We start from the raw sequence: 114851 nt of genomic DNA on the forward strand, positions 1-114851 counted from the left end.
CTCTCAAAGGCCCCACCTTTCAAATACCATAGTCTGATTTCTGACCCTCTTAACACTGTTACAATGAGAATGAAGCTTCATTGAGTTTGGGGGGAGACAGTCAAACCATAGCATTGTGGATCCTTTTTATATCCTCATGTCCCTACTTCACTTTTTGATCATGTGGACTACAGTTATAGTAACTTTAAATTTCTTTGTCTTTTAATTCTAACATCTGTGCCGATTCTTGATCTGTTTAGATTGATTGATTTTTCTTCTCCTTATGAGTCCTATTTTCCCATTTCTTTGATTAGATGCTAGGCACTGTGAATTTGATGTTTTTGAGTACTGGATGTTTCTGTGTTTTTTAATAATTATTCTTGATCTTTGTTCTGGAATGCAGTCAACTTCCTTGGAAACACTTGAATTCTTTAAGCTCTTACTTTCTAAGATTTGTTAGGCAAGACCCAAAAAGGGTTCAGCCTAAGGCCAATTATTCTCCACTACTGAGGCAAGGACCTTCTCAGTATTCTACCCAATGTCCCATGCATTACGAAGATTTCCATTCTGGCTGGTGAAGAAAACACTGTTCCTGGCCATGTGTGAGTGCCGCGTACTGTTCCCTTCCTTTCAGGTGCTTCTTTCCCTGGCCCCATGGAGTCTCCTCACACACATAGTGATCAGTGCTATGCCTAATACCCGCGGGGACCCTCTGCAGAGACTCCCCGTTCCCTCTCTGTGCAGCTCTACTCTCTCCAGTGCTTTGTGCTGTGAGCTCTTGTCGCCCTGGACTTTCAGCTCTGTCTCCTCAACTAAGGGAGACCACTGGGGTCCTCTGTGTTCTCTCTCCATGCACCACAGCCTGGGACAATCACAGGGCTAACTTGTTTATTTCCTCTCTTGGGTGTCACTGTCCTTCCTTGTCTGGTTTCTCCAAAACCGTCGTTCATATATGCCATCCTTTTTTTTGTTTTTTTTCCCCACTTATTTCAAGTAGGAAGGTAAATCTATTCCCTGTCATTCCATCTTGGGTAGGAGCAAAAGTCTCCTGTTTACTCTTTCAATTCAATTTTATCATTTTCTTCACATAGCTCCCGTGCTTTCTCATTAAATTGTGCCTAAGTATCTTATAATCTTTGTTACATTGCAACTGGACTATTTTTTCCCAGTCCATTCCTAGGCACTTATTCCTAGAGTGGAGAAAAACCATTGATAATTTGCACATTTAACACTGAATTTACTGACACTTGTCCAAGAATTGAACCATGCATCCATCATAAATTTATTCAACAGAAAATAACAGGGTAACAGGAGGACGAGAGGTAGGCATGTAGGGCTGGCGCAGATGCTCAGCAATGCCAACAGAGACCCAAGCTCTGCTCCACCCTCCTCAGTCCACTGACTTTTGTCCTGATGCTTGTTACTTCTGGCACAAAATGTTGGCTAAAGCTCCAGGCCTCATGCTTGTGATCCAAGCAGGAAGAAGGAAGGGGGAAGCAGAGAGCAGTGACACCCATAACAAGAAAGCAAAAGATTTCTCAAAATAATAGTAGCTGTGTCTTATTGGCCAGAATTATATTTGACCCCTTGAAACAGCAAGTCAGTCTGGGAAATAAAGTGTTTAGCTAGAAATATTACCACATATTAATAAAAAAACCAGGGTTCTGGCTGGTAATGAAAAAAGGAGAATGAATATCAAGCAGGCAACTAACACGGCCTACAACAAGCTACTTTTGCATTCTAAGAATGAACCCTGCTGAGTTATAGTGAACTGTTCTTTTCTTTTAAATACATTGCCAGATTCTATTTGACAATATTTTGAAGTTTTTGAAATTCTATTTTATTGTATTGCAACATTCAGGATCAAAGAACTTGAACTAAGGTAGTGGAAATGGGAATAGAAAGATTGAAACATTCAGTATAGCTTTGGAGGCATCAAGGCCTTGTAACAGACATGTGATTTAATCACACAAAGAAGCTCTAAGAGAAGGCTGGCCAGTTAGTTCAACTGGTTAGAGCACAGCCTTGTAACACCAAGGTTAAGGGTTCAGTTCCCTGTACCAACCAGCCACCAGGAGGAAAAAAAATAAAGTGCTAGGAGAGGAAATAAAAAGGCGCTGCATTAATTTAAAAAGAGGATAATTAATGACCAGTGGTGTTGTCTTTAGACACCAAAGTATTCATGAAGTTTTCTGAATTTCAGATTTCCCTTAATTTGGAATGTCCTAATTAGGTGTTTAGCATTTTAATCAACATTTAGAAACAATTATAATAATCTCTCTGGACTTTTATGAAAATAAAACTATTGTTGTGATAATAGTATTGTGGGGCTGGCTGGTGAGCTCACTTGGTTAGACCATGGTGCTAATAACACCAAGGTCAAGGGATTGGATCCCCATATAGTACTGGCCAGACACCACAAAAAATAAAAGGGTCCAGCTGGTTAGCTCAGTTGATTAAAGTGCAGCATTATAACACCAAGGTCAAGGGTTCAGATCTCAATTCCAGCCAGACGCCCACAAAAAAAGAAAAAAAAAAGTACTGTGGCTATTTTTTAAGTATTTATCCTTCAAAGATATACACTGAAATATTTATAAATGAAATTATACACCAGGTATTTGCTTCAAAATAACATAGGAGTCATGGAGGACAAAGTGGATAGAAACAAAGATGAAAAAAGATTAGCTATGAGTTAATGATTGTTGAAAATGGGTTTTGAGCATATGGGATTCATCGAATTTTGGGAGGGCGGGGCAGCCAGCCGGTATGGGGATCTGAACCCTTGACCTTGGGTGTTACAAGGCTGCACTCTATCACTGTATTATTCTGTCTTCTTTTGAATGTTTGAAATGTCCCATAAACTTTTTTTTTAATTTGAAGAATGGCAGCATGCACGTTCGCATTTGTATATACAAATGTATACAATCAAATATTTCTTTTAAATGACAAAGTGTTAGCAAATTCTATTCCAAAGCATTTTATTGTTTTTCGGAAAAAAAGAACTGTACATGCAATAGCCATGGCAGGATAGTTCTGCTACTCCCTGAACTTGATCATATGCAGCTCTGGGGAGAGACTGTACCATCCCTCTAGTAGCCACTGCCATCTTCACTGTCCACAGCTTCAGTTCCCAAGTCCAGCTCTAGATTTTGCCAAATTCATAACAATATTCAAAGCAATAGTGACTGCATTTATGCACGCTGCCAGCAATCTTAAGCCCAAAATGCTTCAAAGATTAAACAGTCATACACATTCAAAATACATAGAAAAATAATATAATTAGAATTTATACAAAGTAGATTTTTACAAAACAACTTCACTACAAGAAATACTTCTTATATCCAAGCGCAAAAAATGTGGAAATATACATGGAAGTATATGTTTAAGAAAAAACATTTTTATTTCTAAATGCTGAGTGGGAAGGTATAGACTAAGTTCTGGTTAACTAATAAAATTTAAGAGAACTTCAATTTGCTAGCAGAAATTTTCACTCCATTCTCAAACTTCTAAAAACAGTTCCTGATGGAATTAAACAGCTGTTCCTCTTTCCAAATTCTGTTTAATTTCAGCTGTATATTTCCCATAGAATCTTTCTGCTTTCTTGTTGAATTTGGCATTCCTTTCATTAATGTAGTCAATATCCGCATCATCATTATAAGGACGTCTCCGGCTATATTTGTCTCGTTTTTCAATTCTGAGGGAAGAAGAAAATAATTTACAAAATTCAAAATTGCCTTCTTTTTTCATCTTAATAGAACATGGCCAAATAGTTAAGAATATAATCAGTACATTTAGAATTGCACACTTTGGGGTGGGGGGGAGGGAACCCAGTTTTCATCAAGTTCAAGTTGAAACTGCTAATTAACAGTAAAACCCCAGGTATAAACCATGAAATTCAGTACATACTAAATCAGCATGCTTCTAAAAGAGCAACAATGCATCATTAGGAACTGGACACATGAAGTATTACTTAAAATAATTACTACAATAATAATTATATTAATAATAGCCACAGCTAATACTGAGTGCACAGACACTATTCTTAACACATGAATTAACTAGTAAAACATAAATTCGGGCTGTCCGATTAGCTCAGTTAATTAGAGCATGGTACTGATAACACCAAGGTCAAGGTTTCAGAACCCTGTACCAGCCAGCCACAAAAAAAATTGTGTGTGTGGAGGGCTGGCCCGTGGCTCACTTGGGAGATTGCAGTGCTGATAACACCAAGGCCATGGGTTCAGATCCCTATATAGGGATGGCTGGTTGGCTCACTTGGGAGAGCAGGGGGCTGACAACACCCAAGTCAAGGGGTGGGATCCCCTTACCAGCCATCTTTAAAAAAAAAAAAAGTGTGTGTATGTATGTGTGTGTGTATGTATGTGTGTATGTGTGTGTGTGTGTGTGTGTGTGTGTGTGTGTGTATACACATAGATATAAATTAATACTGCTCTACCTAATATTTATCTCTATTAGTGTTAAGAAACACAAATATAACTGAAGTATACTGTACATTTATTAGAACATCTTGCTTCTTCAGATCAGAGAATGGAATGACTATTAAAGTAAAAGCCTTAAAGGAAGAATAATTTTCTTTAGACCTTTCCTCTTCAATTATAACAACTCAATTTCACCAATATTTTGCATCACAATTCCAAATCATATGGACTCAACCCATACTTGCTGTCTATCCCCAAAACTACCATAGATATTAGGCCAGAAATGAGCAATTACCAGTATAATTTTTGTCTATTCAATTGATTCAAAGCACATTAGACTTAGATGCACATTCTAAGTCTATTTTGTCATTAACAGTTTAAAATTTCAGGCTGCTCTATTGAGTACTTACTGTTTTTCCAGATCTATGACCATCCTATCAATTTCCTCTGTGGAAGGCACATGTGTTCCATGAAGAAGACTGTTGGATGTTGGGAAAAACTCTTCTCCACTGAAAAGACAGAAAATGGACTTACAGTAACACTATAAGTGCTCCATTTTCAAATGTCAAACTAAACTTCCACTCATGATGAAAGATAAAATATATACATGTATTTACTGTGGGATCCTACCTTAAATTTAAAAAAAAAAAGAAAAGAAAGAAAATACAGAAGTAGAAAGGACCTAGGAAATCACCAACTCCAACACCTTCATTCTGTAGATGAAAGCGCCAATGGTCAGAGGTTAAAGGACTTATCAAGGGTCACAAAGTGTTACAAACACAGTTGGGATTAGAACTTCCAAGCTTAGGTTATTTCTCTTTCCATTAAAACAGAGGTCTGCAAACTACAGTCCACCAAGTTTTTGAAAATAGTTTTATTGGGACACAGACATAACCGTTTATGTATTCTCTACAGCTGCTTTCACACTGTAGTGGCATAGTTGAGTAGTTGTGACAGAGACCACATGCCCACACAGCCCAAGATATTTACTATTTTGTCCTTTACAGAGAAAGTTCACCAGCCCAAGGACTAAAGCATTCTGCCTCCTAAAATAATATCTAAGTAACTATGATAACCTGGGTGTTAACCAGCCAACACTCAGTCTTAGAATACCCAGCTAGAGAGAAAACCAAGTGGTTAGCTTACTGCTGAGAAGTGAACAATAGTGTTGTCAAAGCAGAGACCATTCTTACACAGCTGTTGATAACCTACACCCCTTAGCATTTAAGTGTGTTTGTATTTACGTATGGTATGTGTATGTGTATTCACACACACAAATATGTCCATATTGCTTCAGGATGAAAAAAAGACTTGCATTAAACCTGTCAACTTACTGTTTTTCTCTCAGCCTCTCATACGCTTCCATGTTAGGTTTGATCTGCTTAGTCAACCGATGATATTGGCGTAACTGGGCAGCAGCATAATCTAAAAATAAAGTGGGAATCAGAGATGATGTATTACCTTGTTTGGGCATTGCTATTCAAAGAAAAATCAAAATTATTATTAAGTAATATAAGCACAAGACACTAATCTAAGCATAGCTTCTACCCTGAAGATGCTGACAAGCAGACTTTGATTAATTTTACCACAAAGAATAAAAGAATCCAGCTGACTGAAGTGCAGCCTTTTTGACTTCTGCCCTATGAGATATTTTGTATTTTTCTTGGGTTTAGGCCTCTCGGAGAATACTCCATGAAGGAAGCATGAGGAGCACATCCTTTCTAAAATCCAAAAACAGTGAAGGCAATGTTTATCTAACAGGCTTGTTCAATAAAGGTCAATTTTACCAGAAAATCCCAGATCAGGGTTTTTCCTCTTCTTTTTCCTCTCCCATCTTTCTGCATCTTCTGCACTGATCTCTAGCAACTTCATTTTCTCATAGTCTTCCCCTCTTGCTGCACATTCCTTAAAAAAAAAGAAAAAAGCTGGTACCTACAATTATGATACAAGCAATGATTTGATCTATTTTAAATCAAGAAAGATCCAATACAGATATGAAGCACTACTTTAAAAATAATGATTAATATTTCAAGAAAATTTGGAAATCTGCTATGGTATATAAGAAGAAAGCATATGACACATATTGGGTGTTTATCAGGTGTCAGGTCCTGTTCTAAATGTTTTACATGCATAACTTGTTTAACTCATAATTAACTCAAATTATTATTAAAGTCCTCATCATATAGATGAGAAAACACAGGTAGAGAGATTTAACACAGGTTAAATAATTCTCTCAAAGTTTTGCAGCACTAGTAAAAAGCAGAGCCAAGATGTGAACTCTGGCAGTTTGGCTCCAAAGCCAGAGAACTCAACCATCATGTTCTACTGTCTCAATGCAAGAGAATGACTGAATAAATCACTTATGAAGAGAACAGAGTAGTTCCCCACCTTTTTCTTTTGTTCTTCCTGTAGTTCCCATTCCAAACGAGCTTTTTTGGCTTCCCAGTTTGCAGGTAACTTAAGTCTTTTATCTTCTTCCACAACTTCCTGGTGATTCAATTTACGAGCTTCATTCTAAAACCATAACCCAAAAAGTTAGTCAGCTGAAACATGAAAATAAATCCAAATGATCTTGCCTCCTTTGAGGAGCATCGGGTAGGACACATAAACAAGGTAACCTCATTTTATCCTAACAGCAGTAGAGAACCATCAAAGGATGTTATTAAGAAAGGGAACAGCCTAATAAAGTCTCTATTTGCATACATTGAGAAAAAAATGTGTTGGGCTGCACTGTTTTGCCCTCCGGGTTAATATCAGCTTTGCTTCTATTTAGCTCTTTGGGTTGGATAGGAACAAGGTTTTACAAAGTGGGGGAGCCATACTACAGTGGCATTTAGGTCTCCCGAATCTAGCCCACATAAATCAGGTGTGGGTAAGAGAGGGGCTGGAGCGAGAAGATATGTTTTTTTAAGTTCTCAAAGTGATTCCAGTGCGCTGCCAGCGTCGAGAACCACCGGGATAGAACTTTCATCTCGGGGGACGATCCAGCTCGGAGGGTCTGTCAAGCGCATTGGTGCGTCTTCCTAGTCCCTCTACAAACGCGCACGGACCTGGCCAGGTGACAGGTCTGAGCTGGCCTCGCGGATTACTCACCCGCTTCAGATGCAGCTCCCGAAATTTGCGCAGTCTCTGTTCGCGCTTCTGGGCGGCCAGTTCCTCCGCCAGCCGGTCAGACCCCTCCTCCACGCTACCAACTGGCACCTGTAGCGAAGAGGACCGGCTTGAGGTGGGGCCGGCTCGGCTTCTCCCTGGAAGGCTCAAGCCGAGTCCCCGCCCGTCAGAAGGCCTCCACTGCCGCCCCAACCCCACAATGTCTGGACCTCCCTGGCCCAGAACCCAGGCTTCGCCTCCACCTCTCGCCCCTGCCTCCCCTCGGAACACTCACCCACAAAACTCTCTGGGAAGTGGCCGTGGCACTCACCTCCTCGGCTTCAGTCGCAGCCGCCATCACAACTTTTCTTTTCCCACTTCCGGCAACAACACAGAGCACTTCCGTCGGCCTTGGGACCGCCCCGTCGATACGTACCGATAAGCTACTGTAAGCCCCGCCCCTCCCCGGAGGCCTCAGGAAGATACGACCAATCCCTGCCCCTCTCAGCGGTGAGGCGTTTCGATTGGGCAGGGTCTTGCGCAGCCGCAGAAGGCCGCAGAAGCGATGGCAGGAAGGGGTGAGGCAGGGAGGAAGGAATCGGGAAGCGCTTAGAACAGGACGTCTAGGAAGGAATGGCCAAAGGAGCCTGGCAGCACGTTGTTCATATACGAGGAAAGTGCTTTCCGTCCAGCACTTAGCCTCAGTGTCACCTCCTCCGAGAGGCCGGGCTGCCCTGACTACCTTGTCTTACGTAGGCAGTTAGTACTGTCATTGGAAGCCATTGTAATTCTGTTCAGTAGTCTGTTTCTCTTGTCTCTTGTTCATTTTCCATTTCGCCTATCAGCGTTATCAGCTGGAGAAAAGTAGAGCCCGTCTCATCTTGTTCATTCTTACGTGCCTAGCGGGGAAACAATGCCAAAATTAATAACTGAGACAATTAAGGTGCTGGATAGAAGAGGAATACATGAAATTTAAAAATTTTTTTTAAATTTATTATGAACATATTCGGTCTTACAAATCTTGATATTTCTTTATGCCCTTTACCAGACCTATCACTTCCCAAACCCCCTCCCTCCCTATCCCCTCATCTCTATTATCCTTAGGTTTTGAAAATTACCTTTTTCTGCACTAACAACTTCTGATTAGATGTAGAAACAAAAAAGTAATCCCGAAATGAATCGATATCTAGGTAAAAAATTTAAATGGTAACACTAGAAATAAAAAATAAAATACACAAAAATTAAATGAAGGCTTACCTATTTTCTGGTTGGAAGACAATATAAAAACATAATATCACAAAAGAGTATCTCTAATGAATTTATAAATTTCATGCTATTCCCATCAGAATCTCGAGTGGGTTATAGTTTTTGTTTTTTGGAACTGTTAAATAATGGAGCAAATATCTAAAAGTTCAACAACCCAGTGTGTTGGTAAGTCTATGAAGAAACATTAATTTTACATGTATGACTGGTAGGACTGAAAACAAGTCCAACCCTAAGGAGGGAAATTTGGCAATATCTATAAAAGTTACAAAGGCATTTACTTTTACCCAGCTCTCACACTTCTGGGAATTTATCAACAGATACAATTGCACAGGTGTAAAATGACTTATGTAAGAGGTTGGTCATTTCAGCTTTTTTTTTTTCTTTTTTTTTTTTTTTTGTAATAAAAGATTGGAAACAACTCAAATGTCTGTCAATAGAAGGTCGGTTAAATAAATTATGGTACGTGCAGTGGAACACTGTGAAGCTGTAAAAAGGAATGGGTTAGCTGTCTGTACACTGATTTGGAAAGATCTCCACAATATACTAAGTGAAAAATGCAAGGTGCAGAACTGTGTATATAGTGTGCTGTATTTTGAGGAATGGTAGGTAGGATTAGGGTTACAAAGAATGTATTTTTGTTTTGCATAAAGAATTTAGGAGGGGGCCGACCCCGTGGCTCACTCGGTAGAGTGCGGCGCTGGGAGCACAGCGGCGCTCCCGCCGCGGGTTCAGATCCTATATAGTGATGGCGGGTGCGCTCACTGGCTGAGCGGGGTGTGGCCGACACCAAGGCAAGGGTTGCGATCCCCTTACCGGTCACAAAAAAAAAAAAAATTTAAAAAAAAGAATTTAGGAGGGATAGACAAGAAGCTAACAGAAGTTACAATCCATTTGGGGGGGTGTTTACTCTGTGTGTATATATATGGGCTCATATATATTATTTTGAACTATATAAATACATTTCTAATTCTAAAATTAAAGTTTGAATAGAAGAATTGAGAATAGCTAAGAGTATTTTTGAATAAAAATAGTGAGGAGGGACTTGTCTTACAAAGAATTAAAACTTAATAGAAGGCTTCAGTAATGAATACAATATTGTACGTGCACAGGAAATGACACATAAATCAACAGAATGGAAAATTCACAACTAGATTCAATGGGGAAATGGTGCTGTATAGAATAGAATAAGTTAGTGCTTGCATAGTTGGCTAAAAGCTGGACAAAAATTAAATTTGTATCTCAGAATATGGAAAAATAACATCATCAACATCAGGAAATGAAAATGAAAACAGTTACATGTGGTTTTATGCCTCTCAGATTGGTAAAAAATAAATCAGTAAAATCAAATAATGGAGAAGATTCCAGAAATATGTACTTCCAAGCAACACTTAAGAACGGTAATTGCTGCAACCTTTAAGAAAAGTTAATCAGCAATATCTATTAAAATTAAAATTATATCAACCCTTTAACTCAGCAGACCCACTTTTGAGAAATTATCCCACAGAAATTAAAGTACCAATACTTATGCATTTGTGTACAAGGATGTTTACTGTGGCAAAAAAAAAAAAAAAAATCTATCACAAAGATTTCAGAAACCATTAAATTCCCCTATGCTAAGGTAGATTTTGAAATATGTCCTGGGAAAGTGACTTCCTATCTTTAGTATAGTTGACAGTACCCATGGCAAAGAAGTAAGAGGAGAAATAAAGGGAAAAGGAGCATTAAATAGGTTCTAGGGGCTCTGTTTGCTGAGCTCAGAGATATTCGGAGGTAGCACTGACAAAATGTTTTTCCCATTCAGTTTTTTAACATTTATTGAACAGCTACTAAGTGCCAGACCCTTTGAGGGGGCCAGATGGCATAGAAAAGTCATCAGGGGAGGCTTGTTTTATAGAGCTTTGATTTTTCTAGGAAGGCGTATAGTCATTGGGAAGAGTGGCGCTTGTATGCTTCTTATTTTACTATTAAGAATCCTATCCCCTTACCGGCCAGCTGCCAAAATAATAATAATAATAACAATAACAATAATAATAATAATAATAATCCTATTTCATTCTTTTCTCCATTCCTGCCAGTAAAATTGAGCTCCATATTGCCAGTTTGTTTACAATATAAAGTCATAGAATTCCTAAGCTTGACTTTAAAAAATGCAAATCTTCATAATTAACTAAAGGAGTCTCTGGAAGAGATAAAAAAGAAGCAGCATAGAGAAGGGAAGTAACCCTGTACTGGCCAACCATCAAAAAAAGAGAGAGAAAGATACTATTCGATGTGGTAAAAATTGCTCAACAACTCTGATTTCATACAATAATGTATTAAGAACATTCACAGGAATGTCAGTCTTGTTTTCCAGTGCAATATGAAGGTTTGTGTGATTCTTCAAAACTGTTTTAAACTGTATAATTTGCCTTTTGCAGCATAACACATCACCCCAAAACCTGGTACCTTAACACAACTTTTTGTTGTTGTTGTTGTTAGCAGCTGGCTGGTATGGGGATCCAAACCATTGACCGTGGGGTTGTCAGCACCACGCTCTAACCGAGTGAGCTAACCAGCCAGCCCTATTTTATTACAGTTCTGGAAATTAACTGGATTCAGCTAAGTGGTTCTTGCATGGGGTTTCTCATGCAGCCTCAGTCAGATCAGGGGCTGGGGCTGGAATCATTGTGAAGTCTCCCTCACTCGAATTACTGCTGGGTTAAGAAAATTTTCATTTAAATTAAATACACTAAATAAGTAATTACACACTTATTTTTTTTATTTTATTTACACACTTATTTAATTACGTTTATATAAGTACTGCAAAGAAGAAAGAGAAGTATGAAGAGCTATAACAGGAAACTGATTTTGTAAAGTGGTGACGGTTAGGGCATCCCTGAAGAAAGACATTTAAGGAGATCTGAGGCAGGAAGGGGATGCATCTGCCTCCAACTGATAAAAGTCAGCAATTACTCAGCATTTGCTATGGGCCAGGAACTAGTCACAAACACTTCGCATGTATTAACTAACTTATCCTCAAACTACCCTATGGCATGGGTATCGCTTTATTTATTATTTCTTTTTCATGCTTGATAAACCAAAGAACAGATGAGTTAAATGACCTGAGAACAGTTATACAGTTCGTTATTGAATTAACGGATGGATAAAAGAATATTGGTATTATGCATCATTTTGAGGAGAAAATCAAAGCCTCAGGTGAATGCAAGATATCTTTCTGCATCATGGAGATGCTTGAGGGAGAGATTTCAAATGCCCCAAGTCAGTATGTTCGTTTATTCATTCATTCAACTTTATTAATTCATACACTGTACTGGAACAATTCGAATCGCAGGGAATCAGTTGTGAACAAGACAGAAATAGACCCTGTTCTCATGAAGCTTCCGTTGTACTAAGGAAGGGAGATAATAAACTGTTACGCACAGAATTAAAATAGGACGATGTGATGGAGACTGTGGGCCTACTTTGGATTGAGTAATCAAAGATCTAAACTACAAGGTTAGTTACTTGGTGGGCGCAATATGTGCTTTGGGTTGCTTTCCCACGAGTTTGGTGCTTTCGACCCTTCGTCTCTAGTCTCCTCACTTCCCCCGGAACATCCCGACACCGCCCTCACACACGTGCGACGCCCAGCCTCCCTCGCGGTTTTTCCGCTCCTTCCCAGGTTGCTCCACTCAATGCGCCTGCGCACGAGCCTGGCCCAATCGGACACGGCCCAGGGCTGCAGGGGCGGGGATTGGTTCCTACGCTCTTGGGGGCGCAGAAAGGGCGGGGTTTTTAGAAATCTGGGGCTGTGCGGCCACCGGAAGTGAGCTCCGAGTGGGAATAGTTATTTGTTGTTGCCGGAAGTCTGGGGGGAAAGCACTGCCCTGGGATAACGGAGACTAGGGCTGAAAAGGCGGATAGTAGGCCCTCCCCAGCGGTGGAGGGCTTTGGCGGCTGCAGATTTGGCGTAGACCGGAGGCGATGCCGGGAGGAGGGAGCCGCAGACACAGTGGGGTAGAGGCGGTAGAGAAGGATACCGACCCGGCCTTCGGGACCGGCGGGGACTCGGCCTGGGCCGCAGTCCTCACTGCAGGAGTCCGTGGACAGCGCGGAGGAGGGGCCCGTAAGGGCGGCGGCGGAGCTGACTGCCCGCGAGCAGACTATGCACATTCCGGGAGCTGCACCTGAAGTGGGTGAGTATTCCCTGAGGCCAACTCAGACCTGTCACCTGGCCAGGCCCCTGCGCGTTTGTAGAGGGACGAGGAAGTCCCATCACCGCGCATGACAGACCCGCAGAGCTGGATCGTCTCCCAAGATGAAAGATCTATCCCGGTGGTTCTCAACCCTGGCAGCGCACTGGAGTCACTTTGAGAACTTTTGAAAAATACACATACTCAGGCCCCACTTCAGTTTGGAGACCAGATATTGGTATTTTTAGGGCCGAGCCCGTGGCGCACTTGGGTGAGTGCGGCGCTGAGAGCGCGCGACGCTCCCGCCGCGGGTTCGGATCCTATATAGGAATGGCCGGTGCACTCACTGGCTGAGTGCCGGTCACGAAAAAGACAAAAAAAAAAAAAAAAAAAAAAAAAAACTTTCTTTATAAGGATGTGATACTGGGACCAGAGATGGGAAGGAATTTGTGTATTGTCACACAGCGAGTTTGTCACTCACTCATTCATCCAAAAACCGCCCCCATAGTCTCTAGTGTGTGATAGCCAATTAGATAATGTGGATACAGTGGTAAATACGGTAGCTTCTGCCTGGAATAAACAGAAGGCAAGTTCACAACCAATAATTACTCAAAGACTAGGTAAATGCCATGTTACAGGGAGAAACAAAAGACTTTAGAAGTGCAGAGAAGAAACAGATTGACAACTAAAGTGGTAACTAATCTTGAAAGATGAGTAGACATTACCACACAAATAAGGTTGGGGAAGAGGTATCCAAGTGGTGGAAACAAGCACAAAAGAGTCCACATTAGGGTAAGAGGCCAGCAAGCATCTGGGTGCAACTGGAGACAAGGTATGTGTGGGGAGGGTAATTATATTTGCCCAGAAAAACCCTAAAAAATAATCAAACTCATACTTAATGCACCTGAAACAAAGAATATACATTGGTCCCCATAATGGCCAGCCACCAAAAAAAAATGTAGACTATGTAATACTCTTACAGAGAACATACAGTATACAGAGGCCAGATGATACATGAAGAAGCAGTGATGTAATTAGAGCATCACCCTTTTGCAGTCTTTAATAAGTTACTGGATCTAGGTAGTAATCATCAATGACTGCTAACATCACAAAAATAGAGAAAATCAGAGATTATGTCCCTTGATAGTACACAGCACCAGCTTCATGTGAAGTAGTCTTGCTAAAAATAAATTTAACCTTAATTGGATAAAGCCAATAGATCTAATTACCAATTTACAGGAAATACAGGAGTCAAAGGAATATGTTAAAGGACATCATAAGGAGGCAACTAGCAAAATCCATTTTGGGAAACTATAGGTCAACCCGGTTTTTTTTTTTTCACACCCCCCAAAAAAGCAAGGGTTAAAAAAGATGGAGAGAGAACCTATAGATTAAAGAAGACTTAAGAGATATATTGACTTATTGCAATGTATGGAACATGTTTAAATCTGGGTTTGAACAAACTATAAAAATAATAGACATGGGACCTCAGGAAGATACAAACACTGGTAGGATATTTGATATTAAAGAATTATTTTGGAGGCCGGCCCGTGGCTCACTCGGTAGAGTGCGGTGCTGATAACACCAAGGCCACAGGTTCGGATCCTATATAGGGATGGCCGGTTTGCTCACTGGCTGAGCGTGGTGCTGACAACACCAAGCTAAGGGTTGAGATCCCCTTACCGGTCATCTTTAAAAAAAAAAAAAAAAAATTATTTTGGGAGTGTGATGATGTTTTGTTGTTTATGTTTAAAGAGATTAAAATATGTACAGGTAAAAAAACTATGGCTGGGAATCAAGAGAAAAGAAAAAAGTACAATTTTGCTATCCTTATAAACTCTGGATTCAAATATATTGTTTCATTGAGGCAGTATATATAGCATGGTAGTTAAGCAGTCTGGATCTGGTTTCCTCATCTGTACCTTACATATTTGTGAGAATAAAATATGTAAAACATTTAGAACAGTGCCTGGAACACACTATATAAGCAATGAATATTAGGGTGAAAGGCTAACAAAAGCTCCAGCAATAAAAAACAATAGGGAACACCTATGGAATAAAGTGTTGCCCGATTCTAGAATCGGAATAAAGCTAATTGTGATCTTCAAAAAAAGAACAATACAGCTCATTAGTCTTTCATGTATCACTTCTCAGATGAGCAGCCCAAGTTAGAAGGGCAGCTCAGTTTCACATAAGTATTCATTTCATTATTACTCTGCCATTCTCTAGCACATTATTGGTGTGGGTATGGGCTAAGCTAGGTGGTTGCAAGTTCCGGCCAGCAGGAGGGAAATGGGTATAGAGGAGACACAGCCACTGTCTTAAGGCATGGGAGCAGCCCTCAGTACTTCTATTTTGTTGAGAACTTGTCATGTGGTCTGACTCAGCTGCAAGGGAAGCTGGGAGGTGGGCAGTCATGAACCCAGAAAGGGGGGAAGTGTTTTTGATGGACACATAATATATCCACCATAGCTATTTTTAGCATCAAAGTTATAGATGCATCACTTACAGACCATAGCAAATTCCACAGTTTTCTTTGAAAGTGATCAAGTTACAGTCTTGATAAGTTTTCAGGTCTTTCTTGATTTAAAAGGAATCAAGGAATTTTATGAGGTAACAGAGCTAATGTTTTTTCCCTCTTTTCACGAATGTGCAGGAAAAGGGGAAGATTATGAGGATGAAGTCACTAGAGATCAGTGCAGAAGATGCAGAGAGCTGGGAAAGGAAAAAGAAAAAGAAACCCAATCTGGGATTTTCAGGTAAAATTGGCTTTTACTTTATTGAATGAGCCTGTTAATTACCCATTTAATAACAAGATTAAAGGGCCGGCCCGTGGCTCACTTGGGAGAGCGTGGTGCTGACAAGACCAAGTCAAGGGTTAAGATCCCCTTACCAGTCATCTTTTAAAACATAAAAAAAAAAAAAAAAAAAAAAAAGTTTAATAGTGTCCCAACATCTATGATTCTTGTTTTATTTTTAGTTATGCTGCTGCCCAGTTACACCAGTATCATCAGTTGACCAAGCAGATCAAACCTGACATAGAAAAGTAAGCCGATGTGACTTAATAGTATATTCTTTGTATGTTACCAGGACTTGAATTTAAGCTTTGCTTCCTGGCCTTGAAGCCTGGCTCTGCCACTTATAAACTATTTTTCTGCCTCATTTTTTTCACCTGTATAAAGGGAATAATAGTGCTTACCTCATAGTGTTATTGTAAGTATTAAATTAATCCAGACAATTCAATTAAACAGTGCCTGGCACATATAAAAGCACTATATATGGGTTAGCTACTATTAACATTATTATTATGTTGCTGTTACTATGTCCCTTTCCTGTGGAGGATATTGAATTTCATCATGTGCAATAAGTAATGCTAAACAGTACTCTTTCTCTAATTATGTAAGACAGGTAGTGTGCTCAAGTCTGAATTCAGTTTCTTTGAAATGAAAGTATGTGATCCCAAGTGTTTCCATTTTTGACCACTAAACATTGTCCAGTTCTGAAGGTATAGGACCTTTATAGTGTTACTCACCACCTTGCTCTTTCTCAGTGGAGAGGTCTACTCAGCATCCATGGAACACATGTGCCTTCCACAGAAGAAACTGATAGAATGGTTATAGACTTGGAAAAGTAGTAAGTACTACAAATGCAGCATAAAGTTTTAGTACTGATTTCGTGCCTAATAACAAAATTAACATTATGGTCTTGAAGTGTAGCATCTGGACAGTAATTAAAGGACACATGATTATTAGTTTGAAAAATGTTCCCATTCATCATCACTTTTATATTTGTGTTTTGGGTGGGGTAATTATTAGGCAGAGTAAATAGAGTATATTTAAAAATTCTATGTCAAAGTAGTATTATGTATCACTGCCCTCATATTTCAACATGGATCTGGGTTATTTCTCAAACTTCAGATTATCTGACCGCGCTGTAAACTTATAAATTAAAATTAAATTCAAGAAAGTTCATTGAACATACAAGGGGTCTTCAAAAAGTTCATGGAGATTCGTGTTATCTTTTGTTTTTTTTGTTTTTTTTGTTTTTTTTTTTGGCGGCTGGCCAGCACAGGGATCCGAACCCTCGACCTTGGTGTTATCGGCACTATGCTCTAATAAATTGAGCTAACCGGCCAGTCCTGTATTATCTTTTAATTCTCTTTTTCCACAAACTTTTTGTAGTATCCTATTTCTTTGTAGAATGCTTTTCTAAATACTGCTTTCAGTCTTAACTATTAAGACCCAAAAAGAAAGCAACTTTGTACTGTGTATTTGTGACCATTACAGAATTGAAAAATGAGAAAAATATAGCCAGAGACATCTTTGTAATGATGATGCAGATATCGACTATATTAATGAAAGGAATGCTAAATTCAATAAAAAGGAAGGAAGATTCTATGGGAAACATACAGCTGAAATTAAACAAAACTTGGAAAGAGGAACAGCTGTCTAATCTCCCTCAGGAACTGTTTTCACTGCTGAATTGTACCAGTAAACCAGGACTCTGTCTATACCTTCCCTTTAATAATTTGGAAAGAAGTGTCATATAAATGTCTATATATTTTCATGCTTATAAATTTCTTACTATTCACTTGTTTTAGAAAAGTCTGTCTTCTATTTCTGTGTTTAAAGTGTGTTCAATGTGTGAAGCCTGCTGGGCTTAAAATTCCTAGCTACAACCATGTGAGTCATTGTCATCCATAAATCTGTCATACATCTGACTTGACCTAAAGTTGAACTTGGGAGCTTCAGAGGTGGGAAGCTATGCTAATACCAATTTTTCTTGCAAGCTGTGAAAGGAAGGTGACAAAGGCTACTAAAAATTCTCCATAGCTCCGACACTTCTCCTCCCCAGAATCAGTCACAATTACAGGTGCTTGCCTGTCCCATGTTCAATCCCACAGCCCAGGTGCATTTATGGGGGCACACATAGGAGACAGGAGACTGATCCTCTAATGGCATTTTGTAAAATGCCATCTTTCTAAAAGCAAATATCCTGGGAGGCCTCGTTGTGCAATGGTAGTACATCTGACTCCAAAAAGCAAATATCCTTAGAAAAAAGTAAAACATTTGGTTGAAGTACAAAGGTATGTTCAACATACTGTAATAGAAAAATTGTAACATGGTACATTCATACAATTATAGAATGAGGCAGATCTATACTAACATACAAAGATGCTCACAGTGTATCTCTATATAGAGGTTTTTATTGGTATAGAAAAAAGTCCAGGATGTACATACTACTATTTACAATAATCACCTCTGGGAAATGGAAATAGAGGGAGTAATTTTACTTTATTTTTTGAAACAATTTGAGACAAGTACACATCCGTGCTGGCTATTCTTTTCAGAAAAGTGATTATTTGTCATTATTTTTCATTTTTTCTCCAGTACTTTCAAGAAAGCATTTGATACCTTCATAAGGGGAAAGGAAGGAGGAGAGGTAAAGATAAAAGTAAGCTTCAGAGGTCATATTCACATAGGTTTGAAGAATAAATAGGATTTCCCCAGAGGGAAAGGCACTCCCTACAGTCACTGCAGCTTCGACCAGAAAAAGTAATCAGTATGATTTGAGAACTACACTGAAGGTGACTGGGTAGTTGGTAAAGCCACTAACTCAAATAAGCAGAGCTGTAACAAACTCAGTATACAACAGGTTCATTTTGGAGAGCTGGGGGTAGCTGACCCATTAGCTCAGTGGTTAGAGCACAGCCTTGTAATAGCAAGGTCAAGGGTTCAGATGCCCATGTTGGCCAGCCACCAAAAAAAAAAAAAAAGTTATACATATGGAGATCTAGGAGCAGGGCACTGGAAATGAGCTCAGAAAATTTATGAGAATCTTGTTATTAGATTAAATGCTCAGAATGGAGAAAACTGACAAGAGAGCTTGGAGAGTAAGAAATAGGCTAAGGATAGAATCCTAATGGTGAGCAAAGGACCAAGAGCCAGTGTAAAAAATGGAAGTGCTCAAAGAAAAAAAGAAAAGTACATATAAATCCCTGAATGAAAGAAAATTTCAAGGACGGACCCCATAGAGAAACAGTTCAGCCTTTGCAAAAGTGAGCACTCTTAAAAACAACTTTTACTCAAGCTTTATTTTTCTAGAGAAGTAATAGGTTTTCACAAAGAAGACCAGAAGACATCAGCTGTGGTGAATTCAGTGGGTGTGGCTTCTCTAGTCACTTTCCACCTTAGGAAAAAGAGCAAAACAAGTCACCTGAACCCAGTATTTAGGGCTGTACTTTCCAAAATGGTAACCACCCTGAAATGTATCTACTGCAAACTGAGGTATGCTTTATGTGTAAAACACTGGATTGCAAACAGTACAAAAAGAGAATGTGAAAATTACAGTACTTACTATATTAAGCACTGAAATTATACTTTAGATATTCAGGGTTAAATAATTAAAATTAACTTACCTCCTTTTACTCTTGGATTTCTATTGCACAGCATTGAATGTAGTCTCTTGGTATAATTTGTCAGCACCATCCTGTTAACATTTTCCACTGGTTATAGAGTAACAACAGCAAATCACACCTGGCCAACTGCATTCCAGTTATGTAATGATGGCCAGTCTGGGTGTATGTACACACAATTAACTAATTACAAAGCCTAAGAGACTGAACACGGTAGTCCTGGTCAGGGCCAACCAACAAAGTAAACTCAGAAAAGGACTAATAGACTGATAAGGTGATTATGAGAAAAATGGAGAAAGAATATAAACAATACAATATTCTTCAGGATAGTGGTTAGTAAAGAGAAAACAAGGTGAATGAAAGAGCTGAATGAATGCAGTCTCAAGTATGTTAGTAGGCTGACAGTAAAAGCTAATGGTGAAGTCTTTAAAGATCATTGTAGAAGTCAATCTCAGAAGTGGCATTGACTTCTGAGCAACTAACCTCCCTTGTACAAGAAAGGAGTTTGGTTCAAGAAGTTACATGACTTGCCAATTCACTTAGGTATTAAGGGCTAGTATTTTAACATGGGTCGGAATCAGACCAGGTGCTCTTTCCATTATCAGTAAGGCAAGGTAAAAAGGATTCTAGTATCAGCTCATCATCACTTCCAAGAGTTTTCCTTAAAAGGAAATCCTTGAGTTCTGAAACTCTGCTAGCAGAGTAGAATACTAACTAATGATATAATGGAGTGACCAGGTTAGCCCCATTTTCAGTTATAAGTCTTAAAACCAATCCTGGTTTTCTTAGATTTTGCTGTAACCAGGTTGGTCTACCAATATTCTCAGGTCTCCTTAGAATAAAAACGAACCTACCACACAAGCTTTCTTACTCTTTTAGAAGCACACATTACCTTCCCAATAATTCATTCTTAATCTAGATATGAAAAAGACATGTTTATCCAGACCAGCAATTTTTTCCTCCAGGAAATTCCCATTGTTTAAACCATGTGCCCACTAGCTTGAGGGGAGAGAATGTGACCAAAGACTATTCTAATGATAGTTAACAGGAATTGTGTATCCAGGGATGTGCCATCCCCAAGTCATTGTACATATAAGTTTTACATAGGATCAAATTTCCTTTTAGAGCTGCTCTGTCCAATAGAAAGTTCTATGATGAAAATATTATCTGCATTTTCCAGTAAGATAGCCACTAAACACATGACAATTGAACTCTCGAGACTTTGACTAGTATGACCAATGCACTAAATTTCTAAATAACCATATGCTAGTGGCTGTTATTGGAAAAGTGCAAAAAATAGAATACTGGACAGCACAGCTTTAGTTAATAGCAATTCATTAAGTCCCACTTGAGAACTGTAATATTGTGATGTTTATTTGGTCTTCATCCCGTTTCTAGCATAAAACTTCTAAAACTTTTCCTAAGTGTTAAGGGCAAAGAATGTACATTTTGTTATTCACAATAAGCCCCTTCAAACCTGGAGTTTACGCTAGTGAGTTTAGAGGATGGGGACTGGGTGCCTAGAAAACCAAGTGATTGGAACTTTCAGCCCAACCACCCCACCTCCAAGGAAGGGAGAGCTGAGGATTGAGTCAATCACCAATGGCCAGTGATTTAATCGGTCATGCCTATGTAACTAGCATAAAACCCCCCAAAAATCACAGGGTTCACAGATCCCGAGTTGGGGTTGGTGAAGGCATCCCTATGTCAGGAGGATTGTACACCTCAAACTCCTCAAAAACAGCAGCTCACTTGTGGACTTCACCCCATGTAACTCTTTATCTGGCTGTTCATTTGTATCCATTACATATATATACACCTCAACAGTGAAGCACTTCCCCCAGTTACATGAACCTTTACAAACTATTGAGAACCTGAAGGGGGTAGTCATGGGAACCCCCAATTCAGTCACATTGGACTTAAGTATGGGTAATGTGGGGACCCGTATTTGATTGACATCTGAAAGGGGAGAGGAGGAAGTCTTGTGAGACTGAATCCTTAACCTATAAGGACCCCGCTAACTTCAGTTTCATAAGTGAATTAGTAGGACACTCAGTTGTCATTGCTTGGTGGGGAAAACCCACACACTGGTGTCAGAAGTGTACATAGTTTTCCTTCAAGACCTTCACCAATTATCTTTTTAAAGCAGAAAGTCAACCTCTACTTAAGAATTTAGGACTTCTTTTGTGCACAGCCTGCTCAACTATTCATTATAATCTCTGGGTATTTGTTCTTTCCTCAGTGATTTGTTTTCCCTGCCCATCATATTTTCTAGATTATCCCTGCCTACTGGAAGTCTAGTCCATTATGTTCTAAATTTAAGAAGCTGTTCAAGATGGTGGCAAAAAAAGGAAAAAAAAAAAAAAAACCCATACTTTAAAAAAAAACCTTAATAGATACTGCAGTAAATGAATGGGCACATGTAAAAAAGAAATCAAAAAATAAAACCTCATCCATGTTTTTAATAGCTTCTGAGCCTTTTGACTAAGATCAATTGTAATATCCATGTTTTTAATTTTTTGCCTTAGTAAAACATGCTTTGTTGCTAAGGGCTAGCACTCAAGCACAATAAATTCATTAAATGTATCAGTCTAAAGCTCAATTCAAACATGTGATGTGTCAAGTCATTTAACACTTGTAGAGATAATCTAAAAATGGTATTTTTAGGGTTTAGGTGTCCAATAATATTTATCATTGGACAAAAACTACTGCAAGAGTCTGTAAGTCTATTTAGACTAGCTATCTAGATCTTCCAGTTCATACTGAAATATAATACTCATTTTTAAAATTTCATGTACATAGTTAAGGTCCTTCCCAGCTATAGTAGCATAAGAACCTTCAAAGAAAGAGCGTAAGGGGCCGGCCCGTGGCTCACTCGGGAGAGTGTGGTGCTGAGAACACCAAGGCCCCGGGTTCGGATCCCATATACGGATGGCCGGTTCGCTCACTGGCTGAGCGTGGTGCTCACAACACCAAGTCAGGGGTTAAGATCCCCTTACCGGTCATCTTTAAAAAAAAAAAAAAAAAAAAAAAAAGAAAGAGCGTAATATTTAGAGTACTTTTTAAAAAGTATAATGAAGAAATACAATTATACCTTTTACAGCTTAATGAGGCACTTCATTTTACCTTTTTGTTTTAGTTTCCTGTCCTGAAGCTCTCTTCCAGGATAACACTATGCCAGTATCCCATATATTTCAGGCCTTCTCATATTTTGGTGAGTGTCCAAATCAATTAGGAATACTGTTAAATTCAGTTTTTAATTCAGAAGGTCCACGGTGGGCACCTCAGATTTACCATTTCTCAAACTCTCAGGTAAAGGCAGTGAACCCTATAGTCAGTACATGGACTTGGGTTTGGGGTCAAAACAAGAGATCCCTCCATCATACTTTTCCATTATATAAAGGCCCTTAGGTAATATATACATAACAAGGACAAAAGAATAAAAGCAAGAAATTTATTAACAAATATACAAAACTCAAACAGTTCATTTACTGAGTTTGTCTTACAAATTTCAACTGATGCTATACAATATTTACAAATATACAAGACTCCCACCTGTACGTAACCTTTGGTCCATTTGTGCTATCTCATTATCTGCAAGAGAAACCTAAATGTTAATATTTGAATTCACTTTGTGTTGGTTTTTAACTGAAACAGTTACCACTAAATGACTAAAAAGAATGGGAATAATGCTACAAAAACAAACTTGCAATAAAGTGCAGTTTCAGACAAACTTAGCTATGAGTTTTCTTCTTTTAGACAGGTATCCACAGTCCATATGGACTTTTTTTCTGATCTATTTTAGGTGAACCTGAAGATAGTTCTTCTCCAACAGCTTTAGCTGATTTCTGTATTGGCTTTGCTACAGAATTCTGTAAAAGAACAAATTAAGTCAGCTTCCCAAATACACATTTTTACATACTTATATTTGCTTTCCAGAAAATACATTAAACAATTCCATTTAAGAGACTTAAGAGACATTTTGAACCAAATGCAAAGTGCAGACCTCATTTGTAACTTGATTCTATCAAACCATAAAGTCAAGACACTACAAGGGAAAATTGGACAGTTTGAGGTTTTGTTTTTTAAGCACTTATTTTAAAACTTAAGAGTTAATCTGAGAGTCCATTTTAAAATATTATAATAAAAAAAGGAAAAATACTTTTAAAAAATGGCAAAATATTAAAACTATGTGAATGTTAGATATGGTAAGGGACCATTATTAATGGTCATTTGTAAAGTGTCAAAAATACAAGATATTAGTCCTATTTACAAAGAGGCTTAATAGGCTCCAAATTATCACAAAGTTAAAACAAAAATAAAAGCATGCATAATGCAAATACATTCGAAATCCAATTTTTAGTGGTCAATATTTGGATATACTTACATTAGAGCTAAAAGCTATGCTTCTTTGCTGGGAAGATTTCTCATTAGGAGTTTTAATTCCATCTTCTGTTAGCTTTTCTGACAGCTAGACAGGTAAGAGAAAATGTATTCTTAAAAAAACATATCACTGGTTTACAAGTACTGAATAAAATAGCAGCCCAACTATATATAAATTTAGTTGTAGACACAGCATAAATGTAGAACTGAGTTTTCCCCCTTAACAAAACCAACTTAATCACAGATCTAAGACACTCTTCCCCAATATTTCATTCCGCTACTGCAAATTCAAGTTAACTTTTGAAAGTCATACCACAATATACCTAGTTTCAAGAAACTAAGGCATTTGCCAGTTGGGCACCAAATCATCTGAAAAAGCAAATATACTAAGACCTTATGCTTTCTAATACTTAGCAAACCCATGTCCAGGGCCCAGGGCCCAATGATAGGTTCATTTAGACAGGGTATCTACTGTGTTAAATTTTATCAATTTCTAACTACTTTAAGTCTACAGTTATAAATTTTAAGCTTTAGCTTTCACATAATTAACTTAAAAGTACAGTGCAATTTGCCAATGCACATCCTGCATATTCTGGAGAATTATAATAAACTTATCTGCAAGTGAAGCAGGCCTCCTCTTCTTTAATCTCTCAAAACATCTGGAATATATTGCATATATTATGAAAGGGACATCTGTATCACAGATGCCCCACCATTACAAAGTGTACCTTTGCTTAGTTTAAAATTTTTCTTTAGTACTCTAGGCAAACAGTACCTGTCCCAAATTCTAGCATGCACATGGATCTACTGACAAAAAACTAAGCTTTCGGTGTGTGAACATAAACTTAGTTAAAACCTCTGATGCTTTAGCCCAATTATCAATTACCAACAGATTTTCTTCATCAATGTCTGGAGACCACATTCATGATTTCTATAAGACAGAAATAAAGCAGATAAACTATACTGTATGTTGAGTACAGAATTTGCGGGAACATAATGCTGCAAATGAAAGCTACCAATGAACACTCTATGAAGACTAAAATAACACTAGAGTTAGATAATACATTTTTTGATGGGTGGGAGCTGGCCAGTAGAGCGATTGAATTCTGGACCTTGGTGTTATCAGCACCATGCTCTAACCAAATGAACTAACCAGCCAGCCAAATATTTGATAGAGATCACCAAAGTACCAGCTACAATACATTAATGGTGTTATAAAATAGTGCTGTGCCGACTGAAAATAAAGTTCATTAATCTCCCATATTCACGGGTGTGTGACAATATCTAGTATTGTCAGATCTGCTATTTGGATTTCAGCAAATCATGCATAGCTAATGTTCCCAAGTACTATAGTCTAAGATAAAGTACGGCTAATCATAATCAGATCTTCCTCGCAGTAGCTTTCTGGAGATTCTGTTCAGATAAACCTAAAATACTTACCTTGACCTTTGCACCATTACTTGGTACAGCTGTTCCACGGCTTGTCTGTTTATCTACAGGAACATTCCTAAGACTAGCTGGCAAGTCAAGGTTGGTTGTTCCCAAAGCTTTTGCTGCATTGGCTTTTGCTATTTCTAACAGCTCCATTCGATCTAACACAGAAAAAAGACATTTATTAATCCTGTAGTATTTTCCCCAAGAGGACTCAATCACAAAATAAGCATGTATAATGCTATTTTAAGTAAAACAAAGATGTATAAGTCATTCGTTTTATTTTCAAAAGTATAACCTTATTCACAGAAAATTCTCTACCTCATCTTTTGCTAACAAAAATATCCATTGCTAAATTACTTTCAGTTCTCCTGACCAAAGACCTTAACTTCATATCACTTTGCTTTCTCTTCAAACATATTTCTGAACATCAGTGTTTTGCAGTACTTTTTATATGGTACAATTGTCACAAATACTGAACCAATATTGACACATTACAAACTCAAATCCATATTCAAACAAGTTTTTTTTAACCCAACATCCTCTTTTCTATTCCATGGATACAAGTACTTTGTTTGGTTTCGTTCTCTTGTGGCTGGCTGGTAGGGGGATCCCAACCGTGACCTTGTTATAAGCCTGCGCTCCAACCGAGCTAACCAGCCAGCCTGTAATTTGTTTTAAGATACTAGACAATTTTGTTCCTTAATACAGCTGACTTAAAAAGGGAGGTGGGTAGGGCCGGCCCGTGGCTCACTTGGGAGAGCATGGTGCTGAAAACACCAATTCAAGGGTTAAGATCCCTTTACCGTTCATCTTTTTTTTTTTTAAAAAGGGAGGTGGGGGAGGAGTGTTTTGATACTGTACATCCCATTCAACAGTTAATTTAGCAGAAGCTTAAACAACTAAGTCACTAACATTTAAAAGGCACTAACAACAGTCAGCCACTAGGAAAAAGTTTCCTCCACCCTGAGCCATTTAACACCTGTAGTTGATCTTTAATCCTTAGGGAAAAGAATGTCTATATTCAAATACAATCAGCAGGCCAACGCCCCCCCCCCCCCCCCCCAAAAGTAGGCACTCCATATCCGCGGGTTCTGCGTTCATGGATTCAACCAAGGAACAGATCGAAAATACTAGGAGAGGGCCAGCTCATGGCTCACTTAGTAGAGTGTGGTGCTGATAACACCAAGACCACGGGTTCGGATCCCTATAAAGGGACGGCCAATTAGTTCACTTGGGAAAGCATGGTGCTGACAACACCAAGTCAAGGGTTAAGATCCCCTTACCGGTCATCTTTTAAGAAAAAAAAAAATATTGGGAGGAGAGAATTCCATCTGTACTCAACATGTACAGACATTTCTTTCTTACTATTCTCCACATGGTACAGTATAACAAACACAATACAGTGTAACTAGAAATGACTTACAGGATGTGTGTAAGTTATATGAAAATACTGCGCCATTTTATATGAGGGACTCAAGCGTCCACAGACTGGTATCCGCAAGGGGTCATGGAACAATCTTCCGCCGAGGGACGACTGTACTAGATCCCAATTACAGTGTAATTTTAAGTATTCATCAGCTAATGTACTCCTTCATTCCCTCGAACAAAAAAAACTATTAAGATTTCGTGCACCATAATATTGAAACTACACAGCAACTTTGGTTCCCTAGCCTACTCACAAACACCCTCGCTATACATTTAAAAGGTGAAAAAAAAAAAGTTAACTGGGCGTCTCTTAACAACTGACCCACCTTTTTCACTTAAGCGAAGGGGGGTTCTGCTCCGAGACCTGGTTCTGGATCTCTCCCTCCACCTGCTGTGTTCCTCCGGGTACACCGTGCGACCAAAGCCGTAAAAGCGTCGCCCCCGCGTGATCGCATAGGCCCTCCTGTAATACGACATTCCTCGAGAGCGCGACCTGCTACGGGATCGGTACGGCGAAGGAGACCGGTAATACCGCCTGGATGGCCTATAACGCCTCTCTCGGTACCGGCGGCTGCGAGATGGCGACCGGCTCCGAGAGTAAGACCGCGAGTAGCGCCTGTACTTCCGCTGGTGGCGCCTTCTGGAACGAGACCTTGACCTGCTCCTCCTTCGGGGCCGGCTCCGACTCTTGGACGATGACCGACTCGAGACGCGAGAATCGGACGGCGAGCTTCTAGAAGAGGAGCGGCTCGTGGACCGCGAAGACTGCCCGCTGGACTGGCCCGACCGAGACGTCGAGGGACAGTCCTCCTGCGGCGAGCCGGGCCACATGTCGTTCACGTAACTGGACATCTTTGCCTGCGACCTTCACCTTCCTTTAGAAAGAATTCTTTGCCGAAAACTCGAGACTACAGAAAAACAAGGAGAGAAGTCAAGCCCAGGAAGTGGGAGCCCGCGCAGCGCCGACCGGAAGCCAACGGCCGGGCGCCCTCGGGAGGCGGAGCCCTGGCGCGGGCGGCGCCCGCCGAGAAAGAACCGAGCCGAAACCACTCAGCGCCGTGAGGCCGCGGCCCAGACGCGGAACGCGGCCTTCCCACCCCGCTTTCTGTGCCAGGCGGGACCTAGCATTATTCTTGCCGCCCACAACTGAGAGAACGACTGGAGCAACCCATCAGCAAAAACTTACCACAGGCCACCAAGCCTCCCTGTGGACGGAGAGAAAGGGCCAACGGCAAGAGTTCCTTGCAGAGCTTAGAACGAAAACGGGCTTTTCGAACCTACTTTCTCTCAAACGAGGAGCGCTGAACGTACACCTCCGCTGTCCCGACGCGAACTGAGCGGCACATCTCCTGAAGCGTCGAAAGTACCAGAAGCTGGCGGCCGGAGCATGCGCAGAAACGTTGGCGCGATGGGCGTGGCTGCCCTCTCGCCCAATCACCGGCTTGACTCAGCCCTCCCTGCGCCCCGCCCTTAGCCTTGTGCGATCGCCTCCCGAATGCGCATCGCCACCGGGCCTCAAGGGTGGTTCTTCTACATCTGGACGTCCTGCGGCCTTGGGCTGTTTTGTTTTCTGGTCTAACAGAACTGCGGGACCGAACCTGTCACCAGAAAATTTGGAAGTGAGGCGGCCCGCCGCGGCGCCACGCCAGGCTTAGCCACACCAGGCTGCACAGGAGAGCGTGGTGGGAGGGGAGGGATGGCCGCAGGCTGCATAGGCCTCGGACCTGGTACTCTCCGACGAGGTGATGCCGACAGGATCTTTGCCTACCCCCTCCGGAAAGCTGCAAACTCGGGCTGTGCCTCTGGACCCTTCCTGGCCACATCCTCCTGTCCTGTGTCTGGCGGCGACGGCGTCCAGACCCCTCCAGTCTGTGGGACAAGTGAGAAGATGGAGGTGTCATGATTGAAGTGGTTCTTAAGTGAAGAAATGTTTCTGTCACAGGACACACTCAGCTCCTGGCTGAGGCTCCCTAAAATTGATACCGAACTCGTAGGTCCAGCTGCCCCCAGAGAAAAAACAAACAACCCAAAAGCCAAATGTTGGTGAAAATGTAAGTCAGATTTTATTCAGAAATACCAGTGACCTGAGGAGAGATGTTAGGCTCACTTACCAGAGTAAACGTGATGGAGAATGGCCAGCCTAAAGCCATCTCCAAGACTCAGGCTTAATAAGGTTTTTTAAAGAGGGGGCTTAGGGAACGGAACATAGGAAAATGAAAAGCGGGAGGGAGGAGCATGTGAGCAGTGAGGGCTTCATTCAAGGTCTCAGGTGCAGAGTCTTGCCAGGACTCCACCTGGTTTCTGCTCCCATCTTGGCTGTTATCTCAGGGTCTGAGCAGTACGTGTGAGTCTGCAGCTTCAGGCTGGTAGGAAAAAAACTTTTTTACATTCATGTAAATAATGTCATCTTGCCCCATAACCAAGGTTCAAAATATCAAATAACCATGGGGAAAAAGGGGAACTCAGAGAAATGCATGCCAAGAAAAAAAACTGTCTTTTTTGGTACATCTACACAATGGAATACTACTCAGCTATAAAAACGAATGAAATACTTCCATTTGCAACAACATGGATGGACCTTGAGAGAATTATATTAAGTGAAACAAGTCAGGCACAGAAAGAGAAATACCACATGTTCTCACTTATTGGTGGGAGCTAAAAATTAATATATAAATTCACACACACACACACACACACACACAAAAACCGGGGGGGGGGGGGGGAAGAAGATATAACAACCACAATTATTTGAAGTTGATACGACAAGCAAACAGAAAGGACATTGTTGGGGGGGGGAGGGAGAAGGGAGGGAGGTTTTGGTGATGGGAAGCAATAATCAGCTACAATGTATATCGACAAAATAAAATTTAAAAAAAATAAAAATTAAAAAAAAAAAAAAACTGTCTTTTTAAATTTTTTCTATACCCTATGCGGTTTTAGGTCCCAGCATGTCTTCAGTCTTACTCACTCCAACATTTCTTTTGTAAATGCTATCTTGAGTAAGCTAAGATTCAGTGCCCATCCACCAGGAACTTTTGCTGAAAATGCTCATGAAGCTGTGTGAGTGGACAGAAAAACGAATCTCACATTTGACAACTGCAAAAATGATGTGTTAGGGTAAATGAAGTGAAACTGTTTATAATGCAGTCTTCAGCTCTTAGTTATAAATAAGGAAATGGTGATAGGAGTTTCTGTAGACAGTTCACAGTATCAGTTAAATGTGTGCCTATAAAATGGTGACCAGAAAAATCCTGTATGTTAGCAGAATATTGGAAACAGTACTTTGCCCTTATGCAGAATGCTAGTGTATTTGTCTCTAGAATATATGCAGTCTACGTGAGTTAAATTCTGTAAGGAATGTTGCATTCCTTTATTTCTATAAACAGTGTAGTCTCTGAGCATCTATACAATCGTCTGATGGAAAAATCCAACTTTAGTTATCATTAGCGCATCTAACACTGAATATGTAGGCTTATTAGGCAGAAATGACACATTTACAATAATGAATCTTCCCATCTAAGAATGTGACACTTGGTCATTTAAGTCTTTGGTTTTTTTGTCCTTCATTGTGGTAGGCAGACTAATGTCCCCCACAAAGATGTCCACACCCTAATTCCCTGGAACTTGTGAATGTTACCTTAACAAGGCAAGAGGAATTTGGCAGATGTAATTAAGGTTAAGGGCCTGGAGATGAGATTATCCTTAAGTATAAGAGTAGGCCCAATCTGATCAGAGGAGAGATTCAAATCATGAGAAAAATTCTATGCTCTGTTACTGCTTCTACAAAATAGATGTAAGGACCAGAGAGAGAACTAGCAGCTAATGGTGGCTCCACTGACAGCAAGGAAGCAGAGACCTCAGTCCTACAACCTCATAGAACTGAATTCCACCAACACCTGCATGAGCAAATGTTGGGGGTTCTCCCCTAAAACCTCCAAAAAAAGAATGCAGCTCTGCTGACACTCTGAAAAGTCAGAGAGACTTCTCACCTACATAACTGTGAGATTAAGAAAAAAAAAAAAACATGTAGTTATTAGGGCTGGCTGGTTAGCTCAGACAGTTACAGCATGGTGCTGATAATGGCAAGGTCCAGGGTTTGATCCCTGTACTGGCCAGTCCCCAAAAAACAGGGGCTGGATGGTTAGCTCAGTTGTTAAGAGTGTGGTATAGGGCCGGCCCGTGGCTCACTAGGGAGAGTGTGGTGCTGATAACACCAAGGCCACGGGTTCTGATCCTATATAGCGATGGCTGGTTCGCTCACTGGCTGAGCATGGTGCTGACAACACCAAGTCAAGGGTTAAGATCCCCTTACCAGTCATCTTAAGAAAAAAAAAAAAAAAGAGTGTGGTGTTATAATGTAAAGGGTTCAGATCCCTGTACCCACCAGCTGCCAAAAATAAAAAATCCAAGATCTTTCAAATATACAAGCATATAGAATTTTTGATGAATATGGGCTCATTCTAAAAAAATTGATTTGAATCTTTTATAATCAACATCCTTTAGGATAAATCATATATATCTAATGTATTTCTGTTTATCGCTTGTATAATATTCCATAGTCTAGAAGGACCAAAAATTAGTCTTTTATCCCTTAATTTTAACTCATGAACATGCATAGGGTTTCCAGTTTTTTCACTAAAAACTATGCCTCAGAACCATGCAAAGATGTGGGAGAGGTGGGAGAGGGGGATGGGGAGAGATTGGGTAAAGGGTATAAAGAATAATTACAATTTGTAATAATAAATATGCTAGCCTGCAATTGATGAGCCTCTGTATAACTCAGCTGTTATTCCTACTCCTCCTCTTGGTGACAGTTTCTCAGGTTGCTAGCTATGACAGGCTTACAACACTATATAGGAGTCACCCCTCAATATATCAAGTTTAACACATCTGTTCCCTGCCATGAAGACTTAGTAGGTGAAAATGCTATCTGTAATATCACCAGGGAAACTTATGACTCTGTTCCATTGCTGCCACCATAGACAGGTGTTATGAATACTCCTGTACCATGTCATTTGGCTTTTGGGTGTTTACTCAAGCCAGGGAAAGCAAACGAACAACACACAAATCTACATGTGTACCTGCCAATATCACTCCCAATAAATCATGCAGGTGCAATTACTGGTGATGTTACTACAATGCAAGGACCAATCAGTGCCTCTGCTTAACTGAGAATAAGACAGTTGTGTCCATGCCTAATGGCCACCTATACTGCTTATTTGAGGATTGCTCAACTCTGCAGAGCAATCTAACTCTTCAACACACACCTTTGCTCATAGAGTGCTACTACTCAATCAGATGAGCTGTCTCAACCATACCCACCTTAACATCAGAGATACCATTATTGACCATACATGGATTATGTTACACAACCTTCACAAGGAATTTTTGTTTGTTTTGGTTTTGGTTTTGCAGCTGACTGGTATGGGAATTTACAAGGAATTTATCTCAGTAATGTCACAGCAATGGACAAAGGAATAATACTTTCGATATTTGGAATACTTGGAATACCTTTTCCAATAATATTTCTCTGAACTTCCTGCAGCCTTTAGGACATCCTTCTCTTATGTAGTGGTACACTGACTCCTGGTGTCAGTCCAATGCGATGACATCAATCTGAATATCCCTTCAACAAAAATGTTTGAGCATGGAATACTTAAGATTTTGCTTACTAGCAACAGCAGGTTTTTATACTTATGGATTTCATTTCCAACTCTCCAAAATATCCATGCATTTTTTACCTACAGGTTTGTTTCGGTAGCTACCTGTTTGTCAATCAGGTCCTCTGCATCTATAAATTCATCATAGAGGCTATCCATGTCTAAAATGTCCATCATTTTTAAACTTTCTGAAACACATTGGATGTCACTGTAAGTTAAACTTCTCTTTCTCAGGGAAAATGGTTTTAAAGCACAGAGGTAATTTGAACTTCTAAAATTGAAACTGGATTCCAGAAAAGTTATAGTTCTAGTAAAGAAATTGAGAAAGTTCTGTTTAACTTGGTTGCCCTTTTCTGGTGACATTTTTTTGAGTTCTAAAGCAGTCTTTTTTTTAAAAATATGAGTCATTTTTTTGCTGTATGGGTTTTTGTCACAACTTACACATACATCAAATAACTCAGGTCCCATCAGTTTTTCCTTTTCTAGGCTCCTTCTGGTTCCTTCAAAGATCGTCAAGCAGTTCTGGACAAAAAGCATGTAAATTTCTGTTGTACTGTAATCCTTTTCTTCACTCTCATCCTCAATGTATTTCCAGATTAGAGAAGGACATTCTTCTTTTCCCATATTTTGAAAATAGGACTTTATGTCAAGCCAAGATTTTAACATCTTTTCTACAGCTGGCAACAATAATAGCCATTGTGTAGGCACATGGCTAAGCAGTCTATCACCTTCCACTTCTACAAAGTCAAAAATCTCATTAAGTGCTTCTACATGTTTTGAGGATACTGAAAACCAAAAACTTTCATTATGAAAGCCTCAATATCACAGGAAAGCAAATCACACCCCTTTTTAGCAGTCTTGTGTACAAGGTATGCAGGACATTTAGCAAGTAAGATCTTTTCATTTTCTTTGGTAAGTAGTTTATAGACTGAATGGTATTTGCCAAAATTTATATCTGCACTATCTGCTGAATATGCAGATAGGTGAGAAAAGTCTAGTTTGTGTTTGTTTTCTGAGGTCTTATTATGTTTTCTGAGGTCTCATTAAAATCTTCACAGAAATCAAGAAGACGATTGGAAACTCCATTTTTCAAATCAAAGTACCTAACAGCTAGGAGGAACACTCTTTTATTGCCATGATTCAACCCATCACTTGATATAGTGTAGAAAGCATGACTTTTGGTCAGATCTGACAGAATCAGCTCTGCACTGTAAGGGGCCAACACATCTGTTATCAAAATTTCCCCTTTTGTTCACCCACAGGACATTTCAGTTGCAATCTCCAAATCAGGAAAGATAACTTTACTCAGTTTCATAGAGCAATCAAGGCAACAATATGAAAATGCATGTTCACTTGTGTGGTATGCCCAAGCTAATCCAGCGGCTATTGTCAATTGAACATTGGTGTCTTTGGGAGAGACAAAAACACTTTGAATTGTTTCGAAAGTACTTGCTTGTCTCATTCCAGACTTGTGAGATTCAGTCTCCACATGTTTTTTCACATCTCCTTCTCCAACATGCCCAACCCCAAATTCTTTTCTGCATATTGTGCAGTATGCTCTGTTTGGGTTATTAAACCCCCTAACCCAGTTGTATGTGTCTTTCCATCTGTCATTAAAATAACATAGCCATTTAGCCTTCTTGTTCGGTAATGTCTGGGTCATGCTGGCGTTGATATTGTACTCGTTATCATTTTCATTATCTGAACTCTTAGAAAACACAGTCACAGTAATGCACAAAGTTAAATTTAAACTTGCACTACCTATCACCACACAAAACACAACAGTTAATTGGACTGTTAACACCTGAGATTAGAACTTAAATTGTACACGAGAATTTAAATTGCTCTGAGAGAGTGCAATAATGGATGACCCATTACTGTGCACAAGTCATGGTTGCCAATTCAGCAGTCTACACAGGGCAGACAATTGCCGCATTCATTTGTCACTAAAAACAGTGTTGTCTCCAGCCTCTTTTTTGGGAGGTCACCATATGGATTTTGTATTCCCCCACCCCCAACTTTCCTCTCATTGCTGAGAACTAGGACTTTTTGTACCCATGAGGAGTTTCCGAGAATGTACAACTTTCAGGGACAGTTACAGGCAATCTGGAATGGTTGGTCACCAAAAGTAAGGTCATTCACTGTCCCGTTTTCATAGGTGAGAGCCTGTCCACTATTTTCAGATCTGCTGTTTTGACTTTAGCATATTATATTTAATTAGCCTGTCTGAGAAGTACAGTCTAAGGTAAATCAAATAAAAATAGTTAACCAGATCTTTCTGGCAGCAGTTCTGAAGATTTTGTTCGGATATACCTGAAATACTTACCTTGAACTTTGCAGCATTTGGTACAGCTACTCCACAGTTTCTTTCTTTAGTTCTGAGACTAGCTGGCAAGTCAAGGCTGGCTATTCCTAAAGATTTAGCTGTGCTGGCTCTTGCTCTTTCTAACAGCTCCATTCTATCTACAAAAGACAAACACAACCTCTCATTAATTCTACAGCATATCTCCAAAAGTCTAAGAAAGACAAACTAAGCATGTACTTTATTATAACAGCAATATAAAGATGGCCACTCATGTTTATAAAATACTTGACAATCGAGTTAAGGCCAGTAAAGGTAAAAAAGAGTAGAGCCAGAATGCAAAGAGAAGGAAGACTTAATACCTTTCCTTCCCAGTCAGTAGTTAGCTTGTTAGAAGCTGAAGTCAAGGCTTGTGTAGCGCTGCTCAGACCTGGTAAACTGACGTTAGTCATTAATAGACACTTTAAAATTTCATTAAGAACTGCCTGCACTAGAGACATTAAACAGTCACAACCTTTAATTCTGAGGGATAAGAATGATGTCCATTTAAAAATAGGCTATGTATTGTATCGTATAGTTTCATCTACTAATTGGCTGTGATATTATATACACAGAATTAGTGTGTTAGAGGAGCAGGATTGGCTAAAACAACGTTGGCTCACAGAAACATATGGTTTGGGAAGAGAAAGAATAAAAGGGTAGGGGATAAGGAACCTTTGATTCCTGGATGGCCACATGGTTACCCACGGTATGGAGCAGCAGCTGTGTTGCACTTAGTAAAGGTAAAACTTACCAGTGAAAATTCAGAGATGGATCTAACCTTTTTGGGGGGTGGGGGGAGCCACTGGCTTGTACTGGGATCTGGACTCATGACCCTGGTGTTATAAGGCTGTGCCCTAACCCACTAAACTAACCAGGGAGACTTGGATCTAATTTCTGGGGAGTTGGTTCACTGGATTCTAAGGAAATTCAAACTAGTAAGAAAAAAACAAAATATACAATCCCTTGGTTATTGTCATCTGTAATAGCTAAAACGAAAGTAAACGAGAGTGCTGTGTCAGAACTCGATGCTACAACAAGCTCAGATTTCAGTCGGCCTGAGCTTTGACTACTAGCCTCGAAGCTGTCCCAGGGACAGCAGGGACAGCAGAAAGTACCTCCAACACCTGTGGTTACTATGAAGGTAGTCAATGTAGGGGAAAAGCAAAACCAAGAAACTACTGAAACCAGAGGAACCATTTTATTTTGTAGATAGGTATCATCAGCTCCCTGAGGAACCTTTTCTAAAATGGATTCTGAGAGTAACTAATTTAGGGGCAGTATCTTAAGTTTTATATGCAGCAGAGTGGAGGGGCATATCTGGGTTGAAGAAAAACTCACATCTCACTATGGAACAAGCACAGATGGCTGTAACTGATCCCAACACATAGGAGGTTATTCCCAAGGGAATAGTCAGCCTGGTGGACTGGATAAAAGCCCGTATACAGTCTGTTTACTCTGAGAAGGGGGGACTGCCCAACTGTTCCTATAAATGCCAGGTGGAATACCCCAGATGAAGCAGCTGACATACTTTGTTGCTTTGCCCCCCATGGATTCATCACCACACTTCCCCTGGGTGACGGAGCCACAAAGGATTACTCAAAGCCCATCTCTTCTGAGCAGTGAGAAGCCCCAAAGTGGTTAACTTCCCCAGAACCCTCCAGTGAAAGGCATCCCTTCCTTGGGAAAATTAAACTTGAATTGGGATTCTCTTCCTGCATTTATTTTCCAGAACAGGAAGTTACAGGAAGAGAACATAGGTGGGGTTATAGTTTAACAATATAGGCTGGTAACTTTCAGTGAAACAAGTCAGATGACATTCCATTAGACAATTAAGTGATCTTACAGCAATTTCTCAGTATCTTTACATAACAATCAGTAACTAGTCTGTCCTTGAGCCACCAACCTTGCTGTGCCACAAATCTTTATCTTACACCAGAGACTTTATAGCCTGAGGATAATTTCCAGTCCTCCGCAAGGTTGATATTTGAAACTGCAAGGCTTTGGAAAACCAGGCCCTGTGAAGTATATTTGCTTTAAGAATCATCAACAATACTTCATACAAAGCCAGTTCCATCTGGGTACTAAACTGCTGAGTATGCCTTTACACCAGGTCATGGTAAATGCTGTGGTCTTTTAATGTGGACGTCCCATGTAAATTCACTTGTGCAAAATCCAAAGAGTTCAAGAAGACTCATCAAATTTGCCATCTCAGCTTCCCCTCCTGGGTCTTAGAGACATTAGTAAAAACAGTAGGTTAACTAACGTGAGAATGAGGGAAGGTAAGGAGAGAGTCAAAGGACTCATTCCAGGAAGGTGGGAAATTTTAAAGGGTTAGTAAGTGAAGTGGATTGAATTATGTCCCCCCAAAACTCATTGAAGCTTAAATTGTGTTCCCCAAGTTTTATGTATTAGAAACTTAGCCCCTACTGTAACTGTTAAGAGGGTGGGAAATCCCATCGTGGTAATCGAAAGGTGGAGCCTTGAAGAGGTGATTGGATTATAGGACCCTGCAGTAGTGAATGGATTAAAAATGGTGGTAAGGGGCATGGTTCTGAGGGCTTTAAAAGAAGAGGAGTCTGTTTCTTTGCTCTCTCTCTGCTCCGCCATTTTTCCCAATGTGATACCCTGCCGTCACTGAAGTCATTACCGAAGAAAGACTGTATTCCCTGGACTTTGGACTTCCATCCTTTGAAACTGTAAGCAATAAATTCCATTTTCTTACAAATTACCCAGTTCCTTGTATTTTGTTATAAGCAACAGAATGGACTAATACAATAAGAAACAAGGTAAATAAAATAATGTGAGTTAGCCAGTTGGCTCAGTTGTTTAGAGCACATTGTTATAACACTAAGGTCAAGGGTTCAGATCCCATACCAGCCAGACACAAAAAAAAAAAAAGAAGAAAGAAAGTAAGAGGAAAAAGAAAGGGAAGAACTGGAACCACTGAGCTCATCCCTCATCTAGCAGGGTGGAAATCTTTAGATGGTTATTAAGAAGTGGGATGAATAAAATGAAAATTGATGGGGTTAAAACAAAAGTCTTACTATAGCACTATCAGGATTGGGTGGATCAAAGGGAGCTCCTCCTGGTCTCTCAACATTAAGGGGTTTCAAACAAGTTTGCTGTGTTTACCCCAGTTTGGAGAAATTTAAAAAGTCAGAAGACAGGGCCGGCCCGTGTCTCACTTGGGAGAGTGTGGTGCTGATAACGCCAAGACCACGGGTTCAGATTCCGTATAGATGGCTGGTTCACTTACTTCGGAGAGCATGGTGCTGACAACACCAAGTCAAGGGTTAAGATCCCCTTACCAGTCATCTTTAAAAGAATTTTAAAAAAGTCAGAAGACAAAGATTACAATGAAAAATCTGATCTGAAACTGTCTGGGGCAAATCAGGCAGATTAATCAAGATAAAGATTGACAAAAGGGCCAGCGTCCTTCGACTCACCCCTCTGCTGGGGACCCAAGGCCTTTTGCACGAGAGGGTAAAATGGCCAGGGGGTGGAGAAAAAACTTTTCTGGGGTTCCTTGATACAGAAGCCCAATGCACTGTGATTCCAAAACCTGTTGATAAAGTTCTAAGGAGGCTACACTAAGGAACGATGGAATTGAGAAAAGTGCATAGGAGAGTTGGTATATTTGAACAGACAGGCTTCATGTGAAGTATCTGCGTCTCTTTTACCTGATTGTATTATGAGGTTGACTGGGAAATATTTCCCCTACCTAGTACCATAGGACGGAAGGCATATAAATCCACTCAAGCCATATTAATTGGATATGCTAAATAGAAACCAGTAAGATTGTGTGAGCCCACAAAGTGTACAGCAGAAGCTGAAGTGCTGGTATGGACAAATTCTGTTGACAGCCCTATAATGGAGCATTTACTGGGGATTATGGCAGAAGCCTGTGAGTGCCTCCCAGCAACAACGACTGGGACTTTGGACTGGAGAATTTCCACTTGAGGAGCATTACTACCTTGCTATGGGACATTAATTGAAGTTACCTCTATGACTGTATGAACTAAAATTATTTTGAAACCTGAAATACCCATAACATGTTGGGTGACATCTGAGAAACTCAAATGGGGACAGCAGTGCCCAGAATTCCATAATGAAATGGAAATGGTTTATACAGGATCATGCTACCTGAGGAAGGCAAGGAGGAGATACGAGTAGGGAGCCTCTTTTCCCCTGGGACTGTGTCTGGAACTGTGTGAGGAGCTTCTATATTCTATCATCACTTGGACAGTGCCCTATAAACTGCTCCCAACTGACCAACAAAGAGCTCCTTGCTTTGTGGATGGCAGTTCCCAGTTACAAGGTGAACGAACAACATCTTGTTTGGAAGGATGTCCTTTAATTGAGAAGGTAAAAACAAATCAGCTCAGTGAGCTGAATTGCATGCTGAAGAATTGAACAGTGGTAAATGCCCTTATGTTTGGGTTTCTCCTGACTTGTGGGCAGTGGCCCAATGACATGGCCACATGGTCAGGCAGAAGGTCAATGAAAACCTGGCCTATCAAAGGGATGTCCGTGAGGGGCACAGCCCTATAGAAATTTGAGGGGTACATTAAAATAGGACATGACAATGCTTATCAGAAGAGCCCCCTTCCAGGTTTGGGAGGTTACTGAAATTGAAAAGCAGATACCTGTGTGCTCACTTAATGTGGCCACCTGGGTCCATGAAATGAGTGGACATGGGGGTACTGCAGCAGAGATGGGCTGACATGTCCCTCTCAGGGACATATGCCAATAAGGACCATTCTGTTTGTAAGCAAGAGAGACACAGACTGCAGATGGCTACATGGCAGATTCCCTGGTGGGAAAGCCCTGAACATAGTTGGCAAGAGAGACTGATGTTGGTGTTCTGGGGGGCTACAAATGGGTCTTGACAGGAATAGACACTGATTCTGGACTGGGCTTTGCTTACTCAGCAGAAGCAAATGCTCAGAGTGCTATGAAAGAACCAGGACAGAAGATATTGCTCAGACCATATCAGATGGCAGACCATCATTTCTTCAGACCAGGGAACACACTTTACAGCCCATAATGTCCAACAATGGCCAGAGAGATATCCTCCTCAGAGTAATAATTTGATAGAGAAGTAGAACAGGCAATTGAAACTTTGTCTAAAACATAATGGGACATAAAAGCATGAAAGACTAGCTTACATGCCTGCACCAGTGTGTGCTCACACTCAGCATACATGGGATTAAAGGAGTGTCCCCACTAGATTTTCCTCTGTTCCCCTGGTAGCTCTGGGGAAGAAGAGGTAGGGAAGGATGCTAGTATGACTATGCAGTTTTTGCCAAGGGAGGAGTACACTGGTATAATGACTATATTTTTTTTCTTTTTTCCCCATATCACATCAACTTTTTTTCCTCTACCTGATGCAATCGTCCTAGGACCATATCTTGCAACTACAAATGCTGGAAGCAGGGATGGTTCCTGTGCAAGAAACTGTAACTATGCTTTTAAACCTTATGTCAGAATTCCTAAGGACCTGATCGGGGTGGGTCATGCCTTCACCCCATCTGGAAAAATTGCAGTTAACAGTTGAATGCAGATATACTGCCGGGTCTCTACCCTCAGCCCCTTCTCTACCCTCAACCCTGTAAAAACAGTCCACTAGTTCTGCAAGTATGTAATATTACTCTATCTCAATGCGAGTGGACTGAGGGGGAGGTACTTGTTGCTAGACTAGCATTGCTGCCTGCAATCTAGACAAGCAGAGTGGCCAAACCCAATGTTTCTTCCAAAGGTGGAAACATTTGGGTATAAATGAAGAGAAGAAACAATAGTACCTGAGTGTAAAAGAATGAATAATGGAAATCCAATATTGTATTAATACCTCCAGAGAGGCTCAGAGCAAGAGATGATATCTCTTAGCTCAATTTTACCAGATGCCTGAAAGGGCAAAGCTATATATTTGCTGAGACTACTTTTGCTTTTGGAACTTGACAAGATCAAATGGAAACTTGCAAACCTGAGTGGCCTCACCCTGGGAGAAATATACAATATGATGATGGACTGAATTATTAATAACCAAATAAGATTCTAGTAATGTGCCAGTATCTTTTGAGTTGAATATCGTTTCGCTGTAACGAATCCATGTTTGAAAACCAGGGGGTAGCCTGTGATACTATGAGTGGGGGTGGGGGTGGGGATGGGTGTGTGTGTATATGTATGTATGTATCTTTTTTTTTTTTTTTTTTTTGGGGTCCATGGTTCCTGGCTCCCCAAGGCAGAACTCTAATCTTCCCCTGCCTTTCTGTGTTAGAGCTGGCCATAAAGAAATCCTCTGTTCTACCTTATGTGACTGTAGGTAATAAGACCCCCATTCCAGGAGGGGTCCTGCTGCATACCCAGGAGGAAGGAATGCTGCACAGAGAGGCCAAGAAGAATCTGAACAAACAGGTTTTGCTGGGTTTCCCCACTCAGTCTACTAGCATTAGATCATACCCTTTTTGTCCAATCACATTTCTACACGATTGTCCATGCTTACGTAATGAAGCTTCCATAAAAATCCAAAAGGACAGGGTTTGGAGAGCTTCTGGATAGCTGAACACATAGTGGTTCCTGGAGGGTGGCGTGCCTGGGGAGAGCATGGAAGCTCCACACCTGTTCCCCCTGTGCATCTCTTCCTCTGTATCCTTTGTAACATCCTTTATAATAAACCAGTAAACGTGTTTCCTTAAGTTCTGTGAGCCACTCTAGCAAATTAATCGAATCCAAGGAAAGGGTGGTGGGAACCCTGATTTAAAGCCAGTAGGTCAGAAGCACAGGAAAAATAACTTGGGGCTTGTAATTGGCACCTGAAGGGGGAAGGGGGTGCAGTCTGGGGCTGAGCCCTCAACCTGTAGGATCTGACGCTATCTCCAGGTAGACAGGGTTAGAATTGAATTGGAGGATACTGTAAGGTAAATGCTGGACATAGACCTATTTCCCTCTCCCCGTGCATACCAGAGGTCCTCCTCCTCACTGGGAACCTACCCCTGGCCAAGGTAGTTACCCAAGCAAAGGCATGTCTCCTTTAAGACAAATGGAAAACTGTAGGAAGCGGGAGCCCAGAGTAAATTAATTAGCATGTAAATAGAGTTAGCACCCAGATGTAAACTACTCTGGCACCTGGAGGTGCCGAGAGAGTAACCAGTAAGTTGACTTATCTACTCAGCCAGATCTCTGGCGAACTCTGAGTGATGTGAGGGTCTATGCATAAGCATGTAAATGATTTATACCTCCTTTGATCTGTTCACTATATAACTTGTTGTATGTAACTCATGGCGGTGCGGATTTCTAGCTGACCGGTCCCCATCAGCACCTCCCGTAAGTCTAATAAACCGATGTCTCTACCTATTGCAATATTGGATGAGGTTCTTTGGAATACTACGCGAGTGCTCTTTCAGATTAGGGGCTCCCACGATACAGATACCCAGCTGGTGTCTACTGCAGAATTTTTGGTGGGGGGAAAGAAACCACACATTTGGTAACATAAGTCTTCTGAGTTGATTGTTGCGGAGTCAGAGTATAGGAAAAACACTTTTGCTGGGTTTTTTCCCTATACGTACTCGTGAGCTAGTGCCCGCCCCCCAAACCCAAAGCTATGTAGATTTGATGCATCAAAGTAAACAACAGAACCACTTTAGTTCCCTAGCCTACTGAATGCTGTAGCCATACATGTAAATAAGACGAACCTGTGTGCCTCTCAAGGACAAACGACCCACCTTTTTAACTTAAGTGAAAGGGGGTTCTGCTCCGAGACCTCTCCCTCCACCCGCTGAGTTCTTTCTGGTACACCACAGGGTCAAAGCCGAGCAGCGCCGCCCCTGCGTGATCACGTAGGCCCGTCTGTTTTATGACCTTCCCCAGAGCCGGACCTGCTAAAGATCAGTACGGAGGCGGAGACCAGTGATACCTCCAGAACGGCCCGCAGCCCCTTTTCTGGTACCAGCGGCTGCGGGATCGCGACCGGCTTCGCGAGTAAGACTAGAAGACACTTCCTCCGTGACTCCTATAACGAGACCTTGACCTGCTCCTTCTCCGGGGCGGCTCTGACTCCAGAACAAGGATCTATTGGAGACAACGACCCGAACAGCTTCTGGAAGAGGGGACGAGCCCGACCACAAGTCGTTCACGTCACTAAGACATCTGTTGCTTCCGGCTTCTTCCCTTCTTTCTCTTCGATGAGGGTCACTTCTGAAAACCCAGGCTATCCCTTAAACAGTGGTTCTCAACCGGGGCAGTTTTCCCCAGGAGGAGATATTTGGCAAAGTCTGGAGATATTTTTGTTGTCACAACTGGGGGAGCCACTTGTGGGGTAGTATCCAGTGAGTAGAGGCCAGGGATGCAGCTAAACATCCTGCAATGCACAGGACAGAATTAGCCGGCCCACAATGTCAGCAGTGCGAAGCTGAGAAACCCTGCCTTAAAACAAGCGGCAAAGAAAGGTGAAGTCCCGGAAGTGGGTGACGGCGTGGGGAGTGCAACACACAGTTCCCCGCACCCCCCAAACCGAAACAGGAAGTCCCCGCCTCCCGGGACTAGGCCCGCCCCTCTGTGGGAGGTGCAGCTGCGGCACAGGTGGAGCCAGGATCTGAGGAATTAAACAATTGAAAACCCTGTGAGGCGGCGAAGCCGGACGCACCTTTCGCACCTGGCGAGAGCTGGGATTTTCCCTGCCACCCACACCTGAGATAGCTGCGGGACCGACCCCAACACTAGAAAACTGACCACCGCACTCAAGAGGAATAAAAAGGCCCAACGGACACCTAACTTTCGAAAGCTTAAGACAAAGAGCGATTTCTCACACCCACCCTTAACGGGCGTACTCAAAACTAGCATCTCTTACAAGTAGATACGAACTGAGCAGGAAAGCCCCGAAGCACGCTCCTGAGGCATGCGCAGACTCGTCAGCGCGGTGGGCGTGGCTCCCTTCGGTCCGCACCGCCGCTCTGGCTCCTCTCGCCCCCGCGTCCCGCCCTTCGCCCCGTCCCCGCATGCGCGACGGAGCCCAGGGGGGCGGTGCTGCTACATCCGGGTGTTTGGCGTCCTGTGGCTGTTTTGTTTTCTTGGCTGAAACTAGAGGAAGGTGAGGCGGTCCGGCGCGGCGCGACATCAGGCTCCGGACCGACTGTACGGGTGGGGCTGAACGTAAGTGCCAGGCGGGGAGTGGGGGGAGGGGAGGAATGGCCGCAGGATGCATCGGGCTCAGACCCGGGATTCTGACGGGCTGACGCCGACAGAGTCGCTGCTTCCACGTTCCAGGAAGCTGCAGATTCGGGCTGTGCCTCAGTGGACCCTGCCTGGCCACTTCCTCCTGTCCTATGTCCGGCGGCGGGAGAGGGCGACGCCGTCCACACCCCGCCAGGGTGGGGGACTAGTCGGGAGGTGGAGAGGGGCCCGCTCCCTTCCCCGGGACATCACAGGATCCTTGGAAATTATCTCGTCGTCCTACTTTAGAGCTGGACAAGCTGAGACCCCGGGAGGGACTGTAACCCGGCTGGTTCACACGGCCAGGGAGGTGGCCGAGCTAGAACTAGCTCCCGGGTCTTCTAAGTTCCAGTCCACTTTTGAAACCTAAAATGTCCAGTGTGGAGGGCGGAGTTTGGTCTTGAGGGTGCCAGTAATCCATGCAAGGAAAAATGGATTCGGGGCGGGGCCGTTGGTTTTCACTGAGAATACCACACACGGGATTGCTGTTCCTCCCAGGGAAGAATAAAATGAGTGCATTTTCAAAACTGAACTTGTCCCAAAGGTATGTTCGCACTGCTTATAACCATAGTTTTTAAAATTCAATTTTTAAGAGGGACGTTAAAAATCGGAGTCATTGCTCTTTCTAGGGTGTCATGTTTGGGGGACAACTTTATCTGCTGGCTACAAGCTTGGGTGTTTCTTGATTATTAGCAGGTAGTACGTAATTCAGGCTTTCTCATACTCTGAAATAGAGATAGTATGGATAAGTCTCACAGCAGGTCACAGCCTAGAGGAATGTTTTATGTATTTTGTGTAAGACAATTTAGGTCGGCTATGGTAATGTAAATAGCATTGGATTTTTTGTGTCTAAATCATTATTAACCTCAATCCTGTGCTTTCTTTTGGCTGATCTGTTAGAATCATTATTATTAAATTATCATTAATATTAAAATATTAATATAAATATTAAAATAAAAAGGGTGTTCTTTACATTAAAATTACACTGAAAAGCAGGCTTCGAGAAAGAAAATATAATGAAAGGAAGTAATGTGGGTAGAGGTAAAACCTGCAGTGCAGTGTTTAATTTCTTAATCTGGGTGTGGAGAAACACAAGTCCTGTGATAAAAATGTAAATTTCTAAAAGAAAGAGTTTTCTTCTGAATCCATGCTTTAACTCAGAGCCAAAATGTATCACTTGTCTCTCCACTCTGTTAGTACTCCTGGACTGTAAATATAGAAATCATATAATAACTTAGTTTGGAATTTAAATGATACAAAAGAGCTCTTCTGGATTAATAATCATACTTGGTGATTAAAAAGATCATTTAAACTAATTTAATAACCTACTTGGAAACTATAGGATGTGACAGATTTCAGGAGCAGGTCAACCAGTGAGTAATTTTTCAATATTTGGATATCCATCTTTCTTCATGTTACTTAAATATAACAGATACATCTCTTTTGGTGGGGGGCGAGGGGGGGCACAGCTGGCCTGTATGGGGATCTGAACCTTGTTGGTACATCACTATGCTCTAACCAACTAAGAAACCGGCCAGCCCTTCAAAACCCATCCTTTAAATTTAAAAAAAAAGAACGTAAATACATCCAAATTTTGTTTTCCAAAGTTATAATGTGGAAATTCATCAAAAGCTAAAACAAATATTCTGAAAAACTATGTGGAGTCAAAATAAAGCATTTATAATTTCATTTTTTATTTAGTTATTCCTGAAATGTTAATTATTTTCCAGGGACATAAGTTAGATTTGAAGCAAGTAAATGGACGCACTTTATTTAGTTGTTTGTTTGTTTTTAAGTGACCTGAAAAAAATGTCTGGATTTCTAGAAGGCTTGAGATGCTCAGAATGCATTGATTGGGGGGAAAAGCGCAATACTATTGCTTCCATTGCTGCTGGTGTTCTAGTAAGTATCACTGATAATTTGGACCTTTTATTACTTTGGTGTGTTTGTGTTTTGAATTTTGTGTGATGTTTTAAAATATGAATTATTTTATCTTTGACCACAGCATTTATTTTAATAAATGTTAATATTTTGTTTTATGGGAGGTTGAGTTTTTCATTCCATTTTAAGAGTTAGGATTATGGTTTGAAAGTTGAGATTATGGTTTGAAATTTGACCCTAGCCTTAACCCTAACCCTAAGATCGGTTGGATTATTTTAACTGCATGGCAAAAATGGCATAATAAAACGGTGTATATTTACTCATTATAAGGAAGTGTTTAAGAAACAATTAGGTCAAAACCAGTCGAGAGATATGATTGCATTTCTCCATAATCCAAAATTAACTTTCTTCTCAGTTTCATAAAAAAAAAAATAACAGGATACTCATTAAAATATATTTCTTTGAAGTAATTTACAAAATAAAGTTCTTTTTTTTTTAAAAAGATGACCGGTGAGGGGATCTTAACCCTTGACTTGGTGTTGTGAGCACCACGCTCAGCCAGTGAGCGAACAGGCCATCCGTATATGGGATCCGAACCCGGGGCCTTGGTGTTCTCAGCACCACACTCTCCCGAGTGAGCCACGGGCCGGCCCCAAAATAAAGTTCTTATTTACATTGCAAATCCCTCAAGAGATCTAGTATTTGTGTTTTATAATCTTATGGTCTTATATGCTCTAAAGAGTAAATTTTAAGTAAATGAACAAAACTCTTTGCCTAGTCTCTGAAATTTATAATCTATGAAAACAAGTATCTCATATTTTTCCAAAGTAATGGAAAAAATTATACTACTATAGAAATTCTGCTCTTATAAGTATTTTTTAAAAGCTTTAAATTTTAGTTTATGAAGAAAATATCTTGAATACATTAAGCTGAGGGTAAAAAAAAAGTGAACAAGTATGCTAGCCAGTAAAATGCCATTAATATACTATGGATCTGTCAATAACCCAATAAAAGTAATTTGATTAGCCTAAATTAGTTATTTTTAAATAATTGCCAGAAGATGGCATTTCCCAGAGCTAACTGGGTCAGGGTTGTGACTGGGAATGGGAAAGGGAGTTACTTTCAGAACCTTCTAAGCTACTTCTCAGAATTTAATTTCATTTTATTGTAAGTTTCTGCTCAGATGATAAAAAATGTTTGTGTAGTTTTGTTTTTTTCATTATATATTTGCCCTTGATAATATCCAAAACCAATTTCAATTAGATAAATAATTAGATGTTTAAATTGAATTTAAAATCACACCTGAAACCATCAACAGTGTGTACTGTAATTCATCAGAAGGCAGAACTGCCTATTATTTCACAACACTAAGAAGATAGCTAAAATTCTATCAATAATAATTATTCCCCATATTAATTTGGATAATTCTTTTCTTCATGTTTGATACCTTTTGGGAGGTTTATAATATATCAGCAACAGGGCATTTCTGTCACTTGGAATCTGAGTCATTTTTTTTCCTTTTTCCTGCCACAAGGTATTATAACTTGTTTCTAGTTCACCAAATTAGATTAAAGACTATTATGACAATATAAAATAATAATTGAAGTAGGTTTAGAAAAGAAGTTCATGTTAATAAATATTATTTGGTGTCAGATTCAAGGGTACGTAATATTTAATTAGCTATTAAGCCATATAAGAAAACTGCTCGAACATTTAAGAAAATTTTGAAATTTGAACTTTGCATTCTTTTCTCCAGTAACATAGGGATAACATTTCTCATTGGTATCACCTTTGTTTGTTCATTTGTTTGTTTGTTTTAGTTTTTTACAGGCTGGTGGATTATCATAGATGCAGCTGTTATTTATCCCACTATGGAAGAGTTCAACCACTCATACCATGCCTGTGGTGTTATAGCAACCATAGCCTTCCTAATGTAAGTATCAGCGTTATTGACACTACTTACATAGATTGTCATAAGATAAAAAAATGTTTTACATATAGTTGCTTAGATTTAAAATTTTTAAATGTTATCAAATTAACATAATGGACGTGATTTAAAAGTCAAATGGGGCTGGCTGTGTGGCCCAGTCCGTTAGCGCACAGCCTGGTAACCAGGGTCACCGGTTCTGATCCCCATACTGGCCAGCCACCAAAAAAGTTTTTGAAATGAAAAAAATAAATAAAAGTCAAATGGTGGAGAAGGACTTATAAAGAAAAGCAACAGTCCTCTTTTCCATTCTTTCCACATCACCTCTCCCATTTCTGTCTTCTGGTTCCTCTCAGCCATTCTTTTATTTCTGTACGTCCAGTTTAAACTTTACATTTATAAATGTAAAGTTTATAAGTTAAAGTTTATAACTTTACATTTAGGTCAGGAAACATGTACTTTGTCTAAGGGATTATTCATTCTTCCAACAAATATTTATTAAGCTTTTATATTCCAGGCTCTGCTCTAGGTGTAGGAGATATAGTAGTGAATAAAACAGGGAAAAATCCATGCCTTTCTGGAATTTATACTTTACTGAGTGAGGCAGGCAGTAACTAAAGAGAAATAAATTGAATATATAGTATGTTAGATAATGATAAGTGCAAAGGAGAAAAAATAAAGTATAGGAGGATCATATGAGATGTCAACAGGAAGTGTAGAAATTTTAAGTAGAGTCAAAGGAGTGGCTCACTAAGAAAGTGGTTTTGAGTAAAGACTTGAAGAAAATGAAGGAGCTAACCATGGGGATATATAAGAGAGATCATTCCAGGCAGATGTAACAGCAAGTGCAAAGGCTCAATGGCAAGACAAGCATGGCTGGAGTAGTATCATCAAGGAAAAGGGGAAGTGGTGAAGCCAGAGAGATGGTGGAGAGGGGCACATGGTATAGGGCCTTACAAAGCATTACAAGTACTTTGCTTTCATTGTGAGTGTAATAGAAGCCATTGGAGGGTTTTGAGTAGAGGAATGATGTGACCTGACTTAGATTTTAATAGTAGCATTCCTGCTGAAAAATTTTTAAAAACATATAAACAAAATTCACTGCAGCCAAATAGTGTATTATGATAATAGTTTCAATACCATGACCTCGTGTTTCTTGAATTTTTCAAATGTATTTTGAAAATATTTTTCTTGCATACTACCATTTTTTCAAATTCATACTATATTTTAGTTTGCTTCATACGTGTACTATGCCTCCTTTAGTATTCTTTATTTTTTTCTGTAGTTTTTGGTTGCCTTTTTTTTTCTTTGTTGACAGAGATAATGTACGTTTTTTTATACGTGTGTGTGTGCATGCATGTGTGTGTGTCTGGCCAGTATGGGGATTCAAACCCTTGACCTTGGTGTTATACCCTATGTTTTCTTTAGAACCCGTTTCATTCTTCTTGAATGCTGTTCTAATTTGGATGATTGCTTACTGTGTGGGCTGTAATAGCCTTATTCAGCTTTTTGCTTTCCTTAGAGTTTCTAGCTGCCTTTTCTCTCTTGTCTTGCATTTTCTGCCATTATCCCATCCTTAGTTTTTCCCAAATTCTCAACAATATTCTTTATTGTATTAGAGCCCTCTTTGTTCTGGAGATCTCCATCCCAGAAATGCATATCCATCTGTTTGATTACTATGTAAGCCTGATGCAGATCTGTCACCATGTGTCTTCCTTGTTTATCAGTGTTGGATTCACTTTTTTTCTCCAGTTTCCACATCTTCATCTTTCTTTCTTCATCTTTTCATACTCATTTTGCTGGACCCTGTCTTCAAATTACTCTAAGAAATAGTATAGGAAGATAAAATCCCTGATCCTTGTTGATCTGAAAGTGTCTTTATTTTCCCCTCATGCTTCATTCATAGCTTTGTTGGGTGTAGAATTCTAAGTTAAATGTCATTTTACCTCAGAACTTTGAGTCATTGCCCTGTTGTCTTCTGGCATCCAGTGTTGTTGATGGGCATCTAATGCTAATCTGATTTTCATCCCTCACTGTGCTCATTGCAAAGATTCACATATTACCTTTGCTCTGGGAGATTTTCTTGGATTATATCTTTGTTAATAACACTCCGATTGCTCTTTCTGGCACTCCTATTGGATACTGCATTTCTTAGATCAATCCTCAGAAAGTCCTTTAGTAGGAATAGAACTGGAGGTTTCCCACCTCCAGCCCCCAAGTCCTCCTCTTGCCCCCGACCACAGTGAATCTTCTTATTCCACACCCCTGGCCAGCCCATCATGCTGCCATCAGCCAGCTTGTCCTTGGGATTGCCTGAGACTAGGCAGTAAGCTGTTTCCTTCAAATTGGGAGTGGAGGGAATTAGAGAAACCTTAGGCTACTTTGTAGATGTTGGGGACAACAGGCTCTTAGCCTAAAGCTTTAGGAGGTGGATATTAGGTGGCTCCTGCTGTCTGTGTTCTAAATTGCCTCTGAAGAGGAGTCTGGGTGGGTTAAAGAGGGACCACCAAGGTGGTGGGGGAAGCAGCTCTTGGAGTCAAGATCCTGTGGTCAGGCTTACATCCTTGAGACTGGAGTGCTCTCAGCTTGACCTGGGGGCCCTCGGGCTTTGAGGTGATGGGATCTCAGAGTCTCTTTACAGACAACCTAGTGGGTGTCTTCTTCCTGAGGGTAGGTAGGCATCCCATATCCAGTGCAATCCAGTGAGGCAGAGAGAAGAAATCCATCCTGGTGGACCCTAGGAAGCCCCCAAGATAGTCCAGGGTTCTGCAGGTAAAGGACTAGACCAGGAACACTGTGATGGACCCTGATTCTCCCCCTTCCACTCAACCCTAACTCCCCCTTTGGAGTGCCCAGGCTTTGTTGTCACAGGCTGTGTCTTACACAAGGACAACCCAACAAAGAGGCAAGTGGAGCAGTGAGATCCAGCTCATGGTCCTTGCATTCAGCTGGGCAACCACAGGACTGCATCAGTCAGTCCCTTTCTCTGAGTCTCACAGAGGTGTTGTGTGGGTTTGTGGGAGTCCCAAATCTGGTTCTCTCCCTCTGCTCTCTAACACTAGCTGTGCTTGGCCTCCTCCCCCAATCTCCCCTCATCTGTCCCCTGCCTCCTTTTCTCCACCACCTCCCTCCCCTGTAATCTGCCTCCTACATCCCTGGTAACTCCCCCATGCCCCTGCCCTTCCAGCCTACTGGGAAACCTCCCCCTTCACCTTGACTGTCTCTCCAACCTCCTCTTCCAGAGTGTTCCCTGCCCCACTCCCTGACCCCTCACCACTGATGATCCCAGCTGGCCTCCAGAGTCTCCCAGTCTAGGCCCTGGCCCATGGAAGTATACACTGGTGCTTGCGGAAGTTGGAGGCGGTGTTGAAATCGCAGAGGGTGCAGCAGAAGGGGCACTCGCCTGTGTGGCCGCAGATGTGGCTGCTCAGCACTGAGGGCTGGGCAAAGCCCTTGCTGCGGATCCCACAGTGCTATGGCCGCTGGCTGTGTGCTCCCACTGGTGGCCCCACATGTCTGAGGAGCTGTGGATCCGCTTGGCGCTGAACCTGGAGGCAAAGGTCTTCCCTACTGCTGCAACTGCTGCAACTGCTGCCATCACTTCTGCCCAGGGCAGAAGGGGCAGCGGTAGGACTGCTCTCCCATGTGCACACAGTGGTGGGCACAGAGGCTGGTGGGACCCCGACAGCTGCTGCTACACATGTGACAGCACCTGCCTCCTTCAGACCTGGCAAGGTGGCCACATTCGTGGAATAGCAGCTTGAAAAGCAGCTGGGCACAAGGCACAGTGAAAAGAGCCTGGCTGCCAGGGCTCATGTACCAGTGTGGTGTCTGTCACCTTCATCACCTGGATCTCGATGAGGTTACCTGGGGGTGTGGTGGAGCAGCTGTCATCAGGCACCAGTCCCGGGGTAGCAGCTCCCTGGATTGCAACTCCAGGTTTGCAACTCTGGGGTTGGTAGGCTCCAGGCTCATGGCAGTGGTCTTGTCAATCATCTGTGTCATGTTGTCTTAGAATTCCCATCTCTGCCTTTTTGTTCTGCATTCCAGGATATCACCTCAACTTATCTTCCAGTCCATTGACTCTTTTTATTTCAGTTCTCATGTTTTAATTTCCAAGGACTTTTTCTTGTTTCAAGTGCCTTTATGTTTCCTTAGTTATGAGTGCTTGCTTTAGAGATCAACTGTTTATCTGATTCTTTCTTTGACATGCTGCAGGCCTTTCCTCAGATGTCTGGTGATCCTTGGTTGTTCATGCGTAGTTAAGAAAGATTCAGTGAGAGGCTGAATGAAAGCCCTAGGTCAGGGCTTCAGTTTAGGATAAGTGGGCAAGGAGCTAGTTTTCAGGCTCCAGGCCTCCCAAATGTCTATCAGTACTCTCACTAGCTGCTGTAAATCTTCTCACGTAGGTATTTCAATTACTTAAAACTCCCATTTTTTTTTTTTTAACTTGCCTAAAGAGGGTGAACAGTCACCAACTATTATAGGCCAGAAGCGGTTGGCAAATTATGGTCAGGACTGTTTTGTAAATCAAGTTTTATTGGAATGAAGCCATGCCCATTCAGTTACCTATTGTCTATGGCTGCTTACTTGTGACAGTGTGACAGAGACTATATAGCCCACACATCTAAAATATTTACTATCTGGGTGCTGGTAACACCAGGGTAGAGAGTTTGGATTCCCATACTGGCCAGCCACCAAAAAATAAATAAATAGATGAATAAATAAAAATATTTACTATCTGATCTTTAAGGGAAAATTTGCAGATCCCTGGAGAGTAGGAGAAATGAGGAAGGAATTTATTCTTCCTTATACAGTCCTTTTGTTAATCCCTGTGTTTTCAGCTCCATTTCTCATTCCCACCCTCCAGTGTGCCTTCCATTTCCAGTCTGTAGTATCCCCTGGGTTCCGTCAGAAGGACTACCTCTGTGGCTGTAGCCTCTCTAAGCAGATTCTAAGTTATAGCCTCTTTACCTCTGTTCATCATCTGTATTCCGTAAATGTAAAGAAAACTTCATCTGGCGAAGGACTCCTTCATATTCTTTTTGTTTTTCTGGTAGTATACTTTCCCCCCTTTACTCTCATTTTTAATATGCTCTTGGGAGGGAGAGGAAAGGGGGAGTCGTTATTCTGACATTTTATTTTTACTCTCTCTCTCTCTCTCTCTCTCTCTCTCTCCCCCCCCCCCCCCCCCCCCCCATGGCCTTGGTGTTGTCAGCACCACACTCTCCCAAGTGAGCCACGGGCCGGCCCTTCCCATGACATTTAAAATTTCTCAAAGGATACTTCTAAAGAAAGCAAGACTATCTCAATTTAGAGAGGTACTTTATGAAAGTCAGTTCTTATGTTTAGAATATATATCAGAGATTGAAAAAACAAGCTTATACCACCTGCATCTTTTTTTGATAATGTCTTCAGAGCAAAAAGTCACTGTTTTGTTTGAAATATAATTATTTTTCCAAACATTGGACATTAGTACAAAATTATTACAAAAAATTCATTCCAACGCCAATTTTTAGTTGTTTTTGGATTGTCTGGGGCCCATTTTCTCTCTCTGTCATTGCCATACATGATTACATGTTGTGTAGGGCTGATTTGTACAAACGGAAAACTAGATAGAACCAAGCTAAATCATCCTTTTACCTGTTCTAATCTTAGCAGGATATAATTTTGAGAATTTTGTTCTCAAATTTTTTTTTTTTTTTTTTTTTTTTAAAAGATGACCAGTAAGGGGATCTTAACCCTTGACTTGGTGTTGTCAGCACCATGCTCACCCAGTGAGCGAACTGGCCATCCCTATATAGGGTCCGAACCCAGGGCCTTGGTGTTATCAGCACCACACTCTCCCTAGTGAGCCACAGGCCGGCCCTTGTTCTCAAATTTTAACAAGCATCAGAATCACCTGAAAGACTTGTTAAAACTTAGATTTCTGGGCTCTATTCCCAGAGTTTCTGCTTCAGTAGGTTTGGGGTGAGGCCAGAGAATTTTATTTTCAAACAAGTTGCCAGGTGATAATGATTTTCCTAGTCTGGGGCTCACAACCACTGCTTTGGAGAGTATTTTGTTGAAGGGACTTGATTAAGGTCATATGAACCCATTACTCAAGACTTCTGAGACCTAACCTTAAATTTGTGGACCTCTGTCTTATTGTATGTAGTAATTTGGTGTCATGGATAGTTTCTTTTTGGAGTCAGAGACCCTGATTTCTTCGTTTTATTTTATTCATACAGGATTAATGCAGTATCAAATGGACAAGTCCGAGGTGATAGTTACAGTGAAGGTTGTCTGGGTCAAACAGGTAAAAGATATAAACAGCATCTTACTATACATGCTTACATCCTCAAAATGAGAATTATACATGGAAGGGCCACTTGTCTAACTCCCTCATATCAGGCATAGGACGGAGTTATATCTAGAGCGGAGGTTATAGGTTCCAAGGCATAAAGTCGCGTTTGGTCACAGTTGACTGTATAGTACTGAATACACAGTTTATATAGCCTTGTGCAATAATATGTAGATATAAATGTATACAGGATACAGTAGATAACAGTATATAATAATACATGTACAAAATAGAATTTATGGTATTATAAACCATAGCAAACAATTTTCTTCCCTTTTTTGTCAACCTTATTTGGTCAGATTAGCATTTTGAAACAATTTTTAATTGTGGTAAAATACACATAACACACAGTTCAACATCTTAACCATTTTTACCTATACAGTTCAGTATTAAGTATTGAGAATGTATTAAATACATTCACATTATTGTGGAATCAATCTCCAAGTCTTTTCATCATACAAAACTGAACAGAAAATTACAGAGTTTTGGTTCTTGGGCTCACCCATGCCCTTCTTTCTCAACTGGGGACACTCACTCCTTGAGTTCATGGCTGCGTACCTCAGGTAGGCAGGGTACAGGATATGGGGCCCAACTTCCTGAAAGTCCAGTTTACTCAAAGATTTAAGGGGACAGATGCGCTTGTTAAGCAATTTAAATGATAAACTTAAATATTACATCTATACAAAAATAGGCAAATTTCAAGTAACTTTTTTTTTTTAATTTAATAAAACAGGAGGAAAACATTGGTCTAACATAACCTTGTAAACTCTGAAAGAAGGGATGAATGTTAGCAGTTAGTGTTATAATAATAAGCCAGTAATAGCTAGAGCCAGGACTAGAATATGGCCATCACTTCTCTAAATAAAATTTGTTAACTAGCACAGCTTTTGGGGTCCAGAGCCAGTTGTATTTTGTTTTAATATCACATCTGTGAGTAATTGCTTATTATTTTGGAACTATTGTTTTATGTTTTTGGCATAAAATCAGAAATTAATATATAACATTCTATTTGCTGTGCTTTAATGACCTAGGCAGTGTTTTTATGAAAATGTGTTTGTGCTAATTGAGTAAAGAGACTGTCTCAGAATTCATTTTAGGCAGACTAATGACTCCATTTATTGTTTATAGCAAATCTTTATAAATATATAAATGTGATTTAAAAGTTGATTGTTCTCCTCTGTTAACATAATTTTAATGCAACTTTCCTAAGTGTCAGCTGCAAATTTGAATTTACTTTGCTGCCTGATTTCTCTGAGAGTGAAATATGGTAGCTTCAAGATTCATATTGGGCCGAGCCCGTGGCGCACTTGGTAGAGTGTGGCGCTGGGAGCGCTGCGACGCTCCCGCCGCGGGTTCGGATCCTATATAGGACTGGCCGGTGCACTCACTGGCTGAGTGCCGGTCACGAAAAGGACAAAAAAAAAAAAAAAAAAAAAAAAAAAATTCATATATCACTGAATATGAATTTTTTTAAGTATATCTATGTTATTGTTCGAAAGTACTCATGGAAAACTTTAAGCTTTGGAGCACAAGTTCTAAAACTACATGGAGAATGAGCCCCTAAAAATGGTGAACATATTTTATGAGATGTTTTATAGGAAGATTTAAGTTTTTCTCAGTGTAGGTAGTTGGAGAAAGTAAATATATGCACTTATACCAATAAATAAAAATAATTTTAAAAAGAATATACAGACCAACCAAGAAGAAAAAGGCCAACATCTGCAGTGATAAAAGATACCTAACATATCTTTTTTGTTCTTATTTTAGACTTTAATGGCAGCTGCATATTTTTCTTCTATTTGGGTTTTTGTTTTCTTTTTTAAAGTTAATTGTACTGACTGCTGCCCTATGAGAAACAATTCTGGTAAAATGTTATTTCTTTTAAGGTGCTCGGATTTGGCTGTTCATTGGTTTCATGTTGGCCTTTGGATCTCTGATTGCATCTATGTGGATTCTCTTTGGAGGTTATGTTGCTAAAGGTAGGAGAATACACAGGTTACATTTTACTTCAATGGAATGATAGAATTTTGAATTAAAGTTGATTATTTTAGAGTAAAACTTTTTCATGTAGATGGGCCAGCTACTAGCTATGCATTATACTTGGGGACTCCCCTTCCACTGTCTGTTTGGTTTTGTTCATATGATTTGATTTGATTTGATTTTTTATTATTTTTTATTTTGGCCGGTAAGGGGACCTGAACCCCTGACCTTGGTGTTGTCAGCACTGTGATGTAACCAAGTGAGTCAACCGGCCAACCCTTATTTGTATGTTTTTAGTATTCCTTCCTTCTGTATTTTTTTCTTCTAATCTACAGCCTGCAAAGGATGGGGCACACCTCCAAACCTTGCTTCTCTTTAGCTTCCAAAAATGTCAAAAGTAGAATATATGTATTCTCTAGCTGTTTAGCAAGTTTTGACTTTCAGAATAATATCCATGCAGAGCTCTAACATTCTAGAATTGAAATTTATTCAGTTAAGCCTCCCTGATAATATGATGTTATTTCCTTTTAAATAGAAAAGTAAATTAATATTTAATATGTATATGCTATATAAGGCCAGTTTAAGGAAAGCTCAGGAGAAAAGGTGTGCTGTTAGATCCCTGGCTAAAATTTCACCTTGAGGGACCCCAGAAAAATATGAAACCAATTTAATGTTCCAGGTAAAATTGACTATGCCTGTCATGGTAATAATACAGTGTTAATGGTTTACAAAAACTGGACCAGCCTAGATCTAATTTAGCTCATATTTTAACTATTTCTTTGAATAAGATGTAACTTTTAAGTTAAAATCATGGGTTTCCTACATTTTTATTAAAATCATTTCAATCTTATAGACAGGAATGATAGGCATTTTTAAATGTTTGTATTTTCTTTTGTTTATGTAATTTATTATTAAGCATGTTACCAAAAATGTAGAAAATAGAGAAAAGAAAAAGAAGTTACAATAATCTTACCACACTTAAATATTTTGGTATATTTCCTTTCAGTATCTTTTCTTTTATATAGTTATTATCATAATATAAATACAATTTTGGTCCCTACTTTTTGCATTTAATTTGATATACGTTGTTCTCTTGCTGCTACAAAATCTTTGTCAGCTTTATATTTTAAAAACAAAAAAATACCTTTTTTATCATGTAAATTGCATAATATTTGTATATTCTAGAAAAGTGAAAATATAAGAGAACTCAAGAAAATAAATATTGACAATTCTTTCCTGTAAACATCTATTAATACAGAGCCTCTTTTTATAGGAATGTCTTTTATCTCATAGAATTTTAAGTTATTCTCCTAAAGGCTTCTGGAGCAAGGTTATGCTTTGAGAATTATTAGCAGTAGATCTGTAATTTTGTAAAGTTGCCTTTATGTAACATCTTTATGGTTCATTCTAGTGGTAATGATTATTTAATGTGGAACAGTAGTGAAGGCCCATACAAACCAGCTGTTATGTTAATCAGATTAACTTAAAGCTATTCTGAGATGAGAAAAAGTTGACAATTCAACTGTTCATTATGCCTCGGTTTGTCAATTAATAAGTAATCATTTACAGCTCCAGTAGTAGAAATTTATGAGAATTACAACTTCAATCCCAATACAATCAGAACAAAATGTTCCTCAGACCGTCTTTCCCATCTTAGTTAATGGCTACGCTGTCCTTCCAGAGTTTAGGCCAAAAACTTCGGTGGTTAAAGCCTGTCAGGGATGACGCCTCTCTTTCTGTCACACCCCACATCCAATCAATCAGCAAATCCTATTGACTCTGCTGTAAAGTAAGCACTTTTTACCATCTCCATTGCTACCACCCTGGTTCAGTCCATCACAGTCTCTTGCCTGATTTCCAGAAAGAGCTTCCTAACTGGTTTCTCTGTTTCTCCCCTTGCCCCCTTTAAACTGCTCTCACACCAGAGAGTAGGGATCCTGTTAAAATACATCAGCTAGTGTCACTTTTCTGCTCAAAACCCTCCAACGGCTGCTAATCTCACTGAGAGTGAAAAACAGAGTCCCCGGTCTGACCACAAGGCTCCGCAGGATCTCTGTTGTCCAGCCTGCTCCTCTCACCTCTCTGACCCATCTCCTGCTTTTCTCTCTTTGGCCTGCATGGCCATTCCTTGAACACGCCAGCATGCTCCTTCCCACCTCAGGGCCTTTGCACTTGCTGCACTTGTGTCAAATGTCATCAGTTGCTACATTTCCTGTACTTCTACTTCATGTTCTCTCCTTATTAGGCATATTGTCTACCTCCATGAGGGCAAAAAAAATTTGTCTCTTTTGTTTACTGCTGTGTCCTCAGCACATTAATAAACAGTGCCAGCACATAATATGCCCTCAGTGCATATTTGTAAAATGAAAGAAGGGAGCTGTCATATACTAAACCAATGCTAGACTCTGTTGTATGTATTATGTCATTTAATACTGAAGCCAACAATACTTACCAGAAGAATCAATTATAGTAGGCAGGAAATTTGATATTTTACAGTATATCTAAAACTAAATGTTTTGAGATCATAAACCTCTAAATATTACAATTATTTTTACAGAAAAAACCATAGTATACCCTGGAATTGCTGTATTTTTCCAGAATGCCTTCATCTTTTTTGGGTAAGTTGGTTTTGCATTCTTTTTTCTTTTTTTTTAAATTATAGTGTCTTAGGCCAGCCCGTGGCTCACTCGGTAGAGTGCGGTGCTGATAACACCAAGGCCACGGGTTTGGATCCTATATAGGGATGGCCGGTTCGCTCACTGGCTGAGCGTGGTGCTGACAACACCAAGCCAAGGGTTGAGATCCCCTTACCGGTCATCTTAAAAAATAAATAAATAAATAAATAAATAAAAATAATAAATTATAGTGTCTTTCATGTCATTCACTATATTTAGTTGCTTATTTTATCCCATTTGATGCCCCTCCCCCATGTTATTTTCATAAAATATGAAGAATGAGAAGGATATTTTCAATACATGGGTTGGTTTGCTGCCAACCTTAGGAACATACATTAATTTTTTAAATTGCCACACACACCCTTTAATGAACAACTATGATTCATGTAGATTTTGTTACATAACGCTGACAATGTTCATTTTAAACCTATATCTCTACCAGTTGCTTTTAATGAAAGCCTGCTTAAAACCATTTCTCTTTAAATTTTGGTTTCTAAATAAGTTTTATAGTTCTTCTATCCTTGGTGTGAGTGAGATTTGAGGTGCAGAGGAAAAGCTCTGATATTTTTTTATCCTGATGTAATTACAAATGAAAAGATTACTAAAACCCCTCAAAACCTCAATACTTTTCTCAGTAATCTTTTCTGATGTTCATTCATTCCTGGAATCTTAGGGCTTCCCCCTACCCCTACTGCTCCCCCACTAAAAAAAACAAAAACAAAAACAACCTCTTTATCCTCTCTCTACATCAGGAATCCTTAATCTCTATTGCATAGGTAGGCTTCTGAAGACAGAGAATCACCAGACATTTCCATCTGCAAGAAATTGGTGTTTCTGCTTGTTTCTGGGAAGAGAAAATCTATGGTTTTCATCAGATTTTCAAAGCCCCTAATTCAAAAAAGGTTAAGAAATTGCTGTATATTCTAGGAGTTTTCCTTCCCTGTCCTTTCCCACCCACCTCCAGCTGAGGTATTAGGACTTTTCCTTTCCTGTCCTTTTCCACCCACCTCCAGCTGAGGTGTTGTCAGAGTAGCTATCAGAATAGTTGTAGCAGATTGTCTTCCATTCTAATTTATAACAGAACAATACTTAGCAACAGCTTAGAAATTACTATTTCGGAAATGAGAAGAGATAGATGTCAGTCCCAAGGTAACCATCTGACAGTGTGGGAGAATTTCCAAAATAGGGCATAAGTGACTTCCTGGTTGAATTTTTGTTCTCATTAAAACACTCCTTCAAGTGGTTACTTTTATAAAGGCCTTTTGAAGCCATTTAAAATTGATCATTAGAACTGTGGACATGCTCTTGAGTTATATAACAGTAATTGAAAAAGATGAGAAGACAAAATGAAAAAAAGTAGATGCCTTTGAAATGTCTACGTTTATCTTCAATTTCTCTCTCACACTTACCCCCACATTCGGGCCTTGTTGACTCTGCCTCTGAATTGTCTTAGACTGTTCTCACTTTGTGCATTTCCATTGTTTATGTTCAGTCATTATTCGTTGCCTAAGCAATTCTCATCCTCAATTCTCAAATTCGCATCCTGGCAAGCTTTGGCTTAACAAAGCCTGGCTGCTCCATTCCCTGTCCTCCTCATCTGTTAAGCTGTAATCTGACTATGCTGGACTCTTCCCTCTTCTGCTGCACCTCCTTTTTTATGCATATAAACCCTGTCTGGCTCCTCCTGCCTCAGGACTCATTCTCCCTCTGATCTCATTTGTGCTGTCAGTTTTCCTTCTGAAACATAGCTTTAATCCTGTCATTTCTTGTCTTAAAATTTTTAAAAACTCTGAGCTGTCTAAAAACATATCAAAACAAGTGGCCATCCAGCCAAACTCTGCTCACAGTTCTGTTTTATTTAGTCTATACAGTACTTTTTATTTTATTGCACCAATGTTTAGAAATCAAGAGATTTGACATAAAAATCTGAATTTTGGCTTTTCTTGAAAAATTGGAAGATCTGATGACCCTGGGCCCCATGCATCAGCAATCAGCTGGAGCTGAATAGTCGAAGGGGGCTGCATCTCCTTTCATTCATTGCCTGGGACTGAGTACCCGCTGCCCCCTTTACAGAGCATGCGGGCTGTCTGGCATCCGGCCCCTTGGTTAACTGAAGGCACCTGTGGGTAATTTGCCACTTTGGCAAGCTTTGGCTTGACAAGAACTGGCTGCCTCCATTCCCTGACCCCCTTATCTGTTAAACTGTAATTTGACCATGTTAGACTCTTCCATGTTCTGCTGCACCTCCTTTTTTATGCATATAATTGCCCTCTTGTCCCTCTTAAATTGAAACCTTGATGACAACTGTAGATTCTCCCTTACCTAAACCCTAGGCTGTGAGCTCTGTGAGGGCATGTTCCTGACATGCCAACCTCCTGGGCTTTTCCTGAGGTCCGGTGGTTTTTTAATGCCTGTTTGCTTTTGATGTACTGTTTCCTCTCCTCAAAACATCTTCCTTCATCATCCCACTAGCTCTTATTCTGCCAGTCTCCCATTCAAACTCCTGTTTACCATCAAAGCCTATCTCAAACACTTCCACCTATGTTAATCCTTTCCTAACTCATTCAGGCAAAATGAATTGTGTTTCTGTGCTTCCTTGACATTTGGTATATTTGCCTTCTCAAACCCCTCCCCTACCCCCGCTCCCCATCCTTCCCTGGCCCAATACCACATTGAAAGCAAGAATGTGAGCAGATTGAGGGCAAGGAGTATATATTTTATTTATCTTTTTAACCCTAGCACCTAACACACCAGGACACTCAAAAAAGGTTTTGTTGAATGAATTTGATAAAATCAGGCATATAATGGTTACATGCTAAACGGTTAACTTTTTAAAAGTCACATATGTCTTCAACACTCACAAGTTAAGGTTGTAAGCAAGATGAGAGTAAACAGCACAGGTGAGCATAATGGAAGAATTCACTACCTTAGAATGATCAGTTTCCTATTTGATACATTCCCTATCAAATTTTTGTATACGACTTATCAATTACTCTTTGTTGCTTATTTCCCACTATTCTGAAAATCTTACGTATTCCTTTCCCAAATCCAGGTAGTCATGTAACTTTTCTTGTTTTATTCACAGAGGACTGGTTTTTAAGTTTGGCCGTACTGAAGACTTATGGCAGTGAAAACATCTGCTCTCCTACAGCACAGCAACCCTGCATGGGTTTTTTGGGGTTTTTTTGTTTTTTTTACTGCTCACTCCCAATATTTTGTAATGCTGTTTTCTAAACTTATTTCTCTGTGTAGCCTCAGCTTAAAGTTATGTAATACTAAAATCATGAGAACTCCCTATTTAAACCACCACCAAAAAAATCTCTTGTGGTATATGCTTGATTAACTTATAAAATGTTAAAAGAAACTATTTCACATGAGTAATTTTTGTCCAGTTTTATCATTGTATAATTTGTAAAAATAAAAATAAATTACAAAAGAAATTATGGATTCACCAATATGAGTATTTGTCATATCTGAGGTCCAAAACTGCAACGAAAGTGCTCTGAAGATTTAATGCGGTTATTGTGGCCTCTTCTATGTCAAATGTTGAATGAAATATAAACATTTTCTTGTTTTTAGAAACTTTTCAGCGGTCAACATTCTTTCACACTGTGCTTTGTGTTCGGTTTATATGGTTTTACCAAAAATTCTGTAAACATTTCAGCATAAGGAGCATTTAAGGGTCTCCCATGGGGTGAGTGAACATGTGAGAAACGAGAAGCCCCATGATCCGACCACCAGGCTCCTCCTCCTGTGGCTCTCGCGTCATGCCACTGACTGGGGGCAGGGGTGAGGGGAGGTAACTCAGCTGTGACACGTGGTCCTGCCGGGCACTGACAGTCCTCCCACATCCACATCCACATGGAAGGAAAGAGGAAAAGGATAGGGACTTGACACTCTAGTCTCTTACTCAGGTGACAATTTCTTTGCTATTCTGGTAATAAATTGGATTCCCTGTTTGATTTTATCTGTGTAAGAACTGCTAAGCTCACAGTGGTTCAGTTTCTATTATAAACATTAGCTACTAGGCACTCTCATAGTCTGTTACTCTTTGGAACTCTTTTGTCCCCCCAGACTCCCTTCCTCATCAAAATGGGATACATACTCCTGAGAACTACAGCTAACTACCATTAGCTCTTCGTTAAATACAAACTATATCCTAGGCAATTTCAATTTATGGTATTCTTTTCTGTGTCAGCCATCATTATGTGCCAGTCTGTATGTTTTGAATATCGCCTGGTCATCAAGACACTACTCAAACCACTAACTGTATTGCTGTCATCCCACATGAAGTCACTTGTGATTTATTTATTTTTTTTTTAGGTAGAATGTGAAAATTGGAGGGTGTAGCAATCCATTTGTGTTGCTTACAACAAAATACATGGAACTGGGTATTTTCTAAAGAAAAACGACATTTATTGCTTGCAGTTTCTGAGGCTGGTAAGTCCAAAGTCCATCCGGTCGTGGCAACAGTGACCGAGGGGTCTCACACTGCAAGATGGTGGAAGAGAGAGAGAGACAGACAGACTCCCCTCTTCTTTTAAAGCCTTCAGAACCATGCCCTTGACCACCATTTTTAATCCATTCACTACTGCACTGGTCCTACAATCCAATCACCTTTTTTAGGCTCCACCTTTCAATTACTGTAAAAGGTTTCCCCCCTCCTCTTAACAGTCACAGTGGGGGCTAAGTTTCTAATACATAAAACTTGGGGGACACAATTCAAGCTTCAATGAGTTTTGGGGGGCATAATTCAATGCACTACAAAGGCAAACTTAGAGGTTAAAGACCACCCTCTCTTTTTACATATGAAGGAACCCAAAAGACCAGGATAATTGAAATGATTTCCTCAAGGTCAGAGAACTAGTTTCTTAAGCCTGAGGCATCCCCCACCCCACAACTGCCCACAATCACATTCCCCACAGTGCAATTCAGAATATGCTCAAGGAATGCCAACTACCTTGTAAAACTGCAGGAATAATGTCTTCAAGGACTAAATAAAAATGCATTCTTTATTTTGTATTATCTGCTCTGATATAGACAAGAGTTAACTGGGCAGCACACCTGATTAAACGTGAGAAAGAATCTAAGAATTGTCAACAAAATTGAACCAAAACCTTAATTTGTCTGTAACCAGGAAAATATTGATAGCATCATTTTTAATGAAACATTTGTTTAAAACTACTATTACCTCTTAAACAAGTTTTTAGCTCTTTATTTCTTAATATCAACTCTGTTTGACCTTGTTTCATTGTATATAAGGGGACTGCTGTAATGAGTATGTGTCGCATACAAGCAAAGGCGGGCCACAGCGAAAGAAAGTTGTCTTGTTTTCAAGCAGGCCTTGTTTCTCTTGGCTGCTTTTGCTTAAAATCCAACAGCCAAATGAGGAAACTGTAAAAGCAAAGCAAACATTTTTATTGCAGATGAACCCTTATACTCTTAAAATGTGTATGTATACTGATTCTGGTTTGACCTCTTGAAACTTATGTTTACCTAAATGTCTCATCATGAAGACTTTAGCGGTTTCTGTATAAAATCTGAATTGGAAGAGATCTTAGATAGATCTTATTTCATGTAGCTCTTTACATGAATCATTGATACTCATCTGGCTTTTGTTTGAATTCCTCCAGTGACAGGGAACTCACACCATATGAAGTAGACTCATTATTTTGTGACAGTTCAAATTCTTAGAAATGTATACTGTATCTCCCACTGGACCTAGTTAAATTCTTTGAAGAAGCACAGAAAAAAATACTTTTCCTCTTCTATATGCCAGTCTTTCAAGTGTTCAAAGAGAGTTCTTAGGTCTCCTTTGGGTCTTCTCTTCTGCAAGCTGAAAATAATCCTGAGTTCTTTGGTTGTGCCATATTACAGCCTGCCATACAACATCACTGCATGTTGAGTAACCTTGGATCACAATTCTAGAAATGAAAACCAGGGTAGCTAATACCCATAGGGTGTTTTCTGTGGATCAGCCAGTGTGCTAACATTTCACATCTTATCTCCTTTAGATGCAACAACCCAGTGAGAGTTACTATTATCATCTCCATTTCAGAGATGGGGAGACTGAAGCTCTACAAGGTCACAGAGCTGGAAGTGGTAGAACCCAGATCGTCTGACTCCAGATCACATACTCAGAGCATGGGATTTAATCTCATTTTATAGATGAAGAAATTGGGTCCCAGAGAAGTCAAGTGACCTTCCCAAGGGAACCAGCCTGCCATGGGTGAGCTAGGACTAGAATACAGATCTCCCTCCCAGAACAATTCTCTTTCACTGGGCCTCACTGAGTCTGGAGGGATCCATTGGCAGTCTCCTAATCTGTTTTCCTACTTTACTTTAAAAGCTCACTGTCCTCATTTTGGTTCAACAAGCATTTGTTGGATCCTTACTGTGTGTCTAGGACATTTATATTAAATCAGAAGCAGGAGAGATAGTGTGACAAGGCTAGGTTTTTAAAACTTCACATAAAACAGCAAGAGGAACTCTTAACACATTTTGTTGTGTTTTTGTACCAAAACAGTAGTGGTGTTTATATTCCTTGGCAATGAAATTATTTTAAAAATAAACTGCAAATACTTGTTCAGAAGCCAATGGATGATCTTCAGCATATTGCAGTCATTTCAGAATCCATCCTACATGTTTAATCCTATCACTCTACTTTACAACTTTCATTTTATTGCCTTGTTTCCCCACTCAAACCTTTGGGAGCTTCCCATTACCCACAGGGTGAAATTCAAGTGGCTCTCGCCACCTTTCAGCCTTTTCACAAACTCTCGGCTGAGCCCGGTCGCTTTCTGCTGCTTCTGTTCTTGCTCACAGTATTCCCCTTGCCTGGAATGCCATTCACTTTCTGCTGCTTAGCCAAATCCAACACAACTCAAGTTCCATTTTCCCTGACCTTCCCAACCCCATGACCTCTTCCTCCTCTAACTCTTCTAGCAGCTACTGCCAGGATTCCTTATTTAGTACTCAACAGATGGAGCTGTGCACATATAAAGATCCAGTCCTCCTAAGTCATTAAACCTCTAGTTTCTCTGGCTTCCATGCAATTCTCAGAACCCCCAGGGCTTGCCCATAGTAGACTTAAAAAAGCTTCCTTGCTTTGACTTCAGAAAGGTTAATTGTGGAATTAATGGAAAAAGGGGATTTCAGTGAGTCCTTGTGCTTTGCAAAGCATGAAATAAAATCCATGGTTGCAGTTTATTCTTTTAGTGAAAGCACATACACATGAAAAGTTGTGTTATAAACTGAATTTCTGTAAATCAGTATCTGGGTGAGGATCACTGTAAACTGCAGGGAGATAGATTAGTATATCTGGCTCCTTAAGATCTAAAAATATGTTTTATTTAGATTTGTCTCTCCAGCACTTCACACAATGTCTGTTACAGATTAGATAATACATTTAGTGGAGTGAATTAGTGAATCAATGAGTCATTTTAATAAGCTCTCCAAGGATAAGATGGGTGCCCTTGGGGAATGGAGAATGCCCCATCCCAGGAGGTGCCAGGCATAGTACTGGCAACCAGTGAAGAAGTGCCTGAGCTAGCTTTACTGTCTCTCCAGCCCCGGCAGTCTGGTCCTATGAAATGCAATAAAGGTATTCAATCAATAATGTTTAAAATGTCTTGTTGGATGGCTTACAAAAAAAGAAAAAAAAAAGAACCTCTAGATTTATCAGCTTTGAAAGTTTGAATCCCTGCCTCTTCAATGGGCATTTGGCTTTCAAATGAAAGCTGAAAGCAGTATACTACTTAATAAATAGTTCTACTCAGCTACAAGAAAATAAATGAGAAGATTGATGGGGGTGGGGGTGGAATAACTGTTCTCCAGTAGTTGCCCACAACACAGACATACATGGTATGTCTTTGGAGCCAAGCAGACATCAATTCAAATTATTTCTGTTCCATTTACTAGCTCTGTCAGTTTGGACAAGTTACTTCATCTCTACAGACCTCCATATTTCCTCATCTTTAAGATTGGGATACTTGCAAGATCGTTGTGAGGATAAAATCATATAAAAATATCCAGCACAAAATCAGAAACCTTAGGCTTGCATTATGATAGCTATTTTGCTTACATGTTCCTTTGTGGTTGGCTAAACCCCTAATAAACTTTCACATTCACATGGTGTTTTGCATTTTACAGAATGTTATTACAGATATTATTATCTCACTTGGTCTTCAAAATAACCCAGTGAGGCATAACAGAGATTACTATTCTTATTTTACTAGTGAGAGAGGTCAAGGAGCTTGCCTACATGCTGTATTGCAGAATGGTGGCTAGAATTAGGTCTTACTCTGGTTCACACTCGTTCTACCTTACCTACTGCTGCAGTGGCTACTGTTAGACAGGGTTCATCAGATTTCCTTCATTTATTCAGCAAATGTTTACTGAAACTCAAATAGTTGCGCTGGATATTTGTCCTGTTTGTTGCATTCATAGTTTATTAGCATGGTGCTTGGTATATAGTAGTTGCTCAATAAGTATTTGTGGGATGAATGAATGGATTAAACCAGTTTTCTGAGTCCTTTTCCTAGATTACCCTGCCTCTGCTAAAAGGACAAGACCAGTTGCAGGGGACTGGGACAGACTGACTGTTGGGAGAAGCCAAGAGCCCATGGCTGCAGAGAGAAGCTAGTACAAGATGAGGCAGGTAACACAACAGCATGAATGACTCTCAGAATAACTATGCTGAGTAAAAGAAGCTAGACAAAAGGGAATATGTGCTGTGTGATTCCATGTGTATAAAATTATAGAAAATTCAAATGTCTATAGAGACAGAAAGTAGTTCAGTGGCTGCCTGCAGATGATACTGGGTAGGTAGGGTGGGAGCAATTTCAAAGGGGCACGGAGAAATGTTTGGGGGTGATGGATGTGTTCCTTGTCTTAATTGTGGTGATGGTCTCATGGGTGAAATGGGTTAAAATGTATCAAATTTCATACCTTAAACGTGCAATCATTGTATGCCAATTATACTTCAATAAAGCTATTTGAGGGGGAAGAGGGGGAAGAAGAAAAGGAAGGAAAGGAGAGAGAGGAAAAGGAGAAGAAGAGGAGGCAGGTTCTCTGTCTACATTCTTTCTGCTTGGCCCCTCCAGGCACATGTGCCCAGGCCTGTGACAAGGCTGGTTTTCCATTCCTTTAGTGATCAGTGTCTTGGAGCTGGATAGAGAAAGGATTGGCCTGGGACTCAGAAGGCCTGGTTCCTGGTCTTGTCTGCACCACTCACAGTGGTATGATCCTGGGCATTTGCCTGACCTCTGTCAGCCCCGACTTCCATCGGCAATATTGCTCTCTGCTTATCCAGCCTCCACACAGCACTGACTGGAGAATGACCAAAGGTGACACATCTCAGAGTGTTTTGTGGACTGTGAGAGTAAGTCAAAGGGAGGAGGGCAGTGTGGTGACAGGGAATGAGCCCTGACCTTTCTAGCCCAGTCATGATGACAAACACTACCACCTAACACAGAGACCTTCAGCAGCAGCTGAGTTGTGTGAGCTCTGTGTCTCTTGCTAAAGGACCCCCGACTCCAATACCACAAGTTTTCTTGTGTCCACTAATTATAATTGTCAAGAGTTGTGTTCTAGATTCAGCTTGGCCACTCACTCACTGTGAGATCTTGAATAAGTCATGTCTCCACTCTGGGCATCTGTCTAATAGGGGGTTGGACTTGATGGCCCCTGAGGTTTCTTCTGGCTCTTGAATTGCAGGGTTCTATCACCTTCATGTCAAACTATTTGCCCACTTTGAGGACTGCAGATGGGGAGGGGGAATGTGGCCAGTGGCTGTTCTCTCATCCCTGACCCTCAACGACTTTGAGGCATCAGGGAAATGGTTAACTTTAACATCCCCAGTCCCCACAACATACAGGCATGCACACACACACATGCATGCATGTGCACAGGCATGCACAGATACATGCAAACACATGCATGAACACACACACACACATGCACGCACAGACACATGCATGTGCATCATGGATTTGCTTCTCTCCCAATGCTCTTCATTTTTGTTTTTGTTTTATTCTCATAAACACCAAGTTAATGTATCTACCCAGATATCTTTTTAAGTTCATGCGCTCAAAATCTATCATGTTAATAAGTCAAAAATCTTACCTCCCAGAAAGCTTGGTCATCAAAATATTTAGCCACATGAGGTGCTTTCCATATTTTGAGATCTAGGAGTATACCTGTTCAGATTCATAATGCAATGTTAACACATGTGGAGCATAGCATTTGTTATCTCAGGATTAATTGAAATATCATATGTCAGCTATGGTATCTCAACAGAAATTATTTTTCTTCTACAATTGGGGGACCAATTGAAGTAACATCATTCCAGGAACCACTTCAGTTAGTTCTGTAGATATCTTTTTAAAGGAACTGTCCAGAGCAATGCTCTCCAAAGGATTAAGATTGCACTAAGTGGAATATGAGAGCCATAGATCTTACACCTTTCTGGAGATGGAACAGAAGGGCCCCACTTCAAAGCTGATCCATTGAAAACACAAGAGCTACCATGGACAGCGACTCCAATTAGGCATCCCTATAGGTCTGCCTTCACTGGCTCCAATAACTCCCAGCCACCTCAGCTCAAGATTCCATTTGTGTAGTTAGGGAAATAGTACATGAAACTTGCTTTTGTGCCTATTCTTCCTTTTTCTTGTCCAGCCTCTACCCCGATAAGTTGACCCTATGCACCCCCCAGCTTTGCAAAGTTGGCTGAATTTCTCAGAATACACTGAGTGCTTACCTTTCATGTGAAGCAAGGAAATGCTCCTGGTAAATTTATCTGTATATTTGTAATAATTATTAGTTCCAGAATATTAAATAATAAGATTAACAAGAGTAGGCATGTGCTAAGTGAAATTCATATTTTCCTTTTGTATTGCATGCCTGTAACTGATACTGGCAAGCAGGGTGCCACCAGCACACCTCATTTAGTGAGAATTACTCAAAAATGATCTCTATCACCTATGTGAATTTTCCAGACAGCTGAAGGTTACTTATCACTGATGAAAATCGGCCTAAAATATATTTGGGGGGGGGCTTCCAGTCAAGGTGGCAGAATACATGGTCTCCAGCATCACTCTCTCCCACAAATCAATGAATTTACAACTATAAAAATGTAACATCAGCCAAGCTGGGGCCACTGGAGCTCAGGTGAAGAGGAGGAGAGACCTACGGAGTTCATGAAGGCGGGAGAAACCATGGAGAAAGAAAAAACTGCTCTCAGCGTTTCGGGCTGCAGCCACTTTAATGCTGGAGCACATGGAGCAGGAGCCAGCAGAGGCCGCCGCTGTGCACTTCAGATGGAGTTACTTGGAGGCAGAAGGGGAGAAGAGGATTCTGGTGGCCCCCAGGACAGCAAGACCACTAATAGGGTTCCCATGGACCCAAGCAGGAGCGAGGAGCCAGAAGAGCTGAAAAAGGGGAGCCCCTCAGAGGCCGGTGAGTCAATGCAAGGGACTGGTGCATGGCCCCTCCCATGGGAAGTGTTTGGAGCATGGGCAGTGGGGGAGACGTGCCCACCAGGGGAACACTGGGGCACAGCAAGGTCAGTCAATCCGCCCCCCAATCAGCTCAGGACCATTCAGAGGAGACTGGTCAGGAATGCAGAATTGCATGGGGTGCAGTTTGATGAAAAAACTCAGGCCCAGATCAGAGTTTCTACACAACCCAGGTGCACGGAGTATCTGGAGAGCCGGAAGTACCTATAAAGTCAACCATTAAACCCTGAGCTGCACAAAAAGCCTTCCCTAGGGAAACAGCAGCAAAGCAGCAATTTACTCAACCACACAGCTCAAGTACTGGTTCCCACAGGGAGTTCCTCCATGTTAGAAGTAAGCAAAGGACAAAAAATTGGTTCCGGCCCAGGCACAGCAGCAATGCCTTGGGGGCCCACCATGAGTCATGAGGCATGGAACCAGGGACAAGACCCCCCACCCACAACCACTCACACTGCCAGCACCTTGAGGCCCTGCCCAGGAACCCGAGGCTTAGATCCGAGACCAGACCCCACTCCCACATCCAGGCACACCACCAACTCCTTGGGTCCCACCCAGGGAACTGGAGCTAGCAGCAGGAGACTGGATCACCTTCCCAGACGCAGGCACACCATGACAGTGCCTTAGGGCTCCACCCAGGGGCCCAAGACATGGAGAAGGGGACCAGACGCCCCTCCCACAACCAGGCACACAATGCCAGCACCTCAGGGCCTGCCCGGGGACCTGGGGCATGGAGAAGGAGACTGGACACCCCTCCCACAACTAGGCACACTACATCAGTGCTGTGGGACCTGCCTGGGGACCTGGGGCATGGAGAAGGAGACCAGACCCCCCCTCCCACAACCAGGCACACCTCGCCAGTGCCTCAGGGCCTGCCTGGGGACCCGGGCATGGAGAAAGGGACTGGACCCCCTCTCCCGCAACCAGGAACACTGCACCAGCGCCTCGGGGCCTGCACGGGGTCCTGGGGCATGGATAAGGGGACCAGACCCCATTCCTGCAACCAGGCTCACCATGCCAGCGCCTTGGGGCCCACCCAGGGACTTGGGGTATGGAGCTGGGGATCGGACACTCTCCACAACCAGGCACACTGCCAGCACCAAGGAGCACGCCAAAATCATCTCCTCCATGTGGGTGGCCCACCACAGCCACCATGATATCCATGGCCGCTGCAAAGGCGGCCTAGATACCACAACCACAACGCAGATGGTCCGCTAGCCACCGGAGTTCATTGACACAAGGAGAGTCACCAGCAGAGATAAAGAAAGGAGGAGGATGTCTCTCCCACTGAGCCCATTTCAGAGTGAGAAGAGGCATCTGCTCTATGATTGTATTGGGGGACCCGATCATGCCTCTCAGCATTGGACAGATCATTTGGGCAGCAAATCAACAGAGTAACCATTATTCTTTCAGAAGGAGAGAAGAAATCTAGGGTAATTGGACGGGGGAGGGAAAAGGGGATGGGGAGGGATTGGACAAGGGGCATAAAGAATAATTATGATTTGTAACAATATATATGCTAGTAATATTGATTTGATCAACATATCTCAATGATGAACACCAAAAATATGTATAATCAATTTGGGTTCAATAAAAATTAAATTATATATATATATATATATATATATATATATATATATATATATATATATATATATATATATATATATTGTCTTATGAGACAATACTGAACATATTTAGACTTTTTTTAAAAATGAGAACCAGTGTTAGGAACAGCCTTTTATAAAATGTGCTATATAACGTATAGAAGGTATACAACTATTGAGGATTGTTGGCCTGTTCTCTTGGCAGCCCAAGCTTTTTGTGTTCTTGTATTTGGTTTAAAGAATTTCTTTTCCACTGTTAGGCTCTCTCTGCTTTCACTTCTAACTTCTACCAATGTGCCTTACCTCTAGAAACCTATCCCACCTCTAATCTGCTATATCTAATCTACCTAAACTGGGAAACCCAATAACTACGTTTGGTAGGATTATATCCTAGAAGTTTAGACAGGCTCCAAATGGTGGGGAGGGTGTGCGTCTATGAAAAAGTTAAATGCCTGACTTGAGGGGGTCAATCTATGCTATTCTGGCTACTCAAGGGACTTCTTTCCCCTTCCATTGTCCATGTTGTTTTTAATCACCATTTCCCTCATATCAAAAGCAACATGTAAAGAGGAAAGCTCATTGGTCTTAACTTTCAAAGAAATGATATGTGTGTCTTTCCCTCTATCCTTTTTTGACTCTAGTGAAGCATAAGAAAAGCCCCCCAGGTGCTTTACAAGACAGGGTGCAAGTCAGCACCACCTTGTAAATACCGGTGATAAAGGTGGATGGCATGGGAGACCAGGTGTAGGGTTGCCAAATAAAATGCAGGATGCCCAGTTAATTTTGAGTTCAAAAAATGGGCACCTTGTATTTTCATTTGCTAAATCCGCCAGCCCTATCTATGCAGGGTTGAACACCAGCCACCATGAATAGAATCTTAACTTATACAGTTAATCCTACTCCATCTCTGCTTAATAAATCACCTCAAATTCTGTTGAAAGCTAAGGCCAAGGATGTTGGCATATAAGGAAGGCTGGCTAGTTAGTAACTCCCCAAGATTCTTTGCTGTTCTATCATATTGCAAAAGCAGAGACATACTTCACTCCTCTGTTTAAAGATCTCCAAAGGCTTCCTGCCTCTTGGAATGACCTACACCTTGCTACCACTTTGCCCTCAACCCCTTCTGATATTCCCTCACTCCATTCATATCAGCCACACTGGCCTCCTTGATTTTCCCCAGACACAAAAAGCATGCTCCTGCCTCAGGGCCTTTGCACTGCACTTGCTGTCCCCTTTTCATGGAATGCTCTTCCTCCAAATAAATGCATGACATGTCTCCCTCCTCTTCATTTGGGTCTCTGCTTAAAGGTCAGCTTCTCAGATAAGCCTTCCCTGGTCAATCTCTAAAAACACACCCTACCCCCACACTGACTCTATGTCCACCTACCCTGCTTTATTTGTCTTCACAGCACTCATTGTCATCTGACATAGTATATATATTTTTTTTTCTTTAAAAGATGACCGGTAAGGGGATCTTAACCCTTGACTTGGTGTTGTCGGCACCACGCTCTCCCAAGTGAGCTAACCGGCCATCCCTATATGGGATCTGAACCCATGGCCTTGGTGTTATCAGCACCACACTCTCCTGAGTGAGCCACGGGCTGGCCCCTGACACAGTATATTATTTGTCTATTTATTGTCAATATCCTCCCCCACTAGACTGTCAGCTCCATGAGGTCAGGAAATTTGTTTTGTTCACTGCTGTGCCCCCAGTGCCCAGTTCATAGCAGATATTGAATAAATATTTGTTGAATAAAATAGTATTATGGGTGTCCTCAGGGAATAAATGGTAGGCTTTTTGACTAAGGGTTTCTTTGTCTTCTGTACAAAAGTGGGTGCGATTGGCAGCCCTGGGCTCAAGAGGCTGCAGTGTTGCCACTCACTCCCACTTCTAACCTCAAGGAGGCCGTTCCCTTCCCTGGCTGCAGAGTCCACAATGACAGCAGGTGATCTCTAAGGGCCCTTCCAATTCTGAAATTATGCGCTTCTATGATATTTTTCTAAATCAAGGTTTGAGCCCTTTGCCTCATTGGGCTGGAACTGAGGGGTTGGTGAATGGGGAAGGGGACAGGCACATACACTCCCAGCCACAGGGCAGGACATGCTCTGGATCCAGGTGCTATGTCCTGGGCAATGGTGGAAGAAGGGTGGCCTCACACTGACCTGTCAGGATACCAGACACCAGACCCATCGCCATGGCCAAGCTGAGTGCCCCAAAGTCAAGGAGCACCTGGTAGCTGATCCTAGAAATGACAAAGAAGACGTGGTCACTCAGGCTTCAGGCAGCAGAGGTCATTTGAGACAAAAAGAACTGTTGGCTATTACCAGAAAGGGCCATGAGAACAAGTGTCCCCTCCCCAGGTGGCACATTCCACTGTCATTTTCCTGAACAGCCATGTAGACATGTATTAGGGAGGAAGGGAAGGGGCATTCCAAGATCCTCTTTGGCTTATCATGATCCTTAGACCAACATAATGAACTAGACCAGGAGTCAGAAAACCCAAGTTCAAGTCCCAGCTCTGTCGCTTACTAGCTACATGACCCTGGGCAAGTCACTTAACCTGTCAGGGCCCCCAGTTCCCTCATTAGGCAATTAAAGATGAAAGCTTTATTTCTCTAGGGGCAAGGTGGGATACAGCTTGGCTATCAGCCCCATCTCCCCTGCCCACCCCTACCCCTTGAACATACTTTCTGGACCTCTGTCCTTCAAGGCAACCCCAGGGCTTCAATTTAAATATTTAACCATTAAGGGGCGCCCTGGGATGCCGAGCGCGATTTTCCAAGGGTTCTGCCTGCACTTGGGTACTAACAGCCCCTTCACTAGAGCTCCGTGGACAGTTGTACAGAACAAGCCAGTTTTTAAGCCTTTCCTGTTTCTTGTCTCAACAGGTGGGCAGCTCATGTTCCCATTCTGAAGACAAAGAAAGTACAGCCTGCAGCCTTGTGGGGTGGACCCACCCCCATATGACCTTGGCCAACTTATTTCACCTCTCTTTACTGATTGCTCGTCAAAGTCAGGGAAGTGATGATGGTACCTACCTCATGGGATCGGGGGACAGGGGTGAGAGTTAAAAAGAGTTACCATAGTGCTGCTCCTACAGTGACAGCAGGTGTCAATGATTATCAGTGACCAGCCCAGCTATCCAAGCAGGGGTCCTCCTCTTCCTGGTGGCAAGTTCCAGGGCATTATTTTGCCATCTTTGTATATCTTGAATAATTTGCCTCCTCCCAATCATGGCTCAGGTTATCAAATGCTCAGGGAAATGTTTGTTGAATGAATAAAAAATTGAGTATGTTGCCTAATTCATTGATTAATAAGTGATTTTTAGAAGGAAACACAAGAGGACATCTGCATGATCTTGCAAAGATTCTTACTCAGGACATGAAAGAACTAAACATAAAGAGAATAATGATAATCGAACGATGTTAAAATTAAGAATTTCTATTTATCAAAAGACACTATTAAGAAGGTGAAAGGTAACCCACAAAATGGGAGAAGATGTTTATAACACATATCTGACAAAGGACCCATATTCAGAATATATAAAGGATTCCTATAAATAAGAAAAAGGCAAAACAACACAATGGAAAAATGGGCAAAAGAACTTGGACAGTTTATAAGGGAAGATATTCAAATGCCCAAAAAAGCATATGAAAAGTGCTTCATTTATTTATTTTTTTTTAAGATGACCCGTAAGGGGATCTTAGCCCTTGACACGCTCTCCCAAGTGAGCTAACCGACCATCCCTCTATATTATCAGCGCCACACTCTCCCAAGTGAGTCATGGGCTGGCCTGAAAAGTGCTTCATTTAATTAGTCATTGGTAAAATTAAGATTAAAACAATAAGTACAATGGCTAAATGGCCAATTGAAAAGAAGGAAAACACCAAGTGTTAGAGAAAATGTGGAGTAAGGGGAATGCTCACGTGCTGTTGGTGATTGGATTGGCACAATCTACTGTGAAAAACTGGCAGTATCCACTAAAGCTGATCATATCAATACTGTGTGAAACAACAGTTTCACTGCTAGGTATACACTCTCAGAAGTACATCCATGTGTTCCAAAAAATAAATAAATAGATAAGTGCTAGAATGTCCAGAGCAGCAATACTAGAATATGCATAATAGCTCCAAACTGGAAACTAGCTGTATTAGTCCATTTTTGTAGTTTATAACACAATACCTGAAACTGGGTCATTTATAAAAATGGAGGCTGGGAAATCCAAAGACCAGGTAACACATCTGTTAAGGGCCTTTCTCTTGGTGGTGACTCTACAGCAACTCAGGGTGTCACATGGCAAAATGGCTGAGCAAGAAAGAGCTAACCTTCTCACTCAATCTCCTTTTAAAGCCATCAAAACCACACCCATTACTCCATGAACTGATGAATCCATTCACAAGGTTATAATCCACCCAATCTAATCACCTCTTAAAGGCCCCACCTTTCAGTTACCAGAACAGGATTTCCCACTCTCAGCACAGTTACAGTGGGGATTAAGTTTCCAACACATGAAATTTCAGGGGACACATTCAGCCCATATTACTACTATAATAGCTCCCAAATCAAAATTACCCAAACGCTCATCAATGATGGATAAATAAATTGTGCTATATTCACACAATGGGACACTTGTTCTGTCTTTTCTTAGATTCTATATTTGTCTATCTGGTGTTCATTTATCAAGGGGCAAACTAATGGCAAAAGTTATTTATCTCATTCTCTTGCAAGTCAGCTTTGGCGGGCATGGGAAACTCATACTACAAACCCTTCAGCCGTAAACTCTAACATACATGTTTTCACTTCCTGCCCAATAGGGGATATTCCCACCCTCACTCCCTCACCACTGTTGTCATAAAGGCATAGTCCCAGGTCCCCCCTCTCTGCTTCCTGGTCCCTGCGTGTGATATAGTTTTGTGTGGCCCTACATGGTGTGCTCTCTCTTATTTCTAGTTTAATACAGTGAGCAGTATTAAACTTTCCTTCCAGTGACATTGACCTCTCCATGTCATCACTTAGCCACCTTTATAAATTAAGACCCAAGCAACACTATATGTCAATGAAAATGAACAATCTGTAGCAACACTCAACAACATGGATGAATCTTATAACTACAATGTTGAGTAAAAGAATCCAGGCACACAAGAGCACAGACTCACTGTATGACTCCATGTGTATGAAGTATAAAAATAGGCAAAAATGATCGATGCTCTTGGAAGCCAGGTTAGTGGTTATCCTGGGATGAGACAGAAAGGGGTCTTGGGTGCTGGTTACATGGGCATATCAGAAAATTCATCAAGTGCTATTCTTATGATATTTGCACTTTTCTGGATATAGATTGTACTATAATAAAATGTTTTTTCAATGTAACAATAAGTGGCAGAATAGAGGCTAAATCCAAATCTGCTGATTGCCAGTCCACAACTCACTTTATCCTGATGCCATCTGAAAACAGAAATGGATGAAGCAGAAATCCATCTCCATAAAAACAGCCCCAATGCACAGTCGTATGGTGGGCCCCCCTGCACCAGACCCCGGGCTCAATGCTTTACCATCTGATTTTACATGTCCTTGCAGCAGCCCTGTGTGTGAGCTACTAACGTCCATATTTCACAAAGGACAAATCCAAGTTAAGAAAGTGAACCAAAAAAAGATAGAAGGAAAGGGGAAGAAAACACAGATTTAAAAAAAAGAAAGAAAGAAAAGAAAAGAAAGTGAACCAAGCGTTCCGCTGTTACCTGGCTTGGAATGGGTGGCTGCTGGGATTCAAACCAGGCAGGCCTGTCTATCCACAAAGCTGGGCCAGATGTGTCCCAAATTTCAGCATTTGAGGACAACCTTCACGAATTTGGCCATATCATTCCAGAAATGCTACTTTTAAAATATTTTTCTTCACATAGACTTTTTAAAAAACATTTAAATAAATAAATTCAAAAGGAAACTTTGTCACTAGCTTAAACGGAGGGGAAATGGGAGAGAGCTGTAAAAAGAGATACATTAAAAACAAATGTTGCAACCCCCTCCCCCATGTGGTTTCTCTGCTACTGTTCAAAAGGGAGGTTACAAGAGTCAGAAAGGTACAGAGAATCAGCCCAACTGGAGACTTTCTCTCTGATGTAATCAGAGGACTGAGTGAGAATTGGAAAAGAATGTCCACACTGCATAATTCAAGGTTATTCCGGTGTCTCTTCGCATCACTTAAAATCCCACAATTTGTGAAAATGCTCCATCCCGGCTGTGAGTACAGCATCTGACTCAACCACATACGCTGACCTGAATAGGAAACTGGCAAACATTGTTCGTGGAATTAATGAAAAGTTAACTGACTTGCCCAATGTCACCAGCTAGTAAAGCAGCGGATCCACACTTCACATTGTGTCTGACTGTAATCCTCTCTCCGTCTTTCCATTACATGGAGATGCCCTTGTAAGAAAGCAGCAGCATCAATCATCATCAATCATCAAAGAAAAGGGTCCCGTGCTGGGTATTTACTCCATCCCAGGCACTGTCCTGAGCCCTTTAATTAGTAAATATTGCTAAATCTTCACAGCAGCCCTCTGACACAGATCTTATTATCCCATTTTACAGATAGAAAACTGGGACTTAGAGAGTTTGAATACCATGCCCAACATCATAGGATTGGTAAATATGACCTTGGTCTGCCTGTCCCTGGAGCCTGTGCTTCCAAGAAGCCAAAGCTCTCCCCAAGAGAGGTCATCACTGTCACCCTGTGCTTCCCTTTGCTAGGTTTCTGCAGAGGCAAGAGGACAACTACCTTTTGGTTTTCAGCTGACTCGTCCTGACAAGAGTTGACCTGTAGAGGTGTGCTAGGGCCAGCTCACACAGGCTTATGGGAATCATGGTTTTCATCTCTTCCCAACTTCATGTTCAGTGATGTCACCTAATAGCTTAAAATCAGTCACAATGGGAGTATTTGCACCTTAGAATTTTTTTTTTTTTTTTTTTTTTTTTTTTTTTTTTTTTGCTATAGGCCATTGGTTCTCATGCTGAAGCTTACATGAGAATCACCTGGAGTGCTTGTTAAAATACAGACTGATGGGCCCCACCCTCAGATTTCTAATTGAGTAGGTCTGGGGTAAGGCCTCAGCAGGATTTGCATTTCTAACAAGTTCTCAGGTGATTCTGGTGCTCCTGAAAACCATTGCTCTGGGAGAACCACAGAATCACAGAATTGAGGATATAGAATGGTAGGTGGTCCACAAGCTACAGGTCGGCAGCCCCCAAGCAGAATTCGGCCCATGCAATGTTTCTAATGATTTTTAATTTTTCACCAATACTTGAGAGAGGACATGCAAGACTCTAGATTTCTAGCTTCTCTTGAAAAGTCATTAGATCTGGTGACACTGAGCCTGGATCCCTGCATAGTAATGGTAGGCTGGAGCTGAAGAGCAACTGCCAGCCCCTGTTCACTGCCCTCATTTTTTACCTTACCTGCCTGGCCCCTACAGGTATCTGAGTTTGGGACCCTGCTAGATCAACTCCTCATTTTACAGAGGGGGACTTTGAGGCCCAGAGAGAGGAAAGGATTTGCCAAGAGTTGCACAGTTGTTAAAACAGTGACAGGCACATCATTGGAGCCCGTTACTCAGGTGCCTTCTTCACACAGATCATCCTTTCCCCAACCCCAAAAGGAATCCTCCTCACTGCAACAGCTCCAGAAAGAATGCCTTGCCTGCCCATATGTTATTCCTATAATTTGTGGCTACGGTCATCTTTATCATTGGAGCTATAAGGGACCCAAGAGCTGGAAGGGATGCCGTCTCCGTGATTTCTCTGAGATGCCTCTAAACAAGATGAGCTCCTCATCACCCACTTCAGTTGCCTTTCCAGCCACTTCCAGCCAAGTGACCTTGGGCAGATAACTGCACCTAAGTATCATTTCTTAGTGTACGACAATACCTCTCAAGGTGGTGGTGAGGATTAAATGAGATGATGCAAGTAATGATTTTTGGCACAATGCCTAGCTCTTAGAAAGCAGTCAATAAAGAGTATTATCAGTAATACTGTCATTGCTGTATCAGTTCAAGTCACTCTTTCATTTTATGTGAGCCACATCCAGAAAATACTCACACAACCTCCAGGAGGTAATGGCCAGGGCTCTGGTATGTCAAAGCGAGCACTGCTGCCCATGGTCTGGGGTTGCACAGGACCTAACTTTGGTTCAGAGGCCCATGTTCCCATCTCACAGCAAGATCTCAGCCAAGCCCCTTCCCTCTCTGGGCCTCGGGATGGGTTGTGCTTAGCATTTCCCTACAATAAATTATTAAATCCCCTTAACCACACAGTGTTGGCATCAAGGAGCTTCCCAACAACCTAATGGGGGTGGTATATCATTACCCTCACTTACGATTGGGCGACCAGGGCTGAGGAAAGTTAGGTAGCACGCCCAGCTAGGAAGCAGAGGGAGCAGGTTTCAAGAGCATTCTGACTCCACAGCACAAGCTCTTTACCATGACCTAAACCACCATGGGTGGAAACAGACTCAACTGGGCTGTGCCCACATTTGTGGGGTCTTGGGACTCTGCCTTTGTCCTGCACCCAAGCTGCCCATTTTGGAAAGAAGAAGTGGCCTGGAGAGGTGATGACTCCATACAAGGTAGGGGCTGGGCAGAATTTCTGAGTAAATTGGCCAAAAAATATTTGCCGAGGCCTACTGAGTGCCTGGCCCTGAATGCATGCTCCCCAGCTGAGGGCTCTGGGCACATTTCTTCTCCAGTTGGATGGGGAGGTTAAGGGGATAAGCTGAGTGACCCACATGGAATTCTTGGTCCAGCTGATCTGAAGCACTACAAGCACAATGTAGGTGATCCCTCCGAGCAGACCCGGCAAGCCGAAGGTGGAGTACATGTTGCAGGTATCATGAATCCCCAGCACTGGGCTGAAACACACCTGGGGACAAACATCATTATAAGCAGATCTGCAGGTAAGACCCATATTCCCTATCCACCCTTTTCACTCACCTCGGCATCCAGGGCCACCTAAAGCAGTACTTCTTAGACCTGAATGTGCGCTCACATCACCTGGGGACCTTGTTAAAATGAAATGTCAAATTTGGGGGGGAGGGGAGGGCCTGAGATTCTGCCTTTCTAACAAGGTTCCAGGCGATGCCAGTACTGCTTATCCACAGACCACACTTTGAGTAGCAAGGGTCTAGCTTAGGCATTATTCGTATTTTAGGCTGATAATTCTTTGTTGTGGAAGGCTGTCCTGTGCACTGCAGGATGTTTAGTAGCATCCCTCTAGATGACACCCAGGGGTGTCTACCAAGAATGTCTCCAGACATTGTCAAACGTCCCCTGGGAGCGATCGAGACCCACTGGTCTAGCCCACACTTATGTGCCATCCCAAAGACAACATGGCTGATTAGAAGAAAATTAACATTCCCAGTGTTCCTTCAGCATCATCACTCAGTCTCCCAGATGGCTGTGAGCCAACAGATGTGGATAGAAATGCAAATTTGATCAGGCTAGTCCTCTTCTTAGAACCCCCATTGTCTTCAGAATAAAAATCCAGATCCCTCACCTAGCCCAGGAGATATGCCCAAGCACCTCCCATCTCTCAAGGTGCTGGTTGCACCATATCCCAGGTAAACCCTATGCTTTAGCCATAAGAACATCTTTCTGTTTCTGGGCCACATGCCCTTCTCACCAGTACTGTTCTTTGCCTGACTTATACTACTTATTTGTCAGTGCTAAGCTGACATGTCCTCTGCTCTGGGAAGCATTTCCTGACCTGTCCCAGGCTATCTTAGATGTGTTCCTGTAGCAGTTATCACACTGTATTGTGTTTATTTGTCCATTTTCCTCACTAAACTATAGCTGGAGAAGTACAGTAAGTGTTAAAACACATGTGTTGAATGAATGAATGGATGGAGAAGTGAATCATCCTGGAATAGTCTTTCCAGTGGTAGAGTGAAGGACACTGCAGCACAGAGAAAGCAATGGACCCAAGCCCGCGGATAACTTGTTATGCATTCTCTGCTGTGCGCTTCCTCCTTTCATCTCAGGATTTCAAAGCCAGAGGAGATAAAAGACACTTGTTCCCATTGCAAAGATGAAAATCAGACTTTCCCATCTTTGGGAAAATCAAACTGCTGGTAACTTCTTCCTAATTTTAGATTGAAACTGACTCCCTGAATATCCATTGTTCATGCAATTTCAGCCTTCAAAAGTCTACTCCTTTTTCCTCTATCAAGTCTTCAAACCCTTGAAGATTTGTCGTCCATAAATATTTCTCCTCGAAGTATGTTATAACCAATTAGCTCTAATGGAGTATTCTGGTATAATCAGTACTTGTTCAGCATTGAAGAAAGAAGAATCCATCCACTTAGAAGAATTAAGACAACTGGAAGTGGACATGACCTGGATTGTCAGCCCAGAATTCTCTCTTCCGGGTGCTGCCCCTTCCTCCTCCATCCACATGGCTCAATGGCAGCAGCCATGTATGTATGACATGCCCCACCCCCACCTTCAGCCAAAGATGACACATTATCCAAGTTAAGCCAAAGAGCCCCTTCTCCAGAGAATTCAGAATTGGAGCCAAGAGATTCCACCTGGCTGCTTTCTTGAAGCAAAAGACTACATCCTACCATGTGGAGTAGTAGGAGAAGAGGAAGCAGGTGTACAGAGAAGAAAGCAGATATTTGGGAAAAGCAAAGAAAGAAGTAAAGCAGGAACTTTTTGGGTTCCCCTCAACACTCCAGTCTCTGATGCCAGCCTTTCCGGGGTTCCCAGCAGCACCCCTGGTCCTTGGGCTCTATGACACCTCAGGAGCCTTATAACAAATTCCCCCTTATACCTGAGCAAGCTTGAATGGGTTCTTTTACTTGCTCCCCAGCATCCTCACAAATGTACCATCCAACTGGGGTGGTCCCTCACCCAGGCTTTGAAGCCAACATGAGAAAGCACCAACACCTGCCTAATGCAGCCCATGGCATCACATAATTGCCCACAAGGATCCCAGGATACTGCTGATCTCAGCCAAAGCAGAGGGTGTTAGTTGTTTCTTACCGGCAGGCACTTGGCTCCCCCAGTGGAGATCAACCCAGCCACAAGACCCAGCACCATGGCCAGCCAAGGAGAAGAGATCAGGTGACATGAGACACCCACAGCCACGCCTCCTGCCAGCACCGCATTGTGGACGTGAGTCTGAAAAGAAATAGCTTGTGGGTGAATGAAGTGAGGCACAGAGAGGACACTGTCTTGCTGAAAGTTACTCAGCAAGCTGGTAGCAGGGCAATGCCATAACGTCCTCTCTGCTTTGTGAATCCTGTGACCATCCCCTCCCCTCTGTTGGGACTATATGACCTTCATCAATGGGCTAGCTCGTGCCCACCTCTTAGGCTCAGGGAGCAGTTCCCCTGATTGGGAAGCACAAAGGGAATCATCTGGAAAGTGCATCCTAGCCACCCCTCACACTTATCAGTGATGTGGCCTTGGGCACTTAGAAGAATACAGCTTTGATAATACCTACTTCATAGGGTTTTTGCAAGGATTAAATGAGTTACCACATATACAGCTCTTAGCTCAGTGCCTGACATAGACTATTACTAATGCCCAATAAACATGTCATTATTATTATTGCCTACTTGGCGCCTATGCCACCCTGTGTGGCTGGACCCAATTACAATAAGCGGGGCCTTGTTTCTGGGTCCCACCTCTGCTGTGTCCTTCATTGCTATGAAACGGGAGCCTTACCTTGCTCTCATCTGACCCTCTACTCTACCTAGGTGTTGGCAAAATATAGGAAAATGGTCAGGGCCCCTCAGATGTTCAGAATCTTGCTGAGCATTTGATGTAAATATGCATGTGCGCCCAGGTGTTCCTGGCTATTGTCTAATGTAATTGCGCATGTGCACCTAGGTGTCCTAGGTTATGACTTAAGTATAAAGGATGAGTGGCTCTGATCCATGGTGCCCCCGGCCCCCAGGATACCCTCAGGGTGGGCCATGGGGAGGCCGCTACTGCTGCAAGCTGTTGCTGCCAGTGTCCCCAGGACCCTCTGAGAGGCCGCTGCCACCACCAGACCCGTAAGTTGCTGGACCGGTAAGCTGCTGCTGTTGTGGCTACTGAGGACTGAGCTCCTGTCATCTGCCAATGGCTCCTGGGATCTTTCCCAATTACCTAGAGCTTGTGGACCTGCGTGTGAGGGGTCTGGTGACCCAGTCTGTACAATGGGTTTGAAGGGTCTGAGCCCTAGCCCTGACAATACAAATGGAAACTTAGTAGAACTAAAATAACGAAACGTTTTGGCTTTAGTTACGATTTGCCTTACTCAACAACTGGCGTAGTCGTGTAGCTTTACACTAGGCCTTGGAGCTCTGGGCTCTGGGACCAGCTTCTGGGCTTCCCTCACCTGATGCCCACTCCTGTCTCCCTGGATGTCCCTACCTTATCTGCTCCTGGATTCTCTGTCACCATGGAGCTCACCTGGGGGAAACCCCCTGCCCCTTACACTGGAATTATGATGTTAGCTCATCATCAGGGGCCACATTCTCTCTAAGCCCCTTATCTGTCTAGACTCTTCCCCAGCACCTCTGCCTGGCTGACCCCATGCCCAATCATCATCGGAAATTATATTGCCTTTGGCTCCCCCCTCATCTCCCCTCCCAAAACTCACACACACAGTCCCTCGGGTATATTACTAATTGCAGCTAATTTTTGCCTAGCACTTACTCCACATTAAGCACATTAAACACATTATCTCTTAATTCCCACTTTACAGATGAGGCAGTTGAGGCTCAAAAAGTTGAAGTGGCTTGACCAAGGTCACATGACTAGCATAACATTTCTTCGGATTCTGACCGCTCAATTTTCAAAATTTCTTGTGGGGTTTCCAGTAAAGATGGCAGAAGAGAAGGTCTCTAGCACCACTCTCTCCCAAGTCAACTAATTTACAGCTATTAAAAAGCAACAGTAGCCAAGCTGGGGCTGCTAGAGTTCAGGGGAAGAGGAGGAGAGACCTACAGAGTACATGGAGCCAGAGAAGCCATGAGAGAAAGAATAAACCTCTGACCATTTTGAGCCCTGGCTACTTCCAGACTGGAGCTGCTGAGCACATGGAGCAGTAGCCAGCAAAAGCTGCAGCTGTTCCCTTCAGATGAAGTTGCTAGGAGGCAGCAGGGGAGAAGAGGGCCCTGGTGACCCCCAGGCCAGCAAGACCACTAATAGGGTTCCCAAGTACCCACGTAGGACTGAGGAGCCACAACAACTGGAAAAAAAAAGAGCCACTCAGAGGTCAGTGAGTCATTGCAAGGGACTGGAGCACAGCCCATCCCATGGGAAGTGTTTGGAGCATGGGCAGTAGGGAAGATGGGCCCACTGGGGGAACACTGGGGCACAGCAAGGACAGCTGATCTGCCCCCCAATCACCATAGGACCACTCAGAGCAGACTGGTCAGGAATATGGAATGGCATGGGGTGCAGTTTGATGAAAAGACTCAGGCCCAGACCAGTGTTTCTACATAACCCAGGTGCATTGGATTTCACTAAACCTGGAAGTCCTATAAAGTCAACCATTAAAACCTGAGCTGCACAAAAAGCCTTCACCAGGGAATCAACAGCAAAGCAGCAATTTAGCTCAATCACAGAGCTCAAGTACTGGTCCCCAAAGGGAGCTCTACCACTTTAGAAGTAAGCAAAGGACAACAAATTAGTTTCGGCTCAAAGTTTAAGTAGTGGGAACAACAAATAATCCAACACAGAACTGGAGAAAAAACTGAGTACCCACAACCAGAGACAAAGTTTGATATTAACTAGTAAAGACCTCATTTCATGAAAGAACACCTATAACACCTAGAAGGACCAGAAGTCCCTGCGCTACCAAGCCAGAAAGGGGGGACAATCCAGGCACGCTGGACCCTCCACCCACAACCAGGCACCCTGCCAGTGCCATGGCGCCCTCCTGAGGTCCTGAGGTCTGGATCTGAGGACCAGACCCTCCTCCCACAACCAGGTGCATCACCAGTGCCACAGCGCCTTCCCGGGATCCTGAGGTTTGGAGCCAGGGGCCAGACCCCCTCCCACAACCAGGCACACCACCAATGCCACCACTAAGTAGGTAAGGAGCATGCCAAAAACAACACTTCCATGTGGGTGGCCCACCACGGCCACCACAATAACCATGGCTGCCACAAAAGTGGCTAGACACCACAACTGCCATGCAGATGGTCCACCAGCCACTGGAGTGCATTGACACAAGGAGAGTAACCAGCAGAGACTAAAGAAAAGAAGAGTTTGTCTCTCTCCATAAAGCTCATTCCAGAGGGACAGAAGAAGCATCTACTCTACAATAATACTGGGGGACCTGAACACACCTCTCAGCATTGGACAGATCATCTAGGCAACAAATCAACAGAATAACCATTACTCTTTCAGAAGGAGAGAAGAAATCTAGGGTAATTAGTGGGGGGGGGATGGGGAGAGATTGGACAAGGGGCATAAAGAATAAGTATGATTTATAACAATATATATGCTAGTAATATTGATTTGATCAACATATGTCTAGGTTGGACCCCAAAAATATGTATAATCAATTATGATTCAATAAAAATTAAAAACAAAAACAAACAAAAATTTCTTGGGGGAGGGGGAGAGGTTGACTAATTCTAGTCTGCACTGCTGCCTCTTGCTTGTAGTGACTGGCTTTAGCAACTAGCAGAAACAGGGTTCAAACTTGGGTCTGTTTGATGTCAACACTGATGGATTTAGTCACTCCCCTAGAGAGCCTTTGGTCATTTGACAGTCTCCTGAGTCCCAGTGCCCAGTGTGACCACCCAGCATTCTTCCTAAAGCCCCATGACATTGCAGGCAAAGCATCATCACCTGGCGTGCTCTTTCCCAGCCCAAGGGGCTGGCACTGAGGGTGTGGGAGGGGGCGTAAATATGTGTGTTAGGCCTGGAGGACCAAATGCCACCCAAGGGTCAGTCCCCTCCTCACCATGCTGATCTTCCCTTGGGGGTGAGCCAAGGCCGACACTGAGGTGGCTGTCACTGTGCTGACCGCGAGTGCGTAGCAGGTGCTGAGCACGGCCTTCTTCCTTTCATTTGGCAAGTCCAGCAGAGCAGAGTTGAAACTTGGCCAGAACATCCACAAGAAGAGGGTACCTGGGGGCCAGAGAGGGTCATTGGCCAAAACCACCATCCCTATTGCAAAGTCCTGAGCCTCCAGAGGGCTTCGGATGAGGAGAATCCTAGAGCTGACAAGTTTCAACTTGGTCACTTTTTAGCTAGCACTTTGGACAAGTCATGTCTTCCTTCCAAATTCTTAAGTTGGTAGGAACCAGCTAACATTTTATAGGCAAGGAAATTAAGGCCCAGAGAGTTGAAATCTAGTTGAAATCTACAAACCCCAGACCTCCTGGACCCAGTCCGTAATGGCCAAGTGCTTATTTTTAAAAATTAACGTGCTGCTTTAACTTGGCCCCAGGGCCTGATACTCATTCGCCTGTGGCAGACTTCACTGCCTGACTTCCTCTCAGCCTCTCCCAGCAGTCTAAGTTCACCATATCCACTGCAGCTTTTCAAAGTACAACATTAGTCCTATTCTCTTCCCACCCCTGTTCCTTTCCTCACTCCCACGCCCTCCTTTCTTCACTTGTCCAATTCCCTCCTTTCCATTAAGGACAAAAGGATTGGGAAAACTTACTTAAACATAATGAGTCTCTCTTCTCCATTGGTATTAATGAAGAGAGGTCCCTAGAAGGGAATGCTTAATTCAAAGGTGTGACTTCAGCAAACACCACTCGAAACGAGTCATTATGAAGGGTCTCAGACACCCCAGGGTAAGTTGGTAAAGAGAGAGGTTTTGCAGCAGAGGCCTTTTTGAGCCTCTTGGCTTTTAGCCCAGTAGGAGACCACCCATCCCACCTTGTCCTTACCCAGCATAGCAAACAAACTGGGGCTCGTTGCTGTCTTTTCTTTCTCCTCCACTCCTTTAAGCAGAGGCCTTGAGAGGTACCAGGCCAAAGTCAGCCCAAAGCAGGCCGCAAACACATGGACGTACATCATGCTTACGTGGTCGTCTGTCTGCAACCAAAGCCAGCATGAGTAGTGAGTGTAGCATCTTCTGCACATAGGTAAACCCCCATGTTCCTTGGAGAAAGTTCTGAGCTTCACGTAGGCTGTGTGACTTGAAGTCATGAGACCAGTGTTCAGCACTTACCCCACTCAGCCCAGCAGGCTTTCCCCCTTCACAGGAGCCCTGTGAGTAGGTGTGTATTTATTCCAGGGAGCTCACTCATTGGCCTTTATCATTAGTTCTTAAAGGCTTTTGGCTGAGGTCAAAGCATTAGGTAGGGCAAAAAGCCCCATGGAAGTGCCCCACTGCTTCCTACTCTTCGGCGGAATTCCAAGTCTGCGTGGAGTGATAAGTGATATAAACTTTGCAATATGAAGCAGCCAGACTTCTTATAATACCAAACTAAAATCCTTAGTAAATTCTAGATATTTGCTAATTTTGCTTCATGAAAATAAAATTTAGTAATCCTCCCAGAATTGGCGGAATTTTTACCACCACTCCCCACAGACCCCCACCTTGGTTTAAGCCACCATCACTGCTACCCCAAATTATTGCAATAATTTCCTAACTGGTCTCCCCATTTCCACCTTTGTCCCCTTACTGACTGTTCTCCATGCAGCAGCCAGAGTGACCTTGTTAAAATGTAAGTCAGATCATGTCACTTCTCTGCTCAGATCCCTCCAGTGGCTCCCACCTCACTCAAAGTAAAAGTCCGCATCTTGCTATATGACCTACAGGACGCTGTGTGATCGGCTCTCACACTAACCTCTATGATTTCACCTTCTATTCCTCGCCCCCACTTGCTCCTCTCTCTTTCTGAAATGCACCAGCATGTCCCCACTCCAGGTCATTCAACTGCTTGGGAAGCTCTTACCCTTCTGCAGGGGCGTAACCAGGGCAGGGTGGAGGGAGATGGTCACCCTGAGTGTAAGCAATAAGGGAGTGCAGACTAAAGCCCACTAAAAGTCTGTCTGCTTTTTATTATCACCTTGTGCCAGCAATTCTAAACAGCGCCAGTGATAAAATACTCCTCTTGGCAGAAGATGCAGACCACTCCCACCATCCTGCTATCGGTTGGACACTGTTCTCAGATACCATGTGGCTTGAGCACCCGCTTCCTTCAGGTCTGTACTCAAAAATGACTTCCTCGGTGAAGACTTCCCTGGCCACCCTAACTAACATTCTATTCCCCCTCCCCAACTCTATCTACTTTCTCCTTTTATTTTTTCTCTGTAGTACTTATCACCATCTAAGATGTTATATCTTGTGCCTATTTTATTGTTTATTGGCAGTCTTTCCTTCTGGAATGGAAGTTCCATGAGAGTTGTATTTTTCTGTGGCTACAAGAGTGCCTGGTATGTAATAGATACTGAATAAATATTTGTGAAATGAATATATGAATGCTAAGGAGCCCTCATTCATCCATAAAGATGAAAGCCTATGCAAATCCCTTGCAAAAACTGAAAAGAGTGCTTGCATCTTTAATCTCTTTGAGCTCCCCCAGGAATCCAGAAACCTCACTTGGGGATCATTGGCTTGGAATACTCATTTCTCGAGTTGCCTCCATTGAAATGGCTCTGGTCAATGACTCTGGTTCCCTCTGAGCTCTCCCAGTGAACAAACCCAAGCTAAATTGAAGTTTTGAGGACAGTGAACTCTCAAAATCTATGCTAAATCCTCCCCTAGACCAGTTAAACTAGCAAGTCGAAGCTGCAGAGAAGAGATGGCATTAAATTAATGCAGTCTTTCAAAACAATCTATATGAAGACTGTAACAAAGTAGGAAATGGTTTATAATGTGCTTCTCACAGTGTTTCATCTCTGGAATTTACCCCTCTTCTTGACAGCCATGTTTTCTCTGTGCAAACCATCATCTATGCCAGTTGCAGCTGGTTGGACCAGAGGAGATAAATGACTCAGTGGACTAATCAGATTCTCTCTCCCTAGACTATAGAACTGAGACTAACTGAGAGAGAAAAGTTGTTTTCTGCAGGATCTGGCACATAGAAATGCAGGAACAAATGCAGGGATGGAATGGACATGTTTTTCATTAAAGAGAAAGCAAGTATACAGAGAAATTAGATGTACAGAGGAAAAAGAAGCCAAAAGATTAAGAGCATGAATTACTTGGAATCCTAAAGGTTTCTCATATCCAGTTCCAGCACCTTCCTGAGTCAGGCTGCACATCCTGCCCTCAGTGGTCCTTATACTAAATTCCCCGCATTCTGCCTAAGAAAGCTCCAGTGATGTTTTCTTTCTTGGGACCAAGGAGTTATCATTAATCCTCATAGTAAGAGAGAGAAAAAACAGAAAATGAAAGTGTGCCTATGTGAATCTATGAACCCATAGTGATATAAATAAATAGATGAATGAATGAATGAATGGAGAAGTGAAAGCTCTTCTTTACAGAAGAATCCCAAATAATGGATGTGGAAGGGAAGATGGAATTAGAAAACCAGTATTGGCAATCTCCACAGTACTAATTGATTCTGCAGGAATCAGTGAATGCTAAAACCAGTGGGTGAAAGTTGGATGAGAAACAGGATATTCATAGGAAATTATCTCCTCACAAGACATTTATTAATTACAAAGGGGGAAATAGTAACTTAACAGTGGAAGGTCCTGGCAGACACCATCTTAACCAAGTGTCCAGTAATGGGACAGACAGACAGTACATCTCCTAATATGACGTGCTAAGAAGGACACACGGCACTTTTGCGGAATTCCTGCCCAAAATGCATCCTCTCAATCTAACCATGAGGAAACAGTAGACAAGCCCACAATCTACAAAATGTGTAACTTCAAAACATGTCAAAGTCATGAATAATGAAGACCAAAGAACTGTTCCAGACTGGTGGAATTTAAAGATCGTAAGAATTAAATGCAAGGTGCGATCCTGGACCAGAAAATAAATTTTTGGGCCAGCTCATGGCTCAGTCAGGAGAGTGTGGTGCTGATAACACTAAGGCCACGGGTTCGGATCCCTATTATAGGGATGGCCGGTTAGCTCACTTGGGAGAGCGTGGTGCTGACAACACCAAGTCAAGGGTTAAGATCCCCTTACTGGTCATCTTTTAAAAAAACAAAACAATAAAATAATAATAATTTTTTTCTTTCACTAAACAGGATATTATTGGGACAACTTGTGAAATTTAGTAAGGTAATAATATTGTATCAATGTTAATTTCTCAATATTGTTAACTGAGCAATGATTATGTAAAAACATGCCCTTGTTTTGAGGAAATGTACACTGAAGTATTTAGTGGTTAAAATAAAGTCATATATACAGATGAAGAAAATCAAAATTAATAAATAATAAGAACCTCCAATATTACCTTCCAGACATTGTTCTTTTTTCCCAGCTCCCTTAAAGGACATGCCACCACACTCTCCCCTCCCTGCTGCAGTTCTCTGCCTGCCTCCTGGCTGCCTGTTAGTCACTGAGGATTTCAGCACCTTTCTCTCCATCCCTCTTCCAAGGCATCATCTTGGTCCACCCAACTCCTTCCCCTCTCTGTTCCTCAACTTTCCCTCCTCTAAGAGCTTTCCCTACATTAGGTTTCTGCCACCCACATCCTCTTGAAACCTTAGACCTTGTCATTACCACTAACTGTGCTACCTCCAAAATCTCAATTTCAAGCATCCTACCTTATCACAACCACCATCTCCTATCTGTCCAGCTCACTTCCTTAGGTCTCCCCACCTCAACAGTTCTAGTCAATCGAGCCTGATAATAATGGTGCTGATGACAATAACAGCATTGCCACAGCACTTACCCTGTGCCAGGCACTGTTTCAACCCTTTATATATTTTAACTTGTTGAATCCTTGCAGCAGCCCTGGGAAGTAGGTATTATTATTATTATCCCATCCTATAGATGGGAAAACTAGGGCACAGAGAGGTTAACTAAGTTACTCAGATTGACTCAGCTAGTGTGGATTGAGCTGAGAATTGACACAGGCCAGCTGGCTGCAGAATCTGTGCAGAGCGCTTGCTCTTAACCACTAGGATTCCCGTGTTTGCTGTCCATCCTTCTGTCACTTTCTCACTCCTTCCTTAACCAGCTTAGATTTTATGGCCCACTGTTATATTCCCTTCCTTGCAGACGGCCCCTTCTCTGGTCTCTCCTGTTCTCTGACTTCTCTCTGGGCAGTACCCCAGGCTGGGCAAGGCCAACTCTCTGCTTCTGCCACATCTGTCCCAGGGCAGCTGTACCCAGCCCTGATCACCGGTGCACTTCCATAGGATCACAAGCCCCAAAGGGCCCGGGGACCAGCCTGTGCTCTCTGGTCCTCTCACTCTTTTCCACTCTCATAGGTGACCATATCACACCTTCCCTCTCCTCAAACCCCACCTCTCCTGATGACTTTGCCTCTTGTTCCTCTGAGAAAACAGAAGCAATAAGTAAAGAGTTTTCTCCCTGCAGGCGACTGGAACTGCGGCACCCCACCACCCAATCTGCCAGCCCACTCACGGTCTCTGCCTCCCCTCCCATTAATAAGATGAGCTGTCTGTGCACCCACCTAAAACCGTCAGTGCCCAAAACCCCGCTCCCTCCTCCCAACTCGAAGACTTGACTCTCGAAATTCACCTCTCTTCTGTGTCATCAGTTTTTTTCTTTCTCTACTGGATTATTCTAACCGGCATATAACTATCAGGTGATATCTTAAGTAAATAAAAAATCTCCCTTGGCCCCATTCTGCCCTTCAGCTTCTACTCCGTTTCTCTGCTCCCTGTTACAGCAAAATCTTTGAAGGGCGGCCTCCACATGGCCTCCGCTCCCCCATCTCCCACTCCGAACCTCCATCCTCCTCCAAAACCATGCTGTCAAGGTCCCCTTGCCAAATCTGATGGGCAATTCTCAGGCCTCATCTTACTTGACCTTTAAACGGAATTTGATCCACCTTAAGCCCTCTCTTTACTTTCCTTCCAGGATCCTACCCTGTCCTGGGTCTCCTCCTACCTCTCTCACCACAATCCCCAGTCTCTTCTCCCTGTTCTTCCTCATGTCCCCATCTAAAATTTACGGTGCTCTAGGACTCAGTCCTCAGACTTCTTCACATCTCTACTTACATTCACTCCCTGGGTGATCTCCCGGAGTCCCATGGCTTTAAACACTATCAATAACCAGACAACTTCCAAATATAGATCCCTAGCCCTGACCTTTCTACTGAGCTTCAGACTTGTACATTTCCATTCAGTGTCTCCACTGGGATGCTTAATACACATCTCTAGCTCTAACCTTAACCCTAACCCTACCACATTCGAAAACAAACTCTGGATTTTCCCTCCCAGATCTACTCCATCTCAATGCTCCCATCTCAGTAAATGCACCATCATCTACCCAGTTGCTCAAAGTCAAAACCTTGGCGTTATTTTTGGCCCTTCTCTTTTTCTCATAGCTCACATGCGGTCTATCAGCAAATCCTATCAATTCTGCCTTCAAAATGCAGCCAAAATCCAGCCACCTCCCAGCATTTTCACAGCTGTCATCCTGGTCCAAGTCTGGATTATTGCAACAGCCTCCTCTGCTCTCCACCTGCTCCCTCCCTTGCCCCTTCAGTCTTTTCCGAACCCAGAAGCCAGAAGGATTCTTTTACAACTTAACTCAGATCATATCTGCTCAAAACTCCCCAATGTTCTCCATATTTCTCAGTGTAAAATCCAAAGGCCTCACTATGGGATACTGAGGCATAGCAAAGAGGCTTCACGATCTCTTTTTTCTTTTGTAAATATGCATCATCTCATTCAATTAATTCAGTTACTCCTCCAAACCTTTTGTGGTAGTGATGTTATCCTCATAATATAGATGAAGAAACTGAAGCTTTAAGAGGTTAAATTACCCAGAGTCACATGGGGATTTATGGCACAGCTGGGCTATAAACCTCAGTCTTTGACTACAAGTCCAGTGCTCTTTTTTCTAAACCAAGCTGGGACTCTGAGTTCTCACATGGGCTCTGCCACTATCTCGCTGTGTGATCTTGGGCAGTCGCTGTCCCTCTCTGGGCAACAGCTTTCTCATCTGTGAGATGGGGAAGTCCGCCATATCATTATTCAGGGTCAGGGTTACGGCAGAGGAGCAGGGAGGGCCATTTGGACTGGCCTCACCTTCACTGCTGGCTTCAAACTCAGACCTTCAACAATCTCTCCCAATGAGATCACCTATATAGTTACTGACACACGCTAGTTTGAAAGAAGCACTGGCCATGCATCTTGCTGGGACTACTGCTGGTGGGACCCTGGGAATTAATTCTCTTTTTATATATCCCATGATTATCTTGTGAAAAACACAGTCTTACAGTATCACATTTTGTAAGTTAAAGGCATTAGTTTGCTGGGTTTAAACATTTAGCACAGACCAAAATTTTGTAACCCCATTTGGGCCTGTCTTTATTTTTTTAAATCCCAGAAACTTCACCAAATGGAAGGGGAACCCTCCCCTCTCCACCTTCCCACCCCTCTTCTCCAAGGCCCCCGTTCACAGCACTGTAACTCACCTGGAGGACTTGCCTGCTGGCCATCCTCATGGTACCAAAGACTGTCACCTCCACCAGTGTCATCAACATCAGCTGCACCAAGTTGACCTTCCCCAGGACGGCACCTGCTGAGATCAGCACCGACATAGCGGTCATGGTGGCCCGCTGAATACTGGTGGAGAGAGAGAGGGCCGGGATGACTAAGAAAGAAGGACGCCTCCCATTCATTCATTTGCTCTCTCAGCAAACACTTGCCGTGCACCTGCTCTCTGCCTGGCACTGTTCAAGGCACTGAGCACACAGTAGAGAATAAGACAAGATTTCTACCCACAACGGGGGCCTTGCTGCACAGACCTGAGTCCCTTTTATCCTTTCCCCCATCAGGGTGGCATCTACACTCTGAGAAGTTGATCTGCACACACTTATTGTACTGAGGATGCCCGGAGGTTCTCATACGAATGTCATGGTGAGTTAAGGAGGCTCTCTGTTCAGGGCCCCCTTCTGGAATCTCATGACTGGGATTCTGCCCACGGATTTGTCTTTTCTGCCGTCATCACTCACAGATGCTCAGTAGAGGGCGCTCTTCACCTGCCAGCCCACGCGCCATTCGGTGCCCCCCCCCCCCCCCTCGCCCCTCGTCATCTGGGGCCACTGTCTGTCCTCTCCGTCTCCATGGTTGTGGAAAGAGACCTGGTTTGGAAGTAGGATAAGCCTGGCTTCCAGTCCCAGCTTTGCCACTTGACCGGCTATTTAATCTCACTAGGCCGGTTTCTCCATCTGTAAATAAGAATGATAATAATACTTTTCTTGTGGTAGTGCAGTGTTGATTACAAGGAATATTCTTCATATGTACATATTGAGCACTGAGACTGGCACAAAAAACTAACTCACAAATAGAAACTGGCATCATTAACACTTACTGATTCCTTCCTTCCACTGACAAATGAGCATACTCAGTGTGGGACTCAGGAGGAGAAAACAGTTTTTGTCCTCAAGGTGTTTATAATCCAGCAGGGGAGATAGGGCTTACACCGTGAGCCTGTCGACTAAGAACATCTGTGCTATCACCTTCATTGGAAGGACAGAGCGATGCTGACTGGACTCATCAGGGAGGGCTTCCTGGAGGAGGTGGCACTGAGCTGGGCAATTCACTCTCCCCTGAGCAGCTCTGAGACACCCTCCTCCCCCTGGGAGTTAATGATGATGATGCTACAACCACAACAACAATGGTAATAATGATTTATTGAGCATTACGTACAACAGGCTTGTAACTACATTACCTTATTTAAATTTTAACCCTCTGAGTGACCCTCTGCAAAATGGTGCTAGATGTCCATTCAGTAAGTACCCTCATTTTACAGAAGAGGACATTGAGACTAGAAAACTTGGCTTTTTTGGCAATGGCCACACAGCCAGTTGATGACAGATGTGAGATTCAAACCTAGTTGGCCTGTATCCAAAGCCTGTGCTCTGAAGTCTGGACGTAGCTTCCCCAGTGTTTGCTGCCAACATCACGTCCTGCTTAAGGCACAAGGATTTTAGAGGGAAGGTCAGAGAAAGTCAAAGGGCATAGGGAAGGAGTCTGTAGTGGATTGAATTATGTCCCCCCAAACTCACTGAAGCTTGAGTTGTGAGGCTTGAATTGTGTCCCCCAAGTTTTATGTATTAGAAACTTGGCCTTCACTGTGACTGTTAAGAGGGTGGGAAATCCTATTATGGTAATTGAAATGTGGAGCCTTGAAGAGGTGATTGGATTGTAGGACCGTGCAGTAGGGAATGGATTAATAACGGTGGTCAGGGCTGTGGTTCTGAGGGCTTTAAAAGAAGAGGAGAGTCTGTCTCTCTATCTCTCTGCTTCTATCATCATACAATGTGAGACCCCTGGGTCACTGTCGCCACCACCAGATGGACTTTGGACTTCCCAGGCTCAGAAACTGTAAGCAATAAATTTTGTTTTCTTTGTAAATCATCCAGTTGCAGGTATTTTGTTATAAGCAACAAAAGTGGACTAATACAGAGTCTTACAGGGACCAGGAATTATTTAGAATAAGGGGTTACTCAATGTTTTATCATGCCTGGACAGGTGATGGCTTTTAAGTGAGTGCTCATTTCATTGACAAAGGCTTAAATCAAGAGGACATGTGCCAGCGGTGGCATTTCAGTTGGCGCAACAGTGAAGTACAGTGGTTAGGAGTGCAGCCTCAGGTCTAGGTTGCCTGGCCTGGAATCCCAACTCAGCCACTTCTTGACTGTGTGATCTTGGGTAGATTACTTAACCAGTCTGTGCCTCAGTGCCTTCATCTATAAGGTAGAGGCAACGCTTCTGAAGCTGTCATGAGGGTGAAGTGAGTTGATATGTGTCAAGTGCAATAAGAGGATCGGTTATTGCTGTTATCTTCTAGGGAACATCCTCCAAGACCTTTCAAAATACAGCATTAAAAACATCACACTTTTAGGGTCCCTTCTATTTCTAAGTTCTTACTATGTGAGGAGATCACTGGAGGACATCGCTGAGTAAGACAGGCCCCTGCCCTGAAGGGAGTCAAGGCAGAACCAATTCAGTGCCAGGTCAGGTGGCATGAGTTTGAGTGAGGCCAAGGGAGGGAGGGAGAGCATGCTGTGTCCAGAGGCAGGTCTGGCACCACCCATCAGCCCAGCCCTGGCCAGAACTGGTCAGGAAGGAGCCCATTGTTCAAAGTCAGTTCCATCAGAGGTCACAGCTGGGAGGATCCACGTGGCCAGGGGTGGGGCATGGAAGTTCACTCAGGCTGCAAATGGCCCCTTATTGTCTTCCTGGATTGAGTCAAGAACAAACATGTCCCTGTGGTCATCACAAGAAGGGAGTGACTATCAGATGCCTCCTGCTCGGATGGCTAGGGTACAGAAGGCCGAAGGCTTGTGTGACCTTAAGCCAAGGCAGCAGAGACACCAGACCAGGGCCACCACTGTCACAATTCCCCCAAGTGCTCTTTGTCACTTCCCAAGTGGATAATGGGTAGAGGTAGGGTGGGGGGGGGGGTGGTATCAAATCTTTGTGGGGATTAGATCTAAACCTTCAAAAAGAAAAATGTGGAGAGTTTTTTATTTTCAGAGTTAGTGGGGAGCTGGCTAGAGTGTGTTTCATGTCATGATCACTCTGGAGTGTGTGGGAAGGGTTACAGATAGTTAAAGCTGAAGCCCTCTCTACCACTTCGCTGTGTGACCTTAGGCAAGTGCTTTACCCTCTCTGAGCCTCCATTTCCTTACCTGTATACCAGGTTAGACACCTATCCAGAAGGTTGAACAAAATAATATTTGTGAAGTGCCCTGCACAGTGCCTAGTTCAAGAAGAGCAGTGCCCTGAAGGTCTAGCAGGGTCTCAGAGGGGAGCCGAGTAGCCTTGAGAGATTCCCAAGATGCCCAAGATGGGATTCAGAGTTGGATAAAACAAAAAAACAATTTTTAAGGAAAAATTTTACCTAATTCCTTCTATCAAGTGTATAGCTTGATATGTAACCATCCCCATGTTAACATGGAGATCATCCCCCGTACCCCAGAAGGTTACTTTACACCCCTTCCTAATCAATATCCACCTCTTTGCCCAGGCAACCACTGTTCTGACTTCTAGCATTGTGGATAAGTTTTGCTAGTTCTTAGCATTTCAGATAAATGCATCTAAATGGATCAAAGTTCATTTAAAGAAGGCAAAGGAATGGCTATTTATTGCCTACCAGCATTTGAAGATTGAGAGTCCTTCTTTCTTTTCAAGAGACTGTCTCTGGGTGGGACATTTCTATTTTTTTTTTTTTCCTAATCTCTCTTTCTTAATTTTTCTATGAAATTATACTAATTGTGTAACTTTACAAAATCATAATCAATAATTTAAAAAAGAAAGGATCCAGGGAGGGCTACAGATCTGGACCCCTTGTGACACCACAGAGTAGGGCTGTCAGATAAAATACAGGACGCCTAGTTAAATTTAACTTTTAGATAAACAATGAATAATCTTTTAGAAAAAGTGTATCCTAAATATTGCATGGCATTGGTGCTAGAGAAGGGGATATCCTAGCTCTTCTAGAACCTGCCCTCTTGGACACCACGCCCCTCAAGGACCCCAAAGTGATGCAGCCACCATCCGGTTACCTGGAAAGTGTGATGATCACCTTTCCACGGGAGAAGTGGTTCAGGAAGCCGTCCAGCAGGACTGCCCACTGCCCCCCGAGGGCCAGCATGAAGAGGCCGAAGGCCACACTGCTCCAGCCATGCCGCCGCAGAGACGAGGTGAGGAAGCCAAAGCCGAGGGCTGCCATCACCGTAACATCCTGGAAGCCTGCTCAGGAAGGAGAGGTGGAGAAGGAGGAGGGGGAGGAGGTGGGCAGGATGGAGGGTGGTGTGACATTAGAGTTTTGCAGAAGGGCAGCTGGAAGGGACATTCGAGGTCATTTAAGAGTGCGTGGTCAAGTTACTTTGCCTCTTTGAACCTCAATTTTCTCATCTCAGTAATGCGGATTACATATACATACCATGCAGGGTGGAGATAAGGATTAGACGAGCTAATGCTGGTTAAGCACTTAAGGCAGGGCCTGGCCCATAGTGAGTTCAGTAAATGCAGCAACTATTGTTATTAGTAAACATACTGATATGAACAGGTGTAGAGCATCAGGACCCATGCTTGGCACATAGTTGACACTCAGTAAAGGTAATTGTGGCTGTTACTGGAGATCGGGTTCAACCCCCTCATCATGCACATGAGAAAGTAAAGCCCACAGAAATGGAGTGACTTGGCCCAGGTCATACAGAAAAGAGGAGGCAGAGGCAGGCCCAGTGGTCAAATTAGCAAGAACCAAATTAGCTTCGCAGAAAACAGGTCTCTCCCTTCAACACCTGCTATGAGGGACCTCATGGGCCAGCAGAAAACAGCAGGGCCCTCATCCTTCCTGGCTTCAGACCCCGAGCAAGGGCTACTATAGCAGGTGAGTGGACGAGATGTACCTGATGGCAGGGAGAGGGCCAGCAAAGGGAAAAGGGTGGGCACCTTGATCTGATTTCAGTTCTGAAAATCAGCTTGGGCTCCAGAACTAGATGAACTTGGGTTTGAATGAGGGCTCTGGCACTTTCTAGCTGTGTGGTCTTCATCTAGTCATTTAACTTCCCTGAGCTTTAATAGCAGCTTATCTATTAAGTGTTTACCATGTGCCAATACTGCTTTAATTACTTTACATAGACTATCTCATTTCGTTCTCACAACCATCCTTTGAGATGGGTGCTGTTATTATCACCATTTTACGGATGTCAAAACCAAGGCACAGAGGAGTAAAGTAACTTGCCCCAGTTGATAGAGCCAGGACTTAAACCTGGACAATCTGCTGGAGCCTGTGCCTTTAACTACCACATTATCAGCCCACTTTGAGTTCTCATCTGTTAAATGAGAAAAATAATCATACCTCCTTCATCAGATTGCAGAAATCAAATGGTATAATGCACGTAATCGCTCAGAATAGTAAAGGCCATTTTATCAATAAACACCAACTATTTTAATACATGTATAAATGTCTGGACAGACATCTTGAAGGAATTTTATTCTTTCCCCCTTATGGATATTGTCTCTGGGTTTGGGAGATCTTTTTTTCTTTTATTTTCAGTGTTTAAATTTTCTGCAACCAGCATGTAGACAGTAAACAATTTTTCAAAGCATGGGCTTTGAGTTTAAACAGTTCTGTGTGATCCCAGCTCTAGTATTTCCTATTAGGTTAAACCTAATTAAACAGCCAACAGTTGACAATTTTTGGCCTATAAAAATGGCCATTTATATGTCTCAGCCTTGTAACCCTGTGGCCTTGTATGTTGTTTACTTTCCTCCTCAGCTAAAAAAGGGAATTATACCTATCTCAGAGGGTGCTGGGAGATCTGAAGGAAATAGTGTTTTGTTCTAGTGTTTGGTACAGTGCTTGGCATGTGGAGAAGTCTCAGTAAACAGTGGTTGTTCATTATGATAATCATAGCAATAAGAACTCACCTACCACTGGTCTCCAGCCCCAGCTCTGATAACGAGGAGGAAGCTGTTGTTACTAGAACTCTCCAAAGTCTCAGAAAGCCCCTTCGATTTACAAAGCCCATTTAAATTCACTTCCATTGAACAATACACACACCTACGGTCTGATACAGCATGTCAGCCACAGAGCCCAGCTCCAAATTCCTGGTACAGTGCCCTTCCACCAGCCTAGGCTATCTCTATTTTTTCCCCTGGTCTTGCTAAGGGAACTTAGGCAAGTTCCTTGCTCTTCTTAGGCCTCAGTTTCCCTATTTGTAACACACAGGAGTCAGACTTGATACTGTCTAAGGCTCTTACAGCTCTGGAATATGCTGAGGAGGGGATTAGAGGAAGGTGGGGAGAGGACGGTCACCAGGATAAGGGCAGAGGAGGCCCCTAAAGATTAGAAAGCCAGAGGTTACTGGGTAGGGGGCTTTATCAGGCATAGCTGCCACCCCTGATTCCAGGTATAGGTGCTCAGGGCTTTCTTCCCCAAGGCCCCACTATTCCCAAGGGAGGAAACTGTGCTTCAGCCAACAAGAGGAAATGACGGCCGCAGTTTGCAAGTGCTTTGACAGAGCCCACATGCCCTAAACCGGTCGGTAAATACCATCTGATTTCAAGCCCCTCTCCACTCCCCCCTACATCCTCTCCCTTTCTCTCCCAGCCTCCTGGGGCTTGAGGCCCATACCCACACCTCTTACCTCTCACTACCCAGATTCAGGGCTGGGTCCCATCTCAGCACACCCCCCTGGTGTCAGCCTCCACCTCTCAGAGCCTGCTTTACACCCTTCATCCACCAGTCTGATAAGTTCATGAACTCTAAGGTGTTCAGGGGTGATAAAGAGCAGATGTGCCCCAGGGGCGCTCAATGACTGGGCCCAGAGGAGAATCTTACAGTCTAAGGCAGCCTTCAGGAAAAGTTCATGAAAGCCCCATGACTTTGAAAAAGAAAGTGTAACCTGGGAGTCCAGCAGCAACAGACAAGGCAATAATTACCATCATTGGAACAGCAGGCACATAGAAGGTACCCTCCACATACCAGGCACTGTTCTGAGTCCTTTACAGCCTTAACCCTCAACAACCTCATGCTGTAGGTACTAGTTATTATCCCCACTTTACAGATGGGAAAAGGGAGGCACAGAGAGGTGCTACAACTAGTCCAAGCCACACAGCTAGTAAGTGGTGGCAGGAGGATTTGAACCCTGTCAGGGTTTACCACTATGCCTCCCACCTCTCCATGCAGCATTTACAGTGAAATGGTGAGGAGTGTAGGCTCCAAGTCAGTATGTGAGGGTTCAGGGATTGGCTCTACCTTTGTGTCACAGGCTTCCTGTTCTATAAAATGGGCATGAAACAATAGTACCTGCTCAGAGGATTGCTGTGAACATTGAGCTTGCTGACTCATGCAAATCACTTTGCCCAGCATTGGTTGGGTGCACAGTGAGTGTTAATAACTATTACCCCGTGCCTGCCACTTGTTAGCTGTGTGACTTTGAGCAAGATCATTCCCTCTCAGGGCCTGTTCATTCACTTGCAAACTGTTCGTTTGGATAAGTGCAGTTCAGCCATCTGAGTCCATCCACATGGGCAGCTGCCCCTTCAGGCCTGCTGCCCCTGTGATTCTGGATCTGTGCCCCCACCCACTCTTGCCCCTCCCTCTGACCTGCAGAACCTTCCAGCCCAGCTTCTGCCCCCAAGGCTCTGAGCTTGACCTCCACTCTGTGCTCCCCACTGCTGAAGACCTCTGCCGCCCAGGCTGGGGCCATCCAGGGAGCCCCACACTGCTGCCTCCTCCCCCACAGCCTTGACTCCCAGCCCACCCTCACCCCTGAAGCAGCCTGGGAAAAGAAAAAGATTTCCCAAAAGAGCAGCCCAAGGCTGAGATGTGGAAAGTGCCATGGTTTGGGGTATTTACATTTTACTAGGAAAACCCCTCTTGTTTTCTGGTAGCCCTTCTCCCTGCCTCTGAGGAGTACAGGGGGCATGGGTGTATCCACAGCACAGGGCTCAGGATGTGCCCAATTTGGCAGCCCTAGGGCAGGCTCTGTGTGGTAGATTGTTACAGTAATGGCCCCCAATGAGTCATGCCTCCCAGTATAGACCCCTCCCACGTGGATTTGGCCTTGTAATTTGCTTTGGCCAATGGGACATTAGTAAACATGATACAAGCAGAGGTTTGGAAAGTACCTCCATGTTGAGGCTTGCCCTCTCTTACTGTGGAGTTCTTTTGCTGCCATGTGAAGCAGTCTGGGCTAGCCTGCTGGAACCACATGGCCTAGCTGCCAGCCAGCACCACCTGCCAAACATGTGAACGAGGCCATCTGAGGTCAGACATCTAGGCTGCAGATGCATGAGTGACCCTAGGTGAAACCAACAGAAGAACTGCCCAGCTGAGCCCAGCCCAATTGGTGAACCACAGAATGATAATCATGAGTAAATTAAAAGGTTGCTATTTTAAGCCACTAAGTTTGGGGTGGTTGTCATGCAGCATTAGATAACTGATACACTCTGCTTCCCCTAAGCATCTCACAGGCACCTTAACTCTAAGCCCATAATGGACATTTCATTGTTCATTTACCCCACAACCTATCCCTCTCCTTGTGCCTCTCATCTCAGGAATAGGCATGTCTACAAGCCACATCACACATCTGAAGCTATCCTTGACCCCTACCTCTTTTTCACCAAATACATCTGACTTTATCTCCTAAACATCTCTTGATCTGACTCCTTGCTTCTCCTCCACTGTCCCTGCCCATTGGACTCATCACAGGTCACTCAGACCGGTGGTCATTAGAGCAAGGAATACACACCTCAGAAGATGCCCAAAACAATCCATAGAGGTTGCTGGAAGAATATATTAGCACTTCTAATTTTATTTATTTTTATCTAAAAAATAAAAAATTAAAGCTTATTAATAATAAAAACTAATTATCTTTATCGGTCTTTACATGTGTTAATTCTTTTAATTCTTACAACAACTTACTGAAGTAAGCACTATGATCAGATGACAGAGGTTGAAATGGGGGCAGAGAGAGGTTGAGTAATTTGCCCGAGGTCTCACACCTAATAGGATGCAGAAGCAAAATTCGAATCAGTCTAACTCCAGTAGTTCTCAAACTTTCATGTGCATTAGAACCACCTGAAGGGCTTGATAAAACACATATTGCTGGGCCCCACCCCCAGAGTTTCTGATCAGTGGGTTTGGGTTGGGGCCTGAGAATCTGCATTTATAAAAAGTTCCCCAGGGCATGCTGAGGCAGCTGGCCTGGGGACCAGACTTTGAGAACTGCTGATCTAGGCTATTCTGCCTCTAACGGTATTTGGTGAAGTTTACAACTCTGCAAGTATTTAATGTCCAGATTAACCCAGAACCTCCCCTCACTTGCTCAGGATGTCAGACGGCCTCAAATCTCCTAGCTTTGGAAGGTGTCCTGAGGGAATATTGGGCCACTGAGAAGGGCTGATATGTGTTTCTTCATATTCGTAATGTTACAACTAATGGCAGGGCTTTTTTAAAAAATTTAACCATTATGGAAATTTTTAAGCATACACAAAGGCAGAGAAAATAGCATAGTGACCTCATGTACCCATCTCTAAGCTTTGATGATTGTCACATGGATCCAATTTTGTTTTTATGATCCTTCTTCACTTTTTCTTCTTTTCTTTTCTCTCTCTCTCTCTCTCTCTCTCTCTTTCTTTCTTTCTTTCTTTTCATAAAGCAAACCCTAGACATCATACCATTTCAAAATGCTTCTCTAACAGTTAGGGGCTTAAAAAATAATCCATCACGCTTTTATCACACCTAACAAAATTAACAATAATTCCTGCATATCATATATTCATGCTATATTCAGATTTCCTGATTGTTTCAAAAATGTCTTTTAGAAGTGGCAAGTTTGAATAATTCATTGTAGTTTACATGGACTGGATTAGACAAATGGATTAACAGATTAAGTTATCTAGGTTAAACTCAACTAACCTTCACAAAATGGACTAATGGGTTAAACAACTGCGAAAAGCACAGATTGGATGCAGAACAATGATAGCAGTTAAATAAACAAAAAGACAAGGGCAGAGTGATACTTCTTCTGCGGAGCTCTTTGTCAGTCACGTTCAAGGTTAAAAAAAAGGCAGTCTAATCAGACCTGACAAGAAGTCAACCAAGACAATTCGAAATTATCAAAATGACTGAGGAATGGATTTATATTCACTGTCATCAATGGTAACAATGGACCTCGCTTGGAGATTGAATGGCACCATTACTAATAGTATTTTGAAAATATTATATATTTCATTTTGATCTCTTTCAGATTTTCTAATTCGTGTGTATGTATTATAATATATAAAGCATGTTATATATTGCAGAGTAGTCGAGTAGAATATATTAATGTGGCGCATTCTGAAAAATGGCGTGTGCTCAATCAGAAGTTTGAAGCCCTCGGGTCAACACTACACTACAACCTCCATGTTGGTCTCATGCCTGAAGTCACGCCCCCTCCCTCATTCCCCTATACCAGCTCTGAAATGGCTTTCTCCATAACCCAAATTCAAACCCGTCCCATTCCTGCCTCCTATTAGATCAGCAAAATGAAGGCCCAACTCTTCCCTCAACCCAATGGGTCCACCACACCAGGAGCACTGCAGTGTTAAGCCCCAGCCCAGTCTACCCCAGTATGTGCACACACAATGGCTCTTGCTGTCCTCTCACTCTAGAGGACCCTCCTTTTTCACATGGTTAACTCCTGCTGAGACATCAAGAACTGGCTGGGCAGTCACCTCCCTCCAGAAGACTTCCCTGACACCATCATCTGCCCTGCCTGGGTTGTGGACCTTCCTCTGTGATTCCACATAAAGTGAGTTTCCAAGGACACTTTATACCTATGTCAGCAGCACAGTGTGGGGGTGAAGAACATGGACCCTGGAGCCAACCTACAAGATTAGAATAGTGGCTCCTATACCTACTGGTTATATGAAAGTGACTCAACCCTATTGTAAAAATGAGCTGTTGAAGCAAAATGGTTCAGTGCATGGAAACTAAAACCAAGATGCCTAAATTTAAATCTGCTGCGCTATTGCTAACTGAGCAACCTTGGGTAAATTACTCAGTATCCATGTGCCTAGTTTCCTCGCATGAAAAATGGAGATAAGGCAGGTCTGAGTGCAGTGGTACTTACAAATAATTGATCATAACCAGTTACAATTTCTTTGTTCCTTCTCCACTCCCACTGCTTCACTTGACTAGCCTCAAAAATAAACGAACAAAAAACAAAAACGAAAAACAGAGATCATAACAGTACCTACCTACTCCATAGGCTTGTTGTGAGGGTTCAATGTAAAGCATCTAGAATAGTGCCTGGTACATAGTAAGTGCTCAATGAATATCAGTTCTAACCATCACACGTCTGGATCCCACACCGGATATGATACATGGTTGAATGAATGAATGAATGCACTGAAGTATATTGTATTGGATTTGAAAAGAATTAAAGTACATTCAAATGAATTAAAACTGTGCCCAGATCTTGCTTGTCCAGCCCATTAAGTGGTGTAGGGGCTTCCCTCCCTAAGCCATCTCTGTTCTATCTGCCTCTGCCATGGGCCCTGACATGCCTTCCCTTTGCTTGCAGTTAACTAGTCAGTTAATGTCCCTTAGGAAAAAGCAAGTACTCAACCAGGCTCAAGCTCCAACTTCATCTCAGGGATGTCACTCAAGGAGGCCCATCCTTTATCATAACCAACCTATCAGCCCACTGTGATGCTTGAAACTCATTTCAACTTTTTAAAAAATGCAAAGTCATACCACTGTGGACATCTGTTTTGTTTATAGTTGTTCTCATCACAGTCTGGGAATATTTTTAGCAATATATAAAATAACCACCATCCTACACTTCCTTTCAGCCGAACCTTCTGGCTCTGAATTTGCAGACAGAACGCAGACTTTCCAGGCCTTAAGTGAGAAGAAGGGGCGGGTGGGGGGAAAGAGCAACAGTCTAAACCTTCCAAACGGTGGGTGGTAGAGAAATGAGCAAGAAAGATCAAAAAAAGGAAACAAACACCAAAAACCCAACAACATGAAATTTCTTGCTGCTAAGGAGAGAGAAGTGGGGGGAAGCAGAGAAGCAGAGAATTATGAAGACCATTTGGCCTAGGGAATTTGGGGAACACAGAAAAGGAGGCCCCTCACTCCACACTCACAAATCAAGGTGGGCTTCACGGAAGAGGGGATGCTCGCACTGCTTCTTAAGGAGAGCCTACGTTGTTGGCGGGGTCTTGGCACAATCTATGGAAGAAGATGTGGGAATCCTTTTCCTTGGGGATTTTGTGGAAAGAAACATCTGTGCCCCTGGAGAATCACAGAACTCCCCTGCCCCAGTCCTTGCTACTTGCCTCCAAGATGACTTCCCCAAATAGACCCTCACCTTGATAGGTCCCCATGAGCTTCTTCTGTTTCTCGGGGGAATCATCGTAGGAGGTGAAAAAGTAGAAGATGAGGATGAGAGCAGCCTCCAGCATCAAGGCCCACAGGGGCAGGCAGCACCGGACAGAGCGCGGGTACTTAGAGCCCATCCCGTGTCTATCTCCATGTGGGGGTTCCACCAGCACCAGGAGTCACCTCTCTCCCCCACACCCACTTGAAGGTGTGACAGGGGAGACACCCACCAAAGGCCTTATCTCCAGCTGCAAGGCTGGCTCTGCTGGCCTGTCTACGGAGTTAACACAGGAGTAGAGGAACTGTGATGGGGAGAGGGAGGAAATGCATTTATTCCAACACTAATTTATTCATGGCACAAGTGGTTGCTGCATTCCTACTACAGGTTTCTACTGTGCTCAGTTTAAAACAGGGCATTCTATTCACTCGATACCCAAATGTAATAATTCTTCGTTACCCATTATTCAGTTCATCCTTACCACATCCTTGTAAGAAAGCCAGAATGGAGCAACACTCCTATTAGAAATGGGGAAACTGAGGCGCCGAGGGGGCTTTCTTTTTAAAACCTTACCGCACGACCTTACCAGTGAACTCTTGACAAGAACATATTGAATGAGAATGAACAAATAAATAAAAGCAAAGAAAGGTACTAAGCCCTGGGAAGGATACAGACAGGACCTACAGAGAACTGACTCCTCAGTTACACAGCTGAAATTATATATATTTGAATTTGTCTATAAGTCAACTTGTTTCCAAGCCTTTTAAGGGTAGGTGGGGGAAGAGAAAGGAGGCTTGGGTTTGACTCTAGTAAAAACCTGGAGGGGATCCTGATACAGCCCTAGGCTGACATTGCCCCGCCACCTCTGGTCACCTCACAGAGCAGCCCAGAGCTCTGCCTGGTGCATGAGCTCTACAGTTCATTTGAAGGAGGCCACCAGCCTCAGCATCCCCATCCCACAGTGGCAGACAGTCCCCTAGCATGGGATTTAGGAGGCGTGGAACCTAGTTCTGACCCATAGCTAACTGCTCCTATGGCCCCCAACCATGTGTCTAGAAAAAGGTCTGGTACGTAATAAGCATTTGAGATGGGAGGGAGGGAGGGAGGGAGGGAGGGAGCGAAGGAAGGAAGGAAGGAAAGAAGGAAGGAAGGAAGGAAGGAAGGAAGGAAGGAAGGAAGGAAGGAAGGAAGGAAGGAAGGAAGGAAGGAAGGAAGGAAGGAAGGAATTAAAGTTTCCTTATCTTCTACACTGGTCCCAGCCATTGGCCACTGAGTGTAGGCTGAGTGTGTGGGGTCCCAGAGAATAAAACTAAACTAGGCTACAGGGAGGCCAAAAGTGGATACTTTACTGACCATTCCAGTTGTGAGTGAAATAGCCTGCTTGTGAGTTAGTGACTCTGTCACTAGAGGAATGCAAGCAGAAGCTGACGGTTACTTGTCACAGATGTCTTGGAAGTGATTCATATGTGGGTCACAGGAGATTTTAATCACCTGGTAGGATCTGGTCATTTTGTTTTTAGATGAAGAAACCAAGATCCAGAGAGGTCATACCCAAGGTCAGACAGTCAGTTGGCATCAGTCACTTCTTCCTCAGCTTATTTACCAAAAGAAAAATTGAGAATAACCTAAATGTCTAACAGCAGGGGATTGGTTAAGTTAACTACAGGACAAGTGACTTGCCACCAATATGATGCTTCTGAATATATGTGGGAAAAGCTAGAGGAAAATGCTTTTAAGGTTTATCAAAAGTGACACAGAGGATATACCATTTAACGAAAAAGCGAGTTACGGAACAGTGTATATAGTTTGTTCCCACTCCTATAAAATGTTAGCACATGCCTAGAAAAAAATTGGCTGCAAGACACTAAAACACTGATTACTTTTGCTTTATACATTTTCAGAACTAACATTTATTAAGCACTTACCATTGCTAAGCATAAGCACTTTACATGTACAAACTCAGTGAGCAATTCTGTGAGGTGGGTACTATTAGCCTTATATTACAAATGAGGAAACTGAGGCACAGAAAGTGACTCACCCAAGGTTATAAGGTTAGTAAGTAGTGGAGCTGGGATTTAAACCCAGGCAGTTTGACTTCAGCACCTATGCATTTAACCATTTAATTCTACCCCAGGTTACTTCTCAGTCTTCTTCCAATTCTAAAAGTCTAGGAACACAGGATTTTAAGCCCTCTGTTATCCCAACAGCAAACAAGTGAGAAGGTACTCTGATTCCCAGAGGTCAGAGGTCTCCATTTCCCTCAAGGTCACCCCTGGTTCTGATTTCTGGCCTCCTTCTTGCAGTGAGTACTTCTTATAAACTGGGTTTCTATAAGGAGGAACTGCCCTGTGCTGGGGGGATAAATGAATGTGACTCTCCCCTCCTGGCCTGGGCTCAGTACTAGTGGCTCTGCAAACCAGGCAGCCACTGCACCCACCTGCCCGGGGCACCAGATGTGAACAAGATGAGCACTAAAGATTTCCAGTCACTGCCAACCCCTGTGCCTGACAGTTGTGTTTGCCAACTGATTCCATGGCACCCCAAACCCCTGTGTGTCCTGACCCTGACCCAGTGAGGAAGCAGCAGGGACTGACTGCTTGAGGGGAGGGATGAGGTCCTCTCTGAACAGAAAGGCTTTCATTAACAAAGGAAGCTGTCCCCGCAGTCAGCCTCTCCCAACAGATTTGTCAAAAGCAAAGTTTTTGCTCCTTCCCTCTGGCTCTTGCAAAAAGTCCCAGTTTTTTTTTTTTTTTTTGATAACAGGTGTGGTGTTGTCAGCACCACGCTCAGCCAGTGAGCAAACCAGCCATCCTTATGTAGGATCCAAACCTCTGGCCTTGGTGTTACCAGCACCGTACTCTCCTAAGTGAGCCACAGGCTGGCCCTAAAAAGTCCTCATTTTCTGTCTATTGTTTCAGATATTGTCTCCAAATTTTCAAGGCAGGTCACCTGGTACAAAAAGCACAGGTGATCTAGGTAGGTATATTGAAAATCAAATACAGTAAAATGTTAATTGTTGAATCTAGGTGGGAGGTGGTTAGAATTTCACCGTACAATTCTTTCAACTTTTTTTGCTAGATGTTTGAATAATAAAATGTTGGGAATAAAGCACTCTGTGCACCTGCTATTCTTCTTGCCTGAAACACTCCTCCTACCAGATACCTGCTTGCTCCCGCCTTCACCTCTCGATCTTTACCCCACTGGCCCCTTCTCACGGAAGTTTTCCCTGACTGTCCTACTTATAAGGGCAAAATCAACTCTCTCTCCTTCCCCCCACAAGTGTTTCTCGTGCTCCCCCTCTTTTAGTTTGCTTCATAGCACTTATTACCATCTGACACAGGATATATTTTTACTTGTGTATTTGTTTGTTGTCTGTCTTCCCCTAGGAGAATCTGAGCAACATGAGAACAGGGACTTTTGTGGTCCCTGTTGTATCCTCAGCACCAGGTGCTCAGTCCATAGTAGGTCCTCAATAAATACTTATTGAATGAATAATAGCTACCATTTCTGGAATGCCAAGCACTGGACCAAGCATTTCACATACATTATTTCATAAACATTTCCCCTCAAGTCTGAGTACAGGCATCACTACCCATGTTTTACAGATGAGAAAACTGCTGCTCAGAGAGGTAATGCCACATACCCAAAGTCACATGGCTAATAAATGGCAGAGCTGGGGCCCAATCCAGATCCATCTGACATCACAGCTTGTGCTCTTAACTGGTTTACAATTCTGCCTCCCCAATTACTAAACCACCAGTCTCAATTTATTTATGCATCAAATAAGATGACCTGCTCTACTCTCCTCACAGGGTTATACGAATGTGAAGATATGAAAGCAGGCCAGCAACCTGTATTGCAGAAATAAAAGTAGGCAAGCAGTGCCCTATGGCATCTTGGTCTGAATGGTCAGGCTTCCTCCAGGGCATGAATCAAGTCCAAGAGCCCACAGTGTTCATATGTAATCATGCCTTTTATGTAAAAACAGGACTCTATGAGAGTACTCACCATGTCCTCCTCACCTGAGTCAAGCTCAGTCACAGGCAGTGACCAATAAGGCAGGTAGGTCCTCCATTACCTCCCTGGGAGCTTGTCCACACCAAAGGTGTGATCTTCCTCTGGGCATGCCTCACTAAGGTGTGGCCAAATTATTCATTCATTTAATACTCATGAGCTTTGGAGTCAGGCAACCTGGGTTCAGATCTTGGTTCTGCAATTTATTAGCTGTGTGACCTTGAGTAAGACAGTCAGTCTCTGTGAGCCAGTTACCTCATCTGTAAAGTGGAGGAAATCAGAGAAAATCAGAGTGTTGGTCTCATAGGGTTGTTGTAAAGATTAAATGAGATGGTACATAAAATGTCAGTTGTGTAGAAAATTCTCCATAAATGTTAGCAATTAATATCACACAAGCTTGGCATGTTTACTGAAGAAAACTTTGAAAATACAGAGATATATAAAGCTCACATAAAGCACCCATGATTTCAATATCTCTAAAAACCAGCACTTAACGTTGTGTTTATACCCTTTCAGATTTTTCCTACTCATGTGGATTTATGCCTTGTTTTTTTCCCCACAAAAATGGGATTATACAGTACATACTGTTCAGTAACTTGCTTTTTTTATGAACAGTATATCATGAGCAGTTTCCAAGCCAGGAGAATTTTTTTACAACACTATAGCATGATGACCAAAATCCCAGGCTCTGGCAGCGGACTGCCCGGGATTGAATCCCAACTCTTGTCACTTACTGTGTGACCTTAGGCAAGTGACTTAACCCCTTTGTGCCACAATTTTCTCATCTGAAATATGGTACCAGTAATAATCTCTTCCTCATAGGGTTGTTGTGAGGATTAAAACAAAAGGTTGGAGCAGTGACTGCAATCGTAAGTGCTACATATAATCATTCTCCAGGCTACAGTGACTTCCATGGCAAGGGTGTGTGATAACCTGTCTGACCAGCCCTCTTTGTGGGATTTTCCAAGTTGTCCCTGTTCTAAACACTACAGTGAACATCCTCTATTAACAGCATTCTCTGGGGGATCCAGGTACATGTGTAAGAGGTGGTCATTCCAATGTACGGATTTTTCTGTGACTCCTGTAGTCCAGGAACAAAGCTCAAGGTAGCTGGGCCAGTCCTGCCTGGTGGGCCTAAGGGGATCAAAGCTGCTGAAGGAAGTGGGAATGCCATTTCCTTGTTTGTAAAACAAGGTGTGATGATCTCTTTCCAGGGCTGTTCTGAGCACAGCTGAAGCCCAAACTCAAATCCCAACCCCTTGCCCATCAGAAAGTCCAAGGAGGAGGGACAGGTGTAAATTCCTGTCTGAGCTTTGGTCTTTTGAATGAGAGCAAATTATTTCCCTTCCCTGTCTTACTCATGGTGACTGGCTGATCTCTACTTCCTGATTGGTGGTGGAGGTGTGGGGAGCTGGGTGATCTCTGGCAGGAGGCCTGCCTCAGGTCAGCCCAGTTCTGTGCCCTTAGAATCCCAAAGGCTCATTTCAGGGCTCAGAAGGGAAAGGCTGACACTTGGCTAGAGCCAAAAGGGCTAGAGCTAGGGTGGATCAGGAAAAGAGAGTTGGGTCTGGGGAAGTGAAAGAGAAGACTATGGAGAAGGGAAGTCCGATTCTGGCCTGTCCTTGGGCTCTTGGCAAGAAGGTCATTTCCATTATCCCACCCCAGTCAATTAGATCAACACTGTAACCATCAACAGCCATATATAGGCACCACAGCATGTGCCTGCAGCCTCAAGGCTTAGTCTTGCTCAGCTTGTGCTTTGAGCTAAGTTGCTCTACCATACCAATTGTGTGATCTTGTTTTCTCTGAGCCTCAATTTTCTCATGTGTAAAATGGAGCTAACATGACCTGATTCTAAACATAACGCTAGAAGCCAGAGGGGATCTTGGCACAGGACGGGTAGATGACTTAACCAAGGACACCAGTGAGCTGTCATCTGAATTGGGACTGGAACCCAGGCCTCCAGACTTTCAGGTTGCTTCTTCTCTGACCATCACCCTGAGATTCCCTCTGCCCTTTCTCTGCTTCCACATAGCCCTACAGCCCAACAGTAACTCTCAGCCACACCCTCCCAGTGCTCTCAGACACTCCAAACTTTCACTATAGCATGGATGCCTTTGTCAGGAACTTATTTGTTGGCAGGCTTGACAGTGAGTTCCAGAAAGCTGGCATGTGTCCCCAGTGCTTCTCTCATCTTTTCTCTGGATTACTCACCTATCCATTCCACAGTATATCATGGCACTGTCCTAGACAACAGGGACACAGTGGCAGGTGGGAAAGATCACAGATACCGATCCTAACCTCATGGAGATGACTGTCTTAACTTCTGGCCCAGGCAATCTGAAATCTTGCAGTCATGGGGATGAGATATATTCAGGTCTGGGGTCCCCAAAGAGTCTAGAGCCAGAACCTTACCATGTACCTGTCCACCAAGCCTCCAACCAGATTGATTTAGCTCCTGCCTGTATCTGCCTCCATGAACCAATCTGCCTGGACAGCTGAAGCCTGTTTCTGCGGCTCCAGCAGAGTACTCTATTCATATCCTTTCTCAAAAACGGGCAGACCTAGGTGAGACTTTGAGCTCACAGAGTTTGTTATCCTTGGCCACAAATGCCACTTTATCAACCTACTAGAGTAGAGGTGAAGGATAAAAAACAAGTATACTGTTAACAGCAGTTACTTGCTGCTCTCTACTGCATACCTGGCTCTGAAAGCACATTATTATCCAAGGCCTAAAACAAACCCGAATGGAAACAGAGGCTCTGAAAGATTCAGAAACTTGCCAAAGCTAGTAAGTGGCGAAGCTGGAATTTCAACCCTGGTCTGAAAAAGCAGACACTATTATCATTTTTCTAAACTGCATCTCCTCAGGATATGGATCCGATCCCCAAGAAGCTTTTCATCTAAGTGGATGGATAAGCCTCACCTAAGAAACCACACACTAGAAGCAGCACTGACAAGAGATGTTCTGCTGAAAGCAAAGGCAGGAAGGAGGGAAGATAACGTTGCAGTGGGTTTAAGGACCGCAAGGAGATAAGGCTTGCTTGCCAGGGGAGGCCTGGAAATGGAAGGCGGGTCTCTATTGTGATCAGTTCTGGATGCCATACTAAAGAGAATGGGTTTTCTCTTCCAGGCACTAAGGGATCTTTGCAGGTCTGTGAGCAGGAGAAAGTAACAGAGAGCAGCGACTGAGGACAATGAGTTTGGTGTAAACTACTAGTTCCTCCTTGGGATGGGTGTTGGTTAAGGGTGGGTAATCACAGGGCAGAGAGAGGTCTATGTGTCCCAGAACAAAATAAAATGACATGTACTTCTTGGGAAGTGTTTAAAATGTGCTAGAACGGCCGGCCTGTGTCTCACTCGGGAGAGTGCGGTGCTGATAACACCAAGGCCACGGGTTCGGATCCCATATAGGGATGGCCGGTTGGCTCACTTGGGAGAGTGCGGTGCTGACAACACCAAGTCAAGGGTTAAGATCCCCTTACCAGTCATCTTTTAAAAAATAAAAATAAAAATAAAAAAATAAAATGTGCTAGAAGAGTAACTACCCCACTGGTGTTGAGGGTTTAAGCTCGTAAAGCACACTTGATAAGGACATTCTGCAACCGTCAGAAATATTTACGAAGGATGCACAATAATGTATAAAAATGCTTATGTTAAATAAAGAACAGGATACAAAATTGAGTAGTATGACCACTAATCTATTTAATAGTAACAGTAATAATAATATCATCCATGGTGGGGGGAAGGATTGGGGGAAAAACACAATAAAATGATAACTGTGTGTTAAATGAAAATAACCCATGTTTTTTTTCCCCCACTCCGGCTATTTTTCTACATTTTTCCCAGGTTTATCTAATGATACATTCTTTTTCTTTCTGTTTTAAAAAAATCTTAGCTGTGTTTTCTTTCTTTCTTTCTTTTTTTTAAAGATGACCGGTAAGGGGATCTTAACCCTTGACTTGGTGTTGTCAGCACCACGCTCTCCCGAGGGAGAGACCCGGCCATCCCTATACAGGGATCCAAACCCATGGCCTCGGTGTTATCAGCACCACACTCTCCCGAGTGAGCCACGGGCCGGCCCTTAGCTGTGTTTTCTAATTCTTATTTTGCCGCACCGACGTGGCAAGGGAGTTATGAGG

The 114851-nt window shown here is 42.5% G+C and overlaps 5 protein-coding genes and 1 pseudogene across 9 annotated transcripts; 2 read left to right on the plus strand and 4 right to left on the minus strand.

Annotated features, from left to right (window-relative positions):
• Window positions 1-2940: 2940 nt before the first annotated feature.
• SYF2 (SYF2 pre-mRNA splicing factor) lies at window positions 2941-7907 on the minus strand. 2 transcript variants are annotated; one of them, XM_063106163.1, is made up of 7 exons: window positions 7840-7907; window positions 7512-7619; window positions 6807-6932; window positions 6206-6323; window positions 5753-5843; window positions 4829-4927; window positions 2941-3673 (listed from the first exon to the last, which is right to left on the minus strand). In XM_063106163.1, the coding sequence occupies exons 1-7, from the start codon at window positions 7864-7866 to the stop codon at window positions 3508-3510; spliced, it is 735 nt and encodes a 244-aa protein (XP_062962233.1). In that variant the 5' UTR covers window positions 7867-7907; the 3' UTR covers window positions 2941-3507. The 2 variants fall into 2 exon arrangements, with proteins under 2 accessions (XP_062962233.1, XP_062962232.1); XM_063106162.1 differs by having other exon boundaries at window positions 7804-7878.
• Window positions 7908-12605: 4698 nt separating this feature from the next.
• On the plus strand, window positions 12606-17494 carry LOC134384932 (pre-mRNA-splicing factor SYF2-like). 2 transcript variants are annotated; one of them, XR_010024270.1, is made up of 5 exons: window positions 12606-12949; window positions 15603-15705; window positions 15927-15992; window positions 16497-16579; window positions 17233-17494. XR_010024270.1 is itself a non-coding variant. In XM_063106750.1 (4 exons), exons 1-4 carry the CDS (start codon window positions 12919-12921, stop codon window positions 16564-16566), a joined length of 270 nt encoding a protein of 89 aa, XP_062962820.1. In that variant the 5' UTR covers window positions 12606-12918; the 3' UTR covers window positions 16567-16993. The 2 variants fall into 2 exon arrangements, 1 of the variants encoding a protein (XP_062962820.1); XM_063106750.1 differs by lacking the exon at window positions 17233-17494 and having other exon boundaries at window positions 16497-16993.
• A 5301-nt stretch (window positions 17495-22795) lies between these two features.
• On the minus strand, window positions 22796-27961 carry RSRP1 (arginine and serine rich protein 1). The gene is made up of 5 exons (XM_063104929.1): window positions 27790-27961; window positions 26930-27511; window positions 25185-25336; window positions 23749-23832; window positions 22796-23233 (listed from the first exon to the last, which is right to left on the minus strand). Exons 2-5 carry the CDS (start codon window positions 27453-27455, stop codon window positions 23117-23119), a joined length of 879 nt encoding a protein of 292 aa, XP_062960999.1. The 5' UTR covers window positions 27456-27511; window positions 27790-27961; the 3' UTR covers window positions 22796-23116.
• Window positions 27962-43494: 15533 nt separating this feature from the next.
• On the plus strand, window positions 43495-62032 carry TMEM50A (transmembrane protein 50A). 2 transcript variants are annotated; one of them, XM_063104590.1, is made up of 7 exons: window positions 43495-43754; window positions 45611-45716; window positions 47516-47628; window positions 53853-53920; window positions 55852-55944; window positions 58503-58563; window positions 61706-62031. In XM_063104590.1, the coding sequence occupies exons 2-7, from the start codon at window positions 45624-45626 to the stop codon at window positions 61749-61751; spliced, it is 474 nt and encodes a 157-aa protein (XP_062960660.1). In that variant the 5' UTR covers window positions 43495-43754; window positions 45611-45623; the 3' UTR covers window positions 61752-62031. The 2 variants fall into 2 exon arrangements, with proteins under 2 accessions (XP_062960660.1, XP_062960659.1); XM_063104589.1 differs by lacking the exon at window positions 43495-43754 and adding an exon at window positions 44194-44358 and having other exon boundaries at window positions 61706-62032.
• On the minus strand, window positions 47757-51627 carry LOC134383215 (zinc finger protein 784-like; annotated as a pseudogene).
• A 1955-nt stretch (window positions 62033-63987) lies between the features above and the next one.
• RHCE (Rh blood group CcEe antigens) lies at window positions 63988-106834 on the minus strand. 2 transcript variants are annotated; one of them, XM_063104587.1, is made up of 10 exons: window positions 106687-106834; window positions 98377-98566; window positions 94276-94426; window positions 87640-87787; window positions 86700-86866; window positions 82772-82909; window positions 80518-80651; window positions 73907-73986; window positions 68746-68819; window positions 63988-64014 (listed from the first exon to the last, which is right to left on the minus strand). In XM_063104587.1, the coding sequence occupies exons 1-10, from the start codon at window positions 106832-106834 to the stop codon at window positions 63988-63990; spliced, it is 1257 nt and encodes a 418-aa protein (XP_062960657.1). The 2 variants fall into 2 exon arrangements, with proteins under 2 accessions (XP_062960657.1, XP_062960658.1); XM_063104588.1 differs by lacking the exons at window positions 82772-82909; window positions 86700-86866; window positions 87640-87787.
• Window positions 106835-114851: the final 8017 nt, after the last annotated feature.

Source organism: Cynocephalus volans, chromosome 8 (genome assembly GCF_027409185.1).
Source record: "Cynocephalus volans isolate mCynVol1 chromosome 8, mCynVol1.pri, whole genome shotgun sequence".
In the NCBI taxonomy this organism is placed as follows: domain Eukaryota; kingdom Metazoa; phylum Chordata; class Mammalia; order Dermoptera; family Cynocephalidae; genus Cynocephalus; species Cynocephalus volans.

Coding starts and splice junctions, on each gene's coding strand:
- SYF2 (XM_063106162.1), bottom strand. CDS start 7,866: ATGGCGGCTGCGACTGAAGCCGAGGAGGTGAGTGCCACGGCCACTTCC. Junction 6,324..6,806: donor AGGAAGAACAAAAGAAAAAG/GTGGGGAACTAC, acceptor TTTTTTTTTAAG/GAATGTGCAGCAAGAGGGGA. Junction 4,928..5,752: donor GAGAGGCTGAGAGAAAAACA/GTAAGTTGACAG, acceptor CTGTCTTTTCAG/TGGAGAAGAGTTTTTCCCAA.
- LOC134384932 (XM_063106750.1), top strand. CDS start 12,919: ATGCACATTCCGGGAGCTGCACCTGAAGTGG. Junction 12,950..15,602: donor GGGAGCTGCACCTGAAGTGG/GTGAGTATTCCC, acceptor ACGAATGTGCAG/GAAAAGGGGAAGATTATGAG. Junction 15,706..15,926: donor ACCCAATCTGGGATTTTCAG/GTAAAATTGGCT, acceptor TTTTATTTTTAG/TTATGCTGCTGCCCAGTTAC.
- RSRP1 (XM_063104929.1), bottom strand. CDS start 27,455: ATGTCCAGTTACGTGAACGACATGTGGCCCGGCTCGCCGCAGGAGGAC. Junction 25,337..26,929: donor CCTTCGCTTAAGTGAAAAAG/GTGGGTCAGTTG, acceptor TTTCTGTGTTAG/ATCGAATGGAGCTGTTAGAA. Junction 23,833..25,184: donor GTAATGGTGCAAAGGTCAAG/GTAAGTATTTTA, acceptor TTACCTGTCTAG/CTGTCAGAAAAGCTAACAGA.
- TMEM50A (XM_063104589.1), top strand. CDS start 44,234: ATGCAAGGAAAAATGGATTCGGGGCGGGGCCGTTGGTTTTCACTGAGA. Junction 45,717..47,515: donor CCATTGCTGCTGGTGTTCTA/GTAAGTATCACT, acceptor TGTTTGTTTTAG/TTTTTTACAGGCTGGTGGAT. Junction 53,921..55,851: donor AGGTTGTCTGGGTCAAACAG/GTAAAAGATATA, acceptor ATTTCTTTTAAG/GTGCTCGGATTTGGCTGTTC.
- RHCE (XM_063104587.1), bottom strand. CDS start 106,834: ATGGGCTCTAAGTACCCGCGCTCTGTCCGGTGCTGCCTGCCCCTGTGG. Junction 86,867..87,639: donor CAGTTTGTTTGCTATGCTGG/GTAAGGACAAGG, acceptor TCTGGCCCCCAG/GTACCCTCTTCTTGTGGATG. Junction 80,652..82,771: donor GGGGAGCCAAGTGCCTGCCG/GTAAGAAACAAC, acceptor GTTTGTCCCCAG/GTGTGTTTCAGCCCAGTGCT.